At 37.7% G+C, this 144,179-nt stretch overlaps 2 protein-coding genes across 2 annotated transcripts; one reads left to right on the top strand and one right to left on the bottom strand.

The window, feature by feature from the left end:
• Positions 1 to 11,384: 11,384 nt before the first annotated feature.
• Positions 11,385 to 64,738, bottom strand: LOC146004868 (trypsin-like). The gene is made up of 6 exons (XM_083143895.1): positions 64,483 to 64,738; positions 42,196 to 42,335; positions 40,435 to 40,526; positions 39,722 to 39,825; positions 19,661 to 19,854; positions 11,385 to 11,603 (listed from the first exon to the last, which is right to left on the bottom strand). Exons 1-6 carry the CDS (start codon positions 64,736 to 64,738, stop codon positions 11,385 to 11,387), a joined length of 1,005 nt encoding a protein of 334 aa, XP_083000021.1.
• A 17,038-nt stretch (positions 64,739 to 81,776) lies between these two features.
• LOC146004869 (uncharacterized) lies at positions 81,777 to 82,481 on the top strand. Its single transcript, XM_083143896.1, has one exon. The coding sequence runs from the start codon at positions 81,777 to 81,779 to the stop codon at positions 82,479 to 82,481; it is 705 nt and encodes a 234-aa protein (XP_083000022.1).
• Positions 82,482 to 144,179: the final 61,698 nt, after the last annotated feature.

Here is a 144,179-nt window from a genome sequence, read left to right on the forward strand (position 1 = left end):
GAGCTGTACCATGATTTTGTGGAGTAAAATTATTATACACATCATATATGTTACCGTCTTCTAAATTTGGAGTTCCAATTTCTTGCAAAAAGTCTATATCCACATATGCTTTTTTTAAGGAAGTCTAGTAAAGCTTCCTGCTTAATATTACTACACGACTTATTATAATTAATAGTAGCTACTGTATAGGTCAACATATTATGAATCTATAATGAAAAACTAAGGATTACATGTAGATTATATATAGAATTATAAGTAAATACTCTTTCCAGTTCATTTTACCTTAATCTTATACTGGCTATATATGCAATATTTCACACCAATTATCAAGGCCAAACTATTTGTTAAATTATTGTTTTGATTTACTTAAATCACCTACCCTGCGCCAAGATCTTCTTTTCGCTAAGTTCATGTCGCTCACTTTCGCCGCACTTTTATTCCTTTTTTTGTACCAATTACATTTTCCACTACCATTTTCATATTTACACTACTACTCTCACTATTTCCATCAGTAATCAACTCACTATCCATATCGTCTCCCGTTGCGTTTTGTTGTTCTTCCTGTCTTTCTGCTGTCTTGTGATCCTTAATGTCATCGGTGCGTACCACGCCATCCTCTACGACTACTTCTCTCACTGATTCCGGTTTGGAGTTTTCTTCCGTAGTTACCACACATGGTGTACCATCTTCCTCTGGGATCTTCGAAGCCGCAACTGCCACTTCTGCTTCCATCGCGGTGTTTTCTACGGGGTTGGTAGGTGTTCCGTCCTTCTGGGGGTTAGGGTGTCTTTCTGTATGTATTTCAGTTGATTCCAGCTGATTCTCAAGGCTAGTAGAAGGTGTTTCACTGGATGGAACTTCTTCGTATGGTCCTTCTAGTTGTTTTTCCACTTGACTGTAATTTCGTCCGTGCCTGAGCGGAACTCTCAGGACAGTGGGTTGACGAAGGTCGCACATCCTTCGTTCGTGACCAGGCTGGTGACAAATCTGGCATGTCCGTTGCTATCCATCATAGATAACGTGGACACTGAGACGAGCGTATTACTAGAAACGAAGGTATTTGTTTTGTGACTTCCATTTTAGCCACTCGCACTCCATTATACACTGGGTATAGAAAGTTTCCCGACCATTGTTCTTTGTCTACACTATCGACAGTTCCAAATTCTCGCAGTTTTTCTTTCACGCTATCATCGTCCATTTACAATGGGAGATTAAAGACACGCACAAATTTCACTTCCTTTCCCGCATCTTTTAATGACACTTTCACACTATTGCCATCAGCGTAACGAAACTCCAGGCCAGGCCCTTGTTACTCTAATAGTTTTCTCATTGTCCCTTCTCTCACAAATTTAATATATACACAACGCAAAATTGTCGGAAGTTGTATTCTCATCAATTCGTCAACATGCAGACGGAATTGTCCGTGAATAAATTCATGTATATCCGTTGCCTTCAGTTTAGGAGCATTCACTGGAAAGCTTATCTTTATCGTATTTAACCTATTCATTTCGTTATTCTTACTTGCCACTATAGTACTTACTGGTTTATCGATTTGTCTCGTATTTTACAAGTCCAATTTGTCAGACGTAGTTGACTCACTAGCTGCACTCGGGGAACGCACTACCAGAGAACGATATCAGCACGTCCAACACCCACGGCGTCCACCGAGGAACTGACCGACTGAGCCACTGCGGCCACACTTGCAGATAGACGTAAGAAAATAATTTTTCAAATTCTATGTTTAGTAAACAAATGCAGCAGCGTGTCATCACACATTATTCTACGTAGTGACATGAAACCAGTATTATTGAGCGCTTCAATAGAACATTAAATAGCCACAGTGGAAGAAAATCACATTGCTTGTGAACTATCGGTGGGTTAACTTTTTTCCTGATCTTGTCCATCCTTACAATAACACAATACCATACACGTAAAACCCTCCCAAGTAAATAACAGCAACGAAAAGCGCTTAATTTCAACTTTCTACTGACCATAATATCAACCTATATCCCAGAAACTCAATTACAAAATAGGTGATCATGTAAGAATCAGTATATCTAAACATACGTTCGAGAAAGGTTTCGCTAAAAATGGAATACAGAAATTATCACTGTAGATAAATCTTTACCAGGTACCAGACATACGTACATGATCGAAGATAAACAGGGGAGATTTTGAAAGGACGTTTCTACTAAGAAGAGTTGAGTAAAACAAAATACCCAGATCAGGACATGATCATCACGAAATTTACTAATTTTATTGTGAACGATACAAAAGGTATCGGGTATTTAATTAACATCATCAAATAACGCCACCAAAATTCTGGAACGTGGTTGAAGGAGAAGGTATTGTGAATTATATTATTAATAAATTTCCATTCGAATTACATGATAATCCCAGGTTATCAGTATTGAGGTCCTGGAACCAAACTCGAGAAATAATTACAAAGAGAAGATCAAAATGGCATTCCTTGGATACAGCATGCAAACACCACAAAGGTGTTGTTTATCAAGTACCTTATGAAATTCTGAAATATTTGAATTCTTTGAATTCTGTTCTAACTAAAAGGCAGCGTGAGAAAAAGTAGCAATGTTTGTTCCAAGGACATCGAATGGAATTACTGCTAAGCACACCGCAATTAAAACGTTTGTAGAAAATATGATAAAAATCACATTGTAGTGGATTTATTTTTAGCATCCCGGCAATATTATCAACTTTGGCTGTTGTAGGAAGTCTAGCAAAGTTAAGTGCTTCTATTGCCAAAACGGTCATTGATGCGCAGAAAAATAAAGAAGAATTAGGAAAACAAAGATGTCATACTTTGGTTATGGAGATAAAAAGTAGGTCGTAACATAAAATTCAAAGCATTTAGAAAATTATAAAAAAACGAACTAAAAATGATTTATTGTACCAATTTGCTCCTTTCCGAGATGTCAAAAAGGCATTAAAATGGCTCTATTACGTCCGTCCGTAAATCATCGAGATAATTCTGACGTCTAGAGAGAGCAGTTCGCATACAATTGCATATTATTTTCGTCAGTGATAGTCCTGAAGGGTCAAATTTTCGTAGTGTTCGCAATTCTAGCGAATTTTATCTCTATCGCAATTACCTACAGAAAGTTCATACCTCACAACTGCGTCAAATTCTCTACCTTCTATGAGGGTTCTCTATTTTTCAGTTGGAAGAGGAACACAAGGCCATTTGCACCTTACAGCCTTGCACCGGAGAACCAAGTGTAACCAACTAACACGACACTATTTGCCTTGCTCTAACTAACTCTCTAGCCTTCTTTAACCCGAAGGTTCATGGATGCATCAATACAGGCCTTCCATCTTTCCCTATCTTGAGCAAGATCTATATATTCTTCTCCATCCCTACAGATTTCCTTTAGGTCCATTTCAACGTTGTCCCTCCATCTTCGTCTTGGCCTTCCTACACGTCTCTTACCCTCAGGTTTAACAACAAGAATCCTGTGAACTCCTCTTTCCTCAGCCATACTTCTAAATTATGTAACCTTCTCCACTCACCTGTCTCTTCATACCTTTTAGGTCCAAAGATTATCCTAAGGATCTTATTATCAAATACTCTCAATTTATGTTCCCCTTTCAATGTAAGGGATCAAGTTTCACACCCATATAATACTACAGGCAAAATTACTGTTTTGAAAAATTACCTTTTAGTTTCTTAGATATTAAACGAGAACACAGTAGTTTATGAAGAGAGAAGTAACATGCATTTCCTGAATTAAGCCTACTTTTTATTTCCTCTTTAATATAATTTTCATTTCTTAATATTACTCCTAAGTATTTGAATTTGGAAACTGATTCAAACGAGTTGTTATCAGTAATTAGATTTTGATTATTACCTAACACTTTGTTTCGGCCTATAAGCATATATTTAGTTTTCTCTTTGTTAACTTTAAAACCTATCTCTTTTGCTGTTTTGAAAAATACTTTAGCATTATTTTTAATTGTATTTATATCATCCCCTAATAAGTCTACATCATCTGCATATGCTAACAACTGAGTCAAAGCATTTAATTTTTGTACTTCTTTAGTTTCTTTAACCTTCCTAACAGCGTATTCTAAGGCAAAGTTATAGAGCAATGGAGATAATGCATCTCCTTGTTTTAATCCATCATGAATTGTAAATTTGTCAGAAACATTAATACCCACACGAATTTTACTTTCTGTTTCACTGGTGCATACTTTTATCATACTAACAAGCTTCTTAAGTATTCAAAACTCGACAAATACATTATATAATTTATCTCTTTTGACTGAATCATATGCTTTTTTTTAAATCAAACATTTTGATTATATTACCATTTTTTTTCAAGTGTCTGTCTGATGTGAAAAATTTGATCTGTAGTTGATCTGTTACGTTTAAATCCACATTGATAATCAACTATAATTTCATTGTTAAAAGAATGTTCGATAATATTTTATATGTTGTTGAGAGTAGAGAAATTCCACGGTAATTATTGCAAGTTCATTTTATCACCTTTTTTAAACACAGGAACAATTATGGATTCTTTCCACTGTTGAGGGATTTCTTCTTTATTCCATATTAAACAATTTAATTTATGAATTTGAAATATTAACGAATTTCCACCATATTTAATTAACTCAGCTGGTATTAAATCAATGCCAGGTGCTTTGTTATTCTTTAGCCTTTTAATAGCATCTTTAACTTCAGTCAAGTTAGGTTCTGGAACAAAAGGTTCTGCTGTGTGTACTTCATTTACTTCTGATTTATCTCCTACATGGACATTTAAAAGGTCATTAAAGTAGTTCTTCCATCTATTTAGAATATCACTTGAGTCAGCTTGAAAATCACCATCTTGATCTTTTATCAAGTTTACTTTATGTTGCCACACCTTTCTAAATTCATTTACACCTTTATATAAATCTCTGATAATTTTGTTTTTGCTCTTTGTTTCAATTTCGTTACTTTTACTTTTCAAGTTATCTCTTTTTTTACTTCTAAACGTGCGGTTAACCTCTCGCTTTATTCTATTATAATTGTTTAGATTTGTATCATCAGAGTTATTTAACCACCTAAGTCTAGCCTGATTTCTTATTTCTATTAGATTATGACATTCATCATCAAACCATGGCTTACTTTTTATTGCTTTAAGGTATCCTATGCTTTCTTTAGCTGCTGATTCTATTGCATTACGTATGTGCTCCCAATTCTTATTTACGTCTGTTTCATTTATATTTTCATCATCATTTAAATCCTGCTCTATGGCCTCTTAATTTCTAAGCCTTGGTGCGTACCGAAAATTTCAACGAAACCCACGAATGAAACGAAAGTAACTGGTCTCTTGAACCTGATGAATGTAGTTATTATGGGTGCTATTCACCGGATGTTTACATTTCTGTGCTTCTTTAAGGCGAGCGGGTACTTTACTTCCGGTTTGAATGGAATAACATGGAGTTCAAAGGTGCAAGGGCAGTTCCTAATAAATCCTGACAATCATTGTATGTCATTTGGTTACAACACGAGGTTGGGAACAAATACTATTTTCTCGGGTATCTATGCATAGTTTTCAGACAGATCCGATATGGAAAAATCAATGAATTCAGGCAGAAAGCGAAGAGATTGAACACAAACAAAAGGGAATAAATAGGCTGTATAGTCGACACTACATCACCGGAGTAATTCAAATGAAAATATTTTACGTTGATTGATTGAATTGGTGTTTTAAGTCCACTTTATGCACAGTAATGCTAATTGGGACTGAGCCTACAGTTTAAATTGAGATCCAAACCACTATGTGCATGCATCAGGTATCGAACCCGCACTGCACCATGGGGGAGGCCCGAAAATATTTTTTCCTGTCGCACATGTGTTGACTATATATAAAAAATTGAAACTCTTTATAATCAACCAGAATTGCAAAAATTATAATTTAATAATTTTATTTAATCAATGTAATTTGTAAACTTTTTTAGTATTTTTTTACTAACTTCTAAAGTCTTCTCTTGAACGACACTTGCAAAAGTTAATAATAAAATACAATAACTGTGAATTTAAGTATTGTAACTGTCGTGCTGGATATGCACTCGAATAACATTAATAAATAAATAATAACAAATTTCGAATAAAATTTGTTTATTTCATTAGTTTACTAATTATTTATTGTATGACCTTTATAACAGTTGTAATTGTTATTATTTCTACTATTCTACTTTTATTACTGGCCTTTACCACTACAAAAAAATTCTAACGACGCTCTCTCTAACAAGCCATATGATAATATTAAAGGGGCTGTGTGTGACTACACAATGTCGAAAATTATACATTTTACTGTTGTAAAATTGAAGTTTTTCAATGTTTATAATTTATGCAAGCTTTACTTCAACCTGCACAAGTCTTAACACGAAACTGTTGGAAGAAGATCAACATTGTCTTGGAAAATACTACTATTTTTCCGCAAATCTTCATCCAAAGGATCCGGGAAATTACCAATCTTGTCTAGGTACCTTTGTTTCTCTATATCACTAAAGAATTTCAAGTGATCCATTTTGCACCCGATCTTTTATAAGAAAATAAGCTCGGTGACGATTTCTATTCCACTTGTTTACATTGGAAGATTGCCCAAACCGGAAGTTATTTCCTCGCCATCTATAATCGAATTGTCTGATCGATTATTTTTTGTTTACTCAGGAATAACCCCCATTAAAACTTTGGGAACGACATCGACTGTGTTTTGTTAGGAATATTTAAGAATGATGGACAAGGAAGGGGCTGCTATATTAGCATCCTTGACCTCCTCCCCTCAGTTTTGGCCCCACTGTATGTTATCATTGTTCCACCGAAATCATTTATTTTTACCAACTTGTACAGTCACGGACACCTCTGGGATATAACGTTAGATGAGGTAAATGAGGCACAATGTCAATCCCATTAACTGTCAATGGGAATTGAAAGTTAATGAGATTGACACCGTGCATTATTTACCTCATTTCCTAGTTCACATATAGTAGTTTCAAAACTGTATATACTTACGCACTTTTCTCCCTTATGTTTTTCAACAATGTGCACTTGTAATTTTCTATGTTCTGTATGTCTAAACACATTTCGTATTATTGTATACTTACTTACTCCTTGGCTGCTACAGCCCCTAAAGTACCTTGGCCTCTCACAATGATAGCCATTCTCTTCTGTCATCTGATCGACTTATCCATCGTCTCACTCCCATCCTCCTAAGGTCCTCCTCAACATCCTCCAACCATCTTTTCCTTGGCCTTCCTCTTAATCTTCTCCCTCCTGGTGTCTATATATACACATTCTTAAACACTCTGTCTTCAGGCTTTCTTTCCACATGTCCTAGCCACCTCAGTCTCATGCTTCTTATATCGGAAACTATATCTGGTTTATTATAAAGAGCTCTAATTTCATCGTTTCTCCTTATTCGCCACTGTCCATTCTCATTTACTGGCCCGTATATTTTCCTATGGATCCTTCTTTCCCATCTTCGCAAAAGTTCTTCATCTCCTTGCGCTGAAGTCCATGTCTCTGCTCCACATTTCACCACTGGCTTTACCACTACCTGATATACAGGGTGTCCCGCTAGCTTTCGAACACGAAACAAACGTTATAATTTCCGAACAAACATATATAGGAAGATGAAATTAACAATACACGTACCTTGTATCATGCTGAATACATGATCGTCACAGCAGGTGCTGAAAGTGTATTCCCTGAACGTCCAGACATATTTGTGCACGGTGTTCCATATTCTGAAAAGTCCTATGTAGAGTCTCCGGTGTGATCTCGTGAATCGCATTCTCGATGTTGTTTCGCAACTCTTGCAGTGATCGTGGTTTGATTCGGTAGACACAAACTTTAAGGAAACCCCATAAAAATAAATCCGGAGGTGCAAATCTGGGGATCTTGGCGGCCACAATCCTTTGGAGATGATTGTCACCAAAAAAGTACTCAATTTCTGCCATGGACACGTTGGAAGTATGGCATGTCGCTCCGTCTTGTTGGAAATAACTGCGACACAGTTCTTCATCGTCCAGCTCATTCAGAAATGCACTGAAGATGTGCAAGTAAACTTGTGTGTTTATTGCATCTTCAAAGAAGATGGGTCCAATGATACGCTGTCGGGAAATTGCACACCAAACTTCCACCTTAAAGGGATGAAGTGGAATCTCGTGATACACGTGCTGATTTTCGGCGGCACACACCCGGGTATTCTGCGAATTTACATACCCGGAGAGATGGAACCAAGCTTCATTGGTGAACCAAGTATAGTCTAGGATTCCTGGATTGTCATGTAGAAAAGCTTGCAACCACGACAATACGTCACGCACTTTTCCCAATCTGTATCCTTCAACTCCTGGACGACTGTAACGCGATATGGATACAGCTTGGCTCTTTTGGCAGCTTTTTGTACAGTTCACTTTGACATCCCTGCCTCCTGTGATAATCGACGCAGGCTCTTCTTAGAAGACTGCAAAAAGACGTTGCCGCACATTCTGTATTGTCTCCTCGGACATCCGTAGACGCGCGCCTCCATGTCCCGTAAGCAATGTTCCTGTTGTTTCGAACTTGTGCACCAAATGATGTATTGATGATTTCGATGGTCCTTTACGGCGTCCAAATTCACGGCAAAATTCACGTTGAACTTTCTGATACGATCCCGATATCCAATATTTCTTTACAATGAACACGCTTTCTGGTACGGTGTACCGATCCATCCTCGCGATGCAGGGACTCGCGTTACACAAACCCACACGCACCACCCCAAGCAGAACTTCTCCTGGCGGCACCTACCGTCTTTGTTTTGACGCGCGAGCTTATGTTCATCTCTGCCTCGTGTTCAGCATGAAACAAGTTACGTGTATTCTGAATTTAATTTTGGTATGTATGTTTGTTCTGAAATTATAACCTTTTTTTCGGGTTCGAAAGCTAGTGGGACACCTACTTTGATATTCAAATTTCTATTCAGGCTGCGACATTTGAAAACTCTTAAAAGTGAGAAATAACTTTGATAAGCAGCTGCAATTCTTGCTTTTCTTTCCTCCATGGTAACTAATGTTCCAAGATGTTTAAAATTTTGCATTTTTCATTAGTGACCCCATTAAGTTGTATATTTTGGCCTTCTCTGAATTCCATATTTCGCACTGAGAACATGGACTTAGTCTTGGTTTGATTTATTTGGAGCCCCATCTCACTAGCTGTGTTCTCCAATCTTTCCAGTCCTTTCTTCAGTTCTTGCAATCTTCGTGCCATCATATCAATGTCATTAGCATATGCTAGAGTTTGGCTCACTCTGTTGAAGAGAGTCCCTCCTGGGTTACTCCTTTGACCCACTCTTCTCATGATTTTTTTCTAAAGCTATATTGAACAAAATCGTAGATAACACATATCTTTGTCTCAAACCTTGGTTCACTGCAAATTCCCTTGTGAGCTCTCCTTTAATATTCACCTTGCATTTAGTACCCCTTATGTTGAAGAACTTGGCTTTCATTCTACACGTACATATTGGTGTGAAGTTATTTACTACAGTTTTATATATGTATTGTTTAGTAGGAAACCTGTGTAATGTATAATCCCCAGTAGATAACATTCCATTTCCTTGCCACTTGATCTCCTGCAATGCCGCTACTATTATTCTGTATTTCTTCATTTCCAACCTTAGGTATTGCAGTGCACCTGGTTTATTTAATGTTCTAACATTCCATGTGGCCATGCAGATATCATTCTTTCGTTTACGTAGTCCTTTACCATGCCTGTGTTTTTCCATCGAATCCATCCGGCTATCATTGTTTCTGAGTTCCGTAATAATGTTTGTTTTAATGGATAGGATCGTTAGCCTCATGCTCAACCCCCAACCTGGAGGACCAGTGTTTGTATCGGGTTTGTTTCTTTAGAACGGTTGCCATCACTACGGCTGAGGAATCCGCTCCATCCCCCTCGTAACCTTGAGGACGATACCCTACCAGGTGCTACCTCCCGAGTCAGGAGGACCTGTAGCTCACGTCGGCAGTGTTGCTACTCCCTGAGATTGGACTGTCTCCAAGAGAGTTCCTACTCGTTACCGTTGTTTGGAACTAGGTAGGAATATTACGATAGGATACAATAGGTTAGATGGGACGGTGCAGAACGCCTTAGTATGGCTTCTCTTCTAAGACCTGTCCAGCATGGATGACCCTGCTGGTAGAAAATCTACCGCTGGCATAGCTCTCAGCCTCAACGAAGCACGGAAACCCCTACGCCCGCATGCTCAGTGCTACTCTAAGGCGGCATTCCCTGGAGGGGGTATTATTGTATAGCTTGACAAATTAATTCATGTTTGCAAAATGCTGTTTTAATAGTAAAATTATCAGTGTAAAATAAACTTAACCTCTTCGGGTCCCACGTGTCGTATACGACACAAAAAATTAACGTTTTATAACTCGTAACAGCTCCACTGTGTCTTGGAATTCAGAAACACAAGTAGTTCTGTCGTCACTCCTAGATGTCAGGAGCAACCGGAAAATGTTTTGTCTAAGTTCCATCAGTTTTAGCGGGAAACTTTCACTATTCTTTGTCATAGTGTGTGCTGGACAGTGGGAAATCATGGCGCGCTATCGTAAGTATTTTTTTCTATTTTCTAATAAACTAGTTAGGCAATTTATGTTATGAAACTTTGTTCTTGAAAGATCATAGAAAGAATTGAGCTGATTTACATTGTTTGCAATTATTTGGTTTGACCGTTATGATGTCTGCATTTTGCATGTGTCCTATATGACACAGTGGTTCCTAATGTATAGAAATTTCCAAACATCCAAAAACATTCTGATGTATACATAAATAATATAGATACACGAAAGAATTTTTGCTTAAGATAAGTGTGACCCTACTTCAAATAATAATAATAATAATTATTACAACCCAGAACTGTTCGTGAGTGTACAGTTCACTTTAATAATTAACTTTCATTTCTTTTTAGATACTCTGTATGGATCTAACTATATGAAAATACCTCTTTGCTAAATAATATCCTATTTGTAACTATTATAAATCTACAATGGTAAAAATAATTAGATATAATATTATCTCTAGCTATCATTATTAAAAGATAACTGAAATACTAAAAAACATGATATTACATCTAGCCCAATAAAATAATTAAATCCGCACATTCTTATTCCAATCCACAACATTAAAAAATAAGAATCAAGCAAAAATAAGTGTAACGTGAAACACTAATCACAAAGAAGTAATAAATTTTAAAAGGATTAAAAAATATTATGATAAGAATGTAAAGAAAACAATGGGATGCTGTGAAAATAATTTATTAGGTAGCTTTAATATATACATGCAGATCCAACAGGATAATCCTGATCGTTGAGTCATCCGTCTATGTGAAGGAGCAGGATCAGGCGTGGACCTCCAAAGGCGAATCGGTTGTGATGACGTCGTTCCCTTCGGAGCGATCCAAGGGGAGGCTCCTCCCTGTGTACCTCTGGATCCACCCCGTGAAGGAGGCCACCCTGGTGAAGACGGCGGGGGAGTTGGGGGAGCCGCAGGGGACGTTCCCGAAGGACACGATTCCCGACAGGCGACCGTTGCAGGCCAGTGGACCGCCTGAGTCGCCCTGAAACAGTAAATTAAATTAAAGTTCTACCCTGTACTTTGCACCATGAAGGCGTATAGGAGTTAGAGCTCCACACTTTTTTATCTCTGTTGGGGTGATGTGATCAACATCATGCTCGATTTTATCCCTCAGAGTTGACACTGGGTGGGCACAGAGCTGCTTGAACAGGTGGGAAAAAATCCCGGTTCTCCCCGACAGAGATCGAACCCGGATCTCTCACATGGTAGTCAGACGCCATAACGACTCTTTCTTTTGTTCAAAAATGGAATACACCTAAGCGGTAGTATCTCCCGTCATTCATCTTTTTCTCAACTTTCATACATATCTATTTTTTACTATAGTCTTTCGAACCCGGGACACCTGGCTTCGTAGCGCTCTGCGCTGACCACTCCGCCACGGAGCCCGACATACGACCGAGCTACCGCAGTCAGAGAAAATTTAAATGAAACAGCTTTATGGGATGCATGAAGAAAGTAAATGTAATATTAATATGTATATACTTGCTTTTTTAAATTGCATTGAGGAAACTGAGAACATCGTGTTCTTACAGTACAAAGAACAAATGCATTTAACTAAAGGACATTTAGGGCTCCAAAAGTAAAGAGGATAAAATCTTGCACCAATAGAACGTGTAATAATGATTTACACAGAATAAAAAAATAATTGAAAGTCATCCGAATACAAAGCACTGAATAATACAGTGTCATCGAGAATGATTGCCGGGATTTTAAACTGTTATTATAAAAGTAGTGTTTAATAGATATACACGTGTGGCGTCTTAAAATTTTCAGAAAATTTAAAGTTTTAAACTTACCTTAGTACACTTCGACATGGGCACAATTTGTAGCTCTGGTGATGTCTATACGGTATTCAATCTCCTGTCATGTCTTCTGAATCGTGTCCAGAGTTACAGTTGCAATTGCTGCAGCGGCCCTCTCTTTAAGTTGCTCCTCCCGTACATGCGCCGTTTTAAGCCCCACGGTCACACAAGGTCACGAAACATTAAACTTTTCTGAACATTTTAAGACACCACACGTGTATATCCATTATACTTATTTTATAATAACAGTTTAAAATCCCGGCAATCAATCTCTATGACCCCGTACAACGAAATTATTATGAATTTATTAAGTAGAAGTTTCCAGAAAGTGTTTTGGTTTCATTCATACCATGTGGGATGCAAAAGTTTGTTTTACCAGAATTATATTTTATTACCCGAAATACGATTATGTCAAAACAGAATACCGAATTAATTTACCTATTACAAAATGTAAATGTAATTGTGTATCTTTTATTTTAGAGCTAGAAAAATACTTTTGAGAATGATGCTTTTCTGCTACAAGTAGCAGTATCTGAGTAATTTCTACGAAAAATAAATGCACATGAAATGTTTTTGGGCATTTTTGATCATATTTACTCGTGTAATATGGCTGCCTTCGGTCTATGTAAAGTATTAGATCTTACTAGTCAGACATGTTAAACATGAGGTGACATCTATCGATACTATTTTAAACTTAAATGGAATATTATTGTCATTTGATATAACTTTTACGTACATTAACTTAAATTACATGCAACAATTGATATAAACAAGTATTAGACGAGAAACAAATTCCCTTATACGGACTCGATATTTCTACTCAGACACCCAATGCAGTAGGACAAACGTGTTAGAATGGTTGTGAGATTCCTGACCAAGACTTCAAAATAAAGTCTGAAGGATCAACGCAGACCCTCCACCAAATTTTACCACAAAAGACGAGGAACAGCTTATTGATCTTCCTTCACACAACATAGTGAAGACTAGTTTCTGCAACAACGCCAAAATCTAGGATCCATGAGGAATGAGTATCAAGAGTTACATAAGGAGGCCTTGAAAGTGTGATGCCAAGCAAGCTCATACATCTCACTGACTTGGCTGAACATTTCAATATGCCTGGTATCCTGGTTTCTTACTGTCTGTATTTATCCTTTTTTCTCGTGAATATCATTTCGTTAAGTAAACTGACACCAGCGTACAAATATAAAAAAAATATACATTACCTGTATTGATCACACATTTTTTTTACATTACTTGCATGTCTACGAACAGTGAATCACATGAACAGAACAGATTTTGTGTTGGTCTTTCATAGTCATGTATATTTATCTAATATTATTGAAGGGAGCGCGTGCAGATTTGGCAGCTGTGGGGATCCGCGACAGCAAAAAGTTTGAATATACCTGTGTTACACATATCAAAACATTCAAAATTGTTTGAAAACGTGAAATTGAAAACATAAAGCCATTTCCGCTTTGCTTTTATTGGTTGCATAAGGAACCTAGAAAGTATCACTCCCACGGAAGGTTTCCAATTTTGAATAAATAAGAGTAGTATAAAATACAATATTATAAACTCAACTTATAAGTGTAGAAAAGAAGAGGTTATTTGATTGAACAATCCGATTTCCCTACACTTAAAACAATGCCAAGAGGGGCTTATACCCCAATTCTTCAAGTGTGATATGCTCTTAATTTTAAGAATTTTGAATCCTAGTGTAGAAAAGAAGAAGCCTCAACAGACAGATTTGCCTACACTTAAAACTATGCCAAGTTCCCATATGTTCTTATTGTTTACAGTGTGTTTTTCTGTCAAAATCCCAGGAATCTTGAAATTTAGTGTAGACCCCCCTCAGATTGATTCTGCCATGTATATATTGATATAAAGCTCATAGCTCCTGGGTTCTGAGACCCAGTAGAGTGTGGTGCATAGCTCCATGGTTTTTATTGCCTTGTAATCAAGAGGCTTCTGGGTTTGAGTCCTGATAAAATGTGAAGCCTCCCCTGATTGCAAAGTGTTAATATTGTTGCCTTGTAAACAAGAGGCTCGGGTTTGAGTTCTGATAAAATGTGTAAGATTGAAATACATGTGGCAAAATAATATCTCCACACGTGAGATTTTGAGAATAATTACTGCTAGTTGATATACAACTGTTAGCTCCCAGATCTGAAACCTGGTAAAGTGTGTTGTACAACAGCATAAAAGATCAAAACTATTTTATATTGGGGATCACCAGAGCCTAGTTATTGCTGTTGTTTGGGTATAAAAGCACCAGCTCAGCCACTAGCTGCTGTTATAATTGTTTTGGCATATTGTCCATAGTTCTGTTTTTTTTGGACCAATAAATTTTATATAAACAAACAACAAAAATGCCAAATCAAAAATATTGCAATCAGTGTAATAAAAATATATCTAGTTCTAATTGGTCTAGGCACCGGCATATTTGTGACTCTAAGAAAAGCAGAAAGGCCACAAAAATGTGTCCAAGATGCCATAAAATATTAAGCAAGGCATATTACAAATGGCACAAGTGTAATTCTTATGTACAGTCATCAATATTGCCCTCTCAACCATCTACATCTGGTCTGAAAAGAAAGCATGAAGCACCTGTTAATGCTAGAGCAGCAAAGCAGCCACGCTATGCACTACCTATCCATAGCAGTTTTAATGGCCAACTTAGGGATTATCGGTTTGTATCAGAGACAAGATGTGGTATTAAGAATTTTTTGAACAGTGTAAATCCTGATGTGCAGGCAATTCTAAATACACAAAATGGCTCTTATAAGCTGTCCCTCAAATTGTTTACACAATATAAGAAACCAAATGGCACAAAATTTACACAGCCCCACATAACAGAAACTGTACCTGTATATTCAAATGCAAATTTAGACAAAATAATAAGCAGTTTGATAGATCAATTAAATATTAAACACTCTGAATTTGCAGCAAAAGAGTCTGGATGGAGCCTATGCGGTTCTCCACACAAGTTATATATTAATATTTCTGAATTCAGCCCATTACAAGGTTCTACATATCTGCTATTACCTGCCAATATTAAAAACAAAAGAGCCGTGGTTAATATAGAAAATACCGACCAGAAATGCCTTTTGTGGTGTATTTTAGCAGCTTTGTTTCCAGTTTCAAGGAATCCTGAGAGAATAACTTATTATAAACAATATGAACACAATTTTGATGAAGCAATGGAGGGTTTAGAATATCCAATGTCTGTTCAGAATATTGATAAATTTGAAAAAAAGGCTAGGGATATTAAAGGTAAACAATTATCTATTAATGTATTTACTTGTTCTACTGGCCGTGGCAATTGCTTAATAGCACCTCTAAGAATCAGTACATTTGATGATGATTCTGCTGTTCCGATTGATCTGCTCTTAATTGAAGGAGATGGCACATATCATTACACTCTGATACACAGTCTTGAAGCTTTAGTGAGAACACAACTAGACAAATCCAATACCATATTCAAGTTGTGCAGAAGATGTTTGACTGTATTTGATGGTCAAAAAATAATAAATGGGGTTCGGGAAGTGAATGCAGAAATTGCTAAAAACAAGTTAATTGAGCATCTGAAATACTGTGGCAACCATAAACCTGTTCATATGATGATGCCTAATCCAAGTGAAAATGCCAAATTCAAAAAATTTGAAGCCTTGTTGGAACACCCAGCATATATAGTCTGTGATTTTGAATCAAATCCCAAACCCCTTGCATTCTGTAGCCCAGATCCTGATGAACCTTCAATTACATCATACCAGTTACATGAACCTTCTAGTTTTTATTATGTGGTTGTACAGGATGGGGTTGTTAGTAAAGAATATTTATACATGGGAGCAGATGCCATCAAAGAATTTGCACATAGAATAGAAAATGAGTGCCATAACATAGCATCTAATGTCTTATTAAAATCAAAACCTATGATGCCTTTAACAGAGGATCAGATTGAAGATTTCAACAATGCAGAAAAATGCCCGGTATGTGATTCTGAATTTTCAGATGCAAATATCAAGGTGAAACACCATTCCCATACAGATGGTAAATTCTTAATGGCCCTGTGTAATAGCTGTAATATTAAGATCCAGAGACCAAAATTTGTCCCCATATTTTGCCATGGTGCATCCAATTATGATTTTCATCATTTGATCAGGTACGAGGGGTTTGACAAGCAGAATTTAAATATTTTAGCTGAAAATAATGAGAAATATATTGCCATTAGCAAAATAATTAAAGTTAATGGTGTTCCTATTCACTTAAGATTTCTTGATTCATACAGAATTCTGTCTGCTAGCCTGGCTACACTGGCCACTCAATTATCTGATGATCAATTCAAAATCACATGTGCTTTGTTTCCAAATCAGGACCTGAAATTAATTAGGCGGAAGGGTGTATACCCATATGATTATGTTACAGATTTTTCTAAATTTGATGAGTGTTCCCTGCCACCACAACAAGAGTTTTACTGCAAAATCAGAGGATCTGGAATCACTGATGAAGATTATCACCATGCCCAATTGATGTGGAACAATTTAAAATGCCAGACATTTGGTGATTATCACAATGCATATTTAAAACTTGATGTGACCCTCTTAGCTGATATACTGCAGGCATTCAGAAAATCTTCCATGGAAAATTATAAGCTGGATCCAATGTATTTTTACAGTGCTCCGGGCCTAGCATGGTCTGCAATGTTTTTAAACATTAAAATGCAATTGGATCTGATCCAGGATCAAGATATGTATCTGTTTATGGAACAATGTATAAGAGGAGGCATGGTGCAATGTTCTCAGAGATATGCCAGAGCAAATAACAAATATATTCCTGATTATGACCCAGCACTGCCATCAAATTATATACTGTATGTAGATGCCAACAGCCTGTATGGTTATGCCATGATGAAAAAACTGCCATATGCAGGGCTTGAGTGGTTGAAGATTTCAATATTGAAGATCTTAAGGATATTGATGACAGTAACTATGGCCTGTTCTTAGAGGTTGATCTGACAATTCCAGATAATTTAAACAACACATTTTCTGATCTGCCCCCAATTCCTGAGGTTAAGTGTTCACCTGGCTCTAAACAAAAGAAATTGATGATGACTCTAGAGCCAAAACAGGGTTATGTCATATATTACAAAAACCTCCAGTTCCTGATGAATCATGGTGTTCAAGTGACCAAAGTTGGAAAAGTTTTGAGGTTCAGGCACTCAAGATGGTTGAAACCATAAATTGATACAAACATAGAGCTTCGAACATCTGCAATGAGCCAATTTGATAAGACCTTGTTTAAATTGATGGTCAATTCAGTGTATAGCAAAACAATTGAAAATGTCAGAAAACATATTGATGTTAAAATAATTACTGACCCCAGCCGGAGCAAAAAATTGATTGCAAAGCCCAACTTCAATTACAGAAGAATTTATGATGAGAATATGGCACTTTTCAACATGAAAAAACAAAGATTAAGTTTGATAAGCCTATTTATGTAGGGGCTGTGATATTGGAATTGGCCAAATTACACATGTTAAAATTGTATTATTATGTGTTGAAGCCTTTTTATAAGGATCGTGTAAAACTTATGTACATGGACACAGATAGTTTTGTTCTTGATATTCAAACAGAAGATGTCTATCAAGATATAGCACAGCCTGAATTGTTTAAATATTTTGATACCAGTGAACATACAGAGATTCAACACCACAAGAAAAAGGTGCCTGGCAAGTTAAAAGATGAGACACTTGGTGATGTTATTGTGGCATTTGCTGGGTTAAGGGCCAAGATGTACAGTTTTGAAACATGTAGTGGTGTTGTTGCCAAAAAGGCCAAGGGCATTGGCAGAGTGACTGTAGACAAAGAGCTTGAATTTGAAGATTACAAAAATTGTGACAACAAAACAAAACCTGAATTCAATTCAGGCTTGCATGACAGCATACAAGAGGCCAATATTCTCTTTACTAAGAATTTCCCTTGGAGTTAATGACATGATGGATGACATGCAATTTTCCCTGAAAGGGCACAGTGTAGATTATATCTCTTGCATGCCAGCAGATATAATCTCCCAGGCGTGCATAATTAATTGCTTGCCGGGACATGGGACTGATCAAAGATTAGGAAAAACATGAAACAGCCTGCCCTTGTCCTATTGTATTGATCGGGAAGTTTGTAGAGCAAAAGCTCTTATGAGCATTTTTCGCTTAATTTCAAGTGTAGCCAAAACAATATCAAGGGGGCATATTTTTGACAAGCTTATAGACAACAAACTGAGAGATTCAGCCTTTGTACACATGGCAGAATCAATCTGAGGGGGGGCTCATCATTTCTACACTAGAATTCAAGATTCCTGGGATTTTGACAGAAAAACACACTGTAAACAATAAGAACATATGGGAACTTGGCATAGTTTTAAGTGTAGGCAAATCTGTCTGTTGAGGCTTCTTCTTTTCTACACTAGGAGATATTATTTTGCCACATGTATTTCAATCTTACACATTTTATCAGAACTCAAACCCGAGCCTCTTGTTTACAAGGCAACAATATTAACACTTTGCAATCAGGGGAGGCTTCACATTTTATCAGGACTCAAACCCAGAAGCCTCTTGATTACAAGGCAATAAAAACCATGGAGCTATGCACCACACTCTACTGGGTCTCAGAACCCAGGAGCTATGAGCTTTATATCAATATATACATGGCAGAATCAATCTGAGGGGGGTCTACACTAAATTTCAAGATTCCTGGGATTTTGACAGAAAAACACACTGTAAACAATAAGAACATATGGGAACTTGGCATAGTTTTAAGTGTAGGCAAATCTGTCTGTTGAGGCTTCTTCTTTTCTACACTAGGATTCAAAATTCTTAAAATTAAGAGCATATCACACTTGAAGAATTGGGGTATAAGCCCCTCTTGGCATTGTTTTAAGTGTAGGGAAATCGGATTGTTCAATCAAATAACCTCTTCTTTTCTACACTTATAAGTTGAGTTTATAATATTGTATTTTATACTACTAATAAGAAATGCTTCTATTGCATCTAATGCTGTTCGTTGTATTTGTGGGAAGTCATTGCCCGTTCCATTATCCTAACCCAAACGTCAGATAACAAAATGGAGGATTAACTACAAGTTGTATGAGAACATACAATGCCGTTCATAAAATGAGTTGCCATGCCACTGAGTGTTTCTTATTGGTAACCAAACAATCCAGGAAGTGTGAACTGCATGCTTACCACACACGCAGATCGCCCTCCTTGGATTGGTCCAGTGCACACTTGGTTCTGACCAATTGCAACAGCGTTGCTCCATAGCTGCTGGCAGGTGGTTGTGTCCATTGTTGGGACAGTGGTGTATTGCAAGTGCTCGGGCATTATGGGAGTGCTGCCTCGGCTGGTGCTTCCCCACCCAGACACAATGCAGTGTGACCCTGTTGGGAGAAAGAGTAGGTATGTATATTATTATTCTTATATGCAAAGTTTCTCAGATAAGTTCTAAATTAAGTGGCAATAATTATCAATCCCACATATACTTTGAATTCAGAAACTTATTATAGAACTGAATAGTTTGTACACTGCATATCATAATTCGGCAAGTTACTTCTTAAAAGTAACTGTAATTCAGAAACCTCGAAAGAAAAGTTCTTCACTTAATTTAGTGTTAATTTAAAAATAAGTTTTCAGTTCCTTTGTCACAGTTATTTTATTCTAGCTATAATTCATGTAACATGTTTCATTCAGGAAAGACCTGTTATCGGAATGTTATATTTTTAAAGGCTATTATCTAAAAAAATACAATTATTTTTTAATGATTTATAATTAGTCTTCGGAAGTTGATGACAAATCTTATTTTTTCCGAGCCTTGAAAGAGGCTTTGAGTTAGAACCAGAAAACATTATTTCATTTTGCATTTATTGCATTTTCCCGCCTTTTTTGGATTTTATGTAATTTCTCAGTATTTTTGCCGTTTTTATTGCATTTTTCTTCATTTTTGTGGTTTCTTTCCCCTCCTCCCTTGTTTCGTGCACTTTAATGCATTTGCTAGCAACACTTTCATATTTAAATTTCTTAACATGGTACTTCTAGCAAGTTCGTCATTAATCAAAATTACGATCGATGGAAATGTACAATATTATTTTAACTGAAATTTTTGGCAATGGATTAAATATTTCATTGTGGTAAATATTTTTTTCTCTCTAACAAACTTAAAATACTTTGTGAGAAGCCTACTTTGAGGTTCCTTTGCTGGCCTCCATTATCGCTTTAATCTGTGGCTTTGAACTAAAATTAGTCACAATATTTGAAAGTATATAATCTGATGTACGCCGGACATAAATATTCTGTCCGGCTACTGCATCATGGAAGGTCCGTTCTGATAGAATATGATTGACTTAGACAGAAAAACCTTGCGGTGTATTTTGTGTAACCTTAAAGTAAAAATAAAGAGAAACTACATTAGCACTTAATTGCTTTAATCCCTTTGCTTCAGTAGTTTTAGGGATCATTTCACTGGAACCCGACAATAACGAAACTCGAAATAAAATACATACACGAATTGTACTCGTTTTGTACCGAAATGTACCACAAAAATTTCGTTTTGTACCAAGTTCCTTATACCAGATATCGTATACCAAAATACCGGGTTCCAGTGAAACGATAAAACCCCGACAATCGAATTTCGACATTTTTATGATGTCATCGAATTGTACTCGTTTTGTACCGAAATGTACCACAAAAATTTCGTTTTGTACCAAAATCCTTGTACCAGATATCGTATACCAAAATACCGGGTTCCAGTGAAATGGTATTTTCGAAATTCGAAAATCGGGGTTCTGATACTGCCACCGAATAGTACTCGTTTTGTACCGAAATGTACCACAAAAATTTCGTTTTGTACCAAGTTCCTTATACCAGATATCGTATACCAAAATACCGGGTTCCAGTGAAACGATAAAACCCCGACAATAGAATTTCGACGTTTTAATGATGTCATCGAATTGTACTCGTTTTGTACCGAAATGTACCACAAAAATTTCGTTTTTTACCAAGTTCCTTGTACCAGATACCGTATACCAAAATACCGGGTTCCAGTGAAATGGTATTTTCGAAATTCGAAAATCGGGGTTCTGATACTGCCACCGAATAGTACTTGTTTTGTACCGAAATGTACCACAAAAATTTCGTTTTGTACCAAGTTCCTTATACCAGATATCGTATACAAAGATACCGGGTTGTGACAGTCAGATTTACCGTCATTATTATTATCATTATTATTCATGTATGTAGCGGTAAAAAGACGTGTTGATTCAAAGTGTTAAGTGTTTTAATTTGTAAGATTACATATTTGATTTTTGCCAAGCCGACGGGAGGAACGAGACATTCGCTTGTGTTAAAGGTGAGCACCTGAAGGGTCACGCTATGCGTCTAAAGCTTAGGAAATTCGACCGTAATGACAAACATTTAAATATCTCGGTTTCCAACGGTCCGATTCATGTGAAACTTATACCAGCGCAGCGGCATATGTGCAAGGACAGATGTGTGGAGTTTCGTCACGATCAAGCGACAATTACGGACGCCAGATCAGATCGTTTCTAATTGATCAGTTTGTGGACAGCGATTGCAATTGAGCTATGGGCGACAGCCAGGCGGAAGCTTAATCCGCGCAAGTCAACTTCGGACACGGTACGTCCTAGTTTGGAGACAATAGAGCAAAGTGGACTGACCTCTTCGGAAGCGTCGCTTCAACGATCGCCTAGCGTCCTTTTTCAAAATCCAAATAAAACGAAGGACATGGTTTTTCGTTACACAGTCTTACCGCGATCCTTGTAGCGAGAGAAGCTCCGTGCTAACTCTCCATATACAGTTTTGCCGCGATTCTTGGAACGAGAGCACCTTCGCGCTACCTTTCGTGTACAGTGGACTTTGTTGTGTAGTGCGAACACCAGTGTGTGTGATAGGCAGTAAGTCTACACGAGTGCGCCTACCTCAACCGCTGGGGGAAGTTGAAGCGAAACCATGTTTCCGTGATTACCTTACGCCATTTATAATTTTTGAGAAACAAGGAACACCGGAAACTATGGCGGGCTAGAGGAAGAAAGGAGATGAGGGCGTTACGTCGATTCGCCCGACGTCAGAAGAAACTACGCCGATGATGCCTATCCGCCGCCATGGAGAGAGAGAGAACGTCGAACGCCGCCCTATTGATGCGCCGACGATGCCTACCATCCGCCACGTTGACGCCCCGACGACGCTTACCAGCCGCGACAGAGAGACGTAGAGAGAGATGTTGACGCCCCGACGACGCCGACGACGCCTACCAGCCGCGACAGAGAGAAGTAGAGAGAGATGTTGACGCCCCGACGACGCCGACGACGCCTACAACGACCGCTCAGATGCGACGCCATACCACGGAGATCCACCGATCCCGAGAGGAAGAGGAGCCGGGGAACTAGGTGTTTGAACCCTTTTTGCATCTTCATCGTCACGACCCAGGAAACCTTTCGCGTGGATACTATGTGTTTTCAATCGCCCGTAAAGAAGCCAGGATGCACCCCGGAAGCTGAGAGATGGTAAAGTATTCATCTGTGTGAACCTTAACACGTGACGGCCCGATTGATTTAGAGAACGCCCTTAAAATTCGTCGACATTTTGAAAACGCCCACTCAACTCGAACTTCATACCAAACTCCCGTCGCGCTTGTCATTTGTAATCTATTCGTCTCAGGTCAATTTTTCGTATTCCTTGTGATATTTTTTTATGATCTTAAATTCATTGTTGTTTGTGCTCCTTTGTATTTGTTTAAAGTGCGTACTATTAGAGTAAAGCGCCGCCCGCTTAATTGCATATTCTACTTGAGGTTTGTTCATTTTTATGTGTCAGCGCTGTGTCGCTGCTAGCTATGTCCGGTCGCATATGTGATTATTTGTTAAAGTATTTGCCTGGTAATGTGAATTGCTCGTCGCGGCGAAGTGTTTAAGTCCCGCCTGCTAGAGAGTATATGTTTGCGTCACTCAACGGAGGTTATTTGTTATGTTTGGAACCACGTGAGGTCTTGTAAAAGGAAAACGTCCGCCCACGTGAATGTAATTGCCGTTGAGACGCCTTTGTTTATACTGGTCAAGTAATGTATGGTCACCGCGCCGACTAGTTTCTTTTTTAAAAAGAAAAGGTGAACTTAAGTAAGGGCTGGCTAGGATTTAAGTAGCACTGGAGCAAAATCACAAATGACCTGATTAGACAAAAAGTAAGATAAAATTAATTGAGAATGCAATAATTAGGGCTAGTCGTCATAAAACCTGTACATGTCATGTATAATTTCTTGTGTCGATGACCCTATGAGGATTGAATCTGAGAGAGAATGTGAGAGTGCAAGTGTGGGGACCTGTAATAGTTCCATTTTTGTTGGTTATGAATAGAATATACTTTTTATTTTCATGTTAATTTTGGGCTATATCATTTTCGTATGCATGTCGCTACCCGTGATTTTCAGGTATGCAGCTAGCCGCTTCCCGGCTACAGGTAAAGAGGTGGTAATTTGGAAGTACATATGTCTTTGTTTTTATTCGATATGGCTTATTACTATGCACTGTTGGTCACCGGTTCCTACACACGAACTTAACCTGGACCGTAACGCTATTTCGCTTGTCCGAGGGAGATTTTGCCGCCTCTATCTATGTAGTGGTAGCATTTGTTTTCCCGGGCAAGGGAGGGCGTAACATACAGGGTTCCAGTGAAACGATAAAACCCCGACAATCGAATTTCGACGTTTTTATGATGTCATCGAATTGTACTCGTTTTGTACCGAAATGTAGCACAAAAATTTCGTTTTGTACCAAGTTCCTTATACCAGATATCGTATACCAAAATACCGGGTTCCAGTGAAATGGTATTTTCGAAATTCGAAAATTGAGGTTCTGATACTGCCATCGAATAGTACTCGTTTTGTACCGAAATGTACCACAAAAATTTTGTTTTGTACCAAGTTCCTTGTACCAGATACCGTATACCAAAATAGAGGGATCCAGTGAAATGGTATTTTCGAAATACGAAAAGTGAGGTTCTGATACTGCCAACGAATAGTACTCGTTTTGTACCGAAATGTACCACAAAAATTTCGTTTTGTACCAAGTTCCTTATACCAGATATCGTATACCAAAATACCGGGTTCCACTGAAATGGTATTTTCGAAATTCGAAAATCGAGTTTCTGATATTGCCATCGAATTGCATTCGTTTTGTACCGAAATGTACTACAAAAATTTCGTTTTGTACCAAAATCCTTATACCAGATATCGTATACCAAAATACCGGGTTCCAGTGAAACGATAAAACCCCGACAATTCAATTTCGACGTTTTTATGATGTCATCGAATTGTACTCGTTTTGTACCGAAATGTACCACAAAAATTTCGTTTTGTACCAAAATCCTTGTACCAGATATCGTATACCAAAATACCGGGTTCCAGTGAAATGGTATTTTCGAAATTCGAAAATCGGGGTTCTGATACTGCCACCGAATAGTACTCGTTTTGTAACGAAATGTAGCACAAAAATTTCGTTTTGTACCAAAATCCTTATACCAGATATCGTATACCAAAATACCGGGTTCCAGTGAAACGATAAAACCCCGACAATCGAATTTCGAAGTTTTTATGATGCAATCGAATTGTACTCGTTTTGTACCGAAATGTACCACAAAAATTTCGTTTTGTACCAAGTTCCTTGTACCAGATACCGTATACCAAAATACCGGGTTCAAGTGAAATGATATTTTCGAAATTCGAAAATTGGGGTTCTGATACTGCCACCGAATAGTACTCGTTTTGTACCGAAATGTACCACAAAAATTTCGTTTTGTACCAAGTTCCTTATACCAGATATCGTATACCAAAATACCGGGTTCCAGTGAAACGATAAAATCCCGACAATCGAATTTCGACGTTTTTATGATGTCATCGAATTGTACTCGTTTTGTACCGAAATGTACCACAAAAATTTCGTTTTGTACCAAGTTCCTTATACCAGATATCGTATACCAAAATACCGGGTTCCAGTGAAATGGTATTTTCGAAATTCGAAAATTGAGGTTCCGATACTGCCATCGAATAGTACTCGTTTTGTACCGAAATGTACCACAAAAATTTTGTTTTGTACCAAGTTCCTTGTACCTGATACCGTATACCAAAATAGAGAGATCCAGTGAAATGGTATTTTCGAAATACGAAAATTGAGGTTCTGATACTGCCACCGAATAGTACTCGTTCTGTACCGAAATGTACCACAAAAATTTCATTTTGTACCAAGTTCCTTATACCAGATATCGTATACCAAAATACTGGGTTTAGTGAAACGATAAAACCCCGACCATCGAATTTCGACGTTTTTATGATGTCATCGAATTGTACTCGTTTTGTACCGAAATGTAGTACAAAAATTTCGTTTTGTACCAAAATCCTTATACCAGATATCGTATACCAAATACCGGGTTCCAGTGAAATGGTATTTTCGAAATACGAAAATTGAGGTTCTGATACTGCCACCGAATAGTACTCGTTCTGTATTGAAATGTACCACAAAAATTTCGTTTTGTACCAAGTTCCTTATTCCAGATATCGTATACCAAAATACTGGGTTTATTGAAACGATAAAACCCCGACCATCGAATTTCGACGTTTTTATGATGTCATCGAATTGTACTCGTTTTGTACCGAAATGTAGTACAAAAATTTCGTTTTGTACCAAAATCCTTATACCAGATATCGTATACCAAAATACCGGGTTCCAGTGAAATGGTATTTTCGAAATTCGACAATTGAGGTTCTGATACTGCCACCGATTAGTACTCGTTTTGTACCGAAATTTACCACAAAAATTTCGTTTTGTACCAAGTTCCTTATACCAGATATGGTAAACCAAAATACCGGGTTCTAGTGAAACGATAAAACCCGGACCATCGAATTTCGAAGTTTTTATGATGTCATCGAATTGTACTCGTTTTGTACCGAAATGTAGCACAAAAATTTCGTTTTGTACCAAGTTCCTTATACCAGATATCGTATACCAAAATACCGGGTTCCAGTGAAATGGTATTTTCGAAATTCGAAAATTGAGGTTCTGATACTGCCATCGAATAGTACTCGTTTTGTATCGAAATGTACCACAAAAATTTTGTTTTGTACCAAGTTCCTTGTACCAGATACCGTATACCAAAGTAGAGGGATCCAGTGAAATGGTATTTTCGAAATACGAAAAGTGAGGTTCTGATACTGCCAACGAATAGTACTCGTTTTGTACCAAAATGTACCACAAAAATTTCGATTTGTACCAATTTCCTTATACCAGATATCGTATACCAAAATACCGGGTTCCACTGAAATGGTATTTTCGAAATTCGAAAATCGAGTTTCTGATATTGCCATCGAATTGCATTCGTTTTGTACCGAAATGTACCACAAAAATTTCGTTTTGTACCAAAATCCTTATACCAGATATCGTATACCAAAATACCGGGTTTTGATTTGATTTGTTGTTTTAAGTCCACTTTATGCACAGTAAGGCTAATTGGGACTGGACCTACAGTTTAAAGTGGGATCCGAACCACTTGTGCCTCCACCGGGTATCGAACCCAGGACCCCTTGATTACAAGGCGACGACGCTACCACTGCGCCATCGGGGAGGCCCCACCCCAAAATACCGGGTTCCAGTGAAACGATAAAACCCCGACAATCGAATTTCGAAGTTTTTATGATGTCATCGAATTGTACTCGTTTTGTACCGAAATGTACCACAAAAATTTCGTTTTGTACGAAAATCCTTGTACCAGATATCGTATACCAAAATACCGGCTTCAAGTGAAATGGTATTTTCGAAATTCGATAATCGGGGTTATGATACTGCCACCGAATAGTACTCGTTTTGTACCGAAATGTACCACAAAAATTTCGTTTTGTACCAAGTTCCTTATACCAGATATCGTATACCAAAATACCGGGTTCCAGTGAAACGATAAAACCCCGACAATCGAATTTCGACGTTTTTATGATGTCATCGAATTGTACTCGTTTTGTACCGAAATGTACCACAAAAATTTCGTTTTGTACCAAGTTCCTTATACCAGATATCGTATACCAAAATACCGGGTTCCAGTGAAATGGTATTTTCGAAATTCGAAAATTGAGGTTCTGATACTGCCATCGAATAGTACTCGTTTTGTACCGAAATGTACCACAAAAATTTTGTTTTGTACCAAGTTCCTTGTACCAGATACCGTATACCAAAATAGAGAGATCCAGTGAAATGGTATTTTCGAAATACGAAAATTGAGGTTCTGATACTGCCACCGAATAGTACTCGTTCTGTACCGAAATGTACCACAAAAATTTCATATTGTACCTAGTTCCTTATACCAGATATCGTATATCAAAATACTGGGTTTAGTGAAACGATAAAACCCCGACCATCGAATTTCGACGTTTTTATGATGTCATCGAATTGTACTCGTTTTGTACCGAAACGTAGTACAAAAATTTCGTTTTGTACCAAAATCCTTATACCAGATATCGTATACCAAAATACCGGGTTCCAGTAAAATGGTATTTTCGAAATTCGAAAATTGAGGTTCTGATACTGCCACCGAATAGTACTCGTTTTGTACCGAAATGTACCATAAAAATTTCGTTTTGTACCAAGTTCCTTATACCAGATATCGTATACCAAATACCGGGTTCCAGTGAAATGGTATTTTCGAAATTCTAAAATTGAGGTTCTGATACTGCCACCGAATAGTACTCGTTATGTACCGATATGTACCACAAAAATTTCGTTTTTTACCAAGTTCCTTATTCCAGATATCGTATACCAAAATACCGGGTTCCAGTGAAATAGTATTTTCGAAATACGAAAATTGAGGTTCTGATACTGCCACCGAATAGTACTCGTTCTGTATTGAAATGTACCACAAAAATTTCGTTTTGTACCAAGTTCCTTATACCAGATATCGTATACCAAAATACTGGGTTTATTGAAACGATAAAACCCCGACCATCGAATTTCGACGTTTTTATGATGTCATCGAATTGTACTCGTTTCGTACCGAAATGTAGTACAAAAATTTCGTTTTGTACCAAAATCCTTATACCAGATATCGTATACCAAAATACCGGGTTCTAGTGAAATGGTATTTTCGAAATTCGAAAATTGAGGTTCTGATACTGCCACCGAATAGTACTCGTTTTGTACCGAAATTTACCACAAAAATTTCGTTTTGTACCAAGTTCCTTATACCAGATATGGTAAACCAAAATACCGGGTTCTAGTGAAACGATAAAACCCGGACCATCGAATTTCGAAGTTTTTATGATGTCATCGAATTGTACTCGTTTTGTACCGAAATGTACCACAAAAATTTCGTTTTGTAACAAAATCCTTGTACCAGATATCGTATACCAAAATACCTGGTTCCAGTGAAATGGTATTTTCGAATTTCGAAAATTGAGGTTCTGATACTGCCACCGAATAGTACTCGTTTTGTACCGAAATGTACCACAAAAATTTCGTTTTGTACCAAGTTCCTTATACGAGATATCGTATACCAAATAACGGGTTCCAGTGAAATGGTATTTTCGAAATTCTAAAATTGAGGTTCTGATACTGCCACCGAATAGTACTCGTTTTGTACCGAAATGTACCACAAAAATTTCGTTTTGTACCAAAATCCTTGTACCAGATATCGTATACCAAAATACCGGGTTCAACTGAATTGGTATTTTCGAAATTCGAAAAATAAGGTTCTGATACTGCCGTCGAATAGTACTCCTTTTGTACCGAAATGTACCACAAAAATTTCGTTTTCTACCAAGTTCCTCATACAAGATATCGCATACCAAAATACCGGGTTCCAGTGAAACGATAAAACCCAGACAATCATATTTCGACGTTTTTATGATGTCATCGAATTGTACTTATTTTGTATCGAAATTTACCTTAATAATTTCGTTTTGTTGATTTCTTGATTTTTTGGTGGTTTAGATTATATTCGAGTTGCAGTCCTCATTGTTCCGATGCCCCATCTTTCTTCCTATGCTCGGTAATTGGTTTTATGCTTGTTTTTGTAGCATTCCAGAGTAATACAAGTCATTATTCCCCTTGCTCACTTAACCCTCACAACAATGAAAGCCCCGTGGCGGAGTGGTTAGCACGTCGCGCTACGACGCCATGGTCCTGGGTTGGAATCCCGATCTGGGCATGGATGTTTGTGTATGTCCATTCATCAATTTCATTATATCATCACTCATCCCCAACTTCGCAAATTAACCAAAAGTGGCACAAAAAGCGAAGTCAAATAAACAATAAAACAACAACCACAACGCAACAGGAGTAAATCGAGGAACTAACGAAAACGCAAAAAACTGTGATAGAAACATATTTTTCGCCCTCGGAATAAGTTGTCTTTCCCTTTCTACCCTCACATTCCCTTTCCCCCCTCGTTGGACACCCCGCGCTAGACAAGAAATAGATGTGAAGCCCAGTTTGTACCGAGTGTCCAGCATTGCCAACCTCCTAATAAGCAAAAGTGTGCTGATTAAACTCTTAAATTTTGCTAAATGTAATTAAATTGTGCTCGGACGACTTAGGCCTTAAGTTCATTTTATGCATCTATTTTGGGGGGAGTTGTGATGTAAACATACGTTGTTGATTAGTTTAAAATATTGGTAATTTCCCCCCATTAAATTAAATACAATGTTTTAAGCAATATAATTGGTTCAATATAACGCTTGAAAAAGTTTGAGAAAATTAGACGACTAAGAAATTAGGCTGCTTGTTTTATCTGTGACCCCAACTTTCTACCAATTTCCTTCAATAAAATGTTCCTCCTGAACTAAGTAAGGAAGGATAAAGAAAATATGAAAAGAAGATGGTGAACAGATGTGGCTGGATCGGCACGCTACGTTTTGTTTGAAACAAATAAGATCTGCAATTTTTTATTTTATTTATTTTTTTCTATTCAAATTATATTCATCTGAATTCAATTTATCTGTCTCCCAGGAACGCATGTTTGTAGATAATGCTATATTTTACCATTATGCCAAACCCTGGGTGCTAGTTACCAACAAAGTTCAAATTGTACTACGTTTAGCACAATTGTGCTTGGGTTGACATCACTGCGTGAGGCCGGACTCACTGTGTCCATTTCGAACGAACGCGCCCCTAAAATTATGATTTCCCGCATGAATCATATAGAATGTTATGGGACCAGCTGAGGCCCTCTGAGAAGTGGCTCGACATGCGACGGTAGAGCCCCTGGCAGGGATGGAAATTTGTGGAAATTATCGTAAGGCCTAGAATTTTAGTTTTCTTAAGGCGTCGTTTAATGGAATTGTAAGTAATAAAATAATCCGTAATCGCCAAATATATTAGGGTAGGCCGGCCTCCGGGCCTCTTATGACGCTTCGCCACTGGTCGTAGGCAGGTAATATATTTTAATCTTAATCCTATTTGTTCTTTTCAGAAATACTACAAACTGTGCAAACTTTAATAATATATCATAAATGTATTTTCGAAAAATAAAAATTGTAGTTTTGTAGGAAAACTGACTACTATTTATAATACTTTATGTGAATAACGGCAAGCTGAAAGTCTTAATAATTCTCGAACTAAACAATAGTATTTTATATCTTGTGAGGTTACGAGATGTTTATTATGTAGAAGACTTTAGACGAACTGAACACTTAACATACGATTTTTTATCTTTATAAATTTTCCTAAATAATATTTTTAAAGGAAATACAATTTATGAACAATCTAATTTGATTTCTGAAAGTTGGAGTTATTGATATTTATCTAGCATTAAATCGTTTTATTATTTGAAAGAAAAACACTCTATTATTTGTCATTGATGATACGAAAATACTGAAATTTGTTTTACAAAATATTTTGATATGAATTTCTCATTACATCGGTTCCCTTTTTAATCAGGTCTTCAATTTAAATCCTACTTTTGGATAATGTAGTAGTACAGACAAGATTTCCCATTCAACACCAATCCCCTATACTCTATCCTGGGAATCTCTGGAGCAAGGCCACGCATAACGGCAGAGAAGGGGAGAAAGCGAAGCGAAAAGACGGAGCAAAGCAGTACACGCTGATGCAAACAGCTGGTAAATGCAGTCCATTTCCCCCCTCCACGCAATTCCGTTTTTCGCAAGATTTCATTGGTCGAACCCTCTCGAGTTACTACTTGCGCAAAGACTTACCTTCGTTCATTCGCTTGCTCCATAGATTTCAGGGACAGAATAGAGTACCTCGTGCTTGGTTATAATGGTCTTGAGCGTGAAAAACGAACTGGGGATTGCACAGAGATTTGAGGTATAAAGATTGATTTATTTCATGAAGGTGAAGAGTGTGAGGTTCTGTCTCATTTAAGTTGTCACACTGAGAGTTTTGGGCTCTTTTAATTCCTTACTTGCACTATCTTGAGTCAGCTTCTGCGTTACAATTGACAAGGTATACATCCTTATGCAGTTGGTAGAGTGCACAGGTTGAAGTCTCATGAGTACTTGCTGTAGTTTCTCACAAGTCAAGCTTTACGAAATGAAACCCTTGTAGTAGTACCAAGTCAGAAGTATTTTGGTTTATATCTAGCTTCTTCCAGCAAGAAAGAACACCACCATTCATTTTAACACGGCCACTTCAAAGTGGAGCTTGGGTGTAAGGGGTGCTCCTTCCATGTAGTGCACCCAATCGTCAACCTCACTTCCACGTAGTACACCCTGGACTGGACTAACGAGGCTCTGGCGACTGGCCCCATAGCCAGTATAATTTTGTTTGTGTTGTCCTGTGTTTTGTCCTTATTTGTGCTGAGTGCTCCTTTACAGCCTCAGCTTTTAACGAAAGTCAGAAGATTTTAATATTTTATGATTTTAGGTATGCAACGTTAGAGTTGTTCTGTGTAACGATAAGGGGCTGGACCCCGTATAATGTGACGGATGCAAAATAGCCTTAGTGCTGACGCACCCAAAATTTTAAATTCAAATTAAATTCAAAATCAAATTCGACGTGGAGCCTCCCAATATGATGGCTCTCTCATCGTCTCCATATAGTTGTAGTCAGCCTAGAACCAATGAATCCAGTTCCATATTTTAAATATTTTGTTGATCGCATTCATTAATTGGAACTGTTCTGGTTTCAGTTTTACTGCTTTTACATAACATGTCAACACAAGGCGTTTTTTTTTTTGCTTTCAAGATCTTAACTCATCCGATCTTGAAGGCTGAAATGTTCTGAGCTTAAGTCACTCAGTCACTCTCTAGCATTCTTAAACCCGAAAGTTTATGGCTGCAGCAACACAAGCCTTCAATCTGTCCCTATCCTGGGCAAGATCAATCTTTCCCATCATTACCGATTTCTTACAGGTCTCTTACACTCAGGTTTCTCAACAGGAAACTTTTCTTTCCTCTCCCACTCGTGCCACATGGTCTGCCCACCTAAATCTTCTTCATTTAATTATTCTAATAACATCTGAACATGAATGCATGTTATTCACTTGTCTCCTCGTTCCTTTTAGGTCCAAATATTGTTCTAAGAGTTTTATTTTCAAAGACTCTTAATTTATGTTCCTCTTTTAATGTAAGGGACCAAGTTTAACATCCATTATACTATAGGCAAACTTACTGTTTTGTATATTTTAACTTTTAGTATCTTAAATATTATACGAGAGAATAAAAGTTTACGAAGAGAATAGTGTTCTGATCTTAAGGCTTTCCGGAAATGTATAGGTAGTGTTGGGAAACATCCCAATCTAGGGTACTCGTTTTGACGGTTAGAATGGGCTATTTTGATCCACTTTTGTCAACATGAGAATGTTCGAATAATAAAATTTCTGTATCATGAAAGAACCTCCAGCACTTTTAACCATAGGGCTGTTATCTTTGTTGTAAGTGGCCTTGTCGTCAACCCTGACCTGCTGATTTCTAATGGAGAATTTTTTTCAATCTATTTCTAGAAATCAAATTCGGTTGTATATAAATTGTATTTCTCTTTAAAATGTTATTAAATATAAATATTTAAATATAAAAATCGTATGTTAGGAGTTCAGTTCGTCTAAAGTCTTCTACATAACAAACATCTCGTAACCTTACAAGATGTAAAATACTATTGTTTAGTTCGAGAATTATTAAGACTTTCAACTTGCCGTTATTCACATAAAGTATTATAAATACGTGAGTTTTTCTACAAAACTACAATTTTTATTTTTAGAAAAACATTTAGGGCTACTGATATATTATGATAATTTGCACTATTTGTAATATTTCTGAAAAGAACAAAACAACGGAAGTTGATATGTGCCACCGTTCCAGAGATAGCTCTATCAAATCAAAAATATACAATATGGTGGACTCTTTTCAAGATGGCTGCCGTCAGAACGCAAGTGGCGATTGGCTACTTGACTGAACATATATTATGCGGTACAGCAACTAATTCTACCAATTTTTTTCGTTATTAGTGAAAAGTCAATGATTCCGGACTTTACCGCCGGGCTGTGATAATCACTTGTTTTGGTACTATCCTCCATTCGGAGACACATTTTATGGTGTACTCTTATTTAAAATGTATATCATTTTAAAGCTTATAAAATAGGGTGCAACTTTTATTCGAACTATTTATTGTTATTTACTTTCTTCAAAAGTTATAAGGCAAAAACTTTTAAAAGTACTAGAAAATTTTCACTCTTTTAAGATTATTTTAAATTACGGCAAAACCTCCGAAAAACTAATCACACTTCTTTTTGTAGCTCATCTAGTGAGGATTAAGACTAAAAAACGATGACCTGCCTACGACGATTGGACGATTGGTTACGGAGATATTGGCCAATAACTGAGAGTCTGCGAAATTGATGTTTTCTTGGGGGGGGGGGTTGCTGGAAGGAAACATCGCGAACATTGGAATTTTACACTACCAATAGTGTTCTAAGAACTGAACAAAATTAAGTTTTTATGGAATTATTCCCAACATTGGCCTTTTTTGTCCTTCATTGACTGGGCTATACTGCGCTGAAAACCACATGTTTTTTATTGTTTTCTCACAAACGTTATTTTTGGAAATAAACGATTCAATTGCACTACAGTTTTTCTGATAGATTCCACCGCTTTTTTTTTCCCAGTATAATCCTCTGTGGGGCAGGAGCTTGGGTTATTCTGTCCATGGATGTTTGTGTAGGCCCTTTACAACAATGTAAAAATGGAGCGCATATATGCTTTAGCCACTACATTAAATACCAATGAACTTTCAGTAGGTTACTATGAAAATTTGCCAAATTCACCAGAAACGATTTTCATCTTTCTTCCCTGCTTGTAAATAGGCTTTCTGTAGTGTACAATAATGGTTGTCTTTCTTCAGTCCTAACATTCTGCGTTTTGTATGACGATATGGTATTTGCAAGTCATAGTGTAACATGACACTGTAAACGACTTGAGTATTTTCGGTTGACTTAACAAAACACTTTATGGTAACTAAACGGAAGAAAATAATAGCATTTACTAAATTTGCTAATTTTGAATAAATTCTTTGGTAACTCAAAGCAAAAAGCAAATATGCACTATACTAAAGAGCATTTAGTACTGGAATAATTATGCCATTTATTTATCACCTGTTTAAACAAATGTTTGGTTTGATTGATTGGTTGATTTGCTTCATTTTACTTCGCTTCTTGTGCCACTTTTGGCTAATTTGCGAAGATGCGATGAGTGATCATGTGATGAAATTGACACATGGATACTTAAAAACATCCGTGCCCAGGCCGGGATTCGATCCCGGGACCCATGGCGTCGAAGCCGATGTGCTAACCACTCCGCTACGTGGGCCGAAACACATGTTTGTTTTCTAGAACCTATTTATATATTTATTTATTTATTTTGTTATTCCAAACTTTTCTGTGAAGACTTCACAGTATTTTTAGCTAAAAATTGGTTACGAAAAAGGGGTGCTGAATGGGGTGCGGAAGAAAATCAAGAGATTTGCGAGCACCCCTTCGCACCCCCATGGCGTAACTCATGGCTCTGGGGGTTAACATACGTTACTAACGATTCCGAGAGAAGGGAAGAAATAGGCTAAGACGAATATGTACCAATGTCTGTTATTCACACGTAATTTAACTGTTAAAGGGCAAACAGCTGTGTGGAAAATAAACCATCGATTTCACAAATATGTGATTGTTGAAAAAGAGTTGAACGTGTGTAGTAGAAGCTAGGAAAAATTCGTGGGAAACTGAATAGGCAGACAACGAGAAGTTTTTTTCCCTTCTGGGAATAATATTTGTTCATTTTCTTCCATTGCTGGTATTTCATTTACCTCTTCACACCATGCTACTAACTCGAAGGAAAGAGTTCGTCTTGTAGCAATATACTCGTATTTCTTCCATCTTTCACCTGTTTCCTTTTCTGAATTGTGATATACCGTCATATACCTATGGACTTAATGTCATCCTGCGTGGTGCCTCATTTAGAAATATCTATTGTTCGTAACCGGTTGTTTCAGGAACATGGGACGCAGTAGACGCCATAAAAGGCCCTGACGTGCAAGAATCCTTCCATTTCAGTTCCAGCCGTGTGAAGGTGTTCTGTTCACACGTGTCGCCTTCTGCCGTGCAAGTAGTAGCTGCAAAGCATTAACTGACTGCCTAGATTCTAAAAAATGAAACGTTAAGGTTAATGGAAGAGTTTATTTTGTTGTAGAACTCCGACTGTATCAGAACCTCAATTTTCGAATTTATAAAATACCTTTTCCGGGAAAACCGGTATTTTGATATACGATATCTTGTATAAGGATTTTGATACAAAACGAAATTTTTGTGGTACATTACGGTACAAAACGAGTACAATTCGATGACATCATAATATCGTTGAAATTCGATTGTCGGGGATTTACCGTATCACTGGAACCCGGTATTTTGGTATACGATATCTGGTATAAGGATTTTGGTACAAAACGAATTTTTTGTGGTACATTTCGGTACAAAAAGAGTACTATTCGATGGTAGTATCAGAACCTCAATTTTCGAATTTCGGAAATACCATTTCACTGGAACCCGATAGTTTGGAATGCGATATCTGGTATAAGGAACTTGGTACAAAACGAAATTTTTGTGGTACATTTCGGTACAAAAAGAGTACTATTCGATGGCAGTATCAGAACCTCAATTTTCGAATTTCGGAAATAACATTTCAGTGAAACCCGATAGTTTGGTATGCGATATCTGGTATAAGGAGCTTGGTACAAAACGAAATTCTTGTGGTACATTTCGGTACAAAACGAGTACTTTTCGATGGCAGTATCAAAACCTCAATTTTCGAATTTCGAAAATACCATTTCACTGGAACACGGTATTTTGGTATACGATATCTGGTATAAGGAACTTGGTACAAAACGAAATTTTTGTGGTACATTTCGGTACAAAAAGAGTACAATTCGATGACATCATAAAAACGTCGAAATTCGATTGTCGGGGTTTTATCGTTTCACTGGAACCCGGTATTTTGGTATACGATATCTGGTATAAGGAACTTGGTACAAAACGAAATTGTTGTGCTACATTTCGGTACAAAACGAGTACTATTCGGTGGCAGTAACAGAACCTCATTTTTCGAATTTCGAAAATACCATTTCACCGGAAACCGGTATTTTGGTATACGATATCTGGTATAAGGATTTTGGTACAAAACGAAATTTTTGTGGTACATTTCGGTACAAAACGAGTACAATTCGATGACATCATAAATACGTCGAAATTCGATTGTCGGGGTTGTATCGTTTCACTGGAACCCGGTATTTTGGTATACGATATGTGGTATAAGGATTTTGGTACAAAACGAAATTTTTGTGGTACATTTCGGTACAAAACGAGTACTATTCGATGGCAGTATCAAAACCTCCATTTTCGAATTTCGAAAATACAATTTCACTGGAACCCGGTATTTTGGTATACGATATCTGGTATAAGGGTTTTGGTACAAATCGAAATTTTTGTGGTACATTTCGGTACAAAACGAGTACATTTCGATGACATCATAAAAACGTCGAAATTCGATGGTCGGGGTTTTATCGTTTGACTAGAACCCGGTATTTTGGTATACGATATCTGGTATAAGGAACTTGGTACAAAACGACATTTTTGTAGTACATTTCGGTACAAAACAAGTATAATTCGATGACATCATAAAAACGTCGAAATTCGATGGTCGGGGTTTTATCGTTTCACTAGAACCCGGTATTTTGGTATACGATATCTGGTATAAGGAACTTGATACAAAACGAATTTTTTTTGGTACATTTCGGTACAAAACGAGTACTATTCGGTGGCAGTATCAGAATTTCAATTTTCGAATTTCGAAAATACCATTTCACTGGAACCCGTATTTTGGTATACGTTATCTGGTATAGGGAACTTGGTACAAAACGAAATTTTTGTGGTACATTTCGGTACAAAACTAGTACTATTCGATGCCAGTATCAGAACCTCAATTTTTTTATTTCGAAAATACCATTTCACTGGAACCCGTTATTTTGGTATACGATATCTGGTACAAGGATTTTGTTACAAAACGAAATTTTTGTGGTACATTTCGGTACAAAACGAGTACAATTCGATGACATCATAAAAACTTCGAAATTCGATGGTCCGGGTTTTATCGTTTCACTAGAACCCGGTATTTTGGTTTACCATATCTGGTATAAAGAACTTGGTACAAAACGAAATTTTTGTTGTAAATTTCGGTACAAAACGAGTACTATTCGGTGGCAGTATCAGAACCTCAATTTTCGAATTTCGAAAATACCATTTCACTGGAACCCGGTATTTTGGTATACGATATCTGGTATAAGGATTTTGGTACAAAACGAAATTTTTGTGGTACATTTCGGTACAAAACGAGTACAATTCGATGACATCATAAAAACGTCGAATTTCGATGGTCGGGGTTTTATCGTTTCACTAAACCCAGTATTTTGGTATACGATATCTGGTATAAGGAACTTGGTACAAAACGAAATTTTTGTGGTACATTTCGGTACAAAACGAGTACTATTCGGTGGAAGTATCAGAACCCCGATTTTCGAATTTCGAAAATACCATTTTAGTGGAACCCGGTATTTTGGTATACGGTATCTGGTACAAGGAACTTGGTACAAAACGAAATTTTTGTGGTACATTTCGGTACAAAACGAGTACAATTCGATGACATCATTAAAACGTCGAAATTCTATTGTCGGGGTTTTATCGTTTCACTGGAACCCGGTATTTTGGTATACGATATCTGGTATAAGGAACTTGGTACAAAACGAAATTTTTGTGGTACATTTCGGTACAAAACGAGTACTATTCGGTGGCAGTATCAGAACCCCGATTTTCGAATTTCGAAAATACCATTTCACTGGAACCCGGTATTTTGGTATACGATATCTGGTACAAGGATTTTGGTACAAAACGCAATTTTTGTGGTACATTTCGGTACAAAACGAGTACAATTCGATGACATCATAAAAACGTCGAAATTCGATTGTCGGGGTTTTATCGTTTCACTGGAACCCGGTATTTTGGTATACGATATCTGGTATAAGGAACTTGGTACAAAACGAAATTTTTGTGGTACATTTCGGTACAAAACGAGTACAATTCGTGTATGTATTTTATTTCGAGTTTCGTTATTGTCGGGTTCCAGTGAAATGATCCCGTAGTTTTAACCACTAAAGCAATGAGTTTTGCCGATTATGTAAATTATGAAACAATCAAGCTTTTACTTTCATAACGATTTTTTAGGTTTTTCTTTATATTCATGTTGATTTAAAAATAATTTTAAGGTCATTGTATGGGTTATTTTTTGACATTCTTTAGGTCATCAACTTCTAAGCTCTAATTATAATTAACCGCAGACATTTTATATGTAAAAAAATAACTAATGAACAATAAAGGTAAATCCCTAACCTCTTCTTGAAAAAATATTGTCACATGATTTTTTTTCGTACATTCATAACATAAAGAGAAGTAATGTTAATTATTACATTTACTGTTCTTCATTTTCAAGATTTTTCTTTCAGTTACAGTTACCGTTACTCGACAGAAGTAACTGCTACCTGTAACTACGTTGTGTGTAACAGCTTTCTTCCAAAGCCTCCTACATGCTTCTATAACTTCAGAGGAAAATAAGTTGGTGCTGACGTAGACAAAAATATCAGACTTACTGTCACATGGTGTTACTGTATAAATATCTAGTCCCGAATGCATTATCGCTTTTTCCCTACATGTAGTTACCAGTTTGAGGTCCATAGGTGTCCAGACTAATCGGCCGGACGTATGTGTTGAAAGCAAACGGTTGAGACACGCGGACGAGCGCTATGTCATTCTGGATGGTATTCCTGTAAGAAGAGAGGAAAACAAATAATAACACAATATTTGAATAGTTGACTTTATTTACGAAACAATTAATTATTAAAGTCTACCTGAAGGAATATTATCTCAGATATATTTTTAAACTAAATTTGCAGTAAACTACTGTAAAAGTTTAATAACCGATGTAAATAAAATTATCACTAGTTCACTAATGTAGTACCATAGATCTGTTTTAAAGGTTGAAACGATGATTAAAAAGTGACATTTATTCAGATGAATTAGGGTAGTGTAGCGAGACACCTAGGCTAATATTTATTTTTCAATACTATAATATTTGATAAAAAATACATATTCAGTAGAGTCAACAGTGGAACATTGACTTGTTTTAATTATCTAAATATTTTTCACTAGTTATTGTTAGTAACAATACTTGCACGCTCCAGGATGAATGTGATTTTTTTAATGCATGCTTATATTTTTTTTAGCAACTTTACACAAGAAAGCAGAATAGTTCTTGTTGATTTTCTCGAAACATGCATTCATGGAGATAGAGGGTTTATAATATAATCTATTCTCAGCATTGCCAGAACTGAGTGTTTAATGCAGATTGCTACATTGGTGGAACCGTTTATTACCTGTTGTAGCCTTCGTGGGTTATGATTTGAGCCACGTCTCTCCTCTGCTCTGCACTGTCGGTCACTCTCATGTTGTGTTCGCCAGCCACGACCTAAAAAGAAATTAGGACCTTTCATAATGTTACAGGGAGAATTTTGATTTGATTTGAAATTGAAATTTGTGTGTAACAGCAATTAGGCTGTGTAGTTCTGCTACATGTAATGAAAATCAATTCTTCTGCCTACGTATTAAATTTTCCGTATTTTTAATAAAATCTGGGGCTGAAAAAAAAACTTTCAGCTCAAGCCGAGTCTGTGTTCAATCATTGCCTCATCATGGCACAGCCCGAACCCCTGGACGTAGAAATCTGATAGTAGGGGTGTGTTTGTCTTGTATTGTAAGCACGCACCGAGAACAGATTTTCCGAAATTCAACCCCTAACTGGGAGAAAGGTGTGTCCAACGTTTCTAATTGTAATAATTTAACAGTTCAAAATATGAACATAGAAACATGGAAGTTCTTAACACAAACAAAATTTTCAACAGATGCCGTTGTGTGTATTATATGCGTTCATCTCGATTAATTGATCGATTGATTGAGTTGGTGTTTTAAATCTACTTTATGCACAGTAAGGCTAATCGAGACTATACCTACAGCTTATAGTGTAATCCGAACCACTATGTGCCTCCACCGAGTATCGAATCCGGGACCCATTTATTACAAGGCTATAACATGCGATTTCATCTCGATAACGACGTGTTTTGCTAATGTGTATATAAACAGAATAACGAACATGCCTATTATTCTGAAGACTGCTAAGAAGAAACACCCCTAGACTTTCACGTTCATAGGTCAATGGGTTTGTGCTGTGCGTTGATGAAGCAGTAAATAAGGACAAACTGTTTGTGAAGTAAGATAACACAACGTCGACAAAGCTACGGGTGGATCACTACTAAAGATATAATACAGGGCAACACACAACCCTACAATGGATTGTACTGGCTATGGGCCTAGACGCAAGAGCCTCGTTGGTTGAAACAATGCAATTAATGAGTTGTAAGTACTATATGGAAAAGAGGACATTTGAGTGACTTTACACCTCCCATAGAGAAACTGTCTTCGTACGATGAAAATGCTGTAGATGGGCATTCTAGTTTAGCATGGTCACCAGACTTCGATTGCTGCATAACACTCTAAAATAACTACACATCTTTACCCACTGTGCGTACAGGAACAAATGTAAATATTGTATGTGTATTATCAAAATAAACATTAGAAAGAGATGTGACACAAACAAAAAAGCTTGGAATAGTCACTTCGAGAAGAATGCAGTCGTAATTGTTTCATTAATAAGGACGACTTGTAAAAATATGGGGGTTCGTTCAATAGTGCACTTACTACATGTTGCTATTGTAAAGACGCAGACTGCATTGGCATCAATTATGGTGTATGTACATCAGAGAGATTATTCAATTCTTGCAAATAAATATTTGGTCTCATTTATGTGTCTAAGGTACGAATTTCGTACGTCCCTTTCACATTAATTCTCATTAGCTTAAATAATTAACAGAATCACACAACGATGTTGCCATCTATCACACTTTATGGTTTGAACTCGATCTTTCATTGGGACTGACGTTACTCTTAGAACGCTAAATATTAAATTAAAAATACTGTTAGCTTTCAGTGCCCATACCCTGATCCTTAGCTTGAAATCATTGTGGATTCTCCTCCACTGGAACTTATTTCAAATACCACCAACTTAATGGACAAGCACGTACCTTGAAGGACCAGGGTTGCATCCCTGCCATGCAGTGGGCGGCGGTGACCACCCACGCCTCGTTGACGATGGACCCCCCGCAGAAGTGGGAGAAGCCGCCCGCCCTCACCGCTTGCAGGGAGACTTGGTAGGGGAACTGGCCTGAAAAAGAAATTCCATGATGTGCTTTTCAATAAGTTTTCTGAATGTTGATATCAATATAACACTTTCTGGTGTGGTAAGCACCAAATGTTGATAACGTAAAACCCATGGAATCCAGTGGCTACAAAAAATGCAGAGCCATACACAGTATCTGCTTTAGTGAGTGGTCATTTATACTTAAAATGGTAATTATTATTAATTATTTAAATCTGGTTATTTTAAAAACTACTATATTTTTTTTCATTTGGGTGAAGACGAGGAGGACGTCCACAAATAAAGTATGGAGATAAATAGGTGTAACATATGTGTAATCTACAGTGTCTTGAGTCGGGGGGAACTGGCAGCACTGTCATAGCCAACATGGCCGAGAGTGAAGGAGTGGATCGGGCAGGAGAGAGAGCGTTGCGGAGAACAGCTCGGTTGCTTGTATAATTTGTATGATAATAAAGTATGTTGTTGACATAAAGGAAGTCTTTTTAAGAGCTAGTAAGACGACGAGACAATAGGGATATATTCCGTGCGTTATGAAAAACTAAATATGCTGACCAAGGCAGTAATTTATTTTATTATAAAACATAAACTAACGTAACGTTTCAACCTTCTAGCAAGGTCTTCTTCAGACTCTGTATCAAGTACAAAAGTAACCAGATACAACGAGAAGGGTAATATATATACACAAACATTACTCCCTCCAGACTATTTAGAAAGTTGATAGGAACTTTCTAGCAGATGACTTTCACTTTCCAACTTTACTTTCACCTAAAAGGCTAAACACAATTACTTCCATATAGAATGTGGTTGGACTTTTTAATCTCACGCTCTTTTCCCTTCATTTTTCTTCCTTTTCCTCTCCTCTTTTTCTCTTGTCCTTTCCACTCTTTCCAACATCTTCTTCCATTCTTTGTTTAACTTCAGTCCCCCATTCCAGTTCATTGTGTCTTCTTCGCCTTTCTTCTCTATTTCCTTGGCTTCCTTCCATTTTCTCACTAGCATTCTCTTCTCCCTTCCTATCTGCTTAGCCTCATCCCACTCTATGTCATGTCCTGTTTCTCTCGTGTGTTTAAATATTGCATTTCTCTCTCTCTTAAGTCGTACATCATCCCTATGTTGTTTCAACCTGTCTTTCAGCCTTTTTTTCGTTTCTCCTATGTACACACTCTGACATTCTTTACATTTTACTTCGTAGATAATCCCTTCTTCTTCCTCTTCTCTGTTTTCCTTTTTCTTGTTAGCATTCCTCGCTATTCCTAAGATGCTTCTCCCTCCCTTCCTGTAAGTTTTAATTCCTGCTTTTCTAAGCACTTTGCATATCTTTTCTGTGGTCTTCCCCATACTCCTTATTCCAAACCTTCTCTCCTCTTTTTCTTTCTCTTCTAATTCTCCCCTGCCCGTTTTCTTACTTCTTCTGTTTATGTCCAGTCTATCCTGCTTCTCATAGCCATTCTTTTCCAGCTGTTTCCATAGGCTATTTATTTTGCCTTCTTTTTCACATTCTTTCATGCATATTTTCTTGATTCTGTCCTCCATATTCTTTATAAAATTTATTTTTGTCACCTCACTTACATCACTTCTTTTGTGGCAGAATACCCCTGCTGCACACTTCTTCTGATGCCAAGCGGTTTCAATTTCTTGTCCTCTTTCCCTTTTCATCAATATATCTAGATAGCTTAACTTGTCTTCTTCTTCTATTTCAAGTTCCAATAATATCCCTCTTTCTTCATCTTGAATTTCTTTGGCAAAAATGTCAAGCTGCCTCTTCGTTCCCTTCCAAATGCCAAAACAGTCGTCCACATATCTGCAAAACAGAACCATTTTGTCACCTCCCTTTTCTATCACTTTCTTTTCCCATTCATTCATAACCAATTCAGCCAATGCTGGGCTTAGACTGGAACCTATATTTAGTCCTTCACTCATTAACATTATTTTATCTCCCATTATACTGTAACCGTTATTCCAAATGGTTTCCAGCGCCTTCACTACCCTTTCACTATCCCATTCTCCTATAATTTCTTGTCCCATTCTCTTTTTAATAATGTCCAAAACGTGTCCCCTCTTGATGCTCGGGAACATACTTTTCACGTCTAAGCTAAACATTGTCGTCTTCATCTCATTTAACTTAAGTCCTTTTATGAGGTCTACTACTTGTTCACTGTTCTTAACTGCTCTGCTTTCTTGCTGTGTTACTAACACTTCAATAACTTTCTTTAATTTCTTTTCTAAGGGTTCCAAAATATTGTTTCTGCAGTTCATTACTGGTCTTAACTTTATCTCCTCTTTCTGTATCTTTGGAAAGCCTTTCAAACTTGGTAGTCTTCCTGTCTCCTTTATGCATTTCTTGAATCCACTCCTCCTACAGTCTTTAATGATTCTTTCTTTTATAGTTTGTTCTTCACCTGTTCCACAAATCTCCTCATATCCATTTTCTTTTAGGTCATCAAACTTCCTCTCGTACCATTCTCTTTCCATCACCACAATTGCTCCACCTTTATCTGCCTGCTCTATCACCACATCATTTCTTGTTTTGATTTTCTTCATCCCTTCCCTTTCTTTTTGACTCAAATTATCTACTTTTCCTTGTTTTCCCATTTCTTTCTTTAGTATGGCTGCTGTTCTTCTTCTAATCTTGTCTCTTTCTGGTTCTTCTTTTATATGGAGCACTGCTTTTTCAATGTCATATATAACTTCCTCATAATCTACATTTCTTTCTTTAACTTAAACTTTAAAGAAAAGAAGAACCAGAAAGAGACAAGATTAGAAGAAGAACAGCAGCCATACTAAAGAAAGAAATGGGAAAACAAGGAAAAGTAGATAATTTGAGTCAAAAAGAAAGGGAAGGGATGAAGAAAATCAAAACAAGAAATGATGTGGTGATAGAGCAGGCAGATAAAGGTGGAGCAATTGTGGTGATGGAAAGAGAATGGTACGAGAGGAAGTTTGATGACCTAAAAGAAAATGGATATGAGGAGATTTGTGGAACAGGTGAAGAACAAACTATAAAAGAAAGAATCATTAAAGACTGTAGGAGGAGTGGATTCAAGAAATGCATAAAGGAGACAGGAAGACTACCAAGTTTGAAAGGCTTTCCAAAGATACAGAAAGAGGAGATAAAGTTAAGACCAGTAATGAACTGCAGAAACAATATTTTGGAACCCTTAGAAAAGAAATTAAAGAAAGTTATTGAAGTGTTAGTAACACAGCAAGAAAGCAGAGCAGTTAAGAACAGTGAACAAGTAGTAGACCTCATAAAAGGACTTAAGTTAAATGAGATGAAGACGACAATGTTTAGCTTAGACGTGAAAAGTATGTTCCCGAGCATCAAGAGGGGACACGTTTTGGACATTATTAAAAAGAGAATGGGACAAGAAATTATAGGAGAATGGGATAGTGAAAGGGTAGTGAAGGCGCTGGAAACCATTTGGAATAACGGTTACAGTATAATGGGAGATAAAATAATGTTAATGAGTGAAGGACTAAATATAGGTTCCAGTCTAAGCCCAGCATTGGCTGAATTGGTTATGAATGAATGGGAAAAGAAAGTGATAGAAAAGGGAGGTGACAAAATGGTTCTGTTTTGCAGATATGTGGACGACTGTTTTGGCATTTGGAAGGGAACGAAGAGGCAGCTTGACATTTTTGCCAAAGAAATTCAAGATGAAGAAAGAGGGATATTATTGGAACTTGAAATAGAAGAAGAAGACAAGTTAAGCTATCTAGATATATTGATGAAAAGGGAAAGAGGACAAGAAATTGAAACCGCTTGGCATCAGAAGAAGTGTGCAGCAGGGGTATTCTGCCACAAAAGAAGTGATGTAAGTGAGGTGACAAAAATAAATTTTATAAAGAATATGGAGGACAGAATCAAGAAAATATGCATGAAAGAATGTGAAAAAGAAGGCAAAATAAATAGCCTATGGAAACAGCTGGAAAAGAATGGCTATGAGAAGCAGGATAGACTGGACATAAACAGAAGAAGTAAGAAAACGGGCAGGGGAGAATTAGAAGAGAAAGAAAAAGAGGAGAGAAGGTTTGGAATAAGGAGTATGGGGAAGACCACAGAAAAGATATGCAAAGTGCTTAGAAAAGCAGGAATTAAAACTTACAGGAAGGGAGGGAGAAGCATCTTAGGAATAGCGAGGAATGCTAACAAGAAAAAGGAAAACAGAGAAGAGGAAGAAGAAGGGATTATCTACGAAGTAAAATGTAAAGAATGTCAGAGTGTGTACATAGGAGAAACGAAAAAAAGGCTGAAAGACAGGTTGAAACAACATAGGGATGATGTACGACTTAAGAGAGAGAGAAATGCAATATTTAAACACACGAGAGAAACAGGACATGACATAGAGTGGGATGAGGCTAAGCAGATAGGAAGGGAGAAGAGAATGCTAGTGAGAAAATGGAAGGAAGCCAAGGAAATAGAGAAGAAAGGCGAAGAAGACACAATGAACTGGAATGGGGGACTGAAGTTAAACAAAGAATGGAAGAAGATGTTGGAAAGAGTGGAAAGGACAAGAGAAAAAGAGGAGAGGAAAAGGAAGAAAAATGAAGGGAAAAGAGCGTGAGATTAAAAAGTCCAACCACATTCTATATGGAAGTAATTGTGTTTAGCCTTTTAGGTGAAAGTAAAGTTGGAAAGTGAAAGTCATCTGCTAGAAAGTTCCTATCAACTTTCTAAATAGTCTGGAGGGAGTAATGTTTGTGTATATATATTACCCTTCTCGTTGTATCTGGTTACTTTTGTACTTGATACAGAGTCTGAAGAAGACCTTGCTAGAAGGTTGAAACGTTACGTTAGTTTATGTTTTATAATAAAATAAATTACTGCCTTGGTCAGCATATTTAGTTTTTCATAATCATGGAAACAAGGCTTAATGGAGTTATAATTCCGTGCGTCCATTTCCTTGCAAGGCCGACAGATCGCAGAAGTGTGGCGGCCGGCGCCAGCGGAGATGCCGACATTTTCGACCAGTAACGTCCCGCTTAAGTTTACACTCGAATGCTTCTTGTTTCCTCGGAATTGTTTAGAGGTTTTGAATGTTCAACACTGCAGACTAAGCCGCTAAATGTCAATGGTTTTTATGAGCATTGTTTGCAATCTGAAAGCTCCGAGCTAGAGTTGTTCTTTCCATTGCGACTACAGGTGTCCTGGCTGGTCGCACACTACTTCTTCGTGTAATTGCAGTATGTGTGTGTTGTCTATAAGTGAGGCGATTGATATGCCAGCCGCAAAGTTCACGTTAAAACAAATAAGTTTTTTATGTATGACCCTTACGTATGCGATTATTATTTGTGGGGAAACTTAAAAAATAGAGCCTATCGAAATAACCCTCATAGTATCGACGAACTAAAATACAATATAAGGGCAGAACTTAGAAGAATTACGAAAGAAGAACTTTGCGTGTGAATCAAAATTTCAACTAAGAAAACCAGGAATGTGTGAATGTAGGTGGACATCACTTTGAACCACCATTATAACACAGGTTCATGCTAGTTTTGCAATATACATATAAATACCTGCATGCTAAAGATATGTCCATAAAAATAAACGGGTCGTTACTGGTCAAAAATTTCGGCATCTCCGCTAGCACCGCCCGCTACACTTCTCCCGATCTCTCAGCCTCGCTAGGAATTGGACGCACGGTATATATTTTTATTATGTTTGTATGTTTTCGTTTGTCGGAGAATTTGGTTTAGACTTCCAGAGTACAAGAATGTGCTGGTCTTCACTAGTGTAAGTGCGCGTGGAGCAGGCGCCATCTTTAACATGACAAAAGTGGCACATTCAAGCTCATTTGATCAGTGTGGCAGTTTAACGTATTTTGGTAAGTGTAACGATTTATGGCAAGTTAATTCACATAAATCTTACAACTTCCAACTTCATGGTTGGAAATGGCTACGCTCAAAATACGCGATATACAATCGCTTATTATTTAATTCATACGATTTCACGACAGATGGCTCTACTAGTCACTTGCAAGTTATCAATCGTAAAATCACGCCCCCTGGTTCAACGGAAGTGAAAGTGTGCAGACATGTGTGTGGAGAGCACTTAGTCGTGTATTGCGTTTGGTACCACCAACAACTTTCTACTCTACTCCGCAGAATGTCGTCGTCGGTAACGAAGTTTGAACTTTGATTGTCTGACTTGTAAATCGTAATACGCGATGAAATTGCCGAGCTTCATTAAGTCTAATTCGAGAAACTTTGTTGTAAAATTTGCAAGTATTACTTTGTAAATATGGTACCTAGTAGGTGAAATGGACGCGTGAGTTTGAAAAAAATGCCATTTGACAAACTGCTATTGGAAGTCATATTGGATATCGAGAAACACGTACTACTTCGGAATTCCAACCGAGGCGTGCACTCATCAATGTGGATTTGACTGCCATTAATTGAAGGAAGTCGTGTCCCTTTTCCAGGACTGAGAAAGTTGCCACAATCAAAACAAGGTAGGCAAAAGTGGATTTTGTTGTATTTTTTGTGATGAATAGTAGTGCGACGAAAAAACCTGATTTTCTTATTTGACTACGAATTGTGTGAATTGCTTACGAAGCGCGTCATGTTGCAAAAATAAATCTTTCGTTACTCGAGTTGGTAAAAGCTCACAAAATTGCTAATCTGAATACCGCTCATCGTAAAGGTAAATGGTTCATCACGAGACCGTGATATACGTCACCCAGTTTAAACGTGTGGACAAAAAAGTTAAAAATGATAATATGAAACACGCGAGTGCAAAACTGCTTACTGTTTGATGTTTGGCAATGCCCTCACATTTCCTTTTTTGCTAAGAAAAGCCTTTGCTTGGCATTTGTAAAGTACGTCGAAAATCCGTACTTGAGGTAATCGTGACAAGACTTAGTCAACGCCATTTAGTCCCCCCCCCCCACCCACTACTTTCTTTTTCTTGGTAATAAGATTTGATTAAAATTATTGTCGAACTGCACAAGGCAATAAATTACGTTGTTTGGGAATGAGCATCTAGGGAGAAACATTCTTCCTCGTACAAAAGATTTTTGTAAATTCTTTGCGCCGTCATTTCAAATGTGACTGTCCACAGTTTTGTGAATCTATAATAATAATAATTGGTGGTTATTGTTACTAAATGTGTAAGAAACGTTTTTGATTGAGCAATGTAAATTCAAGAAGGTTAAGCTTGGATAGAAACGGGAATTGAATAAAATTGTAAGTTTTTTTGCACATGAATTGAGGTGTTATTCTTCTTAATGAAATCGTCTTGTTGAATAATTGATTAATATTGTGAGTTGGAAAACATATGCATTATTGATAAATGCGGTGAAAATTCTTATTGCACAAATTGTGTGGATGTTGCGATTTTATGCGTATTTAAAAGGTTCATAACTTTGTACTTGACTTAAATTTTACGGGAATGTTACTTGAAAACAAATATTTAATTGGTTAATGTAGTTATTGACTTAACCTTGTTTATGCTGTTACAAAGGGAGGGGTTAACCTCAAATTTATTGTTGATTGTTCAACGCCAAAAAAAAAAGTTGCATTGTTATTAAAATTGTTAAAATTGGACAGTTGCCTATTTCTTGACATAATTAACGCTAGTTACCTTCCCAATTCTCCATGCGGTTAAGACGCATGTACGCAAGAATATATCAGGTATCGTAGTTAGTGATATTTGTAGAATAGCGAAAGTAGTATAGTGATATTGGAGTGTCATAAGCTATTTTTGGTTACGGTGTGTGACGCATTTTTGGAAACTGAATAGTTGTACTATTTATGTTATTACATTACTCGATCTTACGAATACTCCTTTGGTCAAATTTGTATTTTGTCGACCATTCGCTGACCCCCCCCCCCCTCTATAATTGTTTACAATCCGGAAGACAAAGGATACTGAAGTTCATAGTAACTTGAGGTGTTGCGAACAACGCAACATTAACCTCCACCCGTTTGATTTTGTGACGTTTACCGAGGAGCTTATAAAATTGGATCCCGGCCTTAAGGTAAATATTATAACGATTAGGCCCAGTCGCAATTAAACTAAAGAAAAAGCACCCGGCGAACTTTCACGTTACATAAGTGACGGTAGATACCTCATGTATAGCTGTATAGAGCCCGTCATGTAATTTTCCTCGAACTTCTAATGTTTTTCTTTGATTCTTCCTCATTGTTTTCGCCCACCCAAATAGACTACTAGAGGATCTTTCAAGTTACGTCAATCAACATGCCAACGCCATTATTTATATTGAAATAAGGAAGTGCATGCATAGAGAGAGAGAGAGAGAGAGAGAGAGAGAGAGATAGAAAATACACAAACAGCGAAAGGATGAGCGATGAAGCACATACTTAGAGAGAAATAACACAAAGAGAGAGCGAGAGATGATGATGAGAAGGATTGCCAGGAGAAAGAGAGAGAGAGAAGCTGAATCAAGAAAGTACGAACGGAAAGATGTACTGGTAAAGTAAAGTGGAAATGACTGACACACATTAAAAATATTGTACTGCGCACCTTTATTTTGTTATTATTAGTAGATTATGCTATTGATTTTTCGTATTTTCTTTCCTCGTTGGCAAGCCCATAACTTTTTTTTCTCTTCGTTTTTCTCAGTCGACCGTTTCTTGTCTTTTTCTTTGTCGACCCAGAAGACAGAGAGGCCGTACGGCTACCACAACTCCTACATTCCAGCGACACCCCAGAATCCAGTATAACCAAACCCCCATATAATTAACTAAACTTTACATTGTCATAATTTTGTTCAAATAATTAATAATCGGATCCTCTATCCATTGCATAGGCGTGATGAGTTATTATACATGGAATAATAGAGTGCAATAGCTTCAACATAGATTTTGTACAGGAACAGTTAGGGTTAAATAAGGACACGAGTTGGCAGTTGTGTGTGTGGTGAAAAGAGGGGTCTCCAAAAAGTGACTTTTTTTCTTCTTTTTGTGCAAAATGTTAAATGGAACCATGAAGGACGGGTGACCATTGGTCCAAGGGACGACAGAGGAGCCAAAGGGCGATAAAACTGACGAACTGATTGGTTATATCTTCCCCTTGTTTAAGAAAATTGTGTTGGAAGATAAAAACGTGCATTTTCCAAGAGAGTGTGTTTTTAGATCTGACGAGAGGAGGATTGTGAAATTGTGTTAAGTGAGGGAAGGAGAAGAACTTTCGTTGTCCTTTGTGTCTTGTGGTGAAGTGGATAAAACACGAGTAGAGTGGATGGGAGGACTCATCTTCCATTGAGTTGTGCTACGCCGAGGGGAGATAGCTGATCCAGACAAGTAAGTGAAGCCCGACTGCAGTAGTGCCAGTGGCACTTCTTACTATCGCCCCGCGTCTCCTAGACCCTCACGGACAGAGGAAATGTGAAACTAAGCGTGTGGACCTCCAATTGATCTCGTTGAATCTGGAACGTGCACGAACCGAACTAAATTCAAAATTTCAAATAGCTATTTCATTTTTTTTTTGGCCAATGGGGTTTTATTTTATGTAAACAAATGGGTGGGAGAGTTGTACCTTTTATTTTTTTTATTTTTTGTTCATTTCATTATATAGAATAGATTATCGTATGAATTGACAGCTATTTATTTTCATCATTTTTTCTAAGAATAGTAATAGCGTATCAATCCATAAGATTGTATGTTTATTTTATTAAGTCTCTCTGAACGCTTCATGTTGACCAGGGCATTCACTTGTTTTTCTCAGCTGTCTCAAGCCTCTTAGGCATGTTTACAATGCATTGTGTTGTGCCATGCAAACCTCCTGAGCATTCAGGAACAGGTAACACTTCTGGTTTTAGAGTCAGCGGTTTGCGTAGCAATTATAATAAACACGATTCGGCGATTCGGCATCGAGGAAGAGCTCGATGGCCAGAGAATATAGAGGTGAGACAAGCTGGGAGGTGACTGGACTTTGGGCATTGAGTTGGGAGAGAGAAGGTGGTCAGCAAGGCAGTAGGTGAAGAGTAGAACGACGCTCTGGTCGACAAATAGGAGAGAAGGTTACAGAGGACTTCGCTATTTTCATTCAGCTAAAGACTTCAGATAGACAGGTAATTATCCTACACCCAGCCATGATACAGGTTCAACGGTTCGCAAAACCCAACGAGTGACCATTGTCTTTTCAGTAGTTTAATTCCTTTGTGTAATTTGTACCTTTCGCATGCCAAGCGATAACTCGTCATGTCAATGACGAGTGGTCTCATTAAGAGGATGAATGATGAGTAGTTTACATCACCCCATCAATTAACTGGTTAACCTGCTAGATACTCTTAAGATCCCACGAACTTTAAGGTTCGTTACGATAGTAAATGGCAGCTACCCTTTCCCAGTGCCTGGTTGGAGTGGCAGCGGAGAAGAATGAACCCTGGGAGTCTCATGCTCTGAATATTCTTAACCCTTCGCTACCGCTCTGCCCAGAACAGATGGCGCCCACCTATGGCGCGTATTAATCAGTTAAGATTAATTGAAAGAATCCAAGATATACGTATGCTTAAATTTTTTAAATGCCACTGTTGTGTAAAGTAAAGTTTTGTAAGGGAAAAGGGAAATTCTCTGGAAGCTGTCTGAAGTTTAAACTATGGTCGACCCGATCGTCGATGCAAAGGATCGAGGGTGCTTTTGTTTGCTTAAAAATTTAGGAGGCAACACTGTAAGGGAGAGCAGCTTTGCTTTATGACCAGTCCACCCCCTCCCCTTTCTCTAAACCCTCCGTTCAGGGCCTCTCTTTCCCCTGGTTCCGCGGGTAAATTCACGTACAAGTATATTCTTACATAAATTATTGTTTAATTTAATAAATTGTAAACTCGAAGCCTGCTATACTAACACTCCTTCTGTCTATTGAAAGCGAATGTTGCGTGCATGCGGAAATAACACAGAAAAAAAAGCGGATGGAAGCAATTTAAAATCAGTGGAGCAAGGTTAGTATTACGAGAGCGTAAAAACATGTGCTTTCATTCAACTTCGAAAAATAAGAATAAATGTGTGCATACAGAACACATATGCTTTCTTTTCACAGTTGTAAAATCATATAAATTGTACATGAAGTAAGTTACGGGAAGGCTCTCTTTTTTATGTCTGTGTATATGTTGTACAATTAGGTACAAGTTGTTGTACAATTATTTTCCCCAGTTGTCCAGTTGGAGTTGGGGGCATAACACTGGTACTATTTGTAATCACAGTGCTTACTCATGTATTTTGTTTAATATTTTATTTCAAATTCACTGTCAGAAACTAGTGTTGCCAGTTCCTGGATGTAGGTTTACCTACTCTGTTGGTTGTCACTGTCAAGCTTCCAGTATTCGTACAGCATAAAAAGCTATAACCCCCCTCTCAAAATATATACATTGTATACACCAAGATGCTCAATAGCCTAGCAACACATCATGAAAAAACATGTCAAGAGAACCCAATGGGTTTATAAGTCAGTGCTGCCAACTCCTATTTGTAGGGTTAGCTTAGCTAGTGAAAAATCATATAGTGGAATTTTTGTAGAGTGGGTAGGCAACACCGACGAGCATCAAATGATGATTTCAAGCCTCAAATAATAATTTCGAGCCTCAAAAAAAAAACATCCAATAGAGTTGCCAAATATAAAAAAAAACAATAGACCCCCTCATAAAAAGCTACAGTAAGCCCACAGTGTCGCCAACACTAGGCCCCCAACAGTATTGCCAGACATAAAAAATACATGGACCCCTCAGACCCTTTGATAAAAATTTACAGTGAAAAAACCCAGTAGGTTAACAACACTGTCAAAAAATCTACGGTAGTGTTGCCAGATGTAAACAGAGGGCAATAAACCCCCCTCATAAAAAGCTACAGTAAAAACCCGCAGTGTCGCCAACACTAGGCCCCCAACAGTGTTGCCAAACATAAAAAATACATGAACCTCTCAGGTCCTTTGATGAAAATTTACAGTGAAAAACCCAGTAGGTTAACAACACTGTCAAAAAATCTACGGTAGTGTTGCCAGATGTAAACAGAGGGCAATAAACCCCCTACATTTCAGCCACATCATTTTGCGAGTTCTAAAATTCACAAGTTAATGCATCGCATCGCATCATTGTTACCTATGCTGTTAACTGGCGTCACTAAAAAAAAAAACAGGAAGTATAACTTCCGTCGTCCCAAAGCCTACGGCAGATGGCAATCTGTGACGCACGCGATGACTATCAGAGCTATGAAATAAATAACCAGAAAATTCATTGTATTTTTTCTCTGCCACCAAGCATACGTATTTGCTGAATTTGTGTCATTGTGTCAACGTTGATAGTATATGCAGAGAGAGGGAACAAAATTGTCGTTTTTCTAGATATCCACAGGCAAAAATATAATTTTCGTTCCCCCGAGAGAGAAAAAGGTTTACAAAAATCGCGATATACAAACATTGTCGGAGTTGGAAAATTACGATATGGCGCATTCGCTCATTACTGTTCCCAGCTATAAGTTTTTCTCTCTCTCTAGCCCTTGCCAACTAAAAAAAAAGTGTAGGTAGGAGTTGGTAACACTGCGAGAAAATAGAAATCATGCCTTACAAGAAAAAAAAACCATTAAGGCGATTTTTACTTGATGACATTGAACCCGTGCAGTGTTCCCACCCATCCATCTCTCTCTTTTACGGCAGTGCCGGCTCTCCCTGTTTAGTATATGTATGTTGGTAAAAATTGCTTTATGCACTGTAAGGTAAGCCTCAAGCAAAATTGCCAGCTCCTTGCTTTAGGCTAGGTTAGACCAAGAGAAAAAAAAAAAGCTGTAGGTGGGCTGTCGGCTGTTTAACTCTTCCCTCTCTCTCTCCTCTCTCTTTTTTTTTGTAAAAAATTATGGCAAAAATACCAGTAGGTTGGCAACCTTGCTTTATGCACTGTAAGGCAAGTCTTAAGTAAAATTGCCAGCTCCTTGCTTTAGGCTAGGTTAGACCTGGTTAGGTTAGGTTAGGTTAGGTTAGGGTGGGTTAGGTTAGGTTAGGTTAGGTTAGGTTAGGTTGGGTGTTGGCAGCTGTCGGTTGTTTAACTCTTCCCTCTCTCTCTCTCTCTCCTCTCTCTCTCCTCTCTCCTCTCTCTCTCCTCTCTCTCTCTCCTCTCTCTTTTTTGTAAAAAACTATGGCAAAAATACCAGTAGGTTGGCAACTTTGCTTTATGCACTGTAAGGCAAGCCTCAAGCAAGATTGCCAGCTCCTTGCTTTATGCACTGTAAAACAAGTCTCAAGCAAGGTTGCCAGCTTCTTGCGTTAGGCTAGGTTAGACCCAAAAAAAAACCTTGGTGATTTTTTCGAGTAAAATATTGGCAACACTGCGAGAAAATAAAGCTCATGCCTTACAAAAACAAACCATTAAGGCAAACCTCAAGCAAGGTTGCCAGCTCCTTGCTTTAGGCTACGTTAGACCAAAAAAAACCTTGGTGATTTTTTCGAGTAAGCAGCTGGCAACACTGCGAGAAAATGAGGCTCATGCCTTACGAGAGAAAACCATTAAGGCGAGCCTCACCGAGCCTCATTTTCGGTTCCAGAACCGGCTTAATTGGACTACTTGTGTGGAAGCCCCATTCGTGGTAGAGGAGAACAGCGATGTGTGCAGAGAGCTGTGCAATTTAAGCGTAGCGGCAGATTTAAATATCCTGGACAAAAGTTTCAGCCATAATGATATTCGCCCGGCGGGAAATAGGCAGCCAATCTCGAAGGAACGCCAGGATTGCGCTACCCTGGAAGATATGCAACAGCACGTGCAGCTTGCCGACGGTTTGACAAATGTGCAGAAAACAAAGTTGAAGGAACTCCTCTGTCGGCACATGGACGTTTTCAGTGAAGAACCTGGACTAGTTGCAGGATATGAGCACTCAATTGCCATGACCAGCGAAGAGCCGTTCGCACAAAAGATCTACCCAATACCAATAAAAGTGAGAGATCAAGTTAGGCCACAGATACAGAATATGTTGAAATGGGGTATAATACGTCTGAGTGACACGCCTTACATGTGGGGACCAAACCAAGAAAAGGCCTGGCTTGCAATTAAAGAGGCGTTCATGAAGAGCGTAATGCTCAAGCACCCGGTGAAGGAAGCCCCATTTTTCCTCTAGAGTGACGCCTCGGGGAAAAGCATTGCTGCTATTGTATCAAAGGGACAGTGAGGGGATTTGAATGTATAAGACTTAATTAAAATAGTGTCATAGATAATTGAAATCAATCATATTTTATGTTCGTTTTATAATATTTGTAAGTAATGTCGATGTCACATTTATATTTTGTTTTAGAAAGGAAATGTTGCACAAGTTGAAATAAGTAATAATTTGTATTCATGTTAGTCTTGTAAGAAAATTAATATAAATATTGTATGTAATCGTTCATTGGATAATATAACCAGCATAATTAACTATATTGATAGGTCATAGCGAGCAGCGCAGCACATAGAAATAGTATAGTTTTGTTACCTGATGCTGTATAAGTACATAATCATTGTAAATTTTCAAACATAATGTTTCTATTGTCGTTTTACGTAACATCTCATTTCACATAAGCGCGTACTACTTCCATGCGAACCCACGTCCTTCTACGTATGCTCGCATGGGGGGACATCTGTACTGCGCACCTTTATTTTGTTATTATTAGTAGATTATGCTATTGATTTTTCGTATTTTCTTTCCTCGTTGGCAAGCCCATAACTTTGTTTTCTCTTCGTTTTTCTCAGTCGACCGTTTCTTGTCTTTTTCTTTGTCGACCCAGAAAACAGAGAGGCCGTACGGCTACCACAACTCCTACATTCCAGCGACACCCCAGAATCCAGTATAACCAAACCCCCATATAATTAACTAAACTTTACATTGTCATAATTTTATTCAAATAATTAATAATCGGATCCTCTATCCATTGCATAGGCGTGATGAGTTTTTATACATGGAATAATAGAGTGCAATAGCTTCAACATAGATTTTGTACAGGAACAGTTAGGTGTAAATAAGGACACGAGTTGGCAGTTGTGTGTGTGGTGAAAAGAGGGGTCTCCAAGAAGTGACTTTTTTTTCTTCTTTTTGTGCAAAATGTTAAATGGAACCATGAAGGACGGGTGACCATTGGTCCAAGGGACGACAGAGGAGCCAAAGGGCGATAAAACTGACGAACTGATTGGCTATCTCTTCCCCTTGTTTAAGAAAATTGTGTTGGAAGATAAAAACGTGCGTTTTCCAAGAGAGTGTGTTTTTAGATCTGACGAGAGGAGGATTGTGAAATTGTGTTAAGTGAGGGAAGGAGAAGAACTTTCGTTGTCCTTTGTGTCTTGTGGTGAAGTGGATAAAACACGAGTAGAGTGGATGGGAGGACTCATCTTCCATTGAGTTGTGCTACGCCGAGGGGAGATAGCTGATCCAGACAAGTAAGTGAAGCCCGACTGCAGTAGTGCCAGTGGCACTTCTTACTATCGCCCCGCGTCTCCTAGACCCTCACGGACAGAGGAAATGTGAAACTAAGCGTGTGGACCTCCAATTGATCTCGTTGAATCTGGAACGTGCACGAACCGAACTAAATTCAAAATTTCAAATAGCTATTTCATTTTTTTTTTGGCCAATGGGGTTTTATTTTATGTAAACAAATGGGTGGGAGAGTTGTACCTTTTATTTTTTTTATTTTTTGTTCATTTCATTATATAGAATAGATTATCGTATGAATTGACAGCTATTTATTTTCATCATTTTTTCTAAGAATAGTAATAGTAAATGGCAGCTACCCTTTCCCAGTGCCTGCTTGGAGTGGCAGCGGAGAAGAATGAACCCTGGGAGTCTCATGCTCTGAATATTCTTAACCCTTCGCTACCGCTCTGCCCAGAACAATATAAATAAAGAAAAGTGAAAATGCAAAACGAAAACCCGAGAGAGAGAAAGGGAAATGAAGAGAAGCTGAGAGGAAGAAAACTAAAAAACAGACAAAAATTCATAAGGTAAAGTGAAGAAAAAATTTATAAGACAAAGAAAAGCAAAAATTGTGATCAAGATAAATTAGAATGTTAAATATAAGAAAATGAATATCGTATTCAGAGAAGAAGACAGAAATAGAAAAGGAGAAATGAAGAATCATTTGAATACACAATCAGAGTTCACCTGAGTATTTCTTCCACCATTGAACACACACAAACGAATTTCCATAGCCATACCGTCGAGGTTATAATGAAAAACGTATTACAGAAAACCAGATACATAAGTCAGCTACTTAGAAAAGAAATTTTTAATGAAGAGGAAATCAAAAGTATATCTAATTTAGGTTACCTTTCCTCTCTCTAAGATATCAAAGGATCTAATGGTTAAATTATATTTTTAAAAGAGCAATTTCACCTGCAGTTCGGTAATGGCTTATACTGTGGTCTGTTGCACTAAACGAGAATCGTAACGAGTGTGTGGAGACAGGAATATGATACTAACAAACTAACTAAGTAACTCCCTAGCCTTCTTAAACCCGAAGGTTCATGGCTGCAGCAACACAGGCCTTCCATCTTTCCCTATCTTGAGCAAGTTCTATATACTCTTTTCCATCCCTACCGATTTCCCTTAGGTCCATCTCAACGTTGTCCCTCCATCTTCGACTTGGCCTTCCAACAGGTCTCTTACCATCAGGTTTCCCAACAAGAATCCTGTTTTTCAAGTAATCTCTTTTTTTACTTGTAAACGTGCGGTTAACTTCTCGCTTTATTCTATTATAATTGTTTAGATTTGTATTATCAGAGTTATTTAACCATCTAAGTCTATGATACGGAACTACATAATCTATGTTCGACCCCTGATATTATTAGAATAATTATATTCCAAAGATTTCGGTGATCTGGCACACATGTGAGAAAATACACGTTTCTTGTTGGGTTGTAAGAGACCAATGGGATGGACAAGACGAAAATTGAATAACTATATAAAGAAAGATCTTAAATAAATTGTAGTGTATTGAACATTGGTATTCCCAGGACAGATGGAAGGCTTAGTTGTGACTGCAAATATATTCGGGTTTATGAATACTACAGAGTGAGTTACGTAAGAAATTATGCAGGATACATTATGCTTCACCATGCATATCTGTTGTGAAATTGATAGTGTGTTTGAAGATAATTATCAAGAAATGCTTAACATTCGAAGTATATTATTTTTTATTAAATGGAGTATTACACTTAGGTCCATAATTAAAGAATCATGAGATATTAGATGCAGACAGCTAGGGTGCCCCAATTTGGTTCACATATGAGAGATACAACTGAAAACAATAAGAAAACGCAAGGAACCAACAATCGTGGAGGAAAGCTATTGGAAAAATGAAAAAAAAAGAAGAAATGTAGAACCACACGGTGATTGGTACGGAAAATCAAATTTGAATGCTCCACAGAAATGTCAATAGCGAGTATGGTGTTCCCTGACAGCAATACAAGACAAGGATGTGGCATACTGCACTGAGAAATAGCGTCCCACGCCTTCGACAATGCTGTACGCAGCTGTGGAGGGAGCGAGAAGAGGATTCCATCCTGTAATGCGTTGTCTGAGCATATCCCACGCATGTTCTGTTGGATTCATATCGGGTGAAAACGTTGGACAATCTATACGCCGGATATCCTCTGATTCCAGGAACTCACTGACAAGGTCCGCTCTATGGGGACGTACATTATCGTCCATTAAGAGGCACGTATTCTTTGATAATCACATCCCTGTATATTTAGCCAGTGACAGAATCCCTAGATGTGGAGAGGTGAACAAGAGCCCCTTATAATGCCCGCCCACTCAAGGATCCCAGCATCTCCGAAATCATTATTTAATTGATGTTCTCCTGGTTATGTCGACACCATGAGGTATGTGTACATATGGTAGTCACATGGAAGTCGTAATAACGAGGAGAACATCATTGGACGTAACCATGCTTACATAATCAAAATTATGGTTTTGGCGCTACCCAAGGAGGACACACTGGTTTGGCTCCCTGCCAAGGGCGGAGCCCCGTGAAGACGCCCCTGTAGGATTTATCCGCGTCATAGTCGTCGCAATTCTGCGACAGTGACAGAAAAGCGACAACAAAACTAAAAAAATTAAATCGTGCTATTATGAAGTACAGTATGTTCAAGAAATATTATCCTAGTTTTAAATTGTTATAACTTCTTATAGAATACGTGAACAGTGTTCATTCAGTGTTCATTCATGACTTGAATGTTTGAAATTTTGTTGGTGTTCATTAGTTCTCCGCTTTCCAGGTTGGCGGCGCTGGCGTAGCGAAGGAATAGAATAGGCGAGATGGCGAGCTCTGAGTAGAAGTCCTACTGTGTTCTGAACAGTGTGACAGTGTGGTCTATTTTACGAAGACGTCTACAAATGCATCCAAACCGGTTACAGCGTTTACAAGTTTTGCTTCCTATCGACCTTGGTAAACGTTTTGAATTCCCAAATGAAGTGTTGCAGCATGAGGATGAGAATGAATTTTTCATCGAATTGTTTTCAGTGATAAATGCACATTTCATGTTTCGGGATATATTAACACACACAGTGTTCGAATTTGGGGACCGAAAATCCTCACGAGTTCGTGCAATGTGAACGAGACTCACCTAAACTCAACGTGTTCTGTGCAGTGTCTAGAAGTCAAGTGTATGGCAGTGGCGATTTCTCTGGGTGTGTAAGTCGTGTGTCAACGGCCAAAGGAAAATGAAATAAAGAAGAAAGTATCTGTACTTTTATAAATTACGATTTTGAGCGTTTTTCTTCAATTGTCAGTCTCGAGCGCCCGCTAGTTTTCGAACGCGGCGCAGCGCGCAGTGGTTGTCAGGCAGGCAGATCGGTCCCGCACTGCCAGGGCGTTGGAGAGGAAATATAACGTCTTACCACTGCCAAAACATAGGATGACCGCGCATGCGCACCCTGCCACCCACCAGCATGGTTACCTTCTCAAGGCGTTGTATTTGTTCCCAACGATTTGGCTTTCATTCGCCCCGCGTTCCGCGTTGTTTTGCTCGTGATTGTTGTGCATTATTTTTTAAACGTGTGGTGTGAAGTGATGTGATTATTTTAGGATGGAGAATAGTGAAAGTGTCGTGTAAGAGTATTTAAATAATTCATTTTCTTCGCTTTCGTATTCAGAGAAGAAACAAGTGATTGACAATGGTCGACCATGTCCGAATCTCACGATGTCAACATGTGTTAAAGGAAAAAGTGGTGCTGGAAAAGGTTTTGAGAGACATTTTCGAAAAAAACTCTATGAAATTTCAGACTCGCTTTGCGGGTGTGATGTGGTGAATAAATTTTAGTGTTGGACATGTTTATTATTCTAGACTAAAAAAGGTGTTGGGAATTATCAAGGGTATGCGGATTTGAATCATCTCAATACTGCAGTGAGAAAACACAGCGAGTCTGAATTGCATCTTTATAGTTTCTTAAAATTTAGTAGTTTTGTTGCCACCCCTACTAGAATTGACGTTCTTTTGGATACTCAACGAAAAGCTGAAATAGAGCTACACAATGAAAAAGTAAAAGAGAACAGGGAAATATTAAAGAGGTTGATTAACGCCGTCTGCTATTTAGCAAAGCAAGAACTGCCATTCCGAGGTCATGAGGAAAATGTAGCATCTGTAATTACATGGAATTCCTTATTGCAAGTGCCGAGTTTGATCCCTCATTAAAAGAACATTTATTAAATTCTACAGTTTTTCGCGGTACTTCGGCAGGCGTTCAAAATGATTTAATACATTCAGTTTCGGATGTTCTGAGAGATGAAATCTACAATGAAATTCAAAACACAGACTTTGTGGCTATCATGGTCGATGAAACATCAGACATTAGCAATCAATCTCAGGTGTCAACAGTGTTACTTTTTTTTCGGCCTCACAGAAAAAAGTCATTGAAAGATTTCTTGGATTTCATGACATGAGCGCCGATGAAACTGCAGGAACTCTTTTCAGTCACGTGACTGAAATAATGGATAAATGTAAGTGTGGGAATAAATTAATTGCCCAGACATACAATGGATATTTTGTAATGAGTGGTCATTTGAATGGTCTTCAAAGTTTTGGAAAATTATCCGAAAGCTTTTTTTTACGCATTGTTATGTTCATGTCATGAACTTGGTGCTGCAACAATCGTTAGAATGTAACACAGAGCTTAAGGTGTTCTTTTGCGGTCTTAAATCACTTAAACCTCATTCTCCAAAGAGGTTACACGAACTTTCTGCTTTCATGTCCAGAAAGCTCCCGTCTTTAGCTCCTACCAGATGAAATTTTACCTCTAGGCTAGTGTGGACAGTCAATGACAACAGAGAAGCACTACTTATGTTTTTTGAACATGTTAGTGAAAGTGGAGACTTCGATCATTTGACTGCAATAACTCCAAGAGGATTTTCTAGCTTCCTGAAGGATTTCGAAAATATATTTTTAAAAAAGGCTTTATCCAACTTGCTTGCCTTTTCAGACGTATTATTCAGTATATTGCAGTCTAAAAATGTTGATATTTTGTATTGCAGTAATAAAATAACTGAATTTCAGCAACAGCTGAAAAAGGAAAGTGAGAATTTCGAAACACTATGGTGCAGTAGAAGAGGAAGAGATTGTTGAAATGAAAAGGAGGCGACTGAACAACGAATCACAGAAAGACCAACGGGGCTACTTGAATAAAAGAGAAAACTTTCCTCACCATCTCGTACATAAATTGCAGTAAATTTATGGCAGTGTGTTTAATTTAACCAAACTGCAGAATGAACTTTATGTTTGGTATGCTTCGACTGAAGCATCAGAGAAAACATCAATTGAGATTGTAAATTATCTACTGGACACGAATCTAGTGGGTGAGTTTACGGAAATATATAAATTAGCAGTGTTGATCGCAACAATTCCTTCCACGACGTCATCTGTCGAGAGATCGTTCTCATCACTGAAGAGGATCCACACATTCTGCCGATCTACTCAAACTCAGAACCGGATGACGAATTTAAGTCTTATCTCCATCCAGAAAGAATTACTTTCTAAGATGCGAGAAGGGTATAAATCCAAATTTTATGAGGCGGTGATCAGCGCATTTCTCTCTAAAGAAAGAAGAATAGACCGGAATTCAAGTAACTATAAGTAATGAGCAGTTGATTTTTCAAAATTTACTTTTTGGAAGGATAAATGAAGGGTAAGGGGGAAAACCGGGATGTGCATATGCATTTTAGCGATTTTTCAATGAACGGGTCATTCTTATGTCCACGGTGTTTTTTTAGGGGTGATAGGTAGGAGTTCCACCAATCCCTCTGGTTGCAAACTCGTGCTTTAAAAATTAATTGTATGGTGAAGTATTGAACATATTAATTTTCTCCTTACCCTTCAAATATATTAATACTTTAAATGAAGTATTTACTTCATTTAAAATAATTTATGTAATTTAATGTTTTTTCTAAATATTTATAAAATTACACCAAAAAGGTACGGAGAAAAATTGTAATATTGGTTCACAGAAATGAGAGGGGGAGGGGTTAACATTCCTTCTTTGCCAACGCCTGGAGTTCAGGGTCAGGAGACGCCACTGGTGTATGGGCTGTTCTTCTTCGCGGAAGAATCTGTGACAGGGATAACCTACCTGGATATGCTTCAAGAATGGTTGTTCCCACAACTTCTAGCAGATCAACCAGTAAACTTTATCTCGCAACAAGATGGTGTTCCCCCTCACTGGCACATTTGTTTGCGGGAATGGTTAAATAGTGTGGATTGGTCGTACTGGAAAGAATGACAGGGCTTGCTTGTTAAGGTCCCCCAGGTCATCTGATCTGACCCCTTGAATACGAACAGCTGTAAATTCAATCACTACAGACATGCTTGTTAGAGTGTGGGAAGTGCTGTCTTATCGTTTGGATGTGTGCTGGGTCACAAAAGCGTCACACATTGAACATTTGTAAACCAAAAAACTGTGAGTGTTACTCTTTCGTTAATACATATATATTGTTGTTGTACGCCAAATATGTATGAAATAACAGAGGTTCAAAATCAGGACATTCTTTTTTGTACACCAGTATTTACGTGTATTTCACTATACGACAAGTTATTGAAACATTCCGATGACCTCAGTTAGAGGGAGAACCGTGACATTTCTTTTCGGGTTCGTAGGAAATTTATTAGGTCTTAAGACTATTAGAAACGTCATCTTGAAAGTGGCTATAACAACTATCATTCTGTATTTTGCCAATGAATGCTTGGTAAAGAACAGATACCTTGACTAGCGCTGAATCCACCCACAATCCGCGTGTCTTCAATCGCAGCGGTGCTGCCATCTCCTGAAAGTAAAGGAAACATTTCACTTGACATACAAATATTGCGCATCTGCTCATTCAATATGCCTAGTGCTTTTAATAGTGTGCAATCCTTATAATAAAAAGGACTAATCAAAGCAAACTGTAGGATTTCCCTAGCTGCCAAACACTCTCCAACTACAGTGTTGAAACTGATTCCTACATGCTCAAGTTTCATGTCCATAGGTCGATTCGTAAGTACTTTATATCTTAAGGAGTAGAATCCAATAGTAACATTAGACGCAGTGCATTGTCAAGATGTAACATACATACGTACATATATACATGTAGTTAGTGCGTGGGCCTCCCCCAAGGCGCCTTGTAATCAAGGGGTCCCGGGTTCGATACCCGGTGAAGTCATAAGTGGTTCGGATCCCACTTTAAACTGTAGGCCCAGTCCCGATTAGCCTTACTGTGCATAAAGTGGACTTAAAACAACAAATCAATCAATCAATAGTTAGTATGTGTGTGTTTGAATTCACATACATTAGGTACAAAAAAAGTAAAGCCAGGACTGTAGTGGAGGGTATACGTAAAGGGTTAAGTTAACGTTAGTCTTTATAATAATATTGAGACGACGAGACACCATCTTCCTCCAATATAAATCATAACCGTGTTAAATATTTACGGTTCTAATGACGAAAAATAATAGCCTTATTTAAATTATATTTTTATGCTGTTAAAGAACACGTTTATTGTAGGTATGTGTTTATTTCATACCTACATAATGACATCAAAACATAATAATATGATAGCTTAAATTGTTAGATGATTTTGCAAGATACTTATTAAGTTATTCAGCAGTAGCTTCAATTAATTCTTGTCAACAATAAATCCAACTCTTCTTAAAACCAATAGGCACGCACCCGGTGGAGGCACATAGTGGTTCGGATCGCTCCTTAAAATTTATGGCGTCTGTATTTGCTTTTCTGGGCATAAAGTGGACTTAAAATTAAACTCATGCTTGGGATTTGGTTCTAATCAAGGGAGACGACCCGGATCGTCGCGTGCTTGTTAGATGTATGCAAGAATTCTTCTTCTTCTTGTTCACTATTATCACCGGAGTGAGGAAGAAAGTTTTTACTAAATATTTTGCAATTCGAGAAAAATATTGAATATTGTAGATAGGTATTTGTGCGTTTTTAGTTATTTTGTCAGGTTATCGAAAGTTGAATTATCTATACCCAATAGCATCGCTCTTCTCGTGATCGACGGATGATTCACCAACATATCCCATTACTATTTTTAATGAAATAAAATTCTCCCACAGCCTCATCTTCAGTAAAAGGTGCTCCTATCTTGGGTTTCCAATTTATCTAGCATCATTATGTACGCAAAAACGGGAGATGGTATTTGAGAGGCTGACAAAACACTGCTTCTGGACGCTAGGCTCAGTTGCGCACCCATAAAGTCAGACCACAAGCCGCCACTGCTTAGACGACAATTAAACATGGATGCGCAACACGATGCAAACATGAATTGCCGAACAGTTGAAGAAAACGTACCGCATTGAAGAATGAAGACGAAGAAAGGCAAGGAAGTTGCTGCTGTAAACTTAAACATGATGATGCTTGTCCCTGACTGCAACACAAGAATTGGGATGGGAGCATTTATACTAGAGTGTTATCGATGTTTATTCTCACCAGGTGCGTTGCTTCGTGTCGTTGATCCTCGAAAGGGCGAAGACACATTCGGCGTTTTTTCCCTCTTACGGAAAGAGTTATTCCCTTGCATCATCCGTTCGTGAGATATTGGTCACTGAGTCACTGGAACATTTGCAATCGGTGTGCTTGCGAGCGTAAATTAACGATATGGAATTGACGAAAGCAGCGGGAATTTTTCTTGTGGAAAACAAGTGTTAACGTAACGTGTCCGTGTTTAGATATGCGTTATCTGGAGTTGAATGCACCTTTTCAATGATGGGAATGAACTGTTCGAATGATTATTTACCTAGGAAGTTCACCTACAGCACAGGCTTCATTAATTAATTTATTTTATTTACTTCGCTTTTCTACCACTTCTGACTGTTCGCGGTAATGATGAGTGATTATTTGACAAAATTGATGAAGAGACACAAACAACGCCCATGCCCAGACCGAGATTCGAACCCAGAAACCCTGGCGTTGTAGCCCCCTGTACTAACTACGGAGGTGGGCAACAAGCACAGGCGTACGCAGAGTAACTTTTTTGGGGTGCCAATGCCATTGCCTATCTGGACAATGTTAACGTAATTGTGAAACCTTCATGTTTCTTTTTACACAATCTCCGAGTATTCGTTATCACTTTAGAACAAGTTGTCCATCATTGGTCGGTTGGTTGATTTGGTGTTTTAAGTCCACTTTATGCACAATAAGGCTAATCGGGACTGGACCTACAGTTCAAAGTGGGATCCGAACCACTATGAGCATTCACCGGCTATCGAACCCGGGACCCCTTGAGTACAAGGCGACGACTTTGTCCATCATTATGACGATATTTATGTTATTTTAATAATAAAAGTAAACAATTAAAGATCAATATTGCTACAGAATAAGCAACTCTGCCAAATGTATAAGGGTACAAGGCTACATGTAACGACTTGTCACATTCGCTACTTGCCTTTATTAAACCACTCTTATAATCGCTTTCTAAATTAAACGAAGCTTCTCCATAACTCCCTTTGCATTTTTTTTCACGTGCGGTTTCCATTGCTACTGCAATATTCTTGATGCGTACAAATGTAAAATAACAAGTGTGAGTTGAAGAGGGTTCCATTAGCAATCGACGCTGTGCTCCTGAGAGAAATGTGTGGAGGAGTTTGTGAAGTGGAAAGCCTCTTCTTTACTGCATGATTCCTGATACTATAATAATTATATAATTACATAGTATAATGTATATAATATATATAATAATTATTATAGTATCATTGTTTTCGGGAGAAAGACGGAACTGGGCATCTCAAATGAAACAAAATTTGTAACTTCTTAAACACAGATATTATTTTAATTATATTAATGGTAGTTGCTAAATTTTTATTTTTTTAGGCCAAATTATGAGGTGCTCAGCAAGGATGGATTTAGGGGGGTCCATGGGTCCGGACCCTCCCGAAAGATTTATTAAGTACATAAATTAAATAATGAAATAACGAAAATGAATAATGAAAGTATACTTGTTGTTTAATCCATTGTTATTTATTTCCGCCCAACTAATTTGAAGGCGATGATTAGATTGTTATCATAAGACCTTCAATGACAGCACCAAAGAAGATTTATGCAAGATCTATTACTAATTATAATAATATGCATCCAATAATACCAAGAACTTAACTTTTCGTAAACTGGATCACTCATCGCAAATAAGCCAAAAACGGGACAAAAAGCGAAGCAAAATCAATAAATCAATTAATTTAATATAACGGTAACGCATCTGACTACCATGCTCAAGGTCACGGGTTCGATCCCCGGCCGGTTCAAATCCGGGAACTTTTCTAACGATGGAAGCGGCCGCGGCGCCCACCCAGCGTCGAATAACATGGGTAACTGGGGGAAACCCTGGGGGGTAAAGGCGGTCAGGGGCGTGATGCTGATCACATCACCCCCACTCACGACCGGATCAAGAAAGTGTGGGGCGTTACCCCCACACCCCCTATACGCGTGGTGCTAAGCACAGGGGAACACTTTACCTTTACCTTTATTTATATTATTATTATTATTATTACTATTATCATCATCATCATCATTTTGAGACACTTGGTTCCGACCCGTACGCGAAATGTATTTCTAGATACGTGCCTGGTGCCCAGGCATTCCTAGTGCCTGTAATAACGTGCCACTAATATGACTGCAGTCGCTGACCAAGTAGAGATAATTTTTCAGTTCCTGAATCCACCTAAACAAAGTATATGTTATTATGAAATGCCTTAAGCGCACTAATTTTGCAGTTCTTCTATCCTTTGGGTTAATCCCAATTATACGGATGAATGATGAAACGATGAAATGGGTAATGTGAAGAACAGGCTGAAACCGTCTATGCCACTATGAACATTGTGGCAGCAGGCTTAAATCCTAGACATGAGCATTTCATTAATTCGCCATTAGCCTTCATCGTCGTGATTTATTTCCGTGTTCCGTTGCATAATACGTAGCCAGTTATACGTATTCTACAGTATATACGTAGAATGAAGCATACACAAAACCGTTAATACCATAGTATTTTTCTGGAACAATACTGTCAAAATTAAATATTTGTTTAACACAAAGTATAATTTAATATTGACATTATTACGTTAATGTCAATATAAACTTGTAACTTATAACAAAGAGAAGGAATATTTTGTCTTCTAATACCGTTTAATATTTTCAATCATAAGCATTTCATGGAATTGACGAATACACAATTCCTTTTTATACAACACTCCTGTAAACAAGGGTTGTTAATGGTCCAGGAACCATAAATTCTAATGGGTTATATAGGGTTCCTATGCTGGACAGGGACCCTTTCTATCGAAAAAAATTCTGTACAAGTTACATATTGTTTCATTGAAAAAAGTTCATGGATCATTTTTATTTAATCGGGAAAAAGGGTCCCTCGACCATATTTAAATTTATCCGGAAAAAAGGTTCCTGGACCGTATTTAAATTGATCCAGAAAAAAAGTTCATGGACCGAATTGAAATACGTTACAGATAAAAGGTTCTTTACTGTCCAGAACTCATTTAACACTTGGTGATTGTATCTGCTGGACCCGAATTGAATTCCTCGAATTTTAATAGCCCTGCTGTAAATATATATACTCATGTTATGATTACATTATTTGACACTTTATATGTGAGACTGTGATCAACAAAGAATAAATAATAAATACTATAAACGAGTGCATGATCTAGAAATGTTGCGCGTGTAGTAAGATAATATTTACTATACTCTGTCCCAGCTATCTCTAGAATAAGCGAACGAAAACGTGTATTTGCGGAAGTAGTGACTCGAGACACCTCGAACAATGAACACGTGAAAAGTAACGAGATAGTGTGCAAGGGAAGAGCGACTGGTGGTTCCAACCTTTGCAGCAGCTTGTACTGCTTTGCTCTACCCAGTCACTTTCTCCACTTCTCCACCGTTACGCGCGTCCTTGCTCGAGACATTTCCTGGATAGAGTATAAATAAGTCTTTTCCCCAAATGGACAACAACATTAATTTAATAGGAGACCAATATTTTCACCTGATGACGCATTCGTCTGTGATCTGTGGTGAATTAATTTTATTAATATCCCACAAGCTCCTCTCCCCGGTCCTTGCACTCTAGTCTCGATGTTTTTCGTTGTTTGTTGACGCCAAATGTTGTGGCTTTCAAGAAAATTCTTGTTTTCCGCGTTACTGCGTACTCCTTTTCTGATTGGTCGATGGTGCATTTTCCTCGAGTGTCTGTTTTATGTCAGCCTGCTGGAGTAAACGCCAGCCAAGTGCCAATACGAGCAGATATCGTACAGCAAGATAGTGCAGCAGAAGACGGCACAATGAGCCGTGGGTTTGATTTTCCGGATAGGTCAAAAGTATAATGGATATAGGGACATTCCATACCATTTCAACCAATTTTGAATTATTTTGTCGCCATGCCATTTTTAAAAATATTAATATTTTAACCACTTACTTCGACATCTATCAAGTGTTCAAAACCGACATTGGCCTCCCCGATCGTCGCCTTGTAATCAAGGGGTCCCGGGTTCGATACCCGGTGGAGGCACAAGTGGTTCGGATCCCACTTTAAATTGTAGGTCCAGTCCCAATTAGCCTTACTGTGCATAAAGTGGACTTAAAACAACAAATCAATCAATCAAAACCGACACTGAAAATTTTCTTGAGGCTTGAGTTTGGATATGGTAGCCATTTTCAATCAGCGGCGTCTGATTATATTTGCGTTTTCAGACCTTTACAAAATTTCTGCAACTTCTGTTCTGTAATTCCAAATGTAATGATTCATAAACCATTTCCAATAAGAATAAATGTTCTTTATTTTTCTTTATTATTATTCTTGCTACCAGATTAGTAGTTTCCATGTTGGGTTTCATGTGATGTCAGGATTCTCAGGTCGTCTGCAAAGAAATACTCACCACGTAGCGTTCGTTACACCCATAGACACCTGTGCCAATGCACCTTTGTTGTTAGTACAGTGCAAGTTCACCTGTGCCGGACCCTGTTGCCAAGTGATTAGCACATCGCGCTGCGACTCCAAGGTTCAGGGTTCGAATCCCGCTCGGGCTTGGTTGTTTGTGAATGTCCATTCATCAATTTCATCATTTCATCATTCATCCTCATCTTCGAAAATTAGCCAAGAGGTACAAAACGCGAAGTAAAATATACTAAATCAATCAATAAACCAAACTAGTTCACCTGTGTTTACTTGAACCAGCTACATGGAATCAGTTTGTGTTCGTATTTATTAGTGGTTCGGATTCCGCTTGAAATATTTACATCCAGTAAGTAACCTATGTTTCCCGCTCGGGGTGGGAGAAAGTGGTCATCGACGACCTTGAGTACAGATTAACTGAAAATTCCAAGACTCAGCCATTATCTTCTATGTTTCCTTTTAACGTTTGTTCAAGCACAGTAATTTCAAATGTTGAGTTGTTCAAAAATAGTACTTTCACTTCTTGCTTTAATAATTTGGGATATGCAAGCCTCAGTGACGGAGTGGTTAGCACAGCGCACTACGATGCTAGGGGTCCCGGATTCGAATCTCGGCCTGGGCATGACTGATCTTCACGACTAGCCAAATATGGCAGAAAAACGAAGTAAAATAAACCAAAAAATCAATCAATTTGAGATGCTTTGATATATCATTAACATGTTTTAATCAAGCAGTGCTTCTTCTGACTGTACGAAAAACCTACTACCGGCACCTTTTCTCGTTAATAGGATAACAATTAATAAGAGTTTGTGTTAATGAATGAAATATAAATATTCAAGTACAAGCGTGCAATTATCAAGATGAATTTAACTTTGAATGTTATCATTTTTATTCTCAAACTTATCAACACCTTTCTCTCAAATACACTCTGTAAAAAAAAAAATAGCATCACTTCATTATTTTTGGTCGTCAGCATTTCGCTCGTGAATTATCAGTTGTTTTATTGATTTAATTCGACTTGTCGATTTGTTTTCCTAACAATTATATAAAACACTATATCTGTACAATATAGTTTTATTATTTAAGTCATAGGTACGTACATAATGCACTTTACAGAACTAATAACAAAATTATTGCAAATATAGTTGTGGAACGTTTTCGCACAAAGACAATTTTTACAAGTAAAAAGATTGAACAAAGGTTTTAAATGCATCATGATATGTCAATTTGTAATGATAGAAATTAAATACATTGACTAGTACTTAGTGTGGCCACCCCTGGCCTTCCTAAGTGCTTCCAACCTTCGAGGCATGCTATGAATGAGATTTTGACAATATTCGACCTCAATTTCATTCCAAACATGTACAATTGCTGCCATAAGTTCCTCTTTTGACCTGTACGTCTGATTACCAAGTTTTTTGCACATCATAGCCCACAGGTTTTCTATAGGATTCATGTCTGGAGAGTTGGGCGGCCACCAAAGTCTTTCAATATTCATATCATGGAAACCAGTTATCCACCACCTGAGTACGGTGACAGGTTGCATTATTGTCTTGAAAAATAAAGTAGTCCAAATTCTGTCCAGAAAAATGATCTGCAGTTTGTAAAACTTTCCGATTCAGGATTTCCAGATATTGATCAGCCTTAACGGTCCCTGTGCAAATATGCATCCTGCCAATCCCTTTTACAGAGAAACCTGCCCAAATCATAACACTGCCACAAAACTTTTGAGTTTCTAAAATACAAGATTTTGCAAGTTCTTCTCCCTTCCGCATCCACAGTTTAACTGAGCTGTCACTCCCCAGCAATTTAAATAGTTTTTCATCAGAAAATACCACATGTTCCCAATCTATATCATTCCATGCGCCATAACGTGTGACACACTCACGTCTAGCTTTTGCATGTGCGTCAGTTAGTCTGGGGTTTTTACGTGGGACGTGTTTAGAAACACCCCGTTTCTTTAGTCGGGATACTACAGTAGCATGAGTAAGGTTAACTCCCACCTCATTTTGAAGTTTAGGTGCAATTTGGCGTGAACTCATTCATCTGTTCTTCAGTGCCATGTCCTTTATCATACGATCCAGTCAAGATGATGTCTTTTTCTTTCTGCCACAGTGACTTCTCAGTGATGATTTTCCATGTTCTTGTTGCTTTTGCAGGCTAAGGCTAACTGTGGATTGATGCATTTGAAGTTGTCGACGAATTTCTCTCTGCGAATGACCATCCATATGCAAAGCAAGAACCATTCCTTGCTTACATGGTGAAATGCAAGGTATATAGAGATTAGGTAAAGCCATCCGAAGATTGCCGATCTTGCACGAACGCGTGACGTCACCGGAGAAGCAGTGAGCTCGGTTGAAGCAGACGGCCCCTAGCATTTATATGGGAGATTCAGAGAGCGAAAGTATATTATTACTTTTAGGAGGAGGAAAATAATAATTGTCATCCTTCAAGATGGTATTGAGGCATCCTTTTAATGATTAGTAACATAATTGAAAACGCCCTACTTTTAAAAGGGGGCAAAGTACATGTGAAAAAATTTAATTTGAAAATACATATTCCTGAAACTTTCTGACCGATGCGATACAACGAAGTTGCGTGTTCTCCTTTAGAATTTCGTCATTTTACAAATCGTAATATAATTTTGACAAAAACGTGGCATGCTAAAGAAGAATTAAAGAGTTTTTTAAAAAAAATTGATTAATAGGTTTAGTTTATTTTACTTCGCTTATCTGTCACATATGGCTAATCGCAAAGATGAGGATGCGTGATGATATGATGAAATTGAAGAAAGGAAAGTAGACCCACGCCCGGGCGGGGATTCGAACCTGGGGGCCCTTGGCATCGTAAAGCGTTGTGCTAACCACTTCGCCACGGAGGTCAGCATTAGAAGGAAATAAACAGAAAATGGCATCTATGTTTTAATATGCGAGAAACATTTGCGAGGTGGTTATTGAAGTAACAAATAATTATTACAAGACGTTGTGATGAAAATTATTAATATATCTGAAATATCGAGAATGAACACCATTTTTTAAAGGAGTATCACAATTGTATGGTTAAGGTCAGTGGTGGCAATTGGGTTCCAAAATGTAGGGGGGGGGGGGCAAGAGGGCAAGCATTAAGAGGCCATTGTGTGATAATGTGGAGGAAAAAAATGGGGAACAACTATCTCCTAAACCGTCGCCACTGTTTAAGGCTGTCATTTTAATCAGAGCGTGAAATTGGGGCATTTTCTACCACTCAACTCCTCTGTTTCCATGTATTAACATTGTGTGCCGAAACCATCTCAGTATGTGTGTTTGTCCATTTGTTCTCATCAGGCATCAAAACATCTATGTACCAGAAGTGTTTTACGAAGGTGCTACACATGCACGGAATGCACAATCCACTCGACAACGCGAGATTCAAACGGTGTGCTGGGAACTGGACGCAGACAGTTCACGAATATTTCTCTCTCATTCGAGCCTGAACACCACTAATGTGTCTTGTCCTCCCATGTTTGCAGCTCTTATAAAATCCGAAACCCACCAAATTGTTCATATTCATGCCTAAGCACTCGCAAGTGTTCAAAATTGTCTGTTGAGTGTGTGTCGAACCCAGTAGCCTTAAACAAAAGTATTTTTTATGCCATGAAATTCTCGGACTGCATACACAAAATTTGGTCTGGGCACAACCAAATCATCACTCAAAACTTTGATTTTCAGTTGATCTGTGCAGCTTATTTCTTTTTTAATAAATCGCTCAAATGCCCAGCCCGATACTGCCGAAATATTCACTTTAGAGAGAGAGAGAGAGAGAGAGAGAGACCTTCGATCTCTTAGTCTTTCGACCCGAACTACTCGTAGCACTACTCGAAGTTCCGCTGTCGTCAATGTCTTTAGCTTTGGGACCGAACTGGAACTATTAGTAGACTTCGTTACTTTACGGTATTTAGTCCATTTCATTTTCGAATCACTAGAACTTATAAAGCAACCAATGGACACTGACTGATCACTAATCGACTGTATGAATTGTCATACTTACCTCTGAAGTCTCCACCTATTATGTTGTACAGATCAACCGGGAAATTAAAGCCGCGTATTAATATCCTTATTATATTCTAAAACGTTCCGCAGATAAAACGATTCGTAAATATTGCCAGTAGTTCGACTACTTTTCTTTTTCAAGAACGTTCCCTCTCGCGCTTTCCAGAGATAAAAAATGACAATGAATCCGAATCGCCCTACCTGTGGCGCTACCTTTGTTGTGCAGCTTCCGAATGCTGACAAGTCTCTACATAGTGTTCAAGTTCGCTACGACAACACCGAAAGCGGGAGAAAAGTTTACGTGCAATATTATCAACAGCAGGGTTATAGAACATTCTCCGTCTTGCCTTAATAAGTATTTCTCTCCTAAAATTATCGTCACATTATTCAAGAAGACAAAAACCTAATTTTATCTAGTGTAAACTGAAAAATTTCCTAGTGGGGGTGGGGGCACGAGTTACGATCCCCACCTTGGATACGCGCTATAAACAATACCAGGGTTATAGAACATTTTCTGTCTTGCCTCGATAATTATTTATCTCCTTAAATTATCGTCACATTATTGAAGAAGACAAAAACCTAATTTTATCTCGTGTAAACTGAAAAATATCCTGGTGGAGGGGGCTCGAGACACCTGATGCCCACCTTGGATACGCATTATTAACAATAACAGGGTCATAGAACATTCTCCGTCTCGCGTCGATAATTATATATCTCAAATTATTATCACATTATTCAAGAAGCCAAACACCTACGTAATTTTAGCTAGTGTAAACAAAACAATTTCCTAAAGGCGGGGGGAGGGCTCGAACCCCTGATCCCCACCTTGCATACGTACCATTAACAATAATAGGGTTATAGAACATTCTCCGTCTTGTCTCGATAATTATTCCTCTTCTTAAATTATCGTCACATTATTCAAGAAGTCAAAAACCTAATTTTATCAGTGCAAACTGAAAAATTTCCTTGGGGAGCGGGGGGGGGGGAGTCTCAAGCCACCTGATCCCTACCTTGGATACGCGCTATTAACAATAACAGGCTTATAGAACATTCTCCGTCTTGCCTAGATAATTATCTCTCTCAAATTATCACCTTATTATTCAAGAAGCAAGAAACCTAATTTTATCTAGCGTAATCTGAAAATTTTCTGAAGGGGGGCTTGAGCCCCCTGATTCCCACCTTGGATACAAGCTGTTACCAATAACATGGTTATAGAATATTCTCGGTCTTGCCTCGATAGTTATTTCTCTCCTTAAATTAACGTCACATTATTTTATTTGATACAACAAGAAACAAAAAATCGCATTTTATCTAGTGTAAACCGAAAACTTTCGGGGGGTTGAGCCCCCTAAGCCCCCCTTGGATACGCGCCTGGGAAGCAGTCACGTTTATTACACCCTTACATTTACATACAGTATTAAAAAGTTCTGCTTTTAGATCTCGCACAATGCCTTTTTCACAAAAATGAGCAATCCCGCATTTTTTTATATCAATCAAGCTGTGATATTTTAGATTTCCTCCGTTAGTTTTCTGATAATAGTTTTCACAGCTTTCCATAGCATTTAGGCATGATTTGAGTTGATAAGAACAAAATAATCTTATTTCAAAACATAGAGCAAAATGAAATCCAACGCGCTTAAGTTAAAACTCCCTTACATTGGAAGCCTGGAGAGAACAAAACAGGGGTTCCTTCGTAACACGATTTCTTGAAAACCATTTTACACATTTGAATTAACTTTGTGATAAATTGATTAGAAAGGATGAATCTTAACAGTAAAAGTTGTAACTTTTCCCTTGCTACTATATTTTAGAAGATAATCGTTGTCAAATTTCTCAATATTTGCATAAGGAACCAGCCTTTTCCGTGCCGAGTGTTTCGATGATGACGTCATGCATCCACGGACAACTGCGCATACGATCTGCGCCGCCGAACGAGCACCCCCTGGGTGAAATGTCACACTTTCTGCCCACCTTTTTCGAGAAAACACGCTCAAATACACTACACCACCAGAACACTTCACAAATATGATAACGTATGCAAATTGTCAATAATGAACATTTAGTTTGCAATATAAAACACGTAGCAAGTTGCATTACTAACAATCGTTTTACAGATTCCTGACAATTGATTACAAAGCCTTGCAACAGTAACTGATTGCAACACCCTCTAGCGGACACTCCAAACACTAAATCAACAAAAGAATAACACCACACTACGCAGTGATACCAGACCAATGCTTCAATCAATTGATTTCAAGTTGTGCAGGAAAGATGCATGCATGCGAAACACAAAATTGTCAACATCCGTAATAAGAATACAGTGATGCTATTTTTTTTTTTTTACAGAGTGTAAAACAATAAGAAGGAAACGTTACTTGCAAGTATGATTAAAATCACCAGTTCAATCTATTTGTACTAAAATTCACAGAGAAATGCGGTATATGAACTTACCTGAAAAGAAATGTTCACCCCACCGCTCTGTACTGTTTGTTTGGTTCATTAATGTTGGCACGAACGATTTATTCTCGCCATGACGGCTTATTCTAATGAACAATCGGAAAATTCTGTGCCGTGAATTGCACTTTCTGTTCTTTCTCGGAAACTTCTAGGATAAACGTGAGTGCCTGTTAGACCTAAACAACCTAATAGCTATTGCACAAAGTATATTATCGTAAACAAGGTTCAAATATTCCGAATGTTTACAAGGTGAAACACACCTATTCTACTGATTTTTTTCATACCTTCTCATCTTTGGGCCACAAAATATCCATGAAGGGGACCAAACACCTTAACCATATTTCTCATGCTTATTGTGTGGTGCCGGGTAAGCTAGAAAATTGTTAAACATATGAGATGGTTGGGGCCCCCTTTTTTCTATAAGCTCTCCAAAATTGAAAATTTTGAAAAAAGAAATCAAAAGTTTGACGCCCTATATCTCCAAATGGGGGACGGAGGAAAAATCTAAAATTTGCAGACTAAACGTAATATTAAAATTTGGTGAAGGTGTTTTTCCGAATAATAAAAATACTGTAAATTAAGATTACATTTTCCCAAAAATAGCTACTTCACAACACTAAATGAAGCACGTGTGGAACTGGGAAATAAAGTAACTCCAAGACAAAAGAAATACATTTGAAACGTAGACTTCTTAAAAATGTATATTAAATATGAAACTACGTATTATATGCAGATACACGGTGAGTCAAAAGTTGTGAATCACCCGAATATTTTAAAAGAACATGGAGTGAAATTTTTTAAAGCATTAGACGTACCTTGGATATTTGTGGCGAAGCTCTGGAGTGAAGAACTCTTGGATGCATATATAATGCATTGAATTCATTTTTGGATGTGTTATTGATATTTGTGATTCACTTTTCGACGATTAATTTTATACGCGAAGCTCTAATTTGGTTCAGATATGCTGTAGATAAGACATTATATATTCTGGACTACAACTGAACCTAATCTGGATATTTATTAGACATGATTTGGACCTTGTAAAGCCTTTCAGAGATAGACCTGTGATTTAACTGCACTACCGTAAGTCATTATGGGTATTATTGTTACATAAAATTTGTACAAGAAAACATTTCTGGGATTAGACTTAGATTGATTTAGATTTATCAAGGATAGCATCAGGACGTTGTTTAACACGAGCCCTCGTATGGGTTACCCAAGAACGTACTCACTTGCCCTCGTATGGCTTACCCAAGAATGTACTAACTTACAATTCTGAAAGACTTCCTATTTATGCTTCATATGCAGAAACACCGTACACTGAATATAACGAAAGCACTTGCCTATATATTCACAAGATGGAATTGAACATAGAGGATCTACTGTAGTAGACTGAAAACTGATAATTAGAGAAAATTATCATTTTGTTACTCTCTCTCTCTCTATTACTACCTCACGTAATCTTGATTATTTCGTCAATACTAACTTAAAGACTAATTTTAACCAAATGCACAGTTGCGTGGACCAGACAATGGATCCTTACCAGCGAAATATATGACTTTGTGTTTTCAATATTTTAATTGAAGTTGATTTTATGTTCAGAAATGTAAATCGAGAATGAAATTAAAGTTTAGAGTGGAATTCGAACCTCCGTGTAATGTCCCCACCGAGGATCAAACCTTTAATTGCAACGCAACAGCGATGGAATGGTTATGATTCAAATAACTGAACATAAAACTTACTTCATTCCTGAAGAAATGGTGTCGTGGGAGAAGCGCACGTGGGAGGAGCGCACCTGGGAGGAGCGCACAGAGACAAAAAGATCGTGGGTGAAGCGCACATTCAAATGTTCTTCTTTATTTCCTTGCAGGTGAATGCGCAATGAAAGTTATTACCAGTGCCAAGGGTAAACCTTGTATCTTACTGGACGGACATCAGTATCGCGTTGGCCGTAAGACTGAAAATGTTATCTACTGGAGATGTGTAAAGAAACGCCGAATGAAGTGCAAGGGATCACTAAAGACAACATTAAACAACGACGTTTTGGAAAGAAAACCTCATCAGTGTGTTCCGAATGTTGCAGATTTGGAAGTTGTGAAAACCATGTCTGTATGCAGGAAAAGAGCAAGGGAGAAACGGTCTACGCCAGTTAACGTCGTCTACAAACAAGAATTTGTGAAATTGACGAATAGAGGTTAGGAACTAGTTACTGAAATTCCAAAATATGATAACGTAAAAACCTCTTTGTGTGAAAGATGTAGGAAAACACTGGGGACAACCCAAAATCCGATTGTTAGTTCTCCTTGGATGAAAATGTTTTGAGACTTTCCGACGGGACGAGCTTCCTTATGCTTGACCTGACAGTGGACAACGAAAAGAAATGTCTGGTGTTTGCAAGTAACAGTGGCAAGAAATTATTAACATCTTGTGATTCTTTCTACCTTGACGGAACATTCAAAACTTGTCCGAAACAGTTTGAGTAAATTTATTCAATTCATGCTGATGCAGGAAGTTCCGAAGAGGAAACAAACATTTGGCCAGCCGTTTATGTGTTACTAGAAGATAAAAATAAGTCTATATATATATATGCAGTTGTTTACTGCGCTCAAACATTGTGGTTGGACGCCGCAGCATGTTAAAGCAGGCTTTAAGATGGCAGTAATAAAAGCAATAAGAGAAGTGTTTCCTCAAGCATCAGTATCAGGTTGTAATTACCATTTTAATCAATGCCTTTGACGTCATATACAAAACATAGGTCTAGCCACAATATATAAGGAAAATGAAGATATTAGGAAAATATGTCGTATGTGGCCAGCTTTAGCCTTGATACCACCTGAAAAAATTGACGAAGCGTGGGTTTACATCATGCAGATCACTCCCCAGAATGAAAAGCTGGTGGAGTTTATTAACTATTTCGTAGATCAATGGCTGGACAATGCTTCTTTGCCGAAAACCATGTGGAATGTTTATAGACAAAGACACAGGACAAACAACCCTGTAGAAAGTTGGAATAACAAGTTAAATAAGATGGTGGGAATACATAAACCAAATGTTTATTTCCTCATTCAGAAACTGATGGAAGACGCTGAGGAGATGAGCGCAAAAAATTATAGCTAAAGACCTAGACATTCCAGGTCGCAAGAAAAGAAAATAGTATATTGAAACCGACAGATGTATAAGAACAATTTTAGACAAATATGTTGAAACTGAACATATTTTCGTTGCCTCAATTCTCTGTCGTACGTTGTAAACCTTGATTGAAGATCGTTCTGAAATGTTGACGAAGCTGTAATAGAAGCTGCTGATAGAAGAACCTTTAAACCACCATCGTGTATTAATCTACAAGTTGTCCAGTCCCAAGTCTGGAAAGAAAAGTGCGAGTGAAGGTTCTTATTGATAAAATCATAGTGTGCGCTAATCCCACTAACACCTTGAGATCCTATGCGCTAGTCCCACCAAATCTTGCTGTGCGCTGATCTCACGTGCGCTCCTCCCACGTAATCGAACAAATCATAAAGTGCTCATGTTGAAAAGTGATATATAATGATTTAAATGCTGGCACATCATAAAATATTCAATTTGAGCAATAGTTACATAAATTATATTCAAATCCATTTTTAATGTTAAAAAAATGAAATGGATGTAAATTATTAATATTCATTTTGAAAAAGGTATGAATTTATATTGCATATCCACAACATTAGACTTTCTTTATATATAAAAACAATTATGTCCAGAAATTGTTATCTTGTACTGGGCATTGTGGATATCCAATGGATGTCCTTGCAGATTTGTAGTTTTGAAGTTGTCAATTCGAACCTCTAGGAATACTTCGATGTGAAACTGTACCCTTGAGTTCAAAATGATTCCTTCCGAGGAGGAGAGATATGGTTACAGAGTCAAATATACAAAAAAAATCTGATATATAATGATAATGATTTGAAACTTTTCCCTCAAAGTCTTTTAAAAATATTCGGGTGCTTCACAACTTTTGACTTACCCTGTATCTTTATTTAATACATAGTTTCATATTTAATATACATTTTTAAGAAGTCTACGTTTAAAATGTATTATCTTTTGTCTTCATTTCCCAGTTCCACACGTGCTTCATTTAGTATTGTGAAGTTGCTATTTTTTTAGAAAATTTAATCTTAATTTTTTTTCTTATTCAGAAAAACACCACCAAATTTTAATATTATGTTGAGTCTGAAGAGTTCTCACTGTGGTGCAAATTTCAGATTTTTCCTCCGTCCATCATTTGGACAAATAGAGTGTCAAACATTTGATCTTTTCAAAATTTTCAATTCTGGAGAGCATATAGAAAAAGGGGGACCCAAGCATCTCATATATTTAACAATTTTCTGGATTACCCGGCACCGCACAGTAAGCATGAGAAATATGGTTAGGTCTAGGTCTAACGACCTAGAGTTCGTAGAGGACGGACGTGTTTTTCCTTAGCTCCGCGTGCAGGGGTGAACAAAATGTGGTGAAGTGATTTTCTGAAGGGAGTGAACGTTGTGCTGCAGTGAACGTGATTTTTTTTGTTCATGCAAATCTTTGCAGGAGCAGCCATCGGTGTTTGAGTGTTTAAGTGTTTAAGTGTTTGTGCATTAATATTTTTCGCGCAACATGGGCATCACAAAAGGTGAATGGAACAGAATCGAGAGCACGATGGAAAGGGTTGTTGCCAAAGAACTGAACTCTCAACTGGGGGATCTGGACGAGAGGATAGCCCTGGCCTTTGTTAGCGACAAGGTTCAGTCGCTAATCAAGAGTTCCCTGACTCAAATGATAGCCGAGGCGGTGGAGGAAGCCGTTTGTAAAACAACGGAGAAATACGATGCCGAAATCAAAGCTCTTAGGTCGACGGTGAGTACATTACAGTCGCATATAAACTCGATCGAACAATATGACAGAAGACTGAACCTCGTGATCCATGGCGTGGGTGAATCTGAGGGAGAGAACTGCGAGGTGAAGGTGCTGGACATCCTCCGGGACAAGGTGCAGGTTCCCGTCGATGCATCCCAGATCCAGAGATGCCACCGCCTGGGAGCGAAGCGGCGCGACGGGAGGAGCAGGGCGCTGATCGTGCGTTTCGTGTCCTACAGGACTCGTCGGTTGGTGCTTCAGAAGAAGAAGATCCTGAAGGATTCCGCACCCCACGTTTCCATCACGGAAAACCTCACCCGGCAAAACCTGCAGCTGTTTCACCAGGTAAGAAATAGTGGAACTTTTCAACGCGTGTGGACTTCGGATGGCAACATCCTGGCACTACACAACAACGCCACAGTTAAAGTAGACAGCCTGGATGACCTAAACAAGTATGGAAAATGACAAACTCTGCCCTCGGTTGGCACTCGTTGCATATATTAACCACCGTAATCATTCACTCACTTCAATCATGTGCTTCTGAATCTTATATTTTTTAGTTTTACCTTTCTTCTTTAATTAATTTAATTTTTGTCTCACATATATTATATTTTTTTCAGTCATTTTATTAATAATGAGTTTCGTTGTTTCAAATGTAGGAAGGCAAGAGGTCAATGTGCAGTGTCAGTGCCAGATAGTTCGTTGGACACCCCTGAAAGATGTTCCCTGATATTTGCAAGAATGGTCACTCTCTCCCTTCCCCCCGAGGCCAAGGTCGAGACCACAATGCTGGGGCTGTAAATAGTTTTCCTCCCTCCCCGCCTGGCAATGAGCCGCCACCCCCCGTGACGTTACACAGGCTGAGCGTGGCAAACCGGAGATTCCTTGCAAACTTGTATCCGCACGTAGAAGACCTTGCTTTCCCCGAAAACGCAGAAAATATCACGGTGGGCCACGTCAATATTAACCGCATAAAGAACAAAATAGATGAAATCGCAGCTTCCATATAATAAACTTCACTTGCGTTGCAATCACCGAGACTTGGCTCGATGATTCCATTCCAGACAAACACGTTGAAATTGAAGGGTTCAAAATGTACAGACTTGATCGAGACTATCCTAAGCAAGGGGGAGGTATTATTGTTTACGTAAAAACAGCTGTAATATCGGAACTTATATATTCTGTGTCAGATGTAGACATTGAAGGATTGTGGGTGTCTTTAAAACTCAAACAGAATGACAAACCTTTAATTCTAGGATGCGTATATAGACATCCCAAGGCCCCCGTCACTTTTAATGAAAAACTAGAAAATATTTTGCAGTCATTTCCGGCTTGCCACGCTTCGGTTCTCGTTGGGGATACAAATCATGACGTCATGAAACCAACTGCAGCGGACAATGCATTTTTCGATACGATGGAATCAGCGGGGTTCAAGCAGCTCGTTCGCCTGCCGACACGCGTCACCGACACGAGTGAGAGTCTCATAGATCACATTTTTACCAACAAGAAAGAATTGCATGATAAATCCGCCGTAGTAATGCATGATTTAAGCGATCATTTTCTGATATACACCTCAATTAACCTAAGGCCACAAAGATCTCCAAGAATACTCGTAACTAAGCGTTCTTTTAAAAATTTCCCTGAACAACAGTTCGTTGATCATTGTTCTTATCTACCCTTTCACAAAACAACAATGATGTCGGATATAAACGATAAGGTGACATATTTGCAGTCATTAATAACCGAAGCTCTGGATGTCTATGCGCCAATAAAAACGTTTCGTGTTACGGGCAACAAGCGTCCCTGGATCACTGGCGGTCTTCTTAGATTGATATCACTCAAGAACCGGATGTTTAAGCGCGCACGTAGTCCAAATAATAATAATAATTACACGTGGGAACAATATAAGACCATAAGGAACTATGTAACAAAAACAGTAAAAGATGCGAAAAGAAATTATATCCTTACGCAGATCTATTCCGATAAATATTCAGGCAATAACAAATTCAAGATTTTCAGGTTCTTAACTGGAAATGATAGCAAAAGCCAATCCATCGCATCTATTGAACATAACAATGAAACAATTACGGAAGATGCGAGGGTGTCGAACGTCCTCAATGACCACTTTGCTAACGTCGGTAAGTCAATATCCAACACATTCACTAACAATTTAAGGGCGAAGAAAAATGAAAGTAGCAAACAAAATGAAAAAGACGCTAAATATCAAGAAACCAGCTTCAGTTTTAAGCCCGTCTCAAGTGATGACGTTATGAAAATTCTTCAAAAACTTAACGTCAGAAAAGGTCCAGATTTCAATGAAATAAGTAATCGCATAATATATCTACTCGCCCCATGGATTGTCGAACCTCTCACAGATATAATTAATTCATCCTTAAAAAGCGGAATCTTTCCTAACACTTGGAAACACGCAAGGGTCACACCTATATTTAAAGGGGGGTCCCCGACGCAAGTTAATAATTATCGCCCCATATCAATTACTTCCTCATTAAGCAGGATTCTTGAAAAGGTAATAGACAAGCAATTAGAACAATACTTACATTCTAACAATCTACTGACAGATAGACAGTTTGCTTTTAGAAAAAATCGCTCGACAGAATTACTCGTGCACGAACTGATACATAACTGGAGAAATATATTAGATCGTAAAGGGAAGCAATACATTGGCATTATTTCTCTAGATATCAGTAAAGCATTCGACAGTGTTCAACCAAATTTATTAATACAGAAATTACATCAGCAATTTAATTTCTCTGCCCTTGCATGCAACTGGATCGAAAGTTATTTATGGAATAGGAGTATCGACACAAAAGTAGGCAACTCGATTTCAAACCGTGTAAATGTATCTTTCGGTGTACCACAGGGATCTATTCTAGGTCCTAAACTGTTTAACATGTTTGTGAATGACATCGCAGACAGGGAATTTGGGTTTGAATTATATTTGTACGCAGATGACTGCCTCCTGTACTGCGCGTCAAGCAAATTAGAAAAAGTAATTGCAAATATTGAGGAAAATATGCCCGAAGTTCTTGAGTGGTATCAATCTAACATGTTGAAAGTGAACGAGTCTAAGACGCAAGTATTAATACTATCCAGTGAAAATAATAACAATACGCTAATTGACAACATTAAAATAGGAAATTTCAATATAAAACCATGTGAATCTCTAAAATATCTCGGTATGCACCTAGATAAAAGTTTATCCTTTTCACAACATGTAAAAAGAATGTGTTCACGCGCAGCACCTAAAATCAAGCAGTTTCAATTTGTCTGCAAATATGTACACCTTGCCCACAAATTAGCGTTCTACAAAGCATTTATTAGGCCGTTACTTGAATACTGTTCCTCTGTACTTTATGGGATTAATAGAAATAACACCACGAAACTAGAGAAAATGCAAATTTGGGCTATTCGTAACATAAGAAATACAGCGCACACGACCTCACGTGCAAGCAGAGAAGAACTCCAATTACCCACGCTGGAATCCAGACGAAAATATGCATTTCTACTAAAAATTCACCAGGCAATTAACAAGCACCACCACTTATTAAAGGACAAAGTAATGATATCTATTAATAGAAATTATCCCAATCTGCGATCCAACAACACCAACAGTATCCGAGTACCAAAATGTAACAAGGCAAGATACGGATCAAAATCCCTGTCATCTCTGGCAAGTAAGGCGTGGAATCAACTGCCTGTAAATTGCAGAAAGGAGAGAAATTTGGCCACATTTAAACAACAGATTAGGACATTAATTTATGAATACTGACACTGTGCCTATTCTACCTCATTTCTTCCTTCATAAAACGTAGCTGCAAAAAATGTTTATTTTAGTCTATTTCTTATATTTTTCAATTATATAAATTTATAATATTCCATTGTATGTATACTTATAAACAAATAGCATAACTGTATATTAATTCATGTAGGGCAAAAAGCTGTTTTTGTTGTTCGGAATCAATGTAAAAAAAAATGTAAGCTTAATTGTAACCCTACTTTAATAATAATAAATAATAATAATAATAATAATAGGTGTTTGGTCCCCTTCATGGATATTTTGTGCCCCAAAGATGAGAAATTATGAAGAAAAGAAAATCAGTCGGATTTATTTTAGTATAGCATGGAAACTACTAACCTGAAAACAAAAATGATAATAAACAAAAAGAAAGAACATTTATTTTTAAAGAGAAAGGTTTTTGGATCATTACATTTGGAATTACAGAACAGAAGTTACAGAGATTTTGTAAAGTCTGAAAACGCTAAAATCATCACACGCCACTGACTGAAAATGGCTGCCAGATCCAAACGCAAGCCTGAATAACATATTCAATATCGGTTCTGAACACTTGAATAGTGTTATAAGTGGAGAATGGCGATGCGGCGATGTTGGTGGAATTAATTATGTTTAGCACGTTGATCTTTGCTTAATTATTTCTTACTGAGTCTTGTGATAAGTTTTTGTACGTGTAGTTTTGTAACTTACTTGTCCAATAATGTCAGACGGCGGAACCATTATCCGGAATAATATTAAAGATGTTCATTCTAAGATCTGAAAACGCCTAACAAATATAAAAACTTATTTATTCAATTACAATCAGGATTCGAATCCAATTTTTGCGTCAATAAATTATAATAAATTTCATTTTAATTGAGAATGCCAGCATTTATAAAAGTGGAATATATTTCGAGAAACTAATTTGACGTTTTCTGATGAAAGCATTTAGCACAAAAGGGAGAGCTCAGGTGAACGGTTTTGGTGTATTTGATATTGTTTCGTTTTTCTGTTTCCATAAAATCGTCGATACAATCTACGTGTGCTATTCATTGTTGGCAAAAGATAGACATGTTGAAATAAATCAAGACGTTGAAATTATTGCTGGCATCCTTTTCATCGTTGCTCATAAGTTTCTGTAAGTTTAGTGACAAAGGTGTACCTTATTGGATAAATTGCGTATTGCATTATACTGTTTAGTGTATTTCTTATCCTGGTTTATGACAATAAAAATTGTCATAACAACATTTGAAAATGGTTAGGCTAAATTCAAAGTTCCACATTTGTGCAATATTTATAATAAGTTAGTCATAACAGTTATTTTTGACTGGTAATATGAAAAACAAATGTCTTCAATCATATGTGTTCTTTCAGACAAGAAAGATATGATATATTCAAATTTATAATTAAATTTATTGAAATTGTGTACATTTGCATTGGCTTCAAGGTTTATATACAAAGGTCAACTCTTTAAAATTGTTCAATGTATATTATGAGGTCATACTTGGTATTTTGTATCAACATTCAAAAAAATTGTAATTGTAATCATTAGATAAGTATATTGTAATATACATAGTAAAATAGCTGTAACAGAGCAAATATGTACATTTACAACACAAACATTCAAGCTGTTAAGCACTTATGGACAAAATATAAAACAAAAACAATTGAAGATACATACTAAAAAATCTGGCTTGAACTAGTTGCTCTAATACTAGTGGTCTGTGACTTGGTGAAGGAAGCTGAAGAGGGAACAAAGATAAGGACAGATATATCAATATGGGATGGTGATATATTGGTATAATAATTGTTGCTTTTAAAGATTAAACTTGGCCACGTTATAATAACTTGGATGTTTAAGTGATATAGAAGCCTTTTATGACTTGAATGAACTTTGATCATGATATAATCTTATAAAGATTCGAAAGTTATGGAATGACACTGATATGTATAAAAGATGCCATGTTGATTTTGAAGCAGTGAATAGGTATCTGTTTTCATCTTGCTTAACGAGCATGCTTGTAAATGTTACAGTTCCTCAAATGAGTGCTTGGAGGAAGGTTGCATAGAGTGACACTTATATGTTCTACGTTTGGATGTGGTTTGGTCAGATGATGAATCTTGAAAAAGGAAGCTCAGAATTGTGAATACAAAGACTTGCTTTATCCCGGAAGGAGATAACAAAGAGATATTTTCTTCTCAAGTATAGCATTGATATGTTATAAATGCTCTTGTAATTTTGTTGTTTCTAGTTTTCTTTTATCAATTTAATAATTATATTTTTATTAATTAAAATATATATATAATTTATTATTGTTTGAACATAAACATTATTCATTAGTATATGCAAATTTAAATTTCCTTTTCAATATAGCACCATAGCTACTACCTATTGTGCTGATACTGTGTTTGAATTATACTGACTTACATTGTTAAAGGTTGATATAACATAATCAGTGTCCTAAAAGTTCTGATCCTCTGAGAACCTGTGCAGCAGAAATTTTACGTAAAGAGAGAGTAATTGCACGCTTAGGATTGGAAGCAGTGGCCCAATCGTACCGTTTCTCGTCACTCTTTTATGTTGTGGGTAACACGATACTAGAGTAGGGAACACATCCGAAAACGCAACGTTACGGGGGTGTACAGCCTTAAGCCTTTTTTAGGGACCGAATCTGACACATTTTTGTTTAACTTTGGTTATATTGTTACAATACTAACTAACTGAAATTTATTTATGTTACTAGCTATAAAAGTAACATGCTCTATGATCTCTTGAAACTTGAAATTAATAACATATTTCCAGGGGGGTGGATCGATGGACCTGCTCGCCCCTCTCCCCCCGCCGACGCCTACGACCTGCACACACAGCTCGAAATGCATCGAATCTAGGTTCATGCACTTTCGTTGAATCAATTGACACAGCTAAACGTGTAAATGAATTATCTTTCAAATGATTCTGTCTTATTTTCTCAATTTGTGAACAGCCAGACTGACAAAAGGACCAGATGTAGAACAACTAGAGATAGAAGAAATATGGACGAGAATTAAAAAGGCACTCATAAAAGCTGCAGAAAAAGTATGCGGAAAGAAAATAGTAGATACAAGAAAAAAGAAAACCTCTTGGTGGAATGAAGAAGTAAAACAAAACGTAAAAAACAAAAAGGAAGCATGGAAAAAATATATTTTGTCTCAGACAGAAGAAGATAGAAGGAAATACATTGAAAAAAGAAATGAAGTCAAGGAAATAGTGAAGGAAGCTAAAATAACATCCTGAGAAAAATTTGGAAATATGGTTGTAGAGAAAGCTAGAGAAAAGAATACAAGGCAATTTTGGAAAGTTGTAAAGAACTTGAGAGGAAAATATGGAAAAACAATAAGAACTATTAAAGATGGAGATAAATTGATCACAGAAAAGAAGGATGTGTTGGATGAATGGCGGAAACACTATGGTAAAAAATTCCGGAAAGAAAATAATAACCCAGAGGAGGTAGAGGTGATATATGGACCATACATGGAGGTACAAGACTCAGACATAGAAGGGAAAATAAAGGAAGATGAATTACAAATAACAATAGAACTGATGAAGACAGGAAAAGCAGCAGGATCAGATGGTATAAATCCAGAATTAATAAAATGTGGATGTGTGGAAGTAGTTAAGAATTTAACCAAGATGTTTCAAAGATTATGGAAGGAAAACAAAATACCAAATGAATGGAGAAAAATATCATTATCCCACTACATAAGAAGGGCAGTAGCTATGACTGTAATAACTACAGAGCAATATGCCTCTCATCAGTCGCTTATAAATTATACACAAGGGTACTAGAAAGACGTCTCAAGAAAGTGGTCGAGGAAGATATGGAGGAGGAGCAGGCAGCATTCCGCCCTAAAAGGCAAACACAAGATCATATATATACTATAAGAACGATTATGGAAAAAAGAATTGCCAAGAACAAGGACACATATCTAGCTTTTATAGACCTAAAAGCTGCTTTTGATTCAGTCCCTAGGCAATATGTATGGAAGCATTGGAGGCAAAGAAAGTACCAGTAAGATTATTGAATGCAATAAAAATTGTATATAATAATCCTGTAGGAAAAATTAGAGTAGATGGCAAACACTCAGGTGAATTTGACATTGAGAAAGGCATAAAACAAGGAGACAGCCTCAATTCAATCCTATTTAACGTCTTTTTAGACGAAATTGCTAAAATATGCAAAGACGAACACATAGAACGAAAATAGGTATGTGGAGATTAAGGCCAGTATATATCCAAGCACTATTATATGCCGATGATATCGTACTGATATCAGATACACCTGAGAGACTTCAGCAAACAGTGGAAGAATGGTATGAAGAACTTAAAAGGAAAGACATGAAGGTTAATATAGAAAAGAGTAAGATCATGCGGGTGACTAAAGAGAACAAGAAAAATGAAGCCCTGAATGCGATTTATGTTGATTTAAGTTGCTGTTTTAAGTCCACTTTATACACAGTAAGGCTAATCGGGAGTGGAACTACAGTTTAAAGTGGGATCCGAACCACTTGTGCCTCCACTGGGTATCGAACCCAGGACCCCTTGATTACAAGGCTACCACTGCGCCATGGGGGAGGCCCGAATATAATATGCGAAGGGAAACAACTAGAGAAATTAGATACATATGAATACTTAGGAACTATCATAAGTAGCAGTGGGAAAATGGATCAAGCGATAATGAATAGGACAAAGAAGGCAGCATCAGCATATTATCAAATGAGTAATACTTTAGTGGGAAAAAGAGAGATGAGTATGTACAAAAACAAAAATGCAACTCTACAACTCAATTGTAGTTCCCATCATGGGCTATTGCACAGAAAGCTTAGCACTCCAAAATAAACATCTAAGTAAATTTCAAGCAATAGAGATGAAATATCTTAGAAGAACAGTGGGGAAAACTCGAAGAGATAGAATAAGAAATGAAAGAATAAGAGAAGAGGTAAAACAAAAGAAGACCATGACTGAAGTAGTAAAGGAACGTCAGCTGAAGTGGTATGGACATGTAAATAGAATGAATGAAGATAGGGAAGCCAAGCAAGTGATGGAGATGAGGGTTGAGGGTAGAGTAGGAAGAGGCAGGCCAAGAAATACATGGGAAGATAGAATAGAAAAGATAGGATTAAAATTTGGAAAACTAAGAATGAAATGAGAAGAATGAGTCGAGACCGGACGGAGTGGATGAGGTGGACAGAACGAAGTACCTGACGCTTAACGGCAGAAGGGAATGGAAGAGAAGAAGAAGTATACATATGTGGTTACAGTATTAATGCAGTATACAATAATATTTACGATTTAGTTACAGAATGCTACTGTTGATCAAGTAATTGTAATTAATGTTGTAGCAATAAAGTCATACAAAAATTGTGAAAAAACAACATAAAGATAAAAGTAAAATAAAAACTGAAAGAAAAAAGATGTAGACAAAATACATAACATAACATAAACATACTACTTAGATCATAGTATTTTAAAACAATATTCTTTACTTCATTACGTAAAGATTCTATTGTAGATATATTTGACATACTCTTCGGTAGGGCACTTCGTATTTTTGCAGCAAAATATGAAAACGACGACTGACATGCCTGCGTGTTGCAGAGTGGAAGGTTAAATTTGAAATTGTTTCTTGTATGGACTGACTGTGAACACTGGTGCGAGTGATCAACATGTATGCCAGACACGATGGCCTGCCAGAATTGATAATTTTATATATAAGGCAATATGCATGCAGTAGTCGCCTACGGTACATATTTAGGATATTCGTATCATTTATGGAAGGTCAGGCATTTTGGCATTTTTGAATTTTTGCTTGCAAAGTTTCATTTATTCTACCAGAGTACACTTCGTCACAGCAGTCTAGAAATGGATATACGAGTGTTTCAACTAATCGCTGTTTGATTCCTGAAGATAATAGTTTTTTTTTTAAATTTAAACAAGAATCTAGTGGTTACAAATGATTCATTGATTTGGCGACTAATATGTTTCTCCCATTACAGACGAGCATCAAATATTAGTCCAAGACTTTTAACTACTTGAGCTCTAGGTATGACATCATCATTTATTTCAATTGTGTTGGTGAGCTTGACCGAGCCAATAGCATTTCGAGTTCCAATAAATTCGTAACATGACTTATTAGCATTAATTTTAAGGCCATTTGCATCACACAATGTATTTATCGCACCCAAATCATTACATATTTATTCAGCACTTATGGCAATTTCTGTTGGATGAAATAATTTAGTTTGTTGGGTGTCATCAGCATTGGAATGTACGTTACAGGATTTGACAATTGAGGGTAGGTCTGCAATATAAACCGTAAACAATAGGGGACGTAGTATAAATCCTTGTGCACACCAGAGGAAATATATGAAGTATTAGATAATAAAGTAGACAGTTTTACTCATTCATCGACAGGACGATAGGGGGCAGTATTCTGAAACGGGAATGTTCCCATCAAAACGGGACATATGTATGGTTACCCTATGTTTTACTATGTTTTGGCAAAAAAATCGAAATTAACGAAATTTTGCTATCTTTAAATTTCTTTGTTGTTTTTGTTTCCTTTAAATTTATTACATTTTTTTGCAATAATCAACATTTCACAGAAAGTGTCAGTCTATTTTTAGCAGTGAAGCACACAAGGGAAACAAAAAGATAGGCTTTGTTCTTTTGCTGTTTGCAGTAAGTAGGTGGTGAGTGAGCCAGCTTCTGCAAACTGCACATTAAACAGACGTTAAAAATGGAGAGACTGAAGTATCACTCATATCATGGGGCACTTAGAAGTTAAAGTTATTTTGTGCGCTGAGAAATTTAGAAACCGTGGATCTGGTCGACGATTTACAGTAAGTGAAGTGTCCATTTGTTGTTGGAAAGGTGCAATCTGCCAAACAAATCTATCGTAGAGGTGTTAATAATTGTAGATTAGACACACACAGGAGTTGTACTACGTAGAAATTTTTCAGCGAAAAATGCAGGCTCGACCAGGACTCGAACCCGGGTCTCTTGCATACCACGCCATTTCTCTAACCACTGAGCTACCGAGCGGCCTGGCCTCACCTGATCTACTGTGTTTCAAAGGCAACAGATCCCGTTGCGGTAGCACTGGCAGAGACGATTCCACGCAGGTATAACAGCGATAGCGAAAGATCAGGTGAGGTCAGTATGCCAGAGACCCGGATTCGAGTCCTGGTCGAGCCTGCATTTTTCGCTGAAAAAAATTTATACGTAGTACAACTCCTGTGTGTGCCTAATTTACAAGTCTATCGAAATACTGCACTATCTTTACAACTCTGTTCTTGAATTGCCTTCTATTACAACTATTACGTAATCTTCATAGTCTATTCTGCTTTTGATCTCCGAAATATTTCCTTATAGTTCGAGAGTTCGAGAGCTGGCTCAAAGTTTAGATCCCACATTTTGGGAACTAGAATGGATCCCAGAATGGAGCCTCACAACGCTGTCAACGTCTCTACCATCTGTGGAGGCCTCCTTTTTCAGTTGGAAGAGGAACTCAAGACCATTTGTACCTTACAGCCTTGCGCCGGAAAACCAATTGCAATCAACTTGATGCATTGATTACAAATACACTCGATATAAATATCGATTGCATCTGTGTATTACAAGATTTCGGTTTCATGAACACAGCTAACTATTATAAGACAACATGAAATAATTCTCCCTTTTGAGTCTGCAAATACTGACATATATATACATTTAATAATAGCAATTACATAAACCACTTCAAATACCTATGACGCAACCTAACCTTCAAGCCACGCAAACCCAAAAGTGGTCTTAACCCGGGAGAGGTAGCGCCCATTTCACAACTTAATGCGGTCGTGATGGGTCACTGTGACCCGCAATTATAAACTTTTCTATTTTTAACAAATAAATATTTTTCTCTGTTTTGTTCTTCTGATATTATTTTTTAACCTATTTGACAAATTAATAAATATAAATATATATATGTTTCCTGATTTTTATTTTTAATGTTATTTGGAATTACATATTGAATAAATGCAACATTTCTGTGATTGTCTCAAGTAATCACTAGAGAGCAAAAAAAAAAGAATTACAATTTTTTGAATAGTAATACAATACGTAAATATATACAGTACATTTTCATGTGAAATACCTTATAATTTGTTTCTTTCCAAACAGTCATCACAGGTGATTTTTCCATGTTTCCCTTAGAATGGCACCTGACAAAGCGGGCAGCATTGGGAAGTCTTATTACCTGTTCTCGGACATTTTCCACATCTTTTTCTTTTACTTAAAGTTCCTTGTTCCTGGTCATCACTAGGAGATGGTTGAACATGGTCTTTCAAAAGTTCGAGGATGTCAGTTCTAAGTTTTCTGCTGAGATTTGGAATTTCCGAACGAGACCTTATGTATGGTCTCACAAGGCACATGGATAATTATTTCAAATACTTTATCCTTACTATACGCGGGTTTTCGTCTTTACTGTTACATGCAGATATAACCAAAGCATTTATTGCTCCTATATTTAGCATGTTATAAAATACTGTTAGTGGCCATCTCTTGCTCTTTCTAGCGGCAGAGTAGCTGCGTGACATTTCATTTCATCCACCGTGTCTACGACGCCTTTCGTTATATTGTAAAATGTTATAACTTCAGGTTTTCTACTGTCGCCAGTCTCTGGATCAATGGCCTTGCTTGGATGCATAGTTGACAATAAGGTGACAAGTTTTCCTTTTTTTCGGAACATACGAAACCAGTGTTGCATGATCTTTCCCAAATCCAAAAAAGGAAGAGAGCTCTTCCCTATTCTTGCTGGTAACAAAACACAGTTCACAGCTCACGTTTATTTTTCCGAATTGTTGCAACTGTTGTGAGATTGTGTTGGAGCAAAAGTTTTCTAGCCAATGGCACACTAGTGAACCAATTATCATAAGTAACATTTCTGCCAGAACCTGATATTGGTTCAATTAGACGTTTTACAACGGCAGCAGAAGTTTGGTTCACAAAACAATGGACCATCAGGCTGTTTTCCTAAATATATCTCCATTTTGGCCACATAGTATGTCCGAGCGTCTACAAGTGAAAATACCTTTATTCCGTATTTTGCAGGTTTGCTTTTCATAAACTGACGAAACGGGCACTTGGCACGAAAGCCCCACAACATTTCATCAATTGTTGTGTACTCGCTAACACTAAAATTCGTTTTACAGTTTTGCACAAACCGTTCAAAAATTTCCCGTATAGGAACAAGCTTGTCAAGCGCACGTCTTGCCGTCGGTCTCTCTTGTCATCAAAAAACAACATTCTCAATAGAAATCTAAATAGTATTTGACTCATAGCAGTACGAAAAATAAGAATTCCTGTTCCATCATCACTCCACAACTCATCAATATGCACGTGTGATGACTTCAACACGCCAACCAAATACAAAAGTCCTAGAAGGTCTTTCATCTCAACCAAATCGGTACATTTTACATCTTTCACGAGAGTAATTAGCTTTTGAAACTTCAATATATTTATTTATGTAATCCACTATCTTCTGCAGTATTGGATCAGTAAACAAACACTGCCACGCTTTCACCGGTGTGTTGGCCCCCTTTGCTTCGCCTCTACATTCTGGAAGGTGAGTGACTATGTTGTGGCGTGTTGTGCGCAATGATTGAGAAGGCTCAGCCCTCTTCCACTTGGTCCCATCCTTCCCAATGAAGTAACCTCTCTCTAGTAAAGGAATGTCATCTTCTGACGTAGCATCATCACCACTTCCATCTTCATCGTGAGTGTCACTTTGTTCTGTGCCAGTTTCATACTTTTCATTATCTCTGTTTTCTTCTTCCCTGTCAACGTCACTTCCAATATCGCTCTCGTCACTTCCTAACTCTTGGCCTTCTTCGTCTTCTGACACCACTTCGTTCAGCATACGACGAATTCGATCTATAGCTTTTGGATCCATCACACCGAAATTCAAACAATGGACGAGGCAACAATGCCACGCTACTGCAACAAACTGAGCGTTGACTATTTGCGCAAACGTTAACGGTCGCTGCGGGTCACTGGACCCGCACACACCCTTTCCTGCCGACACCTGAACCCAAACTAAAGATCGTCTGCAGGGTGGTAAAGGACAACAGAAGGTAGGAAGCTACTACAAGCACCAATCGCTTATTGCAGACACTAACGGAATTGTAAAGGAGGAAAACTTAGGTGCGGGTCATGGTGACCCGCGAGACCTCTCCCGGGTAACATGAATCCATGAGATACACGGTGGAAAGTAACTTTTAATTTTTAATAAAAACCCTTTGTCAGCAACTGTAGTGTATTCAATATGGAATCAAAGCTTAATCGTGTTACTGCAAGAAACCTGCAAGAATCCAATTTACTTCACGCAAATCCTGTGTTTTATTATGCACTATACAGTAAGCTACTGTCAATAATGAAAATAGCAGATGAAGAGATTAGCTAGCATTCGTCCTGTAATCAGGTAAGTTAGATAACAGTGGTGATGGGACTCTGTTGACTAGGGGCCATCTTACTCTAAGACCACAGGGTTTGTCAATTTTACAGACAAACAGATTTGAACATATGTAGCATTAATAAGGTCCTTGTATCGTATGCCGGACTGGAAATAAATGTTCTTTGTGAGTGTCCCGTCATCTTCATATTCGCGAGTAGCCAAAGGTGGCAGAAAAGCGAAGTATAATAAGTAAAGAAAGTAAATATATGTAGCATTAATAACATATACACGCCGACTCGGTGGCCAAGTGTGCTAAGTGGTTGGCTTTGAATTTTGACAACGAATTTTCCGGGTTCGAATCTCGATCTGGACATGGGTGTCCTTGTAAATGTCCTTTCATTTATTTAATCACATCATCACTCATCCGGAAGATCGCTATTAGACAGAAATTGCAGATGAGCGACTCAAAATAATAAAATTCCAAAACTCACGTACTATCCTTCAGCTGCCTGCATCTCTCCATTTTTGAATGGAAATCCGGAAAAGGTTAATAAAGAACTTTCAACCTCAGGTAAAAGTAGAATATAATTCTTATACGCGTCAGTTTTTGAATGCACAGTAGTTTCATAGTTACTTTAATGAGCTTCAACAATGAACAATTACTGTTGAATGTTAAACATTGTTGTGCTGCAAATAGAAAAGTCTAGAACTTAACATGCTAACAGATGTGTCAACTTTAATTGATCTATACAAAATAATCTAGGAAAGAAAAGAAAATAAATTTCTAACTAAAATATTGTAAATACTGAAACTAAAGGCGAACTTGGTAAACCTGGACTTAACTATTTTTACTTTTTTAATACAATCATTTTGATTTTGTTCCTCATTAATAGTACGTATCAGTTCATTTTGAATCTCAGAACTTAGATAGTAATTGTGAATCCCATTTTGTTGTTTACGTATGGAATATTATTTTAGAAATTGTTCATATTTTGAAAGCAATTTCACCAAATCTGTGAAATTTATTGAATTTTCTGTTGTTCCTCCTGTAGATAATATTTCTCTGTTTTCGAACCGCTAAATTATGAGAAACCTAAAATTGTGTTACGCTTATCAACCTTTCTAAGATGCAGGTTTATTGTTGTTTTTGGATTCCTGAATATCCTGAAATCAGACGGCTACCACCCGGTTTATATAAAATACTAAATATTTAACGTGTGGTTCAAATTACAAACTTTAATTAGAATTTATAGCTGGATAAAAACGAGAATGTTTTAGTTTCATTAGGCCTTTCCAAATATTTTTCTGACTTCAATTTATTACATTTTTTTTGGAAATGATCCCCACGGGACGCGAGACCCCTCAAGTGAAAGGCCCCGGGCTCTCGCCCTGACATAAGATAGCTAAATTACATCAGACTCCGTGGCTGTATGGACAGTGACAAATGCTGCAAAGCCAGAGGTCCCAGCTTCAAAACATTCGTCAAGGCAATCGATGTGTCATTTGTATGTCCGATAAACCCATTCCGCTATTCTCCCCATCGTTTGGATTAGACCATGGGGTAAAGTAGAGGTTTACATGAAATACAGTAGAAACGGATTGAAATAGATATGTAAAAGAATTTACCTTCAATGTCATAAAATATTTATTTTTTCAAAGTGTAGAGCATGGCTTGATATTTCCTGAACGCTGCTGAATATTGTAACTTGTGATTGCGTGCCTTCCTTCAAGCTGCGGTAATTGCTGCTGTTCATTATACGTATAATGAAAACTTACATATTGCCGTTTCTTACTTGATGCCCTGGTAGCCATTTAGTTGAAACTGGGTGACCCCCAGAGCAGTTTTATGCAGGAACATGGCCGGAGAATTGTGACCTTTGATCACTAACCCTGCTAATCTAATAAGGGTCTCCAACTAGGTAGTCAGACGCCCTTTCCACCAGACCAACGTGGCTCTCATGTATAAATAGGTTTCCAATATATGAGAAATTGAGGAAGCTGTACTGATGCTAGAGGGTGACCAATATGGGCCTCTCTTGGGAAAAAAAATCCCAAGTTCAGAAAGACTCTTGATTTTGTCAATATATAATATGATAATTATTACCAGGGTAGTATTAGAAGGTGGTTGAAAGAGTAGTCCCTATTTTAAGTGACGTGCTGTGTCCTTGGCGCTTGGGGTAGCAACTGAATATGGGTAAAGCGTCGCCCATCCTCCCCCACCAAACAGAAATGCATAGTTTGCAGTGTTATTTCAATGAAGACGAAACAATTTACCTTTCTCAATGGGAGTGATAATTTAGCACGAAACCTGAATTTTATTTATCTCTTTCCGCGTCTGAAAATTATTTATGAAGTTTTAGTTTAAAGAATCTAATCTTATAGTAGATAGTATAAGTAAATTAGGCCTCGTAATTAAATATAAAGTCCTCCTCCGTGGCCTTGCGGTCTTAGGCGCTGAGCTTTGGACAGCATGATTTCGAGTCCGCCTAGTTTCAGTCTCTGTGTTCTAGGCCTGTGTATACAACCCACCATCGTGAGGCAATTGGGGATCTACGAGTGCGTAGCGTAACCCGGTCACGGATATCTCCTATATCGGCTGGGGTTCGACCTGCTGACGCCACGTCATCCATTACCGGTTGAAGATCTCCACACCTGTAGGTAGGATTGTGGGAGTGAGACTGGCAGTCGGGAGATAGGACTAGGCCCTTCCAAGGCTGTAGAGCCACGGGTTATGTTATGTTAATTAAATAGAAAAACGATGCTAAATAACCGAATACAAACTTCTGGGGTATGTTCGGGTGACTGAAAATCTTGTTGTATTGCGATTATGTAGCTTTTGAGCTTTTGATGTTCTTTACACATTTGCTACACTTGCACACACACGCATGCAAGCATCGTAGGTGAATCGAAGGGGGCTTATTGGCGTCTGAAGCTCCATTTCTGTCCCTTATCATTGCCTTGAGTTACTGAGCCATGTTGATCGTAGCGGTTAAGTTAAAAAAAATAGAAAAGTGATCAGAAATGACAAAAACGCAAATTAGCACAGTGCGAAAACTGATAAAGGGTTTTGTGTAATTTGCCCTTGGGCAGTTATTCAGTCGAATTTTTTTCCCATTTTTTTCACTACAAAGTAAAATACACCTTGCTCAACAAAAAGGAGAAAATAAAGAACATTGAAGAAAAAGCCAGAAGGGGGTAAATGCCCTTCCTTGCCCATATTTGGCAGCGCCAATGGTAGTGCGCTAAGCACTCGATCACGGAGGTCTACAGGCAACAGAAAACTTGATATTAGAGCATTTTAAGAGTAAAACCAGATTAACAATTAACGTCAACCAAGAACAATTTCATCTATATTGTGTGAATGTGAGATAATAACAATGAACGTGCTCCTGCCCTCTTGTCACAATAGTTACGCACAGCCATTTTGCAACACACAACCTCGACTCGGCACGACATGTGCATTTCCTTGTCTGCGTCCTTACTTTGTCTATTTAGGATATATTACGTTGCCTTTTGCTTAAACTCTGTACCAGCTAACTGTACACCAGGCGAACGAGAACAAGTCTCTGGGCAAGTAGCGACGCGAGACGGCTCCACCAATGAACAGTGAGAGAAACGGGATTGTGTAATGGGCGACGGGAGTTACACGATTTCCTGTAAGCGTTGCAAATTTTGAAAAGGATATAACCGAACGCACATGGCAAACGGACCGTATTTTTATCTCCAGGTCCGTACGATTGGTTAAAGAATTTCTTAGAGAAATATTAGGGGTAAAACCGCAAGTGCGAAATTTGAGAAGCCGTGCATTTAGCGTACGGACTAAAGTCTGGACCGTATGTCCGTACATGTACGGTCAGGACCGTAGGGTTGGCAACGCTGCGTTTTCACCACTAGATTTTTCTCTTCCTCCTCTGCCGATATGCGCGGCCCTGCTCTACAGTTAGCTGGGACAGGGTATAGGCTGACCATACTTCCCTTTTTGACCGGCACAGTCCCGTTTCAGAGGCGTGTCCCGATCGTCCCTTCTCTGTAATTTAAACCACTATTTGTTCCGTTTTATAAAAGCCTAGCAATTATCTTGAAAACCAAATTTCACGCATAAAGAAATGATGTAATTTTTAAACTAGCGTCATGACCACACTGTGGCAAAACAGCTAGACTGCGTTTCAAGTACTTCATAACAATCAAAATGTTATATATTGTCGTCGAGAATGTTCGAGGAAACAGCAGTTTGGCGTTTAGGTTGTGAGTTGTATGTCTTTATGTGTGTTCCGTTATTTGTTGACCAACGAATGAGCTTGGCCAAGAAGAGTTTTATGTAGTTTCAATACAGACCTGCAACTTGAATTTAAATTCCCGCATCTTGCACAAACTCAAAAGACAAATCTCGAGTTCTGTCATGCGTGGGGGTTTTTATCAACGGTTGGTGAAGAATAAAAGTTGTTCGCAAGGAGATTAGTTCTTCTGATAAATACTTCTGGCAATAATCAACTTCAAAATAAATAATAACTTTTGACAATGTGTGACGGTATTTCATTTATTGTTTTATGATGTATCATTTATGAGACCCATTATTTTATAAATAATAATACTAATGCATTAATAATAACAATAATTTTGTAATGAGGCCTAACAGAGGGGGAGGTAAACTGATCTCTTTAGGATGTCCCGTTTTTTTAAGTTCAAAATATTATGGTCATCGTATTTTTTCCTTTTGGTTAATCAGTGGCGATGAGGATGAATGAGGAACTTATAACATGGATGTGATGGGGCAAACACAAGATACTTCCTTATCTTAATGACGGTTCGAAATTCAGACCTCTGGCTTCGAAGCACGTATTCTGCCACGTGTGTCTCTTCATCTCCAGCCCGACCCTGTGGCCGAGTTCATAGTCTGCCTGCAGCTCGTGCAGGTATCAGTTCGTAGCGAGCTCCGCTCTTCGCGTGAGAAGGCTTAGTGATCGAACTGTCCGAGTTAGCTAGGGCCGTATACGGTTTGCTAGTGTTGTGTTAGTTCTTTTTATTTTCTTTTGGAGTGCAAGCGAGGTTTTGACTACAATTACCGTGAGCCAGTGAAGATACGATGAAATAGTTCACGATGAATACACAAAGAGAAAACACCTTGAAATTTGTTTTCATTGATGTCAAAACGCGACCTACGTCATTGGATTTTCATCGATGGTTTCATGATGTTTACCAAGTGCCTACGAACCAAGTGCTCAGTTTTGAAATAGATTACTTTCGTAAGTGTTTGTACGTGAAATTTGCGACAAAAGTGGTAGGAGAACGGTTACTAAATGATTTTGGTGCTGAGGTAATCTACAGTGACGTAGATGGTGATCATAAAGTTGAAGTAGAATGGGCCCACCAGCGGCATGTAATCGTCAGAATCCATGTAGTCCCAATTGAATTAAGTGCAGAAGTGATAAGTCGTGTCATGAGGTCTTATGGGGAAGTGATAAAAATTGAAGACGAGACATACTCTGCAGATCACATTTACCCTACTCGAACTGGACGTGTCTTGATTAAAATGATACTACGTAAACCCATACCCTCATATGTAACAATGAATGGAGACTCTTATTGGGTAACATACCCTGGGCAGGTGCGTACGTGCCTCGCGTGTTCGGGGGAGGATCATGTAGTTGCTCAGTGCCCTAAGCGTCGATCCTCAGGGAACCAGTCCCGCAGGGGTCCGGTTAATATACCCGCTGACAATGTACCGATGCTATATGAACCAACTGTGCTACCCGTACGGACTAAACCAAGAGATTCAGCTCCGTTAGTTGCAGAAGTCCCAGCGTCAGGAGATAGCAATGGAGGGAAACGGATAGCCCCAGAATCACCGACGAGGAGACAGGTACCAGACAGGGAGTTAGTGAGAAGAATGCACCAACATGAAGGGAAGAGATGGAGCAGCCAACATTGACCACTGCAGAGGAGATGCATCACATACCCCCACCCCCAAGTGCTTTGTTCGCGGAGGCAGAATTCCCCGTAGTTACCTCTCCTAGGAAATCACGGTCAAGATCTGTATCAAGGTTACGGTCAGTGGCGGAAGAGTCCATGGTGCTACGTAGAAAGAAGAAGAAAAATAATGAATGCGTAAGTTCCACAATAGTTCATAACGAATTTAGAGTAGAACCTGGTACCCCAAAACAAGATGTTTCAAAGGGTAGTTTAACAAGTCATTCAGGAAATGTAATTAAAGAGAAACCTTCGACGAGTAACAAACTTACCCCAGATTTATTTAGTGGAAAGCATAGTTAATGCATTCTAGGCAGAAATTAGAGTTTAGTAATGTTGAAGAATGTAAGTAAGTTTAGTTTTCTTTTGTGGACAGTTCTAATCATGCAAACATTTACCTTGGCATCTATAAATTTGAATCAAATGCAAAGTAAGACCAAAATAATTGCTCTCAATGACTTTCTCATTAAATCGTCTATTGATGTGGCCCTCTTACAAGAGGTAGCCATAGACGATTTTTCTGTACTGAACATGTTTAAAGTTTACAACAATTTTACTCCCTTTGCACAAGGGACTGCCATAGCATGTAGGCGACACTTGGATTTACGTAATGTAGTGCCCCATCCCACGGGCAGACAAATAAGTGCCAAATTAGGCTCAGTGTTTCTCTGTAATGTGTATGCTCCGTCAGGAAGCCAAAACAGACGGGAAAGAGAAGATTTTTTTTTCAACAGTTGTAGGGCCCGAGTTGACATCCCATACACTAGACACTATACTAGTGGGAGATTTTAACTGCGTAATTCGTTCACAAGATCAAAATCCAGGATACAACTTCTCACGTGCGCTCTATGAATTAACGCAGGGGTTACAACTGCGTGACGCTTGGATACACACCAATGGCGAAAGTCAAGGTTACACACATATCACCTCCAATAGTGCGTCAAGGATCGAAAGGTTTTATGTCGCACCGAGATTTCAGGAATATATCATTAGTGTTCAAAATTTTCCAGTATGCTTTAGTGATCATAGTGTCCCAATTCTGAAAATAAATTTAGATTTGATCAAACCCCGACAAGGAAGCGGATACTGGCTTTTAAATAGCACATTATTACGCAATTGCAGTTATGTCCAGCTAATCAGGGAAACGTGGAACGAACTCAAGGCCTCTCGGCCAGTGCAAAAGACCCTAATCGAGTGGTGGGAAACTCGAGTTAAGCCTAAATTTCGTCAGGTCAGTAAATTCTTCAGTGCAGAGGTTAGTAGAGATCAAAGAAACAAATATAATTTTTTGTATGCAGTCTTGAATGATCTCCATCGTTTAGCATTGCAAGGTAATTTCGATCGTCCTTATGCAAATGAAATAAAAGCGCAATTACTTGCTATACATAGGAAACGAAAATCTGTAGCAATAATAAAGAGCAAGATTCTTCCTATAGACCCAGACGAGCAAGCCACACTAAGTCACATTCTTCAAGAACATAAACACGCCAGGAGTCACGTTATTCATAAATTAACTTTAGATTCCGGTGAAGTTGTCACCAGCTCTCATAGTATACACGACAGGTTTTTGCAATACTATAAAAATCTTCTTGGTCAAGCCTTTAATCCAACAGAAACGCAATGCAATTTTTTTGAACTACCTCCCTGCGTCACTGACAGAAAATGAAAGAACTGAGCTCACACAACCGTTTTGTAAAAAGGAGGTTCATGATGCAGTATTCAAAGCTCCGAGGAATAAAACTACAGCCGAAGATGGATTACCATCAGAATTCTATCAATGTTTCTGGGATCTAATAGGAGACGAATTAACGGAATGGGTCAACGAAGTGTTGACAACAGGGACCATAGGGAAGACCAGTAGCACGGGAGTTATAGTGTTAGTTCCCAAAAAGGCAAATCCAAAGTTCGTCACAGATTTTAGGCTAATTTCCATATTGAGCAGTGACATCAAACTTATAAGTAGGTGCATAAATCAGCGTTTAAAAAAATATATGGTTAAACTTATTGGCAATTTACAGTTCGCTTGTAATACGTCCCAAAGTATACATCACTTGCTACAAACGATAAGAGACGTAATTATTACCAAACAAAATAAGAATGCATCAGAGGCAATTCTATCTTTAGATTTTTCTCAAGCATATGACAGAGTGAGCCACGAATATCTGTACAAAGTCTTAGAAGCATATGGCTTCGGAGACACTTTTCTTAATTGGTTAAAAACATTATATAATCATATGCTGCTAAAACTCAAAATAAATGGTTTCTTGACAACAAGTTTTAAAATGCGACGAGGTGTACTACAAGGTAGTCCCTTGAGTAGCACATTGTACGTCCTCACAATAGCCCCCTTTTTGTTTAGTATGCAGCATCATTTACAGGGCATTTCTATGGCTTCCACCACAATACAAGTTGGCAGTTTCATGGACGACGTCACGATTTTTCTCAAGGATGAAAGAGATCTGTACAGTGTTAAAAGCCAAATCCATACTTTTGAGCTCACATCAGGAGCAAAACTAAACAATCGAAAGTCATTCCTGATGCCCCTTGGCAAGGAGAATCCTTTCACAAACAATACGGAGATCCCTGTAGACAAGAAAATAAAAGTTTTAGGTATAAAGTTCTATGCAAATATCGATGAAACGATCGAAGCCAATAGTAATCTCACGTGCGAGAGGGCAATCTACGTCCTCAGAGTGAACAAGATGCGCTCTCTGAGTTTAAAAACACGAGTAAGATTTATCAACGTTTTTGCTCTCTCTAAACTTTGGTATGTAGCAAAAATCCTGCCCTTCAAAACACAGCACTTAGCCAAGGTCAACAAAGCTGTTGGCTGCTTTTTGTGGCACGATACAATTTTCCGGGTGGCAATAAATGAGGTCACGTTATCAGAGAAGACAGGTGGTTTGGCACTAATACACGTGAACACACAGGCAAGAGCATTGTTTGTACAGACTGGCCTTAAAATAGCTTTCTCACTGCACGAGTCAACGACCCAAGCATGTATACAGACGATAATACAGGACATTCCATTAGAAGCTCCCATCGATATCCAAAGTATCCCCAAAAGATTTTCGTTTTATAAGGACATCGCTTTACAGGTATGCTACCAGTTATTACGACATGATACAATTACACCATCTGTTAAAAAGTTATATAGTGAAATCAATAGTTTCAAGCACACAGTACCACGAATAGTCCGGGATTTCAATACACATAATTGGCCACAAATATGGGAAAATGTCTCCGCCAAACACCTTTCAAAAGCTGCCCAATCAATATGGTACAAAGTGGTTCATCGTGTTATAGTGACAAGAGATAGGACATACCAATATGGAATCAGTGACTCTCCTAACTGTATATCATGCAACGTGCCTGACTCTTTAGCCCACAGGATAACCAAGTGTCGCAATCCTCCACGGCGTGGAACAAATTGCGAACAATGCTCAGTCGTATATGCCGCACCTCATTAACAAAGTTTACGGATACAGATATAGTTTTTCCTGCTTTCAATTTTTATCCACCAACAAAACAACGAGCAGTACAATGGTTGATAACAGAATACTTATTATATATATTTCAGAATGACGAGAGCAGTTTTAAGAAACAATTCAGTATCTTCTTGCAAGAACAATATGAAAAAATTCCTCTCCAAGCAAGGAAGGAATGGTATGCAAATTTCTTATTAGTGCTTTATACTTAATTTAGGTCAAACAAAAATGTAAAGGTTAACCAGATAGAAATACGAATTGTAATAGCAGTACTACACTTATGTCAAAAACATTGTAATTCCATAACTTGTATATCAGAATGAGACAATAAAAAAAAATAAAAAAAAGTGGTTAGCACATCGCGCTGCGACGCCAAGGGTCCCGGGTTCGAATCCCGGTTAGGCTTGGTTGTTTGTGAATGTCCATTCATCATTTCATCACTCATCCCCATCTTTGCAAATTAGCCAAGAGGCACAAAACGCGAAGTAAAATAAACTAAATCAATCAATCACTCAATCTTCATCTCCAGTCACAATTAAGCTCAAGAGGTAGGTAACGACTTTACTCCAGCAAATTGTATAAACAAACACACAAAATATTTCTATGTGTATCTACGTTTTATGAAAATTATGAAAGGTCAATTATATTCGTTCCTTTTAATTTTTATAGTAAGATATTTCATGGAATATGACATATTATGTAATATTCTATAAAAATAACTTAAATATAAGGCGTGTGCGTGTCATACATAAATATTTTGTGTGAACTAAGCAATGTTGTGAGCGTGTATAACATGACGCTCGTTGAGCGGTTGACTTTCGATCTCGCCACTGAAGTTCCCGGATTGCAATCCCGGCCCCGGCATGAGGGCAAGGAGTGGTCTTTATGAGAGTCTCTTCATCAATTTCATATGATCATTAGTCGTCCTCATCGTTGAAACTAGCCGAAGATAACAGAAAAGTGATCCTAAATAACAAAAGTACAAATACATTACATTGTACCTAGGTATATATCAACAATTGGTGCATTTTGCATTTTTATTTTTTTACTTTTTATATTATTCACTTTTCTCTCATTTGCCTAATTACAACATAGACCCACACAATGTACAAAATTATTGTTTAGAATTGTAATTGCATAGAGTGGTTTCCTTCCCTGCATGGGCTTTAGGTTGACAGTGCTGCTTATTAGACTTTGAAAAATGGGACGTTGTCATTCATTCCACTACGAGTGAGGTGCGTTCGAGCGTAGCACACTCGAGCGTGGGAGATCGGAACGAGTTTGAGCGAGCGAATGTGGTCCGATGCTTTACTCTAACGGTTACTAAAGTAATAGAAATGTTCATCCGCTTTTATATTAATTGTAAATTTTGTGGTTACTGTTCATTTATTTTCTTTCTTTTTAGTTTCATGATATGTCATTTGTCCACCTCTCTAGTTTAATCGTGACGGCGAGGATAAGTGGTGAATGATTAGAAGCATGAGCATGACGGAACAAATACAAAACGCATCCAAACTACAACCACAGCTACATTCTGCCACAAAGGCTGATATGCGAACAAAGTAGTTACTGAATTGAATGTGTTTTTCTATTTGGTAAAGGCATGTTTAGCCCTCCAGTTTTTTTTTATTATTATTTTTTTAATGTTTGATTTGGTTGATTTTACTTCACTTTTATGTTACAATTGGCTAATTGCAGCGATGAGGATGAAGGGACACTCACAATGAACACCCATGCGAAGGCCGAGATTAAACCCGGGATCCGTGGGGTTGTAGCGCGCTGTGCTAATCACTCTGCCACGGAAGCCAGATCTTTTAATGTGTAGGAGAAAGTCGTCCCTTGACATCGAACTGTAACATTTCTTAAGCGTCACGTCGGAGTTACGATATTATAAATTTCGAACAAAAAATTGAGATTTAATCTTAATCATTCGTTTGTCTACATAAAACCTTCGCATAATTATAATCGATTGCACTATGCGCAGACAGTGCAGAGCATCACTTAGTCTATGCTCTAAGAAATTATTAAGCACACGATGATGATGAAAAATAATTCGCTTGACTATAGTTTGACAATAATTTATATCTGTGGAATATTGTTCTTCGATAAGGAAGAAGAAGTGAAAAACGCAGGGACACACTGATTGATTGGATTTATTTTACTTCGCTTTTCTGGCACATTTGGATAGTCACAAATATAAGGATGTAAGGCGATGATATTTGTGAAAGGAGAGTCACCAAGAAATATGGATAGCACACAGCACAAGCCCCACTGGCTGGTGTCCAGATGCCAGAGCCTCGTTAGTTAAGTGACAGAATGGCATAATCATTCGTAAACTAGATTTGTATACCATACTATTTTTATCCGATAAACGTGAGCGAAACTATTGTGCATTCTCTAACATTTGCTCGTTACTTCTCAGAAATCACTCGCGATGTAGCACCATCAACAAGTCTTTAACTAGTTTTACTTTTCAAAAATCTGAGAGTTACAGTGTTATCAGATACTCCAAGGAATACCGCTACATATGCAGAATGTACACATTTTTTATTTGCTCGTTCCCCGATGGCGTATTGGCAACGCCGTCTCCTTGTAACCGGGGGTCCCAGGTTTGATACCCGGTGGACCCACGCACATAGTTGTTCGGATCCAACTTTGAACTCTAGGTTCAATCTCAATTACCCTATCTGTGTATAAGGAATATTGGATTTAAAGCCCAAACGAAAAAAAGAGGGAAAAGAAACAGGTGTAGAGAAGAAAGACATGCCAGGAATTTTGGTATTTATTATCCTTCCTTATTTCTTAATATGTCATTGTTAACCTGGTTCATTCCAATGACAGCGATTAAACGACGCGTACTTGAAACTTAAAATGAAAAAAAAAGTGTCTGCCCGCGTGCACACACGCAGAGATAGGAACAAAAAATTCTTCCATAAACTACGCAGTTAATGTCTGATAAGACTCCAAGACAAAAACTTCCAGGAAACACGTTTACGTGAATATAGCCTATCTACACCTCGGGTTCAGTGCCTCACGGTACTGGTGGCCATGTCTCCATTGATCTTCCTCCCATTCACTCTCATAAAAATACTAGAGTGATGACCTGTTTCCGACTCCCATCTGAAAGAGAGATAGCCTCTTTCTGTAAGAGGTCATCCGTACATTTGAATTACTCTGTACAAGTTCTTCGTCCAAGCCTCACGGTGAGTAATCAACTCCCTCCCACCTTTTTTGCGGAATCGGTACTGCATGCATGTCGTCACCGTTTCGCTTGAGCAAGCATTCCAACTTCACTTGGAAGAGTCAGTGTTACGCAATTGGAATGGGTATTGTTTAAGAGGGTATTATTTTTGCACGTGATATGATCCATATTTTTATGTGACGTCACCAGTAGAAAATATGTCCCTTGTATACTATTGTGGTAAAGAGCGTAATTTTTGTGCTATTATACGTAAATTGCTATTTGTTTATAATGTATATATTTTGTTTATTATTTATTGTATGTTATACTCTATTATGAGTAAGTCAATGTATTTGAGAGAGTGAACTATGTGAATTTGTATTTCTAAATTTATGTAGATGTCAGTTATGTTGATAAATATTTTTGTAGATAGTAAGTGATTCATCTGTACATGAATCTGTCTTCTCGAAATAGTATAGAAGCGACGATATCGCATAAGAAATATTACAATAACCTTGAGAAATATCACACATTCGCCACGGATCGTCGAAGATTTTAAACATAAAAATAACTCCTCGGTGTTGTGCATACATCTTGTTATGGTAGTTCGGGGCATAAGCTAAGCCTACGTGACCATAGGTATGCCGATGGCCATGATCCATTGCTATGCACGATACTGCAACAATTCTACGTTAATAAATAAAGCTAGCCTAAGGATTAATTTGGGATGAAAGGCTAAAGAGCAAATATTGGCTCAGTAATTATTGCATATATCTTGGCGTAGTAGTTTGGGGCGCAAGCTAGATGTATGTGAAGATAGGCATGCCGATAGCCAAGCATTGAGGTTATGCTTTTTTGTTGAGCCAAGACATCGTCCAAGATAAATCCTCACCTTCATACTAAGCCTGTTTGCATTATATTTGCAATAAATAAAGATAAATTATTTCGTTTTTTTGTCTACTGCAATAATGTAATTTTATTCCTCTGTGCTACGAAACATTGTCTTTGCCTAACACTATTCCTGTCCCTGAGAAGAGTCTGTGTACTTTACCGAGTCTCATCGCTCACCGCTGAGTAATGCTGAGTTACTATTAATAAGTATAATACAACGACATAATAATAAAACTTAGAACGTATCACACGAATTAGTAAATATTTGTAGTAACTTCAATAAGATACTTTTTTCTAGCTTAGCGTACTTGTAGTTAGTTTTACTAGTCAACTACTACTTGTGGGCACGATTCAATACATTGAGGGTGACCGCGACGAAATTATTAATTCCATAATAACTGGTGACTTATCTACAACGTTAGAATTGGGTGTAAGTATGAGTGTTGTTTTTCTGCATAATGTACGAGATAACCATTTATATTTCTATTAAGAAGTGTGAGTGTAACGTGAATGAGAGAGAATGACTGATGTTTAGTGGATTACGCATTGAACTTAAATCACGTGATTTCAAGTTAGATATTGAATGTGTAGATATATATTTAGGTAGGATTTTTTTTTTTTTTTTTTTTTTGCATATTTTTGACAGCGCCTGAAAAGTCCTTTTAGATCTAGCGAACAAGTATGGATTAATATTATTTTCAAGGAATACTTATTGATAAATTTTTGTAATGGATTCATTAATATTACTAGAGACGTTTATATTACCAGTTACTTAAAGGAACTGTTGTTGTTGAAACTTTTAACATACTTGTACGTTGAGCTTATCCAAAAAAAAAAAAGAAAGATGGGTGAATGAGGTGTTTAAATTTTTAACATTTTTGAGAAGTTTGTTACATTTGATTGACCAGTTTATAATAAGAAACAGTTATACATTATTTTTTTGTTCAGTAAAGAAATTCCTTTCAATTGCTGATATAATAAGATTTAGGTTCTTGAGTGTGGTATCAATGTGCTTAACTGAAGTGTCTACGGGCGTACGCAAATTGTCAGAAAGGGAACTAGACGAGTCCCCAATGTTTTTACAAGATTTGCGTTAACCCTAATTCAGCGTTTGTACAATAGGGTTCTTTCTTTTCTATTTCTTCAGTCGGACCTCTAATTAGGAATATGGGAATATGTAACTTATTTACGTATCGTAGAGCAGTCGATGGTGTATGGTATGTATATTCCAATTAAAGAATGAATTATTTATTATCTTTTGAACTGAACACATACTATTCTACCTTACGTAGATATTACTATACGTATTGGACTTTGTGATTGCAGCTCCCAGAATTACGTTACGTATATTTTTGGTCATTGATACCAGCATATCAAGTCAAGGAAAGCGGATTCGAGTCCCGCCATTTTTGTGACCAGTTCAATATGCTCCATGAAGTTAGTGCTGTATTCAGCAGTGCTTCCCTTCATTAATTAAGGCAGAAGAGTTACACTAAATTTGTAATGAATATTGAGACTGCCCTTACACATTACAACATCTATCACAAGACACCGCATAATCTATACCGTTTTCAACTTATTAATTTTTGCTTTTCTTTGGTACTCCATGCCTTAGTCCTCCAAACCCTCTAGCTATGGCTCTGCTGTTGATATTTAATTTAATCATAACACCATTAAGCCTTGTTTCCATTATTATGAAAAAAATATAAATATGCTGACCAAGGCAGTAACTTATTTTATTAAAAACATAAACTAAACGTTTAGTTTATGTTTTTAATAAAATAAATTACTGCCTTGGTCAGCATATTTATATTTTTTTCTTAATTTAATCTCTTATTTTTGTACCAAAATAATAATTAAACATTTGTTAACCCGTAACTTGTGCCCTTTCTTGTCACGCTATCTTGTATATGGAGTATTTTCTACCCTGTTCTAAAAACAGCCGAAAATTTCTAGACTATGTGTGGAATGTGAGAATCAAATTAATTTTTTTAAGCACATTTGATAATATTTCATCATGATAAGCATAATAAATAATTACTTTTGTGGAAGAAATTCTTTGTTTACAGCAATATTTTTACTTTAGAAAATTCCTGAACATGGTTATACACTATGTTAGTAAACAAAAAATATATACACATGATATAATAATGAATAAAGATTAACATCAGAACATTGAAAGGTGAACAATAATATATCTGTTATCATAAATACATACACACCATTGTTACTAAAAATATACCAAATGTTTACATTTAATTTAAGCGGTTCTGGCTAAGGTAATTTCTGTAGTCTCTACATACAGGTAAGATGCATAAAACACATTTGAATGCCTTATTGCAGAAAGGGACCTAAGTCACATTTTTGAGGTATCGGAGTTAATTTTTTCATCTCCACTGTGTCTAGCAGCATACTGCAGGGGGGGTGCATTGAGGGTTGCAAAATTAACTATTCATTATGTTGAATATTTCAGCCAACAACGGCACATTTCTTTCTTACACTATTAATATTATACGATTTTTCATTCTTTTTCTCAGAATTGTGCAAAAGTGACTCCCTTTCTGCAATAAGCCATTCATTTGTATTTCTGGTCATAATGTGGTTCTCACGCTATCTCTCGCTCTCGTTTTAGTAGTGTATTATTTAAATATACTGATCTCTTGGCCTCCAATTAAAAAAATGGATAAACACAGATGTATTTATTTGGGCACGAGAAAGTGCGTTCTTCTTGATGTTGTTGGTTTGATTTATTTTACTTCGCTTTTCTGTTCCATTTGGTTATCGCGAAACTGAGGATGAGTGATGATATGATTAAATTGATGAAGGGACCTCACAAAGAACAATCCAGGCCGGGATTCTTGTTCCTATCTGTTGCACTCTGCAGCGAATAATGATATAATTTGGAAGGAAAAAAATATCCCAGAACTAAAAAAACAAAACAAATAAATATTATTGAAGAAACTACAAAAAAAGTGTATTATGTTACCTGTTAATCCCCCTTAGTATACTGAATTTTTGCCACCTCCCATCACTTTTTCTAGCTATATAGATTTAATCGCGATAAGTAGCTAATGATCTTATGGAAGTCATGAGGGACAATCATAAACAGAGAATTCGGGAGGACTGATTTGACAGTGCTCTGTAGGTACACTGGCGGGAAATTATTTGCATTTTCATTTATTTCTTTATCGTTGCTCTTCCATTACTTTATTTAATTTCTGCCATGACGAAGAACGTTGATTAAATTAAGCGGGTGAATGTTGGATACAAAGAAACACTAATGCACAGGACAGGGCTCGAGCCCGGATTCTTCAGTAACGAGATCGTGAGGTGGAGAAATAGGGAAATCAAGTAATGTGTAAAAAAGAAAATAAAAAAATTAAAAAAATAAATAACATACAAAGATGGTCTTACAAATATCCAATTGAAAAATACCACTACGGAAACATGCAGTTTGTTTTACCGATACCCACGTATCGAATGGTTAGAGCTTTCCTCTCGTCTTTGTTGCCTGCCGACCTCCGGTGGAGGCACATAGTGGTTCGGATCCCACTTGAAACTTTAGGTCCAGCCACGATTAACCTTTCTGTGAATAAAGTGGAGTTAAACACCGAATAAACCAAAAAATCAACCATTCGTGGGTGAGTGATTATCTCAGCGCGCTACTACACCAGGAGTTCCGGGATCGAACCCTGATCTGGGCATCGGTGTTCTTTGTGTTTGTCCCATCATTAAATTTATCGTATCATCTTCGCGATTAACCATATGTGGCAAGAAAGCGACGCTAAGTAACAAAAATCAAATTAAATCACTCATTAATTGTTTGATTTGGTGCGCCACTTCTGGCTATTCGCAAAGATGATACAATAAAATTGATACCCAAACACAACCCATGGCAAAGCCGGGATTCGAACCTGGGTTCTCTGGCTTAGTAGCTAAATGAAATCGTTTATTACTTCCGAAAGGGGTGGGAGATACGTGTATATCTTTTGTAGTCATTTTGCAATCTTTTCCTGTCTTTGACGTTCTTTTTTAAGGAATACTGGGCCTTAAACAGGGGGTGGGGGGGGGGGGGTGGCAAAGCTCTACCAGAGCGTATAGAAGAGAAAGTGTGTGCACTTCGTTTTCTTCCCGTAAGCCAAGTGAATAGAGCGGTGCCCCACCGAAACACTGGCAGCACCTTCGCTTGCGAGCGTCTTCTGCTTGCAGTGCGGCCGCGCTTTACGTAGAGCGTTGTGTTTTGTTGTGCTAGAATAACATTGTGTACTTTTATTAATGACAACGTTGTTACGTTATTGAGTTTAGTGTCGTTAGATTTGTGATTGATCCGTTGTGACTAGTTTGTGTTGTGTTCAACGCATTATTATTGTGTTTGAGACAGCAGCGAGCGAAAACTACAAGATGCTACGTGTTTCGTACCCGGCTGTAGATCTGGATATGACCGCTGATCTTCAAGCAGTAGACATTTTTTTAGGCCACCTAAATGGGTGAGTGCCATCCCTAGAAAAGATAAAAAACTAAGTCATAATTGCTATGTGTGTGATATTCATTTTTCCACTGACATTTTAGTGAAAGTGGATTCGTTCATAGTGGTTGGCGATACAGTAGAAATTCCACGACAAAGGTGCAAATTAAAACCAGAAGCAGTTCCTCATATATTTCCTAATCTGCCCAAATACCTCTCTAAGACTGTTAAGAAGCGAAAATCTCCCATGAAAAGGGACAGATGATAAGAAAGTAAGTACTCGTCGCAATATATCATTAAACTTATCAGTAGAGGATGATTTGCTTCACACTGCGGATGCTAGCAAAACAATATCATTGCTAAAGAAAAAACTTAAGAATCAGAAACGCAATTTAATTAGAACGCAGAATAAACTAAAGGTCGCACAGGCTAAAATAAATTTGCTTGAAAAAGGCGTTAAAGACAACGGTCACACAGTCAAAAACAGTTCGCGTCTCTTAGCAAAAATCAAAAAATTGTAATTGATACAATCTTAAATAAATGCTAACTGAAAAGTAAGACAGGAATGAGATACAGCAGGGGTCAGAATTATTGGTTTTACATCTGACGGTAGCCAATCTAACAAAAAGTTATGGAAATGCTTAGGAATTTCCGGAAACAGAAACAATCTTAAGTGCTCTATATCCAATCCAGCTGACTCTAGTAGAAAGCTTTGGGCATTTTCAGACGCACCACATATATTTAAATGCATAAGGAATAACTTCCATGGTAAAGTGCAGGTGTACTATAATGGTGATATTGTTGATTATTCATTTTACAGAAAAGTGTATGAACATGATTCATCTACTGAACTTTCCGGTATCAAAGCTTGCTACAAAGTGACATCTGCTCATTTGGATCCTAATTCATTCCAACGAATGAATGTCAGACTCGCAATGCAGCTGTTCAGCAGATCTGTGGCTAATGGAATAAAATTTTATCGGAGTATTAATGCAGAGGGGTTAGAAGGCAGTGAAACAACGGAAAATTTCACAAGGGACCTAAACTGCCTGGTTGACGCATTAAATTCATTCACTCCTGCACAGGCACTATATAAAGGATCAGAAGCACATACAACTTTAATAAAATGGAATGCTGTCCTTAGAGATAATAGAAATTCCTTCGCTTCAGAAAAAACTCTAGAGTCCTTAAGAGTGACTTTAGAAAGTACTTTAGAAGTGTCCGAATATTTGTGGAAGAAAAATTACAAATACGTTTTGATAGGAAAATTTAATCAAGATCCCCTAGAATGCCATTTTGGTATATTGCGGTCGTTCACTTGTGGTGAGCATCCCTCCACTGTGGATTTTCTGCACTTACGGATTCTTTACGGATACGGATTCTTTATTTGCGTGGGCGAGGTTCAGCCTGAGGCTGTTCTGCCACCTAACCCGTGTCATCGATTACATTTAAATTTACATTTCTTATGTTATTACAGTATTAATACAGTGTGTAATAAACTGTATGATTTAGTTACAAAATGTATTGATAAAATAATTGTAATAAATGTATGAATAAAATGATACAAAAATTGTGAATACAATAAAAATAAAATAAAATGAATGAAAAATAAATAAAAATAAAAACATGTAGACAAAATACATAACAGAAACATACAAGTTACATCATAGTATTTGAACTCAATCTCTGCTCTGCCAAAAGAAAATTCTTTACTTCATTTCGGAAAGATTCTATTTTAGATATGCTCGACATGGTCGTAGGTAGGGCACTCCATATTTTTGCAGCAAAATATGAAAACGACGACTGATATGCCTGTGTGTTGCAGAGTGGAAGGTTAAATTTGAAGTTATTTCTTGTATGGTGGCTGTGAATACTGGTGCGAGGGATCAACATGTCTGCCAGATATGACGGCTTGCCAGATGTAATAATTTTATGTATAAGGCAATATGTATGCAGTAGCCGCCTACGGTACATATTGAGGATATTCTTATTATTTATGGAAGGTAAAATATGTTCACGTCTCGGGATGCAAAATATGAACCGCATGCACGCATTTTGGCATTTTTGAATCTTTGCTTGTAAAGTTTTATTTATTCTACCAGAGTACACTACGTCACAATAGTCGAGAAATGGATATATAAGTGTTTCAACTAATCGCTGCTTGATTTCTGAAGATAATAGTTTGTTAAATTTAAACAAGAATCTAAGTGTTCCAAATGATTTATTGATTTGGCGGCTAATATGCTCATTCCATGATAGACGAGTGTCAAATATCAGTCCAAGACTTTTAACTACTTGAGCTCTAGGTATGACATCATCATTTATTGTAATTGTTGTATTAGTGTGCTCGACCGAACCAATAGCATTTCGAGTTCCAATAAATGTATAGCATGACTTATTAGCATTAATTTTAAGGCCATTTGCATCACACCATGTTTTTATCGCACCCAAATCATTACTTATGTATTCAATACTTATGGCAATTTCTATTGGATTGAATGATTTGGTTAGTTGAGTGTCATCAGCATATGAATGTACGTTACAGTATTTGACAACTGATGGTAGGTCTGCAGTATAAATCGTAAACCATAAGGGACCTAGTATAGATCCTTGTGGAACACCAGATGAAATATATAAATTATTAGATAATAAAATACGCGACAGTTTTACACGTTGATTTCGGTTACTTAGATATGAAAAATACCAGTTAAGGGTAGATTGTGAAAAACTGTAATATTTCAGTTTACTGAGCAGTAATTTATGTTGTACCGTATCAAATGCTTTGGACAGGTCCAATAATATTAATGCAGTGAGGAATTTCTTATCCATAGCCTGGAGGATGTCATTTGTGACTTTCAGCAAAGCCGTAGCAGTGCTGTGTGCAGGCCGAAATCCTGACTGTGAGGGTGGAAGAATATTGTTTTGGGCAATGAAGCTAAATGTCTGTTTATAGATTATTTTTTCTAGTAGTTTTGAACACACAGGCAGAACACTAACAGGTCGAAGGTCGTTTACATTAGTTGGTCGTCTTAGGGAGTGGTGTTATCAAAGCTTATTTCCATTTCCTGGGAAATACGGATTTCTCGTCTGTCCAGAGACACCCCCCGTCCAGACTGTGGACAGAAGTAAGCTGTTAATGGAAGAGCCAGATATTACTCACTTTTGACGAGTAATGTAGGCTCGCATCTAATTGCAGGTTGCAACGTCCACCCCGATTGTACACTAGTCGTCACAAAGTTAGTCCGGGGCCTCCCCCATGGCGCAGTGGTAGCGTCATTGCCTTGTAATCAAGGGGTCCCGGGTTCGATACCCGGTGGAGGCACAAGTGGTTCGGATCCCACTTTAAACTGTAGGTCCAGTCCCGATTAGCCTTACTGTGCATAAAATGGACTTAAAACAACAACTCAAACCAAACAAAGTTAGTCCGCTACTCCTTTAGTCGGGAACTTGAGAATCTTTGCAAATCGTCAGGGCTTGCTTGGTAGAAAAGAAACACAACACTGTTTTCAAAGTTAAAACGCAGTTTTATAATCGCGTATATTTCATAATCACTTACCAATAAAACACTAGAACATTCAATACTAAGTTTGGGCAATTACCTCACATATAGCGAAGGTCAAAATACATATTTAATTGCTTACTTTCAACTTATCGGCAAGAAGAAAACTCGAAAACCCAAAATCTATACTTGAATTCTCTTCGTTTCCAAGTTCTTATTGATCCTTCACCTTCACCTGTTTTCCAAACTCAGTCTGTCGTCAGGTGAGAAACATTCAGGTGGGTTCACTTCCTCTGCTGAGATGAGAAAGTGAGTTCAACACGAACAGATTTTGACGTATTTATAAACATATATAAAAGTTCCAACTACAACTGTATCAATCTAACTATAATTGTCTGTGAAAGCTTGCACCCTTAGTTCGCTGCCGTATCATATATGCTACAAAAAAAGTATGTCCCTTGTAGCCGCTGTTGCAGATATGGAACAAACAGCTTTAGATACAATTATCGAGGGTTTGCCACACTTATATTTGTATATTGATGTTGAAACACTGACAGTTCGTTCGGGAACATGTTTTGCAATCGTGTTTACGAAAATTCCAAATCCCCCCTTCTTTCTCGCAATATGTCACGTGTTTGGGCTCACCCAAACACGTGTTGGCGCGTCAGTTGACAGACACAATAAATGCTTGGTATTTACGATGCTGTTTTTCAATTACCTTCCAACGCTGTGATTTAGTACTGATAAGGCATAAATTCTTCTTTGTGTTTAGACCTGGTGATCTAGCTGAAGTAGTGGCGGGGGGGTAGGGCAAGGAGAGAGGGGATTGGAGGAGGTTTGGCGGTGTCAGCTTTCTGTCGCATCTATGTTAGAAATGCAATGAAGCTTGACGATAGCCAGAGGTCAGAAGCATGAGTCTAAAGCGTGCGTCTATCCAGAAGTATAGACAAAACAAACTATTGCAAAGGCTCCCTTCCCTCCTCTGTTAGGAAAGGCCTCACCATAAACAGTTCGTATCATATAACAGCTCGTCGATTTCCCTAACGCACAATCGTTTCCTTCCGGACATATTTCCACAAAGAGCCGAGACAACAGGGAAGAAATAGATTCACAGTAGCGACACAAGATGCAAGTGCGAACGAAAAAAAATCAAAAGTTCGGGTTTTCTTCCCAAAGTAGCTGGAGAAGAGGGGGCAAACTCCACATTTTTATGATTTTTTCATTGAAATTCGGGGGATGCAGCCCCCCCCCCCCCCCACGGTTGGGGCATCCAAATTTTACATGGTTGCATGCACTGGTGTTCTGCCTGCAAAACAAAAGTTATCCAAAGTAGATTGGTCCCATAGTGTCAGTTATAACAATTTTATGAATAATATGCAAATTGGCTAAAATTCGCTAGAGTTTTACGTTTTGCCTTATTATTCAAATTGTATTGCACCCACAAACATGAATCAAGTTTCATTCTGTTGCGGAAGGTCCATTCGTTGAAAAAAAAGCAAAAGTTCCAGTTTTCTCCCAAAGTAGCTGGAGAAGAGGGGGGCAAACTCCACATTTTGTATGTTTTTTTCATTGAAATTCGGGGGATGCAGCCCCCGCCAGTAACCCCCCCGCGGTTGGGGCATCCAAATTTTACATGGTTGCATGCACCGATGTATTGCCTGCAAAACAAAAGTTATCCGAAGTAGATTGGTCCCATAGTGCAAGAGTTATTACGATTTTTCTCCATTATGTATACGAATTCAAATTTCCCGCTCAAAGCCTCGGCGACACTGGGCTTACTTTCGTCAGACCGCGCGGCGTACTAAGGGTAAAAATCTTAACTTCTTACAAATATAAAACCTTTAACGTTCAGGTTCGTTACAATGTAGGCTCCCATTTCTTATCTAATTACAAACCATGTTCAAAGAACAAATTAATTATACATTTCTGGTATTTCAATATGTACCATTTTTTAATCCTTTCTATTAACAGCTCGTTCTGATATAGGTCTTCTACGCTTCAATATGCATTATAATCATATAATCTTCTGTGCATTGCATAATAAGTTTGCTCTGGATATGTTCATGCCAACGTGGTGCTCCATTGTATACAGCGTATTTTTGTAAACGAAATAAATATAAATTTGTTTACTTTAAGTTATGGATAGTGCTAAAACATATGCAAACGTTCAAACACAACGAACTCGTACTTTAGTTCCATGCAAATAAATCCAATCAAATAAAAATTTGATCTCAATGAAACGCGTGTCGTGATCTCAACTAGGCTCCCTGTACAGTGTCTCTCAAAAGTTTTAGGACAACGACATTTTAAAGTAGGCAACCCAATTTACACAAGGCGTTGGTGGGTTGCGTGTAGAGTTAGGCTCAATTTCAGGTTTGCCACATGCACAATAGATATTTATAAAATACGCGAAAGAAATAAAAACAAGTATTATTGTATAAAAGTATTAAAAATATCACTATTATATCGCATGTGACAAAATTCTTTCTCAAAGAAAAAAATAGGTTTTCTAGTATTTCATCGCTGATGAGTCTACAGAAAGAAAAAGAGGTGAGAGAAAACGAGAGGTGACAAAGGAGAGGAGAAAGAGAAAGCGAAAGGAGGAAAATTAGAGGAGAGAAGAAAGAGAGGGGAAGTAGTGAGAAGAAAGGAAAAATTGAGGAGGGATGAGGAAAATGGAGCAAAGAAGAGAAAAGAGAAGGAAAACGAGATGAGAGAAGAGGAGACGAGAAGAGGGGAGTGGAGAGTAGAGTCACTACTGAAAGCAGGTAAATGTTGCTGACGAACGTGAAATGTAGATGCAACTCTCCTCCTACATGTAATGTGCAAAGAATACATGTTTCTAACAAAGAAAACGAAGGTAGAACGAATCGGAGAAAACATTTAATGGAGAATTGCACATGTTGAAAACTTTTCATTCGATATTTGCGGAGGTATCCTTGCATTGATCTCGAGTGGGAAAAGGGGTAAAATTAGTATATCCTGAATTGCCACAAATATAAATAGTTATTTCATTAATATTTGTCAATGTCTTTAAACGAGTACAGAATTATCGTTAGAGCATCATAATTCATGATCTTATACATGAAAATATCCCTTTGAACGTGTGTCAATTCATTTATTTGTTTTTTATATATACATTCCAGATGCAGAACAATGTAGTCACTTTACACTGGTATTACAAATAATGTTACCTTAATAGAAGGGGAAATATGTTTTCTAGTATGGAGGATCGAACCTGAGACCGCAATCAATTTTTCAAGAACCAATACACTACGCCCTTCGTTTCCCTTGGAGCAACAATTCTTAATCATTCTCTCGCCTCAATATTGTAAACGTTATCCTGCAAAAGAAAAGTTCAATACTCTGATATACATAGCTCTGTACTTCTAGAATTACTTTATACACATGCATTTTACTCTGAATTTCTTTCTGCGTATTAGTATATCTAAGCTTGTGAATAATTTATTTTAATTTCATAACGGTTACATGAACATGTACGAAATTGTTCCTTACAACTTGGAATCTAATAAATAGATACTTTCAAGTCTTCAAATTAGTTTTAGACTACTAGATTTTTGCAAGGGAATTGTATATGTGATCCGTTTCCAGTCATTCATTGCTGAAGCAAACGTTTTAAAACTCTGTGGAATTTTCATTCTGAGATAAGTTTCTTTACTTGTTACATGTATGCGAACTACACTCTGTCCCACTTATCTCTGGAGCAGGTGAACGAAAACAAGTATCTGAGCATCGATGAACACGTGAGAGGAACGGGATTGCGTGGAGGGAGGAAAGCCACTGCAGTTACCAGCCTTCCCAGCAGCGTGCACTGTTTCGCTCTGTCCAGTTGATCCCCCTCCCCTTCCCTCCTTCTTTTCTATGCGCGGCTTTGCTCCAGAGATGCTGGGACAGGACACAATTAATTGTTTTCGCAAAAAAGTATCTCTGTGTGCCACACATTTCATTCTTACTCACATGAAAAAATGTCAGTTTGCATTCAGAGCTAGTTTCACAGTTACAAACTCTTTTGTCCTCGATGAGAAGTTTAGTATAAATAGGCATTTTGTTTATAATTTTGAAATTGAGGTCTAAGGTTAAAATCCTCATACTTTGGGCTTGAACTCGTAATCTAAGAGATTTGAAGATCCGTCGTCTTCTTTGTGCGTGATCTTCTTTATTTCTTTCTCTATTCATTATTCATCCTTATCGTCGCGATTAGCCAAAAATAAAATCAGAAAAGTCCCCCTGCTTGACTGTGCTGTCTAAGGCGCTGTGCTTTGGACTCCGACTGCGGGACGTCATGGGGTCATGGGTTCGAGTCCGCCTGTGTTCAGTCTTAGGGTTCTCGGCCTGGGTATACGGCCGGTAGCAACCCACCATCGTGAGGAAATTGGGGAGCTACGAGTGAGTAGCGTAATCGGGTCTGGGAAATCTCCTATAACGGCTGGGGTTCGACGTGCTGATCCCACGTCACCCCATTACCAGTTGAAGAACTCCACACCTCTAGGTAGGACTGTGGGAGGAAGATTGGCAGTCGGGAGATAGGTCAAGGCCCTTCGAGGATTGTCGAGCCATGGGTTATTATTATTAAAATAAGAAAATACAAGGGAATGAAAAAAATATATTTTTTAAATATTTATCTATAATAAAGCAACCATTCAGTTTTATTTTGTTCTTCATGGATCTATTGCAACTACTACGCTGTAATCCCGATAAGTATCTTACATGTTACAGGATAAAGCACGTGTTACTATTCGAATACTTATATAATAAGCTTTTTGTTTGTCAGGAATTATGACAAACTTATGCATGTTTAGCTAGTGCCCAACTAGCCGCCTCTGATGAAATCTAACATTCTTCAGATTCTTTGTAAAATTCGACTCTGGTCACTTGTAACTTGTTGGGTGCAGACGTTGTGTTTTGCGATAAGAAGCGGCCTTGAATATAGCGTGAGTCACTTTGAACGCGAGCAAGCTACGCTACCAAGCTTGCCTGCCTTTGAAAACAGTCATTTTTTTCACCGTTTCCGAACGCGATTGCTATTGTACCGTGCAACCATTTCGATCTGCAGCCGAGAGATCGGGAGAAGCGTGGCGGGCGGCGCTGGCGGAGATGCCGACATTTGCGGCCTGTAATGCTCGCTTATTTTTACGGACATATCCAGACATTTATATAAATATTGCAAAACGAGCACTAACCTGGGTTATAATTCACCATCTGTAATTCATCCAAGTTCTGCAATTATATACACAAAAAAATACGCTTTAGAAGTGACGATAAGAGTCACAGATAATAAAACATTTTAATCATAGTTTTGACCAGCAACGTCCTGCTTAAGTTTATATCCTTGAAAGAGTTTTGTGTCGATGGGGATCGTTTGGAGGTTTCGAATGTGCAACACTGTATCAAGATTACGCTGCCGACGAAACCATTAAAAGTCAATGGTTTTCGTGAGCTTCCTCGATGAACTCGATGAAATTGGGGCAGCGTTAGAAAGTTATCCAAACAAACATCTACGCCGTGTTTCACAGGAGATGGTAGTGTCAAAATCATCAGCACATACAGCCACTAAGCTACTAAAATTAAAACCATACTCTTATAACACAGGTTAGTGCTCGTTTTGCAATATTTATATAAATGTCTGCATATGTCCGTAAAAATAAGCGGGCATTTCAGGCCGCAAATGTCGGCATCTCTGCCAGCGCCGCCCGCCACGCTTCTCCCGATCTCTCGGCTGCAAATCGAAATGGACGCACGGTAGAAGTATATATTGTCTCAAAAGAGCAAGAAAGGAAATTCGACCAATGTTCTCCCGTCGTTTTCTAAACATAGAATTATAATGAATTTTCACTGGCGCTCGGACAATTTGAACTGTTTTGTAATCTCTCTCCCTCTCTCTCTCTCTCTCTCTCTCTCTCTCTCTCTCTCTATATATATATATATATATATATATATATATATATATAATGTCGGGCTGATCACCCGTCACCCCAATACTGGTCTAAGACCTCCACGCTATGACAGGTGACGAAGGAACAGTGTGGGAGGGAGACCAGCAGTCGGTAGGTAAGCCAAGGCCCGCCAAGGTGCTGTAGAGCTGTAGGGTTATGTTATATATATATATATATATATTATATACAATTTTGGGTCTGGCCCCTTCCTCAAAGAAATCCTGGATACGCGCCTGGTCTACGTCAATGACAGAAATGCAAGCAATATTTTTATTTCTTTTTAACCCAATTAAAGGAATATGTAAGAATTTAAAAGAAATTAGAAAGAGTGGAACTACTGTTGCTCTACCTTAAAAATTGTTGTTCTTCGATGAAGAAAAATAAGAAGCATTTCTTCCAGCACCTTAACACAGTCCCACGAGTATCTCTTGACAAACACTGTCAAATGTGATTGATTTCATGAATAAAATTGGCATTTGGCAGTGCGCAAACATTTTGCAAACGGTGTAATTATTTCGTGTTACCTTGCGCAACAGCAAATACATTTCATAAGACTGTTCTAGACACGAGACTTGCGTCAGTAAACAAGCATTTCGTCTGTTACAGTATCACAGGAAGAGAGAGAGCATCGTTCTGCAATGTTCAAGCCTCTAGATATTTTCCATTCCCATTCATAATATCTCATCACAATAATAAGTTAGAAGAAATAACTCGTGTTTTCACAACTACTGATATTCTAGTTTTTCATCATCACATCAAATTATTTCTCTAAGATAGCTGCTATTGATTGATTGATTTAGTGTTTTAAGTCCACTTTATGCACAGTAAGGCTAATCGGGATTGGACCTACAGTTTAAAGTGGGATCCGAACCACTATGTGACTCCACCAGGAATCGAACCCGAGACCTCTTGATTACAAGGCAACGTGGAAAGAATTTACAATACCGGAACCTTCTGTAATTTCTATGCTACGTCTTATACTCATGAAATAATTAGTCGCGATGATTTGTCTCAGGTCAACATGTTTGGGTGACGTGAAGAAATTGTTCATTATCGTGTAGAAGTTGTAAAATAAGCTTTTCAGTTCTCGCAATGACTCTCCGTATACAAGTATGGGAGCCATATTTGTTGATATGAACAACTGACGTTCGCAATTAGTTACGCTGTCTACAGCGTTGCCACACTGTTGATTTCATACTTGGAGAGAATGACGAAGAAGACGACAGTGACAGTGACAATCACGATGTAGAAGAACATGTGGAATGTGGACTGATTTGATTACAGGTACGTTTGGCAACAGTGCATCGATCGTAAAATTGCAGGATACGAAAATGGCGTCTTCGATTATGAACGTTTGCCGTTAAAGTGCTACGAAAATAAGATTTTTTATCGCTTCGTTTTCATAATTAGAGCAAAACCTTTCACGGATAGCCCCACTGACCATTCTCGGTAAGGTTAGAGTAGTGTGTTTGGTGCTATTATAAACTCGAGAAATGATGACCCCCCTCAGGCAGATTTGGCTACACTTAAAACAGGCTCAACATGCCCATATGAGCTTTTTGCTCAAGTGTGGTACTCCGTCTAATCCAAGATTTCTGTAAAAATGCCCTCGGGAAGTTCCTGTGAAATGATGAGCCCCTTCAGATTGATTTGTCCACACTTGCAAAAGGCACTTCTGTCAGATTGTTGTCCATAATCCTGTCAAAAATATGCCCCTCTTGATATTTTTTTTGGCTACACTTAAAACTAAGCCACCCACCCACCCACCCACCCACCCACACACACACACACACACACACCCACACACCCACACACACACACACACACACACACACATATTTACTTCCGGTCCACTTCCGGTTTAAGTTCAATTGGGCACCAGGCTCAACTTGCATATCTAGTATTAAGATAATGTAATTCTTCTAGAATTGCTCTGTGACTCTCTCATTTCTTACATCATAAACATATGATTTTTCACCTATGAGAATAACACTACATATAGTGTCATCAGGGAGTGTATTGTGGAATTCACAGATAATTTTAATGTTTGTCCTGTCATTAACCACAACTTGTTTCCTTTTTGAAGTGTTGATGACAAACATGGGTCTTTGTGCTTTGAATTCATCTGGTGTGTAATACATGTCAGTATTGCCAGTAGTGACCCTTTTGTATGCTGTAAATGCTTCATATAATTTAAGGAAATCATCCTTGGACATGTCTAAATTATAATTTTCTCCAGGAAATACCTCATTTCTGCCATTTTTAAGATATATGTTCTTGATGTTGCAGTTATCAAATCTACTTGAATTTTTTTCCTGATTATTGTGTCTTCCAGTCTGAAACAGTACCACTACAAAATCCGGCATGTCATATTGTATACTGGAGAATGAATTTGTAGCATCAAACTCAAAATAAGTACCAGCGGCAGGCTTCTGTACACATTGATATGTATAAAATTGTAAAGGAATCTGTGGATTTTTTATTATATCTGCTTTGTATTTAAGAGCATAACTGGCTTCATATTCAACAACCGGGATTCTTAGCTCCGTAGTCTGAATAATGCACTTGCCCTCATCAGGTAGGGTATTGGGCAGAGCTGTGGAGTTTAATGTGCTGTACCTCATCAAAGCATTATTATCATTGGCAGCTCTTCTTAATGTGATTCTTAAACCACTCTTCCACATAATGTCTTTGTAATCTGAGAAGAATCCTGGCAACAGGCGCATAGGGAACAGCACTGTGTGGCTCTTAGATATAATTTTATCACCAGCCTCAAATCCACCTATTTTGTAGTAGGAAGCCTCGGTTTTGGACAATTTTAGTGTGGCCAAAGCTGTGGAGGTAATGCCGGGATAATCCACTCTGTTTATAACAACACCATGATTTCTGATCTCAATTTCAGAGAACAGATGTGGCTCAAAATTGTCCACCAATCTTATATTTGAATTTGCCGGATAATCTGTTCCATCGAGCTTTACAACATCAAATTTGATGTATAGATCTGCTCTGTGGGGGTGTATAAAGCCATCCCCTACATCAAGATCAACCTCAATCTCTGTGTTGGGTTGATTTAAATTTGCAAATGTCCTCCTGTTTGGGGGGAATGATTGTAGCTCATAACTCTCAATATTTTCCATTTTTTTGTATGTATTTTTATTTAAATATTAATCTCTATGATTGCAGTTGTTGTGGCTCCAGCAAAATCAACTAATTCTTCTTTTTCATTAGTGACCATCAATTCAATGTTATCTATTCTATTATGGCACACAGGAAAATATAATGTTGGGGATGGAGTGTAGATGATGGGCTCCATAAATTCAGAATTAGGTTTAAATGTTGCAATGATGCCAGTTTGTTTGTGAGTGCCTATGCCATTTGATTTGGTGATCATACCCTCAGCCACATTACAGTGAATATTCAGAGTCTCTATGGCTAAGAATTTAGGTATATTAATAGCAGTGTGTTTGATGGCTGGTTCAAGTTTTGTGTTGTTCTCAAAGCCTAACAGCTCTCCTATAGTACCCAGATCCACTGTTTCTGTAGCAGATACAATCTCTACTCTGTGAGTGACAGAATTTTGAGTTAAAACTATACCTCTGGGTAATTGAGCATTTAGAGTGGACAGATTATACTGCCCTGGAGTGATGACCTATTAGGGATCAAGTACATGCCATAAAATGCTCTGAGAGCTATTGTTTTGGGATATCTATATCATCATGTAATTTGAGTTTCAATATTGAATTTTGGCTGGTGAGATGGAATACCCCCATGATGTTTTAAATACCACAGGGCCTTTTGAAAATTTTCAATTGATGGTTTATTTATTTGAGACATATATCTAAGAACAGATAAACACAAATGTCCACAATTAACATCTTTGAAATTTTGAACACGGGCATTATTGTAATAAAGATTAGCTGATTTTAGATATTGTACACCTCCAAATGAATCAAACACAAATGCCTCATTTTTTAAATATTTAAGATAACAGATCCAGTGAGTGCCCTGATTTTTGTACTTACCAAATTAACAATGCCACACTCTTTGTTGAGTGGTTGTTCTGGCAAAGAATCAGACATGTACACACCTCTAAAATTTTTGATGCCCAGTGGCTTGATTAAAGCTTCAATATCTTGGTTTGTAAGCGGCTCTTGTTTTTTTTAAACTTATTCATGGCTCTCTTATCACCTTTGCCTTGTTTCTCCATGGCCAGGTTATGTCGCTTCATTTCATCTAATTCTGCTTTATTTTTTTTGGCATCTATTACTGTTTTTGCTATGGCAGCTGATCCCCCAGCCAAGCTCCCAACAGCCCCAAGTGCTGCTAAGATGGCCGGGATAGTAAATATAAATCCACCCACATGTGATTTTTTTCTAGATTGTTGTATTTTTTTTAATTGGGGTACTAAGCAACAATTTCATACCATGGCCTTTGCAAGACAAGAGCTTTTTTTCTTGCGCTGCTTTTTGGTTAAAAGGCTATCAATAGTTTTAAGAGATTTAAGACCTGCATAAGGTATTTGATACATAACACCCTTGGCCTTCATTCTAGGTTTATTATATATATATTCACAACCCCCACCCCAGTTTTTGTTTGGTGTTCATAGCTATGGTGGTCCCCAATCCTGCTATTCTCTCACTCAAAGAAGCATCTTTGCTTACAAATCTACCAAATGCAGCCTCTTCTAATTTCTTGTCTGCAACATGTCTCTTGTCAAGATCAGAATGTGTGTTGTATGCTATGTCATGGTCTCTGCAAGCAGCATCTAGGGGATTAACACCAGGATCACCTCTGTTTAATCTATGCTCCAATTTTGTGCCTGGACCACAATACTGATAGCCTGGAATATGTAGTTCAAATGGCAGCTTGTTTATAATATCATTAACCAACCCCCGACCCTCAGAGACATTCCAAAATTTAGGTGGTAGAGTATTAATAATTTTTATAAGATATCCAATCCCCTTAGTGTCATTCACTATAAAATTAGACAATTTTGTGCTTATCATGTCCATAATTCCAACCTTTTCATTGTAAAAATTGTGGTTGCCAGCATTTTCCTCCCCAGCTATCACCAATAACCTATCTACAAGTTTCCTGACATCATCAACCCACACAAATTCTTTAGGCAGGGTGTTGTATTGTTTGATTCCACTGCCTGTCTTAATTTGTGACCATATGGGCTTGATTAAATTGTTGTATTTTGCTCCACTGCTAGACTTGACTCTTTTTTGTGTGGGATCATTGTTCTGGTATAGAGCATCTGATTTTATTAATATTTCTTTGTAATGCTCATAATCTTGATCTGTATAGCTGCCAGGTCTCTTCCTAGTCATCAGTTCCCACAACCCAGGTGTGCCGGGATATTTAACAAAACCACCTCTTTCTCCAAGATGAGATTCTGATTATACAATTAGATCATCTCCCATAAATGTTACTCTGAAATTGCCAATTCTATGTATGATGCTACCATCACGCTCTGTGTCAGCATATAAGCCAAAGACCTTATCTTTGTTGTCTTTAGGTGTGCTTAAATATTTTTGAGCAAGAAGACCCAATTCAATAGGATCCAGAGTAGCTTCAATTCTTCGAGGAGCAACAGGACTAGGTGTATGAATACTAGAAATTGGGGTGATTGGATAATCTAATATGTTCCTTGCAGCTACAGGTACAGCTACTGGTTCCAGCACCTACTGCAAAACTTAGAAAAATTATTGTAGCTCAAGTCCTCACCTACATATTCATCATGTATGTGTTTGAGGTTGGTATGATCTTGATGAAACACACATATAAAATTGCTGTTGTCTCGGATCAGCTGCTTCGGAATTTTAGAAAAAGTCTGTGCCAGGTAGAAACAATCAATGTTTTTGTGTCGCCCCTGTGTAAAGAAATTTCTAAGCTTGTTTTGATTATCCAGTATAATGTCATCAAACACAACAACAGAATTATCGAGACATTCATGGAGTGGCTTAACATCTGATTCAAAAGTGGCAATATCCAATCCATCATATAGCTTCATCAGCTGCTGATATTTTAATTGTTCCAAGCTCTTAGAGAAGACATACAAGTGCCTATTTTTCCAGTCTAACCAGTTGGGTGCCAATAAAAAATTATCAATCATTAGTGTAGTTTTACCACAAGCTGATGGCCAAACAATAAGACATCTAATATTTTCAGGCAGCAACTTGCCATTTCTCTTAATCTGCTGTTCAGGTTCTGGCAGCCTCTTTATAACATCCCAGGTGCTCATATTATCACTTTGTCTGCATCGATCCAGCTGTGTTCTGGAAGTCCTAGCCATTTGACAAATAACTTGTTGCCTTTCTGCGGATGATTTTTTCTATGAGATATGTGTCAGGCTGTTTAGTTTTGTTGAGTTCTTCTTCATAGAACCGGCCTTTGAGAATTTCTCCTCGGTGGTCTTTTATTATATATGTGTTAAGGGTCCCAGGTTTAACTTGAACCACTGTAAATAATTCAGTGCTCCAGTTTCTTGTAAAGCCTCTTTTGAATAAGTGCTTATATTTGCTGATTCTTACTTGATCACCCACCTTGTATTTGGCCTTTCTTGTTGTTGGCTGGTATCTAGGATAATAAACAGTCCTGATCAATTTTTGCTCATCAGATGAAGTTACTTCAGAGGGTTTCATGTTGATTGTGGAATGGACAGAGTTGTTATATTTATGTAGAAGTTCTGGAAGAATATTAATCCATTTATAATTACCTTGAAGTGTAAGTTGTTTATACATAAGATTTTTTAGGGTTTTGTTGCATCTCTCTACAATTGAGGCCTTGAGATCACTGTAACTCGAATAATGTTGTATTGACTGGCTTTTAATAAATTGTTGGAACACAGAATTATAAAATTCTTTGCCATTATCTGTTTGCAAATAGCGCGGTGATCTTCCACTCTGATTGATGATTGTCCTGAAGGCTTCTGTAATACATTTTCCAGTCTTGGATTTGAGTGGCACAGCCCAGGCAAATTTTGAAAATGTGTCTATTTCAGTAAGTAGATACTTGTAGCCCTTGTTGATTTTGTATAAGTTTTTCAGCTGTCCACTTGCCATCTCAATCAAGTCGCTCTGCCATAAATCATCTATGCCTTTTTGTGACTACTGGCAGTCTCTTATAATTATGTCTGGCTTGTCTGTGTAATTCATCAACAATAATTTGTCTAGACATAATATGAAAACAAGAATATTGCAACTATGGGGTGTTCAGCAGCTGATACTACAGGATTTTCTAAATATAATTTGTCTCCTATTTGTATATAAAATTCCAGAGAGCCATCATCTTCAGCATAAGATGTTTCTAATGTATTGAGATCTGTAAAATCCTCTAACTCTACACTGGTGATTTTTGGTTTGTTGTTTGCATTTGTTATTGATAAGGTGGGGTAGTGGTGTGCCTGTGGTTGAAGCCAATATTTGATCTTGATTGGTATCAGTGTGCCCCCAACAAAAAACTGGTAATAAAATTGTGCAGGGGACAGCATATATATTTTGCCACACTTGTAAATGGTGAATCATATTCTTTGTTGGGGATGCTGTACAATTCAAGAATTATTGTATGTTTAGGATTCTCGATTATGCCTGTTATTTCTTTTTCTGCTGTAAGCAATCTGCTTGTTACAGATTCAAGGTGCTCATTAATAGTCCTATCAACATCATCATGGCCTGGCTTGATTTTTATGTCCACAACAAGTTTCTTGTATTGTTGCTCAATTTCTTGTAGCTGGGTGGCAAAAACAGATAGAGCATTTGCTTGATTGGATTCCATGGTCCCTAGCTGTTGCTTGATATTAGCTACAATTTGCTGTAAATTTTCAACAACTGCCAATTTTGAATTTTGAGCAGTAAGATCATGGACCTGTCTTCTGATATCCTCAAACAGGGCATGCAGTTCATTAATATGTTGATTAGTTGGTAGAGTGGCCACTGTCTGAGTAAGTTGTTTGATCTCTGTCTGGATATTCTTGATATCGTCTGATTTCATTATGCGATTCACTGCTCTCTTAATATTTTTAAGTTCCTGTGATGTAGGCAGATTTGATACAGTATTCTGCAAAGATTCAAGTGCCAATTTTACATTGTTTAATTCAGAAGCATCAGCCACATTTTGCATAGCATCTTGGAGCAGGGCTATATCAGCCTGAGTGGGTGTTGATTGTTGTAAAATTTCAAGCTTTGTTTGGATATCATCGATCAAGTGATGAAAATGAGATAGCTCAGATTCAGTGTTGAGGTTTTCAAGCTTTGTGATCTGTTGCTGGACACTGACAAGGGTGTCTACAATACCAGGCAAGCGGGATTCTAGAGATTCTTGTACATTTGTCAAATCACTTTGCACTGCTGCTATTGTACCCTCAAGATGGGTTATGGTACTTTGAATTTTTCCAAAATCTTCATATGTTTCAAGTTGCAGCTTAATGTTGGCAACACTCCGAGTTATTGCACTCAAAGCATCAGAAGATGGCAAGTTGTTCATAAAATTTTCAAGTGTCTCAATTTTTTCTTTAACCTCGGCTATGGCATTGTTCAAGGGGTCCAGATTAGATATCTGGAGTGATTGAATCTGTTTCTTTAGAGTGGAAATCACTAGATCAAAATCTTCTTGTGATTTTATGCTTTTGACAATTGTTTGGAGCTGTGTCTGGACATTATTTATCTGCTCTTCAAATTGCTGTTTCAATTGCTCAGAGTTGGTGGCCTGGGTCTTAAATTTGGCTTGAAGAACTGCTACAGCCTCTTCTAAACTTTGAAAATTATCTAATGTGGCCAAATCAGTATATTTCTGAAGCAGCAATTTGAGTTCAGAATCAATTTTAAGAAGAGGGTCCATGCATTGTGATTGCAAATTTGTAATTTCTAGTTGAAGACTGGCATTCAGTGTGGTTTGTAAAGTTTGTAAATCACTTCTTAATTTCTTGACTCTGACATCAAGCATCAAAATCTCATCACTGTGATCTTCATGCCTTGTATGGCCAAAAATATCATTAGGCATTTTGTTTTAGTGGTTATTTATTATTGAATATCTAATTCTTAATTCTATTAAAAAAGGTATAAGCTTGTCATATGATCCCGGGACCTCAATATATAAGCAGTCACCAGCAGAAACAGTATATACAGTGCCAGAAACCATGTTTGAGTGCTTAATTCTATAAATATTTCTCCCTATTGAAATCTTGACATTACCCTCAGGGGTTGTAATAAATTGCAATTGACCACCTACAGGTAATTGGTAATGATTTAAATTATTGTTAAATATGTACAATGTTTTACCTGTTTCATCATCAACATCTGTAAGTATGCTGCTCAGATGAATAATTAACAAAGCACTTAGTTTAGATATTATATCAGAAGAGGGTTGTGGTGTTGGCAGGTCCATAATAGCCTGTTCTTTGAACCCAAAAAGTTCATAGGCATGTTTATTTATTTCAAATCATGCTCTGTAATTGGGCATTTATTGCCACTTTTCAAATCACTATGACCCCATGGTAGAGTATGTATGCCACATGATAAAATGCATCTCTTATCATCATGTGGGTCCAGAGCCACTTTTCTTACAATATTTGTAGTCAACAAGTGATCCACACTCTGAATTCTATTTTCTGATGTTCTGATTGTGCTACATGATTTGAGGCAATTTTTGTAATCTTCAAATTCAAGCTCTTTGTCAACAGTTACTGTGCCAATGCCCTTGGCTTTTTTTGCAACAGCGCCACTACATGTTTCAAAACTGTACATCTTGGCCCTTAACCCAGCAATGCCACAATAACATCACCAAGTGTCTCATCTTTTAACTTGCCTGGCACCTTTTTGTTGTGGGGTTTAATTTTTGAATGTTCAGTGGTACCAAAATATTTAAACAATTCAATTGATAAACATCTTCTGTTTGAATATCAAGAACAAAACTATCTGTGTCCATGTACATCAGTTTTACACGATCCTTATAAAAAGGCTTCAACACATTTTAAAACAATTTTAACATGTGTAATTTGGCCAATTCCAATATCACAGCCCCTACATAAATAGGCTTATCAAACTTAATCTTTGTTTTTTTCATGTTGAAAAGTGCCATATTTTCATCATAAATTCTTCTGTAATTGAAGTTGGGCTTTGCAATCAATTTTTTGCTCCGGCTGGGGTCAGTAATTATTTTAACATCAATATGTTTTCTGACATTTTCTATTGTTTTGCCATACACAGAATTGACCATCAATTTAAACAAGGTCTTATCAAATTGGCTCATTGCGGATGTTCGAAGCTCTGTGTTTGTATCAATATATGGTTTCAACCATCTTGAGTGCCTGAACCTCAAAACTTTTCCAACTTTGGTCACTTAGACACCATGATGCATCAGGAACTGGAGGTTCTTGTATTATATGACATAATCCTGTTTCGGCTCTAGAGTCATCATCAATTTCTTCTGTTTAGAGCCAGGTGAGCACTCAACCTCAGGAATTGGGGGCAGATCAAAAAATATGTTGTGTAAATCATCAGGAATTGTCAGATCAACCTCTAAGAACAGGCCATAGTTACTGTCATCAAAGTCCTGAAGATCTTCAATATTGAAATTTTCAACCCACTCAAGCCCTGCATATGGCAATTTATCCATCATAGCATAACCATAGAGGCTGTTGGCATCTACATACAGTATATAATTTGATGGCAGTGCTGGATCATAATCAGGAATATATTTGTTATTTGCTCTGGCATATCTCTGAGAACATTGCACCATGCCTCCTCTTATACATTGTTCCATAAACAGATACATATCTTGATCCTGGATCAGATCCAATTGCATTTTAGTGTTTAAAAACATTGCAGACCATGCTAGGCCCGGAGCACTGTAAAAATACATTGGATCCAGCTTATAATTTTCCATGGAAGATTTTCTGAATGCCTGCAGTATATCAGCTAAGAGGGTCACATCAAGTTTTAAATAAGCCTTGTGATAATCACCAAATGTCTGGCATTTTAAATTGTTCCACATCAACTGGGCATGGTGATAATCTTCATCAGTGATTCCAGATCCTCTGATTTTGCTGTAAAACTCTTGTTGTGGTGGCAGAGAACACTCATCAAATTTAGAAAGATCTGAAACATAATCATATGGATATACACCCTTCCGCCTAATTAATTTCAGGTCCTGATTTGGAAACAAAGCACATGTGATTTTGAATTGATCATCAGATAATTGAGTGGCCAGTGTAGCCAGGCTAGCAGACAGAATTCTGTATGAATCAAGAAATCTTAAGTGAATAGGAACACCATTAACTTTAATTATTTTGCTAATGGCAATATATTTCTCATTATTTTCAGCTAAAATATTTAAATTCTGCTTGTCAAACCCCTCGTACCTGATCAAATTATGAAAATCATAATTGGATGCAGCATGGCAAAATATGGGGACAAATTTTGGTCTCTGGATCTTAATATTACAGCTATTACACAGGGCCATTAAGAATTTACCATCTGTATGAGAATGGTGTTTCCCCTTGATATTTGCATCTGAAAATTCAGAATCACATACCGGGCATTTTTCTGCATTGTTGAAATCTTCAATCTGTTCCTCTGTTAAAGGCAAGATGGGTTTTGATTTTAATAACACATTAGATGCTATGCAACGGCACTCATTTTCTATTCTATCTGCAAGTTTTTTGATGGCATCTGCTCCCATGTATATATCTTCTTTACTAACAACCCCATCCTGTACAACCACATAATAAAAACTAGAAGGTTCATGTAACTGGTATGATGTAATTGAAGGTTCTTCAGGATCTGGACTACAGAATGCAAGAGGTTTGAGATTTGATTCAAAATCACAGACTATATATGCTGGGTGTTCCAACAAGGCTTCAAATTTTTTGAATTTGGCATTTTCACTTGGATTAGGCATCACAATATGAACAGGTTTATGGTTGCCACAGTATTTCAGATGCTCAATTAACTTGTTTTTAGCAATTTCTGTATTCACTTCCCGAACCCCATTCACCATGTTTCTACCATCAAATACAGTTAAACATCTTCTACACAACTTGAATGTTCTATTAAACTTGTCTAGTTGTGTTCTGACTAAAGCTTCAAGATTATGTATCAGAGTATGATGGTGTGTATCATCCCCTTCAATTAAGAGCAGATCAATCGGAACAGCAGAATCATCATCAAATGTACTGATTCTGAGAGGTGCTATCAAGCAATTGCCACGGCCAGTAGAACAAATAAATACATTAATAGATAATTGTTTACCATTAATATCCCTAGCCTTTTTTTCAAATTTATCAATATTCTGAACAGACATTGGATATTCTAAACCCTCCATTGCTTCATCAAAATCATTTTCATGCTGTTTATAATAACTTATTCTCTGAGGATTCCTTAAAACTGGATACAAAGCAGCTAAAATACACCACAAAAAGCATTTCTGGTCGGTATTTTCTATGTTAACCACGGCTCTTTTGTTTTTAATATTGGCAGGTTATGGCAGATATGTAGATCCTTGTAATGGGCTGAATTCAGAAATATTAACATAGAGCTTGTGCGAAGATCCGCATAGGCTCCATCCAGACTCTTTTCCAGCAAATTCAGAGTGTTTAATATTCAATTGATCTATCAAACTGCTTATTATTTTGTCTGAATTTGCATTTGAATATACCGGTACAGTTTCTGTTATGTGGGGCTGTGTAAATTTTGTGCCATTTGGCTTCTTATATTGTGTAAACAATTTGAGGGACAGCTTATAAGAGCCATTTTGTGCATTTAGAATTGCCTGTACATCTGGATTTATACTGTTCAAAAAATTCTTAATGTCACATTTTGGCTCTGATACAAAACGGTTATCCCTTAATTGGCCGTTAAAACTGCTATGGATAGGTGGTGCATAGCGTGGCTGCTTTGCCGGTCCAGCATTAACAGGTGTTTCATGATTCCTTTTCAGACCAGATGTAGATGGTTGAGGGGGCAATGTTGATGACTGTGCAGAGCAAGTACCTTTATGTTTATAAGTGAAGTATTCCATGCTATATTTTCTATGGCATTTAGGGCATATTTTTGTGGGAATTCTGCATTTGTCTGGATTACAGTTCCTTTGATGCCTGGCCTAATTGGGGCTGGTTATATTCTTATTGCATTGATTACAATATTTTTGATTTGGCATTTTTGTTGTTGTTTATTATATAAGATTTCCTGGGGTTCAAATCAAAATTTTATGCTTAATAAAAAATATCAGTTGGGTTCAGCAGTGTGTTTTGTATATTTAGTGTGTATGTGTGTTAATATTTTTGGCTTTGGTATTTATATAAAATTTCTTGGGGTTCAAATCAAAACTCTATACTTAATAAACCTATGACAGGTTGTACAGGATAGCCTACATGCACAAAAATAGAATAAGTATAGATCCACTGAAGCACTGACCTTTCTGAATTGCATGTCTGCACAGGCATGTCGTGATGTGCATGGAAAGGCATTGACCTAATACCATGTGTCATGTATTGATCTTGTATAACAAACTAGGGCAAATATAAACCTTTTGTTCAATATATTAGAAAATTCTATATATTGAATCAAACAAACCTATAATTCAATTTATACAAATCTGCGATATTTAAAAAAAAATAAGAGGAGCAATGCAACAACACATCTGTACTCGTCAGCCACTCTCACAATACTAACTGAAGTGTAATGCAAAAGCTCTTGCATCATAATTTGTTGCACAATGCAAAATCTCTTGCATCATAATTTGTTGCACAATGCAAAAGCTCTTGCATCATAATTTGTTGCATAATACAAAAGCTCTTGCATCATAATTTGATGCATAACATGATGCAAGAGCTTAGTTTTAAGTGTAGCCAAAAAAAATATCAAGAGGGGCATATTTTTGACAGGATTATGGACAACAATCTGACAGAAGTGCCTTTTGCAAGTGTGGACAAATCAATCTGAGGGGGCTCATCATTTCACAGGAACTTCCCGAGGGCATTTTTACAGAAATCTTGGATTAGACGGAGTACCACACTTGAGCAAAAAGCTCATATGGGCATGTTGAGCCTGTTTTAAGTGTAGCCAAATCTGCCTGAGGGGGGTCATCATTTCTCGAGTTTATAATAGCACCAAACACACTACTGGTTAGGTTAGGTTAGGTTAGGCAAACATAGTTAAAATTTGGGGTCGTAACACCATGCACGGGTAGACCCACACACCATTGACGGATAGCCCCACGAACCATTCACGGTGGTTAGATTAGGTTAGGTTAGGCAAGGCAAGCATAATTAAAATCAGGAATGTCCCAGATACCATGTAAGTTAACTGCAAGTTAAATCGAATGTCGATTTAACATGCAGTTAACTTACATGCTATCTGGGGTATATATATATATTTTTTAAGTATTGGAAACACAAAATTTTCCGGTAAATAATGAGCAATCGTGCCGATCGCGGACCACCCAATTTAGCTTATTTTGCAATTTCTACACATGAGCCCCAAATTTTAACTTCAAATTCGTGATTAGGAGGCCTCAATTAGTGAGTATGCGAAATATTACAAAAATCGGGGATTGGTCCGGTATTGTAAATTCTGCGCCATCGGGGAGGCTGATAGCTGCTATACTATAAGAAAGCAAGTTAAAATTAGAGTAAAAGTCTAACTACATGTTTACCCAACGACATTTACAATATTGGAAGGACAGAATTCTTAATAATTGATGCTTCAACGAAAGGTATAAGCGTGGTGTAGTGGCTAGTATTTTCGATTGGGCTGCTAGCAGTCCTAGGATCGATCCTCCTTACGAAGTTTTCTCTTTTTTTTCGATTCTATTTTATTAAACAACGGCATGGTGGCATTATATGTAATAGCAGTATTGTAGTAGTGTATTGGTTCTTGAAAAATTGATTGCGGTCTCAGGTTCGATCCTCCATACTAGAAAACATATTTCCCCTTCTATTAAGGTAACATTATTTGTAATACCAGTGTAAAGTGGCTACATTGTTCTGCATCTGGAATGTATATATAAAAAACAAATAAATGAATTGACACACGGTCAAAGGGATATTTTCATGTATAAGATCATGAATTATGATGCTCTAACGATAATTCTGTATTCCTTTAAAGACATTGACAAATATTAATGAAATAACTATTTATATTTGTGGCAATTCAGGATATACTAATTTTACCCCTTTTCCCACTCGAGATCAATGCAAGGATACCTCCGCAAATATCGAATGAAAAGTTTTCAACATGTGCAATTCTCCATTAAATGTTTTCTCCGATTCGTTCTACCTTCGTTTTCTTTGTTAGAAACAAGTATTCTTTGCACATTACATGTAGGAGGAGAGTTGCGTCTACATTTCACGTTCGTCAGCAACATTTACCTGCTTTCAGTAGTGACAGCTTGTAGGGTAATGGTTACCGTTAAGGATTGTCAAGCTGATGGTCGTAGGTTCAAACCCCTCCGGTGGCAGAAATTTTTTTTAAGTTTTAGACATATCCCATTGTGTTCATTGTCCACGCTATGTGAAACGGAATGAATCAGCTTGGAATTAACGAATGGGGGGAGGGGAAATATTAAATTACAACATCTTCATTTCAACGAAGCGAGAATTGGAGAAACATTGGATAAATGTTAAAATTACATTCATGTTTTTAGTGGTATAATCGCATGTAAAATCAATGATCTTACGTGAAAGATTTCATCTTGCTCTGAACTCGGCCAAAAGGCATATGGCACCGATCTAATACATTCTCCAATACATTTCAAAATGTTATTGAATCTTTCATGTCGACAATTTGACCAATGAATCAATTCTTGACGCTGAGACGATATTTTCTGCAACTACCTCTTCTCTTCAGTCCCTTCTGTTCTTCTCTTCTCCTTCTCCTTCTTCTCTCCCCTCCTTCTGCTCTGCTTTTATCTCATATCGCCTCCCCTACTTTTCTCGCATCTTATCTCCATCCCACTCATCTTCACTCCTCGTATCTCCTCTCCTGTCTTGGATTTCCGACTCCACTGCACTTTTCTCCTCTTCTTTTCGTTCTTCTCTTTTTATCTCCTTTACTCTACTCTCCACTCCCCTCTTCTCGTCTCCTCTTCTCTCATCTCGTTTTCCTTCTCTTTTCTCTTCTTTGCTCCATTTTCCTCATTCCTCCTCGATTTTCCTTTCTTCTCACTACTTCTCCTCTCCTCGTGTATCCTCTCTTTCTTCTCTACTCTACTTTTCCTCCTTTCGCTTTCTCTTTCTCCTCTCCTTTGTCGTCTTTCGTTTCCTCTAACCTCTTATCCCTTCCTTAGGCTCATCAGCGATGAAATACAAGAAAACCTAGTTTCTTTCTTTTAGAAAGAAATTCGTCATTTGTGATATAATAGTGATATTTCTAATAATTTTATACAATAATAGTTGTTTGTATTTCTTTTGCGTACTTTATAAATATCTATTGTGCATGTGGCAACCCTGAGATTGAGCCTAACTCTACACGCAACCCACCAACGCCTTATGTAAATTGGGTTGCCTAGTTTAAAATGTCGTTGTCCTTAAACTTTTGAGAGACACTGTACAAGGAAACGTGAAGAATATGGCTCACCAACATGGCAGTCACGTGCTCTGTGGCGTCACGTAAAACTCACCTACAGCACCCCTTGCATAAGTGGACAACTTCACCTGGCTAACATGATTGATTGATTGATTGATTTAGGTTATTTTACTTTGCGTTTTGTGCCTCATGGCTAATTTGCGAAGATGGGGATGAGTGATGAAATGATGAAATTTATGAATGGACATTCACAAACAACCAAGCCCGAGCGGGATTCAAAACGTGATGTGCTAACCACTCGGTCACAGGGTCTGGCACCCGGCTAACAGATCGAGTGCAGATTGTGAGAAGAAAGTTGCTTTCCGAATGTAATCTGTGCCGAATAGTTTGACCCATACCGTTATTTAAGCGATCAAATGAATAACGAACAAGTCGTTGAATTGAACGCTTAAAAAGAAATGACGTCAGAGACCACGTAATTTTTCTCATTGGATCCAAGGTTAGGCCCAAGAACTTCTAATTAGGAACGGTTCTAAAATGCGCCATCCAAACCAGACTGTCGACCAATCAGAGCACATGATATTGAAATCGAATCGATTATCGGAAATAGGCATCGAGGTGCAGAATGCTATTTACTTATATTCTGTTGTGAAGAAAGCATCAAAGCAACTTGGGAAGTGTAAACACTAAACGTGTGTTAGTGACTTGCGAGAAAGGAAAGGAGCAGCGTTGGAGCATTCTGTAATTATTTAATCAAAAACAATAATGCACATTTCTACAGCAGTGAGTAATGTGATAATGAAATATATATATACAAGACGACAACCAACCGTAAAAAATAATATTTTGTGTTTATCTTAAATTAAAGTTTAGATAAACACAATAAAAAAACAACTATGCTCTGTCGCAGCTAACTGTGAAGCAGGGCCGAGCATAACGGCAGAGGGAGAGGAGGGAAATCTAGTGGTGAAAGCTCACCGTTCCTAACCAAACGGTCCTGACCGTAAATGTACGGAAATTTCATGGCATGTACGGACGTGCGGTCCAGACTTTAGTCCGTATGCTAAATGCACGCCATGTCAAAATTTGCACTTGCTGTTTTATTCGTAATATTTCCCTAAGAAATTTTTAAACCAAGCGTACGTGTAACGTGTAACGGTATTATAGTTTTCAAAACGTTGCAACGCTGCAAAGCGAAGCAGGAAAGCGGGTAACTCCAGTCGCCCATTACGCAATCCCGTTTCTCTCAGTGTTCATTGGTGGAGCCGTTTCGCGTCGCTACTTGCCCAGAGACTTGTTCTAGTTCGCCTGGTCTACAGTTAGCTTGTATGGAATTTTTCTGCATAATTTTTGTAATATAATTTTCTTGTGTTGACATGGTTTTTCTGGTCTATCAGATTACATTTAGACTATTTGAACATCAACATCATACTTCCTTCGAGTTGTGACCTACTTCTTCCTTTGGAAATATAATTATTTTCTTTATCACGAATGGGAGAGGAAAGAAAAGTTTACAGGAGGTATGCCTCATCGTAAGAGACCAGTGGCGAAGCGTGACATTTTTACGTAGTCATCGCAAGGCTTACCAAACGTCAGGGTCAATCTTTCAACCGGAGAGTGGGCATTATTTCTCCACTGTAAGAGCCAAGGTCATGCGTTATGTTATGCGATTCATATTCTAATATATCATTTCAAGAAAATTCTGAGTTTCATTACCATATAGAATTTCAGGTTGCTAACATGTTTTACTATAATATTACGAACGTAAACATGGGGGCTGAAAAAAATGGTCTCTTTCAAGAGCGGGTGGTCGACTCACCTTGGATTAATAGAATTCTGCAATGAGCTGAGCCGCTTGACACCATTACACTCAACAGAAAACGTAGCGGGACGGTTGGGTACGGGAGGTAGAACTGCTTCTCATTAAGATGCGCTAAAACTTAGAGAATCTCTTGCGTACTTCTAGCTGTCACTTGATTAATTTCGCACAAATACCTACGCTAACATTCTGACTTTTTTCTTTAATTCTTCTCTAAAATATTTAAAATGCAATATTTTATTATTTTGCTTTGTCATCTCCGCATCTCCCGATGATCTGTGTAAAATACCTGTAGGAAGGCCAATGCAATCAGCTCATTGAAGAAGGGACATTCATCCACTGTATTCCTAAGCACAGCCGGCTTCCATATAATTTTATTCATAAAATATTAAAACACGGAAATAGGGTGGAACAGTTTTATAAAGCTCCACTCTGAGAAATGCCATAAAATAGCCTCACTGCAAACTTGTAGAGGTTGAAGGTGAGAAAAATTGTTTAATTGGAATGCGATTTATCTGAAGACATAATTCGTTATCATTTTGTGTTATTATAGTAAGATTGTTTCTGATTGTCTTATTACATAATCTTGTGCATTTGTTTTCCTCCTAAACGTGAGTTTAATTCTGGCTTATAACTACGTATGTATGTATTTTGGTTTCAATTCCGCGTTACTGAAAGCGTCTACTATTTACAAATACGGAAACTTTTTTTCCCGCAGAGAATCGATCTTGTAACCCCATAATTATAAAGGTGGCAGCGTTAACCCCTACAGCATCGGAGGAACATGACTTGCTTACATGCGATTCAACAATTTTCCATTTCATTGGAAAATTCGTTAGTAGATGTTTTGGTGTTCCATCCCCACCCCCTCCCCAATGCAGGTAAAATTAGGACTCTTGGTAAAATTTAATCGGGAATGTTGTAACGTAAGCTGTGATGACAGAAATGGGGTGGACGCCCAGCTGTAAGCAAGTCCTCGCCGAAATAGACAAGAAAAAAAAATAATGAAATGAACTTATGAGTTTTAAAGTAACTGACAACCCCTGCCAAAAAGAATACTTCTCTCGAAAAAAACTCTTGAATTTTCTACCAGAATTATACACGAATCCCTTGTACCAATATTTATTCAGACCAAATGTAAATCAGCTGCCGATATAGAAGTAAATTTACATTTATTTTCGTCTACCCTTGTTCAAGAAGGTCTTTGACATATTCTGTGAACCTTATGGGTTCCCAGTAAAAATGTTCTAAATAGTAGCTATACATTTTATTTTAGCCACAGTTTGGGTTATGCACATTTATGTACATATGTGTGTGGTGTGTTCCACATTGCATTCTCTATTTTATTTGTTCAATATGTCATGTTTAATAATCAGTAGTGCTAATACTGGGGTGGACAAGAAAAAATACTTTCTTTTGGGTGACAAAGCTTAACATTAACAGGTCATACAGCGTGAAAAAAATGGGGTCCAACTTCCCCCCACGCCCTCTTAATCGCCGCCACTGTTAATAATTTATTTTAGTATCATAACTATATATGGGTTACTTCGGCTAGGGGGGGAGGGTGGTAAATTTCCGTCTTTATTAAAATTTAGAAGTTAAGGACACTTTTGTTATCCCTTTGGGACCTGAGCAGCAAAATAATAAAGATAAATATTTGTGATTTCGCAAATGCACTGGTTGTTTAGCTACTAATCCTGGATGCATTTTTATCGGATGGAAAACTTTCGATTTTGCCCCTCCTCCCTCCAAGTTAGGCCCACTAATGGATTGTGCCTCCTCCCCCCAAGTTAAGCCCAATGCATAACTGTACTGTTTCTATAAGTATCCAGAAATAGCTAGATATCTTGGCGCCCTAAGCAGGATATGATTTCCCCCTTCCTCCCCCCCCCCCAGCACTACCAAACACCAACATTTTATGTGCGTCCTTTGATATGTTGACCTGCCATAACTTGCTATATTTACATCCAAGGTCGCCCCCAGGATTTTTCTCAGTGGGAGCAGCAATGCTCAAAGTGGGGGAATCGTGAGCTGTTGCTTGCTTTCTTCTCAGTTGAAAAATAAATTCTTCTAAAGCAATTATCTCCAGTCGATACATACAAAATTCCCCA

The sequence above is a fragment of the Lepisma saccharinum genome, chromosome 22 (assembly GCF_977018435.1).
Source record: "Lepisma saccharinum chromosome 22, izLepSacc3.1, whole genome shotgun sequence".
Classification (NCBI taxonomy): domain Eukaryota; kingdom Metazoa; phylum Arthropoda; class Insecta; order Zygentoma; family Lepismatidae; genus Lepisma; species Lepisma saccharinum.

What these genes read in the sequence shown, in the direction of transcription:
- LOC146004868 (XM_083143895.1), bottom strand. Translation starts at nt 64,738, where the DNA reads ATGAAACTTGAGCATGTAGGAATCAGTTTCAACACTGTAGTTGGAGAG. An exon ending in TGGATTCAGCGCTAGTCAAG is followed by an intron (nt 42,336 to 64,482) that starts GTATCTGTTCTT and finishes TTTCTTTTTCAG; the next exon opens with GCCAGTTCCCCTACCAAGTC. An exon ending in ACCCACGAAGGCTACAACAG is followed by an intron (nt 39,826 to 40,434) that starts GTAATAAACGGT and finishes CTCTTCTTACAG; the next exon opens with GAATACCATCCAGAATGACA.
- LOC146004869 (XM_083143896.1), top strand. Translation starts at nt 81,777, where the DNA reads ATGGGCATCACAAAAGGTGAATGGAACAGAATCGAGAGCACGATGGAA.